The sequence below is a fragment of the Asterias amurensis genome, chromosome 1, assembly GCF_032118995.1.
Source record: "Asterias amurensis chromosome 1, ASM3211899v1".
In the NCBI taxonomy this organism is placed as follows: domain Eukaryota; kingdom Metazoa; phylum Echinodermata; class Asteroidea; order Forcipulatida; family Asteriidae; genus Asterias; species Asterias amurensis.
This window is the reverse complement of record NC_092648.1, coordinates 847,233-991,411: the sequence shown is the minus strand read 5'-3', so window position 1 is coordinate 991,411 and position 144,179 is coordinate 847,233. Positions and strand designations below refer to the sequence as shown.

Below are 144,179 nucleotides of genomic sequence, written 5' to 3'. Positions count from 1 at the left end.
AGCCCTAAAAAATAAATTTCAGGAATAAAATGAGGATTTTACACAAAACAATACTCACAGATACCTCTAGGGCAAAATCTATTGCTATGGAATAGTACATGGAGCATAGCCAGAGCCTGAAAAAATTACTGCAACACATTCTTTATCCCCAATTCAAATTTATCATATTTCAGTTTACTTGTATTGTTCTAATAACAATTCCTCCGAAGGAGGATAAAACAAAAACCAATTTGATTTGCTTACTTGACGGCCAACAGTAAGGCGTTGGTTTCTGATGCATTCGGATCAGCTCCCAAAGAAAGCTGAAAACAGAGTCAAGAAGCAAACAATCAGATCAGATACAGGAATGGGACCCACAGATCACAGATTCATCATAATAATTATAGAAGTTTTTATTACTTAATATTTTTTGAAACTGATAATAATGAATTCTAATGAAACCAAGGATGCCTCAAAAGTGAAAACTGAAACTAGAAGGCCTGAGAAAACTGCAGACAAAAGTGCTTGCAATAAACCAGAAACACTTGGGGGCGTTTTTTTGTCGTCATCACCAATAACTGTTTGGGTCACTGGTCAGTGGTCAACCAATAGCAAATTCAATCAAAAACAGACGACCACGAAAACACACCCCGTGTGTTGACCCCTACTTTCCCATGATAAGTGTTCTGGGTTATAGGCACTACCAATACGAGTACACGGACCTACAGCTTAATGTCCCATCCGAGAGACAAAGCAATTATGGTATAAAGTATCTTTCTCAAGGACACAAGCTAGGCCAGGATGTGAGCCCACACTCTGTGAATGACGGAGCTTGAACCTTCTGCCACTTGACCATTAGACCATTCAATGACACCATCGCAATGAATTGTAATTACATAAACTCAATAAACCAGATAAATGTAAACCTAATTTTGAATATTTAAAATGATCTGATCTACCAGCCAGGCTCCTAGTGAATGACACCCATGCCTACATCCTTATGGACTGTGAAGGGGGTAACCCTGTTTCAGCTCCAGAAGTTGATGGCAACGTTCCCCTGGTGACAATTGATTTGGGTTGACAGCCCAAATCAGTTCAGTGTAGCCCTCACCTGGAAGTGGCATGGCCTTGTGATATTAGGCAATATATCATTAAAATAAATGCAAAAAATAATTGCAATACTGACTTGTAAATTAAGAAGTCCCAAACTAAACCATACATACCAGTGTTTTAGCATTAGCACATTGGTTGGATTCGATAGCATGTATCAATGGAGTGTTGCCATCAAAGCAACGTACATCCAGTTTGGGGTTACACTCCAGAATCATTGACAGCGCTGTGCTGGGTCTCTCTCTCACTAAGATGTTTAATGGATAGCACTTCACTGTCAAAAGGCAAGCATTACAGTATTACCAAAATTATCAAGCAGATATCAATTATATAACCTCATGCATTTTATGACCAAACTAAGTGATATTTTAAAGGAAATTTTGTAATATTTATCTATGGCACTCATTACCATCACATCTCCGTCATGAAACTACACTTGGACATTTCAAGAAACTATTCAAGACTCATTTATACAGAAGTACTTGACTGTTTTATTTCACTTTACATTGGAACATCTTGAGTTTGGACTTCTTTGTTGCATCTTCTGTAGGCGCTTTGTAATCTTGGGAAAAAGGTGCCTCCTATAAATGCTGATATGTATGTAAGTATGTATGAAAAACATCAGTTAACATCCTTTAAAATCACTTAGTCTAAATGCCCCCTGGTAATTCAAAATCAAGTAAAGTATGACAACAATTTTAAATCTCCAGAGATTGCCTGAAGGTGACTTTAGGGAACTTATATGGTGTTTGTTCAATTGCTGCCTTCAGTACGGACAAAGATGTGATTGGCACTCGCTGTGTCTCCTTATTAAATTATTACTATTATAACTCAATAACATTAGAATTTAGATAAATATGGAGAAGCTAGACTGAGGAGGAAAGCTAAAGGTTTAGTCGGCCGATATGTTTTTGTGAGTTTATAGTTCCATATTATTTTGATGAGTAGAGGTGAACCATTAAAGGCAATGGACACTATTGGTAACTACCAATTATTAGCATAAATTATTAGCATAAAACCTGACTTGGTAACGAGTATTGGGGAGAGGTTAATGGTATAAAACATTGTGCGAAACGGCCCCTCTGAGTAATGAAGTTTTTGTGAAAGAAGTAATTTTCCACAAATTTGATTTTGAGAACTCAGAACTTAGATTTTGAGGTCTTGAAATCAAGCATCTGAAAGCACACTACTCCGTGTGACAAGGGTGTTTTTCTTTCATTACTACCTCGCAACTTCGACGACCGACTGAGCTCAAATTTTCACAGGTTTGTTATTTTATGCATATGTTGAGATACACCAAGTGAGAAGACTGGTCTTTGACAATTACCAATAGTGTCCAGTGTCTTTAATGAACTACTTACCTTTAGTAGGTTCATCCTGCACAGTTTCATACGTGTTAACATCAGACTTACACAGTGTAATCAGGGCCTAATAAAGCAGACAATAATAACTAATAGTCAGTTTGCCAAGAAAATACAAACAATTATCGGATGAGAAAGAAAAATTGTCTGAAGCAGGATTTGATTCTGCGACATAAATTGGGGAAACAAATCAATAAATAATGACAACGAACAAGAATTTCAATAGCAAAGAAAGAAAGAGTAAACCAAAGTAAGGGGAAGTAAATAAATAAACAGTGATTGTCTTATTATATCAGGAGTCATCCTTAATTAATACAAGACAGATCAAGTTGAGCTAAGAGGACTGTTCTTACCTGCAGGGTCTTGCACACATTTTCGTTAGAGAGATCCTAAAATAGATCAAAAGAATAATATCCACTGATTAACAACACGTTCTACTTTTAAGATTGAAGTCTTAAACATTTTGATTGTGGCACAAATTAAGGAATATCAGTTAAAATTTTATGTGCATTTCCACAATTTGTTTTACATCTTTACATGCCCAGCTAATGTCTAGAATTCTTTGTGTTCCTTAGTTACCCAGTAATTAATTTATTTCCTTAATTATAAACACTATCCTTGGGGTGTGGAAACATCCTCATAGGAGCGTAGCAACATCCTTTTAGAGGTGTGGCAACATCCTTATAGGGGCATGGCAACTCCTAAGTTAAGACTAGTCCAAACTCTTTGTGAAATCAACCCACGGCCTAATTTTTAAGAAATTATTTTTTGTGTGTGACAGATTTAGCTTTCTCTTTCTTTTGTTTTATCCAAAATTCTCACTTGTTTGAATTTCGTTGTTCTTAATACTTGTAGTACCTCCTTCTAATAATGTACTAAATAAAACCTGACCTTTCTATTGACCACAATGCATCTGAGAAGCGGAGTACATCTGTACTGATTTTTCATCTTGGCTGCCTCCTCTAAGGTCGTAACCTTTGACCCTGGGTCATCATCTGTATCCATAGGTATTGGTCCATCTTCCTTTTCCTGGTAGAATAATAACAAATTCTTATAATAGCGCATTACACAATAATCGTATCAATGTGCGTTACATTAGTGCTCTGGTCATTGGGCCAATAAAGTCCCTTTAATCTTTCTCAGCTCCCTAGGGAGTATACAACCCCGAGCTGCCGTGGTGCTCCGAAGGCTTTTTCATACACAATATCAACCTCTACCCTCGCAGGTACCCATTTATACCCCTGGGTGAAGAGAAGCAATTATAGTAAAGTATCTTGCTCAAGGACACAAGTGTCAAGACCGGGATTCGAACCCACACTCCAGTGACTTAACCACCAGAACTTGAATTCGATGCTCTTAACCACTCGGCCATGACACACTAGAATTAGATAATAAAACCACAACAACTACAAATACATGTGTCTATACAACCATGAAAATGAACCAGTGGTGTTTGATGCTAACTTACCATGTCTGCAATGAGTTGAATTAGACTGCTCTGGTCTTGCGTCTTACAGTTAGTTGCAAGATGATGTAATGTATTATCACCAAACTGCCTAACACCAACATCTAGTGGTATGCGATCACCTTTACTGACAAGTAGCTTCAATAACCCAGTCATTCCCTTTAAGGAAATAAAAGAACACACATCAAATTAAATACACCAAAGAAAAACTCATCAAATAAAATCACATCAAGTGGAAGTGTCGTGGCCCAGCGGTTAAGGGCACTGAATTCAAATTCTGGTGTTTCTGATCAGCAGAGTGTGGGTTCAAATCCCCCAGCCGTGACACCCTGTGTCCTTAAGCAACACTTTTAAAACCATTGCCTCGTCCTTCGGATGGGACGCAAAGCCGTTGGTCCCGTGTTGTGTAACGCATGGGCAGTGTTCATTATTGGACAGCATGCAGAGTTAACCACACACCATGGCCAAATTACATAGGGCTGTTTAGCAACAAATACTGCTTGACAAATTTCTCTGCTAAGCGAAACTTGAGTGGAGCACCAGTTTCAACAATGTAAATGTTATTGAATTTTAGCTGGTATCCAGTTTCTGCTAAGCAAATTTTGTATGTGCTGGGCACATGTTTGAGCTTACAGGCTTTATGAAATTGTGCCCATCAGATCTTTATGTGCAAAGACTACAGTACACAGAGTCAATCCTCCAGAGTATTACCTTTTGAAGGGCGATGAAGATTGGAGTCTTCCCAGAGTTATTCTTAGCTGTTGGGTCACATCCTTTCTCCATCAAGAACTTCACCACTTCAGGAGCAGAATGGTAATATGACTGTAGGAATAAAGCAAAGACAAAATCAACTACAAATGTCAAATTTGTTTTTACTTTTTGATATTTGTGGTGTTTTTTTAACTTGTGGGGGCAATGTAATTTCTTCTTTTTGGAGATTAATAAAGTTTTCTTATGTCTTACCTCCAGAGCTCGATTTCACAAAGCACTTAGGACCATCTTAAGATGAGTCTTCAACATCACCATAGTGATTTGTAATGTGACATCACACTTTGCTTTGCTAAGATTGCTACACATCTTAAGTAAATCTTTGCTCGTTGTAAACCCCCATTCTCTTTTATAACTTGACTGGTTCATACTTCATGCCAAATGCCAAGCAAGTTTTGACATTGCACTTTTCTATTCGCAGCGAAAGTTTTGCAAGAGTTGAGCACATTCAACTTGATGCAAATCATGATGCATATTTGAGCAGTCGAATTCTACTTTGCAATCAGATGAAGTATGTACATGGCTGAACTTTGTAGTAACTCCTTATTTGTTGATCCACTTACAGAAACAGACGAATTTGTATTAGTTTCATTTTTGCCCAATTTAATATATTTTGATAATATCTTCAAGTTTGCTTTGTACTACTTGTGGTTTAGTTCTTACCTCACTTGTCGCACTCATTATCAAATGGAGCTATAGAAGAAGGAAGAAAAATAATTGTTAGCATAAAATCTTTCTTATTAACAGGCAATGGAGAGCTGTTGACAGTATAAAACATTGTGAGAAACGGCTCCCTCTGAAGTAACAAAGTTTTTGAGAAAGAAGTAATTTCTCCAGTAAAATATTTAAATTGAGTTTGAGTCCTCACGCGTGAGCTCTTGAAATCAAGCATGAAAGCACACAAGTTCGTGTGACATGGGTGTTTTTTTCTTTGTTATTATCTTGCAACTTCGACAACCAATTAAGTTGAAATTTTTACAGGTTAGGTATTCTGTGCATATGTTGAGATTCACCATGTGAGAAGACTGGTCTTTGACAATTACTGAAAGTGTCCAGTGTCTTGAAGGCTCAAAACAATTCTGAAAGATTTTATACAAAGCAAGGAAAGCACCTTAACAAAGTAATCAAAAGATGACACAAAAGATTTCCTAATGAAATACTGAAACACTAACCGCATTATCTCCATCTAAGTCAACAGCATTGACATCCGCTCCCTTCTTCATGAGGTACATGAATGATTTGACAGTGTCCATATACATCTTTTGGCTACAAGTCCTGAGTAGTAATGTTGAGCCATTATCATCACGGAAATTCACATTGACATTGGGTTGATCTAGTAGTAGATCTGTACAGCCTAGATGGCCCTTCAAGTAAGCTATGCCCAATGGAGGATTCTGGCAAACAAAGGGAAAATGTATTTAATGATGTCTGGTCTGATACTTCACTAAAGCAACTAAGGCAAATTGCCTCCTGGCCATTGCCTTGGTGCCCTTGAAATACTGCAGTAAAAATTTACAGTTACCTCACTGAGGAGAAAACGCCCTGGTGCCAATTGCCCTTTCAAAAACAAAGCATGCAAGCTTATGATGTTCTCTGATTGTTATATGAATACAATTGTTCACAAGACAGTACATTAGCAGGATCCGGCAACAGAGGCCAGCATTCTCCTGAAGATGATCAGAGTATACTGATTGAAACGATGAGTCAATATCCACAGGTTCTTTTCAGAACCACAAAGGTATTTAATTTCACTTTAAGTATAAATTATTCAAACTCATCAGCATTTAATACTATTTGTACAATATTGGAAGTCTTCAAGACTCTGAATATTCAGATAAATCTGTGTTACCTTCCAATCATTCAAGATGTTAGGATCTCCACCAGCTTTGAGGAGTAGTTTGAGGCAGTGCCACCAGCCATACGCAGCTGCATAGTGGATAGGTGTGTTCCCTGACGAGTCCTTAGTGTTAGGATCAGCTCCTTTCCTTAGTAGAAGAGTTGCTATTGGATAGTGGCCATTCATACACGCTAACATCAACGCAGTACGCTTGATCTTATCTGTTATATCAAAGAAACAGTCTCAGTGATTTGGAGTTTACTCTCTCTTTTCTCAATGATAGCTTCCATCTCGTCAATAAGAGTCTTAGCTAATTCAAGATGTTCTATTTCAGTTTAAGGATGGAGTGAGTTATCTTAATTACCTCTTTTCTCAATGATAGCTTCTATCTCCTCAATAAGAGTCTTAGCTAATTCAAGATGTTCCATTTCAGTTTGAGGGTGGAGTGAGTTACCTTAATTACCTCTTTTCTCAATGATAGCTCCCATCTCCTCAATAAGAGTCTTAGCTAATTCAAGATGTTCCATTTTAGATTAAGGGTGGAGTGCGTTATCTTAATTACCTCTTTTCTCAATGATAGCTCCCATTTCCTCAATAAGAGTCTTAGATAATTCAAGATGTTCCATTATAGTTTAAGGGTGGAGTGAGTTATCTTAATTACCTCTTTTCTCAATGATAGCTCCCATCTCCTCAATAAGAGTCTTAGATAATTCAAGATGTTCCATTTTAGATTAAGGGTGGAGTGCGTTATCTTAATTACCTCTTTTCTCAATGATAGCTTCCATCTCCTCAATAAGAGTCTTAGCTAATTCAAGATGTTCCATTATAGTTTAAGGGTGGAGTGAGTTATCTTAATTACCTCTTTTCTCAATGATAGCTTCCATCTCTTCAATAAGAATCTGAGCTAGTTCAAAGTGTCCTTGTCTAGCTGCAAGCATCAGGGGAGTTAGTTTGTTATGAACTGCAGACATCATTGTTTCAACACTAGCTCCATGTTTCAACAGACTTCTCACAGCATCCTGTGACATTAACAAATAGAAATAGCCACAAGGTTTAAAGGGACACACCGGCTCACCGTTTACGCAATTTAGGGGTGTAGGACCATAAATAATGTTTTTATAGCTGGTTGCTGTAAAAGAAAATCATCAAAATGTCACGTATTTAGCGAAAAATAATTTTAAAAACCCAAAGCGGCCATAACAAGCTTTCGTTACACGGACTCTTTGAATGTGAATCTTACGTTAGATTTTCCACCATTATTTACATTCTGTAGCGATAATTTGAATACATGATCTTTTACGTCAATTATTCGTTAATAATTTTGTAAAAAAAAAAGATTTAAATTTGGTTAAGTAAGTTACTTTTAGACGGCTGAAAGTAAAACTAGCCCGGAAGGTCACGTGATTGTTTGTACCACTTTTTGGTTAGAACAATCACCCGACCTGCGTTTTTGTCTTAAAATGCTCAAAAACGGCTAAATTTGATGAATTTTTTTATGGACTGTTCTTCTTTATTCCTGGAAGACCGTTGAAGTCATATCTTAGTCTATTTTGTAGCCCAAATAGCCCAATTTGGCCGGTGTGTCCCTTTAATATTAAAGTAATTCATTGCTCATGATGTGTCGTGTCATGGCCCTAACGGTTAAGAGCACCGGATTCAAGCTCCGGTGTTTGATCAGCAGAGTGTGGGTTCAAGTCCCAACCGTGACACTTGTGTCGATCAGCAAGACACTTAACCATGATTGCTTCGTAAAGCTGGGTTAGGGAGTAAGTGCTTTCTGCTCTACCTGCCAGGCTTCTGTTGGATGATACCCAAGCCCAATCTGTATGGACTGTGAATGATGCAACCCTGTTTCAGCCCCAGGAGTAGGTGGCAACATTCAGCTGACACTTGCGCCTTCCGCGTGATAATATTGGCGTACGCGCGCGCCTGACAAGCAGAAGCCAGCCGGTTATAAACAGCTCCAGCTGGTTTTATCAACCGTTTAAACACCCCCACGTGACGCGCTCTCCACCAATAGGGGTAGCGAAAATGTCTGGGGTATTTATGAATAAACATTTAAGGCATAATTGTTTTTCTAGAGTCTGTTAAACATATATGATTAAAGTGACTTTCCTACATACCACATGTCCTCTTTCAGCAGCATAGTGGATTGCAAAGTAACCAGTCTTGTCCTTTAAGTTGACACCTGACAATCCTGTTGGACCATCTTCTTGATCAGAAACTAAATACAATCAAAACAACAACAATAGTATCAATCAGTCATTATACAAGAATTGTACAGTAAGTGACTAGATCAAGGCATTATAATCCCTGTTCGTAAGACCATTCCTGTAACTTTCTCAACTCCTAGGGAGCGGCTTTAGAGCATAGGGGTTCACCTTACACAATAATATAACAACATCTATGATAATTCTCGTCAAAGCTTGTTTAGCATCTGGATGGGGGGAGAAGACAATGAAGAAGTTTCAGTTCTTGATTTGGGAGGAAAACCCCAGAGAATTATTCAAGCAGGAAAGGACCCTAAACCCAATCAGCATATTGCCCCCGGTGGGATTCCACCCAGGTTACAGAGGTGAAAGGCGAGGAAAGATACCATTCCGCCAACATGAATGGTAAAATAGTAATGGCAGATTTTTCTCATCGACTAAATGATATCCTTAATCCCTTTTGGTGAAAAAAAACAACTTCTTGAGGTAGACTAAAAGTAACAACGTATAAGAAAAATGAAAAAAGTATTTCAGTGGATTGAATTTGTTTTAAAAAAACATCATAAAGACAGTTGTATTATGAGGACAGTTAATATAAGAAAGCTTACCAGACTTGAGATTCTTGAGAAGAACTTCAATGTTATGAGTTCTTCCATACATAGCTGCTATCATCAATGGTGTAATTAACTTCTTTGGAACAAGCTGATCAGCGGAAATGCCCCTAATACACAACAACAACAATCAAAATGACGCACAACCAAATTGCATATACCCCCAACAATGCAACTGTCACTAATAACTCACATAAACAATCTCTACCCTCGCAGGTACCCACTTACTCCTGGGTGATGAGACCCAATCAAAGCCAAGTGTCTCACCCCAAAATACTAGTGACACAACCAGGATTTAACTTGAGTTCAATGCTCAGCGCATGCTCTTTAGGTTTCATCACAATATTTCAAGGAGTTGGTCTCGTGCTCAACTACACTATAGCCCTTGTGTCACACTACCCTATTCCTGGAGTTGCCTGGGGATTACTGGCAGGCCTTTTCATACTACCATCGCTTTACCCCAGGTTAAAGGAACACGTTGCCTTGGATCGGTCGAGTTGGTCTTTAAAAAGCGTTTGTAACCGTTTGTTATCAAATGCATATGGTTGGAAAGATGTTTTAAAAGTAGAATACAATTATCCACACACATTTGCCTCGAAATTGCGTGGTTTTCCTTTTACTTTGCGAACTAACACGGTCGGCCATTTATGGGAGTCAAAATTTTGACTCCCATAAACGGCCGACTGTGTTAGTCGGCGAGCTAAAAGGAAAACAACGCAATTTCGAGTGATACTTGTGTGGATCATTATATTCTACTTTTAAATATCTTTCTAATCATATGCGTTTTATAACAAACGGTTAACCTGAACCCCATGTAATAGGGACACAGTGTGAAAGTGTGCCGGGGTAACCATGGGGTAAGAAAAGTCCCGGGACCTCCCATTTTTTCAAATGAGAGATACATTGGACAAACTGCCTTACTTTAGGGTATGTGAGCTCAATCAAAGAATTCAAAACTAGTTGACTAGGTTACCTGTCTAGTAGAAGTAGAAGAGGGCCACTGCTTGTACAAGCCGCTGCATAATGGATGAGCTCATAACCCTGACTGTCCGTACATGAAGGATTGGAAGCAAACATCAACAGATGGGCTAGGATCTTAGGATTAGGGTTGATTGCTGCACAGTGGAGTGGCGTGATCTACAATGACATCAACAAAACACTTAAAGACCTGCTTGAACCAAAATGTCAAGTCGGGAACTTTGCTGAATTTCATATAAAATGTTTTCAATGAATAAGGAAACCGAGTCATATGATTATAAATAGATTTCAATTGTGTAAAAAAAACAATCATTTTGAATGCCTTTATCCAGCGCTTTTCTGAGAGATTTGCCAAAAGCCCCGTTACGTAATCACTCTCAAAACGTCATAGTTGGGAGCTCCAATTTGCAAAGCCGCTTTGTTGCAGCGTGGAGGTATATAACAAAGCAAACTCCCAGACATGACGTCAGCGGCATTGTCCTTTGACACGCGCCGTCAACGGCAGAAGTGTTTTTCGTTTTTCAAAACTTTTGGGTTGGGGCCTGATTTTTTAATCGATAATTACGAAAAAATTCCGAAGTGTATATATCAAAAATACATTAAAATGGTGAACAAGTGCATTATAAACAAGTTAAAATACCATTTCGGTTGAAAACATTCCGCTCAGGTAGCTGTTTAGTTTCAATCTCATTTCATTTCAGTTATTCTGAATGTGAAGCCAAAGACTCTCAGTTTACTTTACCTTATTATTCTCAAGGCATTTCTTCATGACAGAGACTCCTTTGACGTTGCCCAAGTCTTCAGGTTTTTTAGCAAGCAAAGCCTGTTAAAAAAATAGAATTGTAACATTTAAAAAAAAGAAATAAGAAAAACAACAATCACCAACCTGTAGTTACTTCGTTGGTGATCATTTTCATAAATCATCAACTGAAAACTCGTTTGGAAATTACATTAACACGATATAGGTAAAAATCACCTGTTGATGAAGAGTATTGAAGCCGAAACCTCCTCTATCATTGGCTTGTTTTACAAAGTGTCCTGCTAGCTTCTGCTGTCCAGCTCTCACTGCTACAGAGATCTTGTGTAGATATGTATCCTTCATTTAAAAAGAGAACAACAACAGCATGCTTTAAATTATTTATTTATTTTATAATTTATTTCTTTATATTTTTTTTATATAACACTCAACAGCACAATTATAATCAATGACAGGATGGATAGAAATCAAGAAGAAAAACTCAGTTTTTTGAGGTGGGAGGGAAAACCCCAGATAAGGGAAACCCACACAATCAGGCAGGGAATGAAAACCCAATCCACATGGTAAGGCTCTGGCCCGATGTGAGACTCGAACCAGGGTCCACAGATATGAAAGGCAGGGAAACAAACCTTGATCCAACCTGGTCCCTCCTCAATAAAACACAAAATATCCTCACAAAACAACTGTCAATGATCTTGAAGTCACTGGCCATTTTGTAATGTTGTTTTCAGCCAAAGTTTAAACCATGGATAATTTGTCTTGAAAACATACCTTGAATGAGTCTTTGCAATTACTGAGTACGTCCAATGTGTTTAAGGAAACACCTTCAGTGAATGCAATGTCGGCCAACCGATTCAGCTCTGGTCCTGCCTCATAAAACTCAAGATCCTACAAAATAAATACACAGCGTCAACATATCTCACCAACATAAAGGTACCAATCAAGTGAGTTTTATAATGGTAACGAAATGGGATAATTTGTTGGTAGTTCTCACATGAACAACTTATTAGGCACCAGATTTTAATCAGTATTCTCTGGTCATTACTTCAGCTATGTTAAACAACAACTCACACAACTTCATTTCTGACTGCCAAATTAATTACAAAGGAAATACCACTTCTGATACTACACCATCACCAACAAAGATTTGAAACCTTACAGGCCTGATACTTCACAGAGGCAATATATATAAGTATTAATAATAATTCGGGGGGCTAATCATCCTTACTCGCAGCTAAGAGCTGAATTGCGAAGGACGCGGCTACAGCGTGTTCAAGAAGCAGGCATGCAAGGGTGCCTTTGGCTGCCAACCACATCAACTCATAATGACCACGGAGCACAGACAAAGATCGAAAGTGTTTGATTTTTTTCCCGAGGGAGGAAAACCGGATGGTCTGGAAAACCCTCATGGCACAGCAGAGAACCAACGCACAACTCAACTCACATATGGCCCCGGTCGGGAATCGAACCGGGGTCACCTTGGTGAGAGGCGAGCGCTTTACGCACAAGCCAACCATGCCACCCAATGAAGGCGATTGCCTCTATGCCTCATGGTTCTTCACAGGGTGCCCTTTTACCAAGGAGAAAATGCCTTGGTGCCCCTGCCCTTTCAAGAACGAGGCATACAGGCCTGATCTCAATTTGATATATTTTATTTCACAAATTAATAGACGATTTTGTTTATTTGACTGACCTTTGTAAATGCATTGTCTCCTTCTCTACAACCTCTTCCCATATTGATGGCTCTCACAGCATGCCCTAGACTACGGTAGTTATAACTAGTGGACAAATCAAATAATACAAGTTATCATGAGTAAGAGACATCATAAAGGACAACAAAACAAGCTATACAAGAATAATGGACTGGTAACCAAGGACAGTGAAAAGGAAAAGAGGTAGACAGAGAAGAAGATGGAGAGATGACATCAGGGTATATGGAGGAACAACATGGAAAATAACTGCAAGAAATAGAAATGAATGGCGTTTACATGAGGAGGGCTATATCTTACACTGGATGAACTCTGCTTGTTCTTTAAATGATAAGAGAACAGCCATCAATTTCACCTAACTCATCCTAACTTAGGGTTAATCTTAGGACTTAGGACGGGTTCAGTTCCGTATATAAATACGTAGGACGCATTGAACCCATCCTCAGTTAGGACGGGTTACTCGTCCTAACTCGAGTTAGGATTAATCCTAACGTTTTGTGAAATCGGCTGCAGGCAGAGTAGGAAGCTCGGAGTACACTGTTCAAGTTGTCATGACCAAAAAAAAGACTCTTGTCAGAGCCAACACTGTGTACAAAGGGATTTTAAACATGTTTGTACCCCTGCAGGGTTTATAAGAAATACTGACCTCTTATTGTCTGCCAGACAAAGCTTCAATTATCACTTACTTTAATATTGCATTGATCACACTTTATGAAAGAAATAGAGGCTTGAAGTTCTAAATTGCTAAAATGAAATCATGAAACACTAACCTTCCAGTCCCTTGATGTTGCATCAATGTTCGAGGCATGCTCGCTCTCTGACTATCGTCCACCTGCTCATACTCTTTTATAAGAAGCTTTATAGCATCAGTGTTCTCCGTCTTGACAGCGTACTCCAGAGCATTGTATCTTAAGTCTACACTTCGGTTGGTGAATACAGTTGGTATATCTTTATTGGAAATCAGTTTCTTAAGAAGAGGAATATCTTTAGTGATGACGGCACGGATTACACGTTTGCTACCGACATACACAGATACTATAGGCATCTGGGGTGGATTTCTGTGAAAGACAAACAAAATTTGTAAGAAAATAGATTTACATGTGCTCATATTTTCTTCCAAGATTCTCCTCCAAACATTTCAATGCTGTCATGGAAGCCGTCCATTTTACTTGAAAGATCTGCTCACCGCAAACATTCCTGCAAGAAACCTCCATTCAGCAATCAAACACACCATTGTAATGCCACCTAGTGCCACCAAAACATATGGTGAGTGTAGTTTTAAGTTTGCTGGACCTAATTTATGGAACAATCTCCCTCTACACATCAACTAGTTACCACTACAACTATCTCACATTTCATGAGTCTTCTCCAAACAGTTCTGTTCAATTCATTGTATGCCCCTTTTGCAGGCTAAAATACATTTGTTATGTTGCACACTGCTTACTAAACAAAAGGACATTACTCTTACTCACTTGACTTCAAACATGGGATCTTTTGAGACAACTGTAATATTTGTATTTGGAACCAGCTTGCTGTTTGGATGCCTCGCTACTTTCTTGCCCATCTGGCGAGACGTCTTGCCTCCAACCACTCTCTTGGTCTTGACTCCACCTTTACCACTTTCTTTGCCTCTTTTCTTGTCTCTGCTAGGCTTTTTAGCTCGTGGTTTAGCTTTCGCTGCACTGGCTTTTCCTTTGCTAGTCGCTTTGGGCTTGGTGGTTTGTTTTTGCTTCTTGACTGAAAATAAGAAGTGAACAATTTGTGGAAATCCAATTTTGCTATTGTTTACTAAATACAACTAGATACTGCAATTGAAGTCTTTAATTTTTCTTTTAAAATTTGTTTAATGGCTACGATCATCTAAAAGTTAACCATGAGTTTTAATTGAAGTTTAAATTGAGTGTACATTGTGAATTTTAACTACAGTGATGTGAATGGAAACAAAGTACAACCAAGAGAAGTATGAGTGACTTGGTTTCAAAAATTACTTTCTTTAACAGACATTAAGAAAGAAAAGTAATTTGTCACCAAATCTTCAATGCCGTTGAGTGTCCTTTGAATATGGTGGGTGTAGAAGCCCAATAAGACACTAACCTTTCTTACTTGTTGTCTTCTTAGTCTTGGATGCCACTCCTCGATTCATCTTTGAAGCAACAACACGAGCCACCGTCTTGGTTTTAGACTTAGCTTTCTGAGGTGAACTCCCTCGCTGTTTGGACTTGACTTTGGAGATGGCCCTGGATGGGCTCGGTTTAGTAGCATTTTGAAACTTTGTCAACTTTTTAGGACTCGACTTGACAATCTGTCTGGGACTAGCTTTGTTGACCTTCTTGAGTTTGATCTTGGAAACGGTTTTCAAACTTCCCTTTGTTCCTTTTTGAGGAATGATTTTGACTGGCTTTTTAGTAGTTACTTTGATTGCCCTTTTAATAGTTACTTTGATTGCCTTTTTAGGGGTTGCTTTGATGGCCTTTTTACCTGTACTCGTGTTTGCGTTCTGAGATTTTGACTTTTTAGGCGATGATGGCAAGATCTTAGTAGATGAAGATCTTTTGAGGGCTTTTCTCGCTTTGTCTCTTTGGTCATCATTCTTCGTTTTTATCTTTCCTCCTAACAAAAGAAACAAAACAACAAAGGTACCGTTTACAAAACAAAATCAAATTAATATCGATCTCATTCTACTGGAAAAGGTAGTGGAGTATAACAGAGTGTGCTCACTGGACTGGACTGTGTAAGTTTGCAACTAGTTTTAAAAGCAAAAAAATAGTTAAAGGCCTGACATTTCAACCCGAGCAGAGTCTCTCTTGAAGGCTAAATGACAACGCAACACTGTACTGCTGAAACAAAACCAGTCATTGGAATGATAGGGAAGAAAGCACACAGAAAAAGCAGGGGATAAGTGTTGAACTTGAAGAGGGTGGGGGGAGGAGCAGAGGGGAGGGACTGGTAATATCACAAGTGGTTGGAAACACTAGTTCTTTTTAAAAACAACAAAGAGCCCAGTGCTGGATTTTACAAAGAGTTAAGACTAGTCTCATCTCACTAAGGACGAGTTACTCGTCCTAACTTAGGACTTGCTATACGTTTTATGATATCTCTTAAATAGTCCTAAGTTTCAAATCCGTCCACAAAAAGCTATAAATAGTTCTGTGAGGGATGGCTAGTACAACTGGGGGATGCTTCACTCACACAGTAAATTCCAATGATGACCCTACCTACAATATTTTTGTGAGATCGAAACTTACCTTTCGTGGTAGATTGAACTCTCTTTACTGATACACTCTGTTGGATAATGAGGCTCTTGGTTGCAAACGCAACAGGTTTCTTGTTCTTCAGTTACACCGAAAAGAAAAAGAACAAAATAAACATCTAGCAGTGGTCGCATAGTTATCACACAGTAGTGAGTGGAATACAGAAAAATATTGCTTCGGCATCCCATATTCTATATTATAGAGGTTGAAAGCCTGAGTCATTTCCGGCTACGCCTTCGGCAGGAGGGTTACATTATCGCAACTAAATCATACCCTACTTTTTCTTACTTGTCTTATCTAGAATTATTCAGTAAATAGGCACTGAGCAATTTTAAAGACTTCTTCAAAATAATTCTAGGTGCTCTGATTTGTACTATGTGGTACATAGTCCCAGAACTATGTGATGAGGTTCATTCCGCTAATGCCTACACGTTCATGGAGATGATAGCGGAATGAACTTCAGTTCTGGGGGTAGTGGGACTAATGGTGGTTTGGGATAATTTTCCGTATGGCGCCACCACTTTTTCACTCATTTTTACAAAAAGGGATATCTCATTGAGGTAGCCTAAATAATCTAGCCTTCATATCGAAAGTGGTGGCGCCATACGGAAACTTTTCCAATCCCTCAAACAAAACAGTGCTCAACATCTCAGTGCAAAGTCTGCAAACCAATCTGAACATAGTGACCCTAAACATTTACAAAGTGATCACCCAGCTATGAAGCCATTGCCATCAGTTTCAAAACGAAAAAGAAACAAATTGTGTTGTAAACTACTTCCGTTTAAAGTTCGTCTGCTCGATTGGGAAACAGAGACCTGACTATTTGTACACAATATTAAGAGGAAGTATTTGTACACAATATTAAGGGGAAGCACGAGTTCAATCTTGCAATGCGCTCTGCACAATGTTAATGGGATAACGGTAGAAGTCAGGGAACCAAACAACTCTACACAAACATTAAATAGACCACAAAAGTGAAGGTTTTAAAACGTCAAAATAAGGCTTTACTCACAAAATATTGTTTTGTACTTCTGGATAGAGGTTTATTTGAACCATAAGTTGTAATTTAGGCCATTGGTGTCCACAGAAAAAGCCTCAATAATCACAATGTCTGTGTCAAACCTACGCCCCTTTCGACTCTCGCCAAATTAATAAAACAAACTAAACAGTTCCAACCATGGAGGTGATTTAACTTTGGTTCGAGGCAAGGACAAAACAAACTTCGCTTTTTCGACAAGAGAGCAACATTTTGTTCTACCCTTAAAAGCTAAAACTAATTGAGCAAACTACTCGAGTCAAACGGGCACGGGGTTTATCAAACAAATACCTTTGACAATGGTGTTTTGGCTGATCGCTTACTACCTCTGCCAGGACCCACCACTCTGACTCTCTTCGAAGGTAGTGGTGGAGAGCTCACTCCTGCACCCCTTCTCGTCGGCTTGCTAGGCATGATGCCCTCAAATGTTGCTCAAAGGATACCTTCTCACCAACACGTTGATAAAATGCTTACTCGTAAAGAACACATGCTGCCCTTGCTTTATAAATACTGCTACTCGCCTTCAATTTGTACACGAGAAACGCAAAACAAGATCCAACATGAACGGGCTCAACCCACTGACGGGTGATACGTCATCAGCTTGATTTGCATAATAAACAACAACACACAGGGCAAGCTAAAACTTGTGCGGCTGTCGACCACGCCCCCTTTCCCCAAGCGGTGAAAGTATTTCCCTTAAACGGAACATTGTTTTTGGGGAAACATTTGATTATTTTAATCCTACAAAAATGTAGATATAGACAATACAAATAACCTTAAACAAATTGAGTTCAAAAGGTGGTAGCATTTTTTAGATATCACCAGAAATCCAGAGCGGTTTAGTCAGCGCAAGAAGAATAATTCATAATTGGAATAAAAACTCTGAGAAACTTTTTCTGACAGTAACATTTCTCAAATAATTTTGGATAAAAACCTGCTTAAAAAAAAACTGCTTTTTAAACCAAACACTTGTGGTCAAAGCATTTGCAAATCATTATTACTTAAATTGATGACAACTCACACACAAATTTACAAGGAATATTTTATTATTTAATTTTGTCATGCGATTTATTGAATCAAGCAACTTCAACAATATTTTATTCAGAAAACATTTTTCCTATTTAAGGTTATGTTCTCAATAAATAATTTACACCATCCATTCATGAACAACAGCCAATTAACAAATTCATTAAGGCGATTGCATTTTTGTTTAATTTAGTAATTCAAACATTACAAACTGGACGTAAAATAAAAATAAAACTTCTAAATATATATACACGATCAGTTACTTGATCATCAAGAGAAAAATAAATCTAAGAGGACGGAACTATTGCAAAATTTTAAATTGTATAAATACAGACTGCTTGCGTTAAAAAAGAACAGCTTACTTCAAAATCTTTTGAACACACTAAATAAAATAAGGATTTTTGTATCTAAAATGTTACGTGAACTGATCAAGGCATTTTAATTAATTGTCAACTATCCACATATTTGTAATAAAATTCATTTAATTAAGCAACAAACATCAATAACATTATAAGTGGCACCTTATAAAAATTAATTAACCAAACAGTTATGAGTAAGTCTGAAAACATTTTGGACTATAAGAATACATTCTGCAGATTATTTTTTTGTATAAGAGCAGAAAAGCGCTGCGTGCTAGTTTGCAAATCAGGGCCCAATTTCATAGCCCTGCTTGTGTTGACCGTGGAAAGATGGGCATGCTAGTCTAGTAAATGATCAAATTTGTAAAAAAACATACAAGCAGGCACCATTCCACGCCTAACATGTGCTTACCGAGTATTAGTGAAAGAGTCTTTGCAAGGGGGTACGTCTTTGACGTGTTTTATCAAGATATAGTTTAGTTAGACCCTTGCATAAGTTAATCACACTCTCAAAAAGCACCCTCATCGAGGTCCGAAAAGCACCCTCACTGAAGCTAAAAAGCGGCCTCACACGCCCTCAGTGCCGCTGTCTTTTTTGTGTTATGCAAGGGGTCTATCAGAAAAAACTAATAGATTATTCACTACATGCACTGACTGCTGCTATGGCATTTGGAGTTTAAAGACACTGGAAACTATTGGTGATTGTCAAAGACCAGTATTCTCACTTGGTGTATCTCAACATATGCATAAAATGACAAACCTGTAAGAATTTGAGCTCAGTTGCGAGAAAATAATAAAAGCAAAAACACCCTTGTCACACGCAGTTGTGTGCTTTCAGATGCTTGATTTCAAGACCTCGAAATTTAATTCTGAGGGAGCCGTTTCTCATAATGTTTTATACTATCAACAGCTCCCTATTACTCGTTATCAAGTAAAGTTTATGCAAATAATTGTTTTGAGTAATTATCAATCGTTTCCACAGCCTTTATGTAAAGTTGCTTGCAGCTATGGTCTCTAAATGGTTAAAGAACAACTCTTTGATTATGTTGATCAGCGTCTTCCAGAACCCAGGTAGTAATGTTTAATCTTCATATACCAGTAGCTTAGGTCCCCTTTGAGATCATGGCAGAGTGAGGAACGTTCATTATCCTTGCAGTAGAAGTAAGACATGACGAGGATGACAAGAACCGTGATAAGGAAGAAGAGCAACATAAGGAGACAAGTTGTGACCCAGTCATCTGTGGACCAATCAGATCAGAGAATAGTATTGAATGGGAACTTAAAGCAATCGCACAACATCGGTAAACAGTATTGTCCAAAGGCCCACACTTCGTGTGTCACAACTTATATATGAAATAACAAACCTGTGAAAATTTAGGCTCAAAATAACTGGAAAACACACCCTAGTTTCCGCACGTTTTGCCGTGTCATGACATGTGTTTAAAACAAATCCGTTATTCGAGTTACTCGTCCTAACTCGAGATATGACGAGTCCTAACTCTTTGTGAAATCGACCCCTGTTCTACTTCAGTGAAAAGATAAACAAGTATTCTTATGGGCTATATTACCTTGCTCTTGGGGAGGTGGTGCTGGTTCAAACTCAGTCTCTGCAGATTGATCTGTTGGATTAACTGCTTCAGGTGATGAGGAGCTTGCAGGTTGCTGTGTTTCTGGTTTACGTCTGGGCAAGATGTGAGAGATTAAAAGAAACAAAAGGAAGATTAAGAATTTGCAAACTACTGAAGTTCCAACCAAACAAAAAGGAAACACCAGAAACACAGGGGTTTAACCCTCACTCTTCTGCGATCAAAAATTTAGGTTCTTTTGTATGCACTACCAATCCTAGGGCTAACACATGGACATACAGCTTAATGTTTCATCCAAGGGAAACGGCAGTTATGGTAAATTATCTTGCTTCAGACACAAGTGCCACCAGGAGGATGTGAACCAAAATTCTTCTGATCAGAAACACCAGAGCTTGAGAAAAACAAACAGGCTTGACTCGGGTAAACATTAAACAAATGTTTCAAATTATTTAACAACTCACTCTAGATTTATTGAGTCAAATGTATTGTCTAACCTTTGTCTGAGTTCAGTAGTAGTCTCTTCTCCAGCCGCTAATACCTCAGCGCTGCCTTCCACTTCAGATTTATCAGCTGCTTTCGTTTTGAGATCTTTTTCTTCCACACCAAACTTTTCCATTGCATCTACAAAAAGGAGTATACAATGTCAGATTGATTAATAATCTTGAAAGTTCATGTCCTCAGGAGGATGCTGGACTCTGTTGTTGGGCTTAGCATGCTCCTGCATGCTGGAGCGGAACATCTAGACTAAAATCACTGGGCAGGCTAGAGCTACTACATGGCGCTCGACTTGATGATGATAATTGATGTAGCACAATGGAGCGTGTAGCATGTAGGCTGGAGCTGGAACTGAAACCTAAATTGAAACCCACTAGGAGGTGGTTGGGAGTGTGTGCTCACTGGGGTCGATTTCACAAAGATTTAGGACTAGTCCTAACCAAGAACTAGTCCTAGGAGATATTAAAAACTTAAGGCTAGTCCTAAGTTAGGACAAGTAACTCATCCTAACTCGCGATAAGACTAGTCTTAACTCTTTGTGAAATCTACCCCTGAACTGAATCAGTTGGTGACAAACACAGGGAGTGAGAGTAAGGAACCTAGAGGAGACTGGGGTGCGTCCACCCGCTCAAACGAATCACAACTGTTAGCGCAAACGTTGATTATCTTTGGAACGATTGGTGCGCACTATGCGATGTCAATATGGCGGCGCCCTGAAATGAAGATGGCGAAACCATAAGATATCCTCTGTATATTCTCTTCTGTACATCATAACATCAACTAATGAACTTTGTTAACTTAAATCTGCATTATCAACCATACACTGTTATTATGTTTGTGACCCAAAAATAATACCAGATGCTTGTCCGCCATTTTAAAAACCACTCGCCAACACCTCAGAAGTATGTTCATGTAAAGTTGCCAACGTTCGCCAACGGTCGCGGCGCACAACTCGTTCCACTGGAAATTGTTGGCGAACATACGTATAAGTGACCCAAGTCCAAGTAGGTGGGGATGTGATCTTGGATATAGGAGATCCATAGTAGGTAAAAGTGGGAGCCAAATATCACTGATGTGGAAACCTATGTCTTGAGGAACTAACCTGTATACAGCTTCTTGCCCACGTCTGCGTAGATCATGGTGAAAAGATCCAATGAGCCTACAGTGATGGGATGATCATCACCGTACAATTCTCTGTATGCTTTGGTTGCCTGAAAACAAAGAGTCCAAATAAGTTTTAATGTAGAATCAGGACAGAGGCCTCCTTTAAACACAGTGACTCCGGCTAAGGGGTTCTCCCTTAGGCTCTGGCTTAGGCTCCATCAGCAACTTGAAAAAGCAGGGATTCAAATAGGCAGATGTGCCTATGCCATAAGCTCAAGCCTAATGCATGAGTTCAATAGCAGCATGGGCAAACATAGAACAAACACATGGAGACCTTAGACATGAATTAAAATGGATACCTGTAAATATCTAAATAAGTTGTTAGTAATCCAAACTAATTTGTGAAGCATTACTTTTGCTATTTATTACCAATCCATAAAACATTTGCCTGAAATGCTATAGCTTTTCAGAGATGAGTAAAACAATTACTTTTGATCTTGCAAGTCTGACAAATCTGATATTTGAAAACTGTGATGGGATGGTTTCGCTATTGTCTTGTGACTCTGTTGAATGATTGAACTTGCACATGTATGTGTTGGGACACACAAAATGCAGATACAGGTCCTTGACAATTAGCAATGCTCAATTGGTTCTAGTGCTTTTACAAGCTTACTATCACTCGGAGAAATCTAATTGACAAAATTGAAAAGAAAAAAATTACCTTGCCACAGTACTCAAGAGCTAGTTGTGGCCTGAAAATGAAAAACAAAGAAAAGGTTTTACAAAAAGAAAACTCTGAAATTAAGGGCACAAAATGAAGTCACATATTTAATTCAAAATAGAAGAGGTCAAAGTGGAAGTCTCACAATCTAACAATAGGTAACAATGCAACACGTTGGTCAGCATTTACTCAATCAAATAGACCAAACCACTGTGGCTCACTCATATATCACTCTTAAATTGATTTCTATTCATTTGCCGCAACAGTCTAGAAAAGAATATGAATAAATCTTTGGAATGTGGTTTTTAATAAAACATTGTCTCTCGTTTAAACATGACCTCAGGTTCATACTTCCTAAGACAACCAATTCCAGACAATCTCCAAGAAGAGAACTCTCTCACATTTGAATGTTCCCATTTTCTTGGGAATCGTAAGACATTGATTGAAAAAGTACTTATGTGCTACCAATGTGGTCCTGCACTGCAAATGGTTGCCTTTAAAGGTTGTCCCGTGTGACAAGGCCCCAAGGTAAATCTTACTTGGATTCTTTGAGGCACAGTTTGGCTAAGTCTTCATACTCCTTAGCTTTGATGACTTCTGGTGAGTCAGGTCCTTCTGTCTTCAATCTCTCAACATCCTCCGATCTTTCATCTCCTTTCTCCTCTCGTTTGATTTCTGGATCATCAAAAAAATTTTTTAAAACATCCACAAGACAATTTTCAGGACTCTTTGATCAATACCTCCAGAGGTGTGACTATTTTACTACAATAGACCTTATGCATTGACGTCATCCAGCGGCCATCTTAGTGGAAAAACGGTGACGAAACAATCGAAACGCACAGATTTGTACGCGCGGCGCACAGGACTGGCCAATGAACAACCTCCTTTTGACCTCTAGGTGAGGGCGCCCTACTGAAATGACGTTATGTGCATAAGGTCTATAGGATTCTTGTTTTTATAAATAAGGGAATAACAGAGTGGCTGTGCAATAAAGAACCGAGCCGAAGTACACAACCTACCAACTTGAATAGGGCTGTGAAATTTGTGCGTTCAGCACGATCATCTGATAGTCATCATGCAATGTTTATACACTCCTAGTCGTGTTTACATGGCACTCTTAAACGTGGGGTGCGGTGGACAAAACCAATGACTGTTTCGGTTGAAATACCATTGGTCAATCAATGGCCAATGACAGAAAGAGTTATTGGTTATGACAAGGCCGTGAAGGTGCTTATGAATGCTTAATGAAACTGCCTGGCGTAGGAAAACTTATATTGTTTCTTTAAGTTGTAAGGTTAATTCATTGATGTTTGTTGATTTTACAAGAAATATCTTCTTACCAAGTTCCTTCTGCAAGTTGACAATGTCAATGAGAGCTGTCTCATAATACATCTTCTCTGCTTGGATAAAGTGAACGGCTTTCTCATCTAAGCATTCAAGCCTCAGTCAAGGAAGAGCATTGATACATTAAGAAAATATATAAAGCTAGTTGCTATCCATCGCACAACGTGCAGTGCACTTGCATGCACGTCGCTCTGGGGGTAAAAACATGCACAAAAGGATGGTACATGTGTTTACACATGCATTGTGTACCATCCTTTTGTGTACATTTTGACCCCCAAGTGCGGACCGGAGACACACGTGTATGCATGGCTTCTCTCCACCCAGGAGTACAAATGGGCACCGATAAGAGAGCATGGGAGTAACCTGCGATAGACTGGCATCCGGTCCAGAGAGATGTCGTCTGATGCCAATGAAACCGGATATAAACACTGGCCTGATTAGCAATATTGGCTCGAGACATACTTTACTTTTACTTAAACCATCTCAGCTTACTGGGGAGTATACAACCTGTGTTGCCATATATGTTGTGCACCAAACTAAGAATCATCTCTCACAGGTGCCCATTTACTCCTGGGTGAAGCGATTATAGTTTAGTGTCTTGCTCAAAGACACATTAACTCTTTTCAAAAGGATACATTCATTCTTCTCAAAGTAGATATTGGAAATCTGTGTAGATAAAAAGAAGAAAATAGAATTATCTGTTGCAAACAATTTACCAACCAAAAGGACCGGTGGTATAAATGCAAAAGATAGTTAATGGCCTGAGGTTTCGACCCTAGCAGAGTCTTTCTCAAACACTGATGTACATTGATGTTTTGCATGCTTCCTTGTAAGAGCGGCTCAGCATCTTTTTGATATTCGATTGTTCTGAATGTTGATCAAGCAAAGAAAGCCAGTGTATAGGCTGGCTCAAAAACAGTCACAGTGGCACTTGTCATTGATGTTCGTGGCGTGTCATGGGCGAGTTGATAAGAGCACCAGACTCAAACTCTGGTGCTTCTGTTCAGCAGAGTGTGGGTTTCGAGTCCCAGTTTCGTGTCCTTAAGCAAGACACTTGACTCTAAAGCTGTGTCCTTTGTGTGGGACGTAAAGTAATTGGTCACGTGTGTTGTGTAACACACATAAAAGACCCAAGTACACTTATCATAAAGAGAAGGGGTTTCGCCCTGGGGTTTCTGGTCTGATCGGCAGCATATTGCGGCAGCGCATGCTTACCTGGGGCTCTACAGTCATTCACAGAAAAGTACATGTAGTCCAAAGTGGTTTTCTGGAAAATATATTTAGATCATTAGTTTTGTTGTATTTGTTTCGTACCTCATGAAGACATAGTGGAAGATCTGTGAACGCTTCACTTTCTGTAAGACCCGTTATAGCAGCAAGGAAGCTTTGAAGAGCCTCATCAACCTTGTCGCCTTCCTCTCGGAGCTTCAAACCTTTCTTGTATAAAGAGACTCTCTGAAGTTTCTTCAGGTTCTGGGGACTGTCATCTGTTGCATCTTCTTGAGCTGTGGAGAGTTGAGGATTTCTTTTTAAATGTTTTTTTTAATGCAAGTTTACCACAAACAAGGCTAAAAGCCACTCTTTGTAAGGGGCTACAAGAACAATTTTTAAATGCGAAAAAAAGTAATAGTTACAATGTACAATGAATGTACAGAATTGGATTTTAGCACAGAAATTTCACTAGCCAGCCATGTATTGTGGCAGGCTAGACAAACAATAACATCACATTGCATTTTATCCAAAAGAAATGTGGTTGAACACATTAAATTTAGAATTTCATTTTGTAACATGAATAAAAAATTGAAAAGGACGAGAGCTGAGAAATAAATAACCCTTGAAGACTGAGTTGTTCCTACCAAGGATGAAAATTGCCGAATGTGAAAATTTATAAAAAAGGCTTTTGGGCCTCGTTTCCCCTTATTATAGACCGGGAACATCACCATTCAAGAAGTATACGGGACCTGTGAATCAACAGAAATACAAAGTTTGGTTTGGATACAATGTGGACTATTTCTCCCTTTGGTGACTGTTTTACCCCTTTCAAGAAAATTTGAAGACACAAGGAGGTATAGAAAAAAACCTGATTTCAGGAAAACTCAAAACCAACTTATGCATTTTACACTCTTTAGTTATTTACCTGAAGGCTCCTTTGCTTCATCCTGCTCTACAGTTGGATCTTGTTCTGTATCTTCATCTTTGCTTTCCGCATTTGCATCCTTTCCTACAGTGACATTCTGCTCCTCTTCATAACCTTCTAAGAAGCTTTCATCTTTGGCATCATCTTGAGACATCTCGCCTGATTCTTCTACATCCTCAGCATTTTCAATCTGTGCATCATTAGCCACACCCATTTCAGCATCCTCAGCTTCTTCCACCTCAGTAGATTCAGGTTTAAAAGTCTCAAAAACCCCATCTCCTTCCACTTCTGTATAATCAGCCCCGCCCGATTCTGTATAATCAGCCCCGCCCATTTCGGCATAATCAGCCCCGCCCGTTTCTGCTTCTTCTGCCTCTCCTATGTCCGTGTATTCAAACACATCCATCTCTTCAACACCGTCCTTTCCAGCATCCTCAGTCCCTCCTACATCTGTATACCCAGCCATGCCAATCTCATCTTCCCCTAAACCATCCAAGAAAGGCACTTCAGATGAATCTTCAAGATTCTCTGCCGCGATGTGACTTAAATCTTCCAAAGGTTTCTCTTCATAGAGGTCGCTTGTTGGTTCTTTATCTGCCATTTCAATGTCTACAAGATCCCTTTCTTCCTGGTCATCCAAGATAAATCCACCAGTAACATCTGAAGCTGTGTTTGAGTTGTTGATGTTGACCTTTTCAAATGAGTCTTCTTCATCAATCACAATGTCATTGTCATCTTGGGAGGGTTTTGAAGACGCAGCAGGGTATGATGATGACGCTGTTGAAGGATTGAACATGTTATCACCTCCGGCTCCAAGGTCTGCAGCTTCATCAGGTTCAGGATCCATGTCTTAGGACTGTAAAGAAATGGATAAATACTAATCATTGTCACTTCAGAGCTCCTTGCACTACAAAGCTTGCAAAGCAATAGTCTCAAATAATTGCAACTACAGCACATAGTTTATGTGTCCTTCTAGCCACCTGGTATGTGGACCTCCAGTGGAGGGCCATAATGAATGACCATGAGCAGTAGCTAGAAAGCACTCCCTCCCAGGGATAATTGCTTTTTGATTAAAGGAGTTGATGGTTCTTCAAAATGTTTGATGCTTGAATTAAAGTATGAGGGGGCCTATGATGGGAATTCTTCGAAACTGTATCAATGGTACTCTGAAATAAAGCATGATAAATTTGTTGTGCTGTGTAAAAAAAAGCTTCCGAACTTGACAACCAATCTCAACTAACTAACTAATGCTAAAAAATCTAATTCTAATGCTACATTGCAAGACTTAAAACTTAAATATTTGCAGAAAGGTAAAAAGCGTGTGCCTACTATAAAGACTAACCTTCCCTCTCCAGTAAACACATTCTCTAAAAAGTCAAATTTACTACCTCAAATAAACGGATTTGGCGCGTTGTAAACAAAATACCGATGCTGCAGCTTTTTGATATAGACTGGACAAATTATAACTCAGGAGGGCGCTGTGTATCCACGCGTAGCGCGCGTGAACTACACGTGAAAATAACCTGATGTTTATCTAGAAACGAGTAGATCAGTACGTGTACGTTCCCAGTATGCTAATCAGTCCAGAGTGCACTTAGCACTCATCAGCAAGCCATCAGGTAAGGACAGTTAAATTCGTTTTGCTTCTTTGATCTTAAAATGTTACAATTAATTAAGTTTAAATAGTAATTGTACGAAGAATCTGAAGAAGAAAGAGATCATGATCATGATGAACACTCTGCAGGGCGGTAGAAATTGTGGGCGTGCATGAATCCCTAGCTCTTTATGTAATTTTTAGTAATGCAATTTTGTAAGGGGGGGGGGGGGGGTGAGAGTGCATAGATAGTCAGCAAGCCATTCCTGTCCTTGCTCATAATATAAATAGTTAGGCCATTTCTCTGTTGTCTTATTCTTCACCTTTGTATCTAACGGCTACACTTTCTTGCCCAAATTCTCCTCCTATCCTAGTGTAGAACTATTTTATTTATATGAGGTTCCGCTATCGTATCGTCCCTGTAACGGGAGCGGAGACAATAGCGGAGCGAAACCTCATAGTTCTAGGAGTACCCAAATTCGACACTTTCTTCCATGCAATCCATCTAATCTGTCCATCGAGGTGTGTAGTTCTCGATCCAGCAGATCACATAATAAGAGTGAATGTAGTCTGCCGTGTAGGAGGCTAGGCCTCCCTGCTGAACAGCAAACTTAATCTTAACTTGCATTCACAATGAAGCATCTCGATCTTCGCTTCCAGGGCAGTTTCTAACATTTAACAATAACATACCGGTACCGTAGTCTGGTAGTAGGCCTAAAGGATTGCTTCTTCATGGAGCTTTGTCATAAAGTAGTTCAAGTTGTACTGATGTGTTTAGTTATAAGTTGTGATTAGTCTATAAAAACATATTCTCTGATGGGTCAGGGACTACATATTGGTATTTGCTCGTTTACTTTGTAATGATCATCACAACGACTGAACCTCTACCTATCTAGTATCTGTCGGCTCTTTCATCATCAGTGTTTGTCCAACATACGAATAATCATTGTAAGGAACACGCGTGCGCCCAGCCGCAGTACGGTATTCTTCAAATTTTATGAAGCAGCACTTTAAAGAAAGAAGAAGAAGAAGAAGATGAAATACAAATGGTTATTGATTTGACCTCGGCAATAATCTTTGCTGCTGTGTTCTGTGTTTGCGTCAAGTTGCATCGGAACCATGTGGAGGATTACAAATCTGTTGTTTTAAGTTCTAGGACTGCTAGATGGGGTTTGCCCTATCTCATCTTCAAGGACTGTTATGGCTCTCTCTTAAAAAATCATAGTCACCATTACACTATGGTTGTTTTTAAGTTAATGACCAACGTTTGTTAAAAGAGAACCATGTAACAGCTCTGGCATCTGGCTTCAGCATTGGAAGCTCAACATAAATTAAACATTTGAGCAAAGTCATCGAAACAACGAGGATCCGACAAAAACTCCAAACTCATCTCATCTCTGTCTTAGAAACAACTAGACCGACTTCAGGGCCCAATTTCATCCTGCCTAAGCAGAAAACATTGCTTAAAACATTTCCGCTGAAAAAAAATGCCAATCACAAATTGTATGTATGTAACAAAACAGTTTGGCAGGTAACCTTAATGCTGCTAAGCAGAATTGTGTTGTGCTTAGCGTCTTTTTGAGCTTAAGCAGCTCTATGAAATTGGGCCCGGGGTTGGTCAACCACACCCTTCTCTCCCCCCAAACCTATCAATCAGTTTGACATTCCTTATCCTATGTGCAAATCATTTGTATTCTCTATACCATTCCTTTCCAAAACTCCATAATCGGTTGAAAAGAACTTGGAGTCACACTGGTAAAATTATTTACATCTTAATAATCAAGCCTGGAATTGCATGGATGTCACAGAGGCCATGATCCCTGTTGCCCCTGGTCTTGGCCTTGGTGCCCCTTCAAAGGTTGCCCATAGACTTATGCCCAAAGTGCTCAAAGCACTTGGTGGTGCTTTTTATTCATGGGGAAAGACTGGTTGATGAATATTCATGACAAAGAGCAATGGTTAGTTAAATTCAAATGAGGGTGAACTCTAATAAAGTTTGATTGGTTCATCTCTTTGAGTTTGTTTATCAATACTGGTAGTAGTTGTTTTCTTTGGCACACCCAAGCCAAAGGTTTGACTCCAAACTGTCTCCCAAGACCCAATAATGAAAAGTATAAAAGTGATGAAAGACCTACTACAAATTCTAGAAGAAAATATATTTTAAAAACCTAATTTACAAAAAAAGTCTGTGGAGTTACAGAACATGTTGTTGCAAAAGGCGTACAAGTATCCAAAAAATCAATTGAGTCAAGTGACATTTATCATTTGTTGTCCCAGAAAAACCCATAGAAAGGTCTCCCTTCCAACTACTGACCACAGTCAATGGTGCTCAACTTGGCAGTTTCACACCTAGCTCTTCCATTAAGCTAGTTTATCTCTGATTGGTAAATTTAAAAAAACATTAAATTTTGGATTCTGTCAAGTATCTACATAGTACTTAAAACAAAAACCTGATACATTTTCGCCTTAATATTTCTAAGCAGTGTATAATAAATAATAGTGTCATAACATTGTATTGAACCCCCCCCCCCCCCACTTCACAATAATAAAGAAAATCTACTTAAACAATAAAAACACAAATAAAATGTACATAGAATGATAAACACAATTGAGCATCTACATTCATGTAACAACATTCACAGTTCCCTTAAAAACACGAACAAAATTTAATAAATTCAGTGTTCAGAGTGGGATTTGAACCTGTAACCTTTGGACTTGCATGCCGATGCTCAACCAACTGAGCTACTTTTTCCTACTTTGTTATTAATTGTTTGTTAACTTGATAACCTACTAGCCCCTATTCAGTATTTCTGGAATAAAAAACATACAAGCCAATTAATTTCAATGTTTTCTTTTACTGACATTAGTACTTTTACTTCTCCTCGACAATGTCCGTAAGTCAGGATTTATATAATTATAATGCCATGGAAAAAACATGGTCATACTTATAAACTTTTTGTTAAATACAGATATAACCAAAGCGGTTTGCCAAATGAATGCATCTGCTATGGAAAAGTTAATGACAATAATTATTTTCTACAAAATTAATAATTAGTGCAAGCCATTAGTTAAATTTGATTAATTTTCATAATTGAAATTGTACAGAGCACTTTAAAACATAGTGTACTTACACTGTGTGTCCGTAGCCTTGTGGTCTTAAGAGCCTTGTTGTCTAAGGTAGTGACGCACTACAGCGTTTCTTATTCACAGTCAGTTACTCCCCACTCTCTACCTCTCCGCTATTAATTCAATCAAAGATTCTATTTTCCTCAACACAATGAAAACTCCAGTCAAAAAATCACAATTATCATAATGTACATTTAGTTACATTTCACCTACAGTCTGCCAGCACCCAGTGTTATTGTTCACAATAATTTTCCATGTATGCATTAAGCTAGACATGCTAAAGTCTTTGCGGAGATAAGCCGAGCCTACATTTTTCAAATGTCATTATGTCTGTTAACTATTTTGGTCTGTGAGGCAGACCACTGCATTCCAAACCTGATTCAATTACATAGTGTGTGTTTCTAGACACGGCAGAATTCAATATTGAATTTTCTCAGAACTTGTGGTCAAGATTGTAAAATGTGTTCAAAGGGTTCTGAAGGAAAATAAAGGGACACTGTGAACTCTGTCATTTCCAATCCCGGAGGGGAGTGGGGGTGGACTATGTGAATTGGCTTTTTCAGTTCCTAACTGACTTTGTGGGTTTCCCTGGAACATTTCTCTGGGGTTTTCCCTCCCAATTATAAAACTTAAATTTCGTCATTGTCTTCTCAAATTGTCTTGATGCTGAACAGGCTTTGACAAGAATTGTCATAGATGTAGAAATAAAAGAGTAAAAGTGTCATAATATTAGGTCCACCATATTTCATGATGGTTCATTGTATACATACACTAAATGAATTTCACTTCATCTTTACAGAGCATTTTCAAATATCTTGGGATATACTGTAAGACTTCATTACCTAGCTTGTTGGTTGCATGTTGTTTACTGTGGTTTACTATTGTGCACCTGTGCTTATCTACAACTGTATTCAGTTAAACCAGTGTTTGGCTGTATAGTAAATGCAAATCCTTCAGACAACACTGCAATACAGACTTGATAAATGAATAATTAGTGTTGATATAACCTGTGACAAAACCACAGATGCAAAGGTCACGGGTTTGTGGCCAGTTGATTGGTTCACTGTGGGGGTGTGTTAAAGGCGTGTACCGGCAAGTGATATGCATTTATGCTGGCATTATGCACAGAGCTCACTGTGTATACACGCACACTTACACGTACACACAAATAAAATCTCACTGAACGCTCATGCTGTAAAACCAGCTACTAATTCTTGCTTTTGTATGCTGGATGTGCTACAACAGGAAAGGTTTATGGACGGGAAGTGTCAGATGCAGGTATGTTATTTGAGTTTGGAAAATCTTCAGTGTTTAACTTGTGTACTGATGATCTTGGTACGTTTGTTTTCTATTAAGTTTCTACTGTGAGATTTTTGCCAGTGATAACAGAAAAGGAAAGTTGTTTACAAATTTGACTTTTCATTGACCGTTTGAAATTGATGAGTTATTGTGTTTATAAATGTTTTCTTGCTGAAAAATATTGAATATACTGAGCTGAATACATGTATGATATGCTACAGAAAAAAACATAGCATCTTTGAGTATTCTGCATTTTTACTACCTAGTTTAAAGACAGTTAAATGAATGGGAAAGTTTGTTTTCTAAGAAGAAGATTGTCATTTTGAGTTGAATAAACTCATCTTGTTGCTGATGTACATCTTACTAAATTGTTTTAAAAAAGTACAAAAAAACATTGACAATAGTGTGACCATACTCTCCCTTCAACACAAGGACTACAAACAATACATTGTAAACATATCCGGTAAAATGAATCATGAGGTTGGACTTGACTTCTCTGATCTCCGAAGCTACAATGTTAAATTTGGATGTAAATATGAACAGCATTATCTTAATTATTGATGACCTCTACAATAATGCCCATTACAAACAAACATACTACCAGCAGAATATCAACAATCACATTAAATATTTCACAACCGGATTTATTGAAATTGATTTCAACACAAGATACTATGTCTTAAACACTCAAGTAGCTTAGCACACAGGTTGTAGTAGACTACCATGACTACACGGCCCAATTTCATAGAGCTGCTATGCACAAACAGTTGCTTAGCATGAAATATCTTCCTTTATAAAAACAGAATTACCAACCAAATTTCTACCTGATTTTCAGGATAAGCAAACAACAGCTGAATACCACTTATAGGCAATGTGCAACAAATGGAAATTTGGTTGGTAATCCTGTTTTTATCAAGCACAAAATTTCATGCTAAGCAAATTTTTGTGCTTAGCAGCTCTATGAAATTGGGCCCAGGTATTGACCTTGATGATATGAAATAATAAAATGTTCAAAGGGAAGTTTTTAGTTTGTATTGGAGCACTCTCAACCATTATAATGCTGCGACCATGGCCTGTATAGAGAGGCCACTAACTACTAAACTGCACAATCACTGTGACTTGCACCATGAGTAGACAGTCATGGGAAACGCAGTTACTTTATGTCATAGCCTCAAAATGTATGTTTAAACAATATTTCATTTTAAAGCATTCAATATTCCAACCAGAAAATGTTTGTTACATGTCTGGCTCCTGGCCTCTTTGCTTAGTAACTCAATGGACTGTGGGAGCCTTGTGCATATTCCAACATTTTGTCTGAAAAAAATTACAGGTTTAAGCAGTGGTCCCAAAATGTTAGAATGCAAGCAAGACTTGCACGATCTATGCAATGAAATAAGACCCAGGAATTTATAAACCAGCATTTTGTACTCTTGAAGAAATAAGATGCCACAGTTTATACTCAGCGAAAAACCCTGTCAAACAAAAACAAAAACTGTTTAGGTAGAGCAGATTATGATACAACAGCTCTATGGGTAAAGGACAAAAGGTATTTCTGAAACCAGGGCCACAGTTTGGTCTATAACCTTAGGCTCTGTCACCATTGTAAAATCATACTTTCATTGAAGCAGGGGGGTTCAGAGAGTTTGATGGGGACCATAGCAGAGCCTAAGCAAAAACCAGGGTTTCTCAAAGGCTCATTTAATCATTGTGTACAATGTACACTGTTTACCAATGGAGGGTCACTGAACACTAAAGAAACAAATCTTATCCTTAGTATGTATACAACAACCTCAACTCCGTGCACCCCATGGTCCTACCCCAACTGAGTAGCCCAAACTGTGTAAATATTGTGGGTTTAAAAAGTGGGCGTGTGCACTGGTTGCATCATTCAAATTGTAAACATAAACAGCTGCTGGGTCAAACTGTTTGTTGTTGTTGTTTCCCTGACAAGGCTTTATTGTTGAATGACCTTGACCCATTGAACTGATTGTAAAATATTGCTCTCTTTTTTTGTCTCTATAAAGGTCTGGATTTTTGTTTTGGATAGTAATTTGGGACGTTTTAGATAAAATGGAAAACTGAGAGGTGGATGAGTTTATGAAAAGTAAGTATTTTTTAAACACATTTAGAAACTAAACATGTTATGTTGTGTTTATAATTGTTGATGTTTTGGGGTTTTTGGAATTGCCTTTTCGAGGGAAATGTTTTTCAGTTTCCTTGTACTTATTTTATTTATTTTAGATATTTGTTTTAAAAGGATGTCGAAAGTAAAACTACTAAGCATAGTGAATTTCCTTTTAGATAATTTATGTTTATTTCTTTTACAAACAATGTATCAACAGATTGATGAAGCAATATGTTACAGATACAGAAGATGGATGACATTTTTCATCATCATTATTTCCAGTTTATTTATGTAGAGGTCCAGGCCTTGAAGGGGCACAGCAATTTCTCTCAGGAGAATGTAAATTTGTATTGGGACTTTGCAAAGGGCACCACAGCAAAAGCATGCACTGGGCACCACGGTAAATGACGTGGGTGCCTTGGGTTGTACGATGCCCGGAGGTAGTCACATTATGCATACAAACAGTGTGATTCCCACAGCTACATTAAAAACCATAGACGGGTCCTTTCTCTATAATATTGAATTCATTACAACCTCCATGCTCCTACATGGTTTGATCAGTGCCTCCTGCACACTAACAATAACATAGACACTCCTTAATATATAATTTATTTCCCAAGGGGTCCCCACTAGGATTATTGAAGATGGGGTAGGATGATGGGACGGCTTGATAGCGCATTTACAATGTCGCATAATTACTAAGACGGAAGTGTTCTGCACCAAGCTACGTAATTCGTGCTTGGTGACTGCATATTAAGGCTCATCCTCTAGCTTTGTAAGATAGGGTCATGAATACATTAATGGTATAATTAATCTCAATTAACAGCATACTGCTCTTAATTAAAATTTGCGTTTGAGATTTAAAGAGTCTTGTTTTCTATCACCTGAGTGTTTTCCAGAATGCATTTTTTCGTGTACATGACTCGGCAGGTTTCCTTCTTCGGTAGATGAATTTGCATTTATAGCTCAATAAGCTTCATGCCTGAGACTTCACGGAGGCAACATAGGCCATTGCCTCCATGCGCCTTGTCATTGCCTCGGTGCCCGTCAATTGAAATTTACAATTTCCTCATACCAAGGAGAAAATGCCTTGGTGCCCTTTCCCTTTCATAAATGAAGCATACAGGCCTGAACTCTGAAGCTTGATTTGCTACATGGCCCATAAAGCTATTGGTTGACGTGCAATACACACATTCCTATGAAAGCATGAACAGGCTTCTATAAGCTCCACTCAAATAGCCTCTAGCTGTAAGAGTATACATTGTAACTGCTCTTAGAGCATCGATTCGATCATGTATACAGGCTATGCTTTTCAAGCTCAGTGGATTCTATTAGACTACAGCATGTAGTATTGCCACCTCTTTTGTAATGTGACATCCCAACCCTTCCTTTCAGTGAAATGGTATGGCTGAGTTGGCCATAGCTATTTGTTCAGCTCAGAACCCAAACATGTATTGAGTTACAGACCATCAGACTGCATAGGTAAATGGCATTGAACGCAATCCTCTCTTGAACATAGGTTTGGATACTGTGTAGTATTCAATGGTTGCTGTGCATTGGCAAAGATCATAACATAGACCTTGATCAAACCAGCACAGACCATGGTCTATCCACACTGACTAATAGATGAGGTAAATTATCAACTCGTAGACTTGACTATGTCTGACCTTTGTACATGTTTTTATTCAGCATCAACAGACACACTGACAACTATCGTGTAATGATTAACTGTGTTTTAATACTAACAACATTGAGCTTGTACATTGCATATTCATTTTGGCATTATCCTTAGCATATTTTGTAACAGATTATTGCCCAAACTACAGACAAAACAATCTCAACTTACTCTGTGTGTTGTTTATGCAAGGAAAATGATGCCAATATTAAATGACATTTTCTACGACAAACAACGATATAAAACTTGGCTCATGTCTGTAGAGACAGCAAGGTTGAGGTTCAGTCATTCTTTTATTTCTGTTAATGATTTAATTCTTTCCCTCTTGGCATCAAATGCATTGATTTTAAACACTCAGTTATCAGTCCTGTAATTCATTCTTTCATTACCTCACAGTAACAAATTAACGAGACCTTTTTTAAACCACAGTACACAACTTTCCGAATTCTTTATAATTTTTGTTAAAACCTTGAATATTCCTTTTTTGGTTGGCGGTAACACCATGTACTTATTACATTGATACCTCACCATGCAATGCCTCAAATCCCATATTAAATCATTGTTTGATTGAAATAAAGCACTATATTAAAGACAAATTTATTTCCTTTTACAGAATCTCTAAGGGTTCTACAACTCCACAGTCACCATGCTGAAGGCTCAAGCATCTCTAGCCTTGTGCCTAAGGCATCTACCAAACCGTACTTCAATCCAATCTATCAGTCGTGTAACCTCTACCTCAAACTCACTGAGTCACCATTATGTCTCATTGAGAACCTCAGCGAGTCATCATGGCGGTAGTAACAACTCAGTCAGTGACTCGACCTCGTCGGGTGCGAGCCACTCCTACTCAACTCTCGCTCCAGAGAAACTGGATCCAAACAGAGTGCCAATTAATAAAGTCATGGTGGCCAACAGAGGTGAGGAATTAATGCAATTACTGTATACTTGTGTGTAGTGTTGTCATTTAGTCTTTGAGAAAAAGTTTCTTGGGTAAAAATTTCAGGCCAAACTTTCACATTTTGTGATTGGCTTGTGGATGAACAAATGTGTGATGAATCATAAGTCCTCAAATGAGTCCTCAAATGGGAAGAGTGTTGTCTGGTTCAACAGTGTTCAATGCCAAATTGTTAAAACACAAAGAAAAGAGTCTCTAACACTGATTGTTGTTTTGATTCACCAGGTGAGATTGCTATCCGAGTATTCCGAGCTTGTACTGAGCTGGGTATCAGGACAGTAGCTATATACTCCCATCAAGATAAAGGCAATATGCATAGAGGGAAGGCTGATGAAGCATATCTAGTAGGAGCTGGGTTACCACCAGTACAAGCCTACCTAGATATACCTGATATTATCCGCATTGCAAGGGTGAGAAGATTATGAATATGTATTAACTGGATTTCAATATTCATCAACAAGCTTATCTAGTGATTACCACTAGTACAAGCCTACCTAGATATACCTGATATTATCCGTATTGCAAGGGTGAGAAGATCATGAATATGCATGAACTGGATTTCAATATTCATCAATAAGCTTTTTTTAGTACAACCTCATTTCCTTGTCTTCTCTCCATTAAGTTCTAATCGAAACCTGACTTATTTTCTTTTGCTGTTTATTTTTGTATACTTTTGAAACATGTTTCTTAATACTCTTTGTAGGAGAATGATGTAGAAGCAATTCATCCTGGTTATGGGTTCCTATCCGAGAGGGCAGACTTTGCTCAAGCCGTTGTGGATGCTGGTTTAAGATTCATTGGACCTTCTCCTGAAGTAGTACATAAGATGGGAGATAAGGTTGAGGCAAGAGCAATTGCTATTGCTGCAGGTGGGTGATTGGTAATAGTGGATTCTTATGTAGCCCTCATATCATATCCCTCACAGTGCCTTTAACTTATACCATGTTATGGTGTACAAGGTGCTGTGGCGCAATATGCTGCCCATCAAACCAGGAACACCGGGGGCAAACCCCTTCTCTTTTTGATAAGTACACTGTTTGTTTAACATGTTACACATGTTACACACACAAGGTACCAACGACTTTACGTCCAATCCGAAAGATGAAACATCATGGTTAAGTGTCTTGCTTAAGGACACAGGTAATATTTTTAGTCAGGTGTCTTGACTCGGACTTGAACCCACATTCTACTAATCAGGAACACAAGAGCTTGAGTCCGATGCTCTTAACTGTTAGGCCATGACACGCCATAGTAGTGTATAGAAGGGCACCAGCTCATCAAGTATTATCATTATATATTTTTGGTAATGAAATCAAGGATGCCTCGTAAGTGAACTCAATCACTGTAGCTTGCCTTTAAGGAAACCAGAGGAAACCTTTAAGCAAGGGTAATTGCTATGTAAACCATTAACACCAAAGGATTACGCAAATGAGTTATTGTCGATAGTTGTATTTATAACACATTTCCTGCAGTTTGTCATTATATTTCTTCTTATTTCATTTCCTTAGGTGTACCTGTAGTTCCAGGCACGGATGGCCCTGTACACAGCAAGGAAGATGTGAGGCAATTTGTAGAGAAGTTTGGTCTCCCTATCATGTTGAAGGCTGCGTATGGTGGTGGGGGTCGAGGAATGAGAGTAGTGCGTAACATGGAGGTAAGATTAGGTCTAGTACCTAGACTCCTCTTGTACACAGTCATTCCTAAGAGATGGGGTGACATAAAGTATTAAAGGAAGATGTGAGGCAACTTGTAGAGAAGTTTGGTCTCCCTATCATGTTGAAGGCTGGGTATGGTGGTGGGGGTCGGAATGAAAAGTGCGTAACATGTGGGTAAGATTAGGTCTAGTACCTAGACTCCTCTTGTACACAGTCTTTTCTATGAGTTTCAAAGATTGGGGTGACACAAAATATTAAATCTCTGTAGTCAGTGTGTGGTTCTGAGCGGGTGGTCGGGTTGGCATAGTTGCATCTTTCCTAGCCTTCCACCTCTAGGACCCCGATTCAAATTACGCCAGTGGATCAGGTTTTCAGTGCCTACTTCACTGCATGGGTTTTTCAAACCCAAACAGTTTCTGTTCAGATGTTTACATTTTGGAGGATTAATATTTGTTTATTTTGCTCAATTAATACGTAGGATGTAGAAGAAGATTTCCAGCGTGCATCATCTGAAGCCAAAGCTGCGTTCGGCGATGGCTCAATGTTCATTGAGAGATTCATTGAAAGACCAAGACATATTGAAGTGCAGATACTGGGTGAGTTCTTAGATCATAAAGAAACCTAAAAGAGTCCTTTTCACACTAATCCTGCCCGTGGATAACCGATGGCTTTCATACTATTATTACTTTACCTCTGGTCTGCCCCCGGTACGGCAAAGGCAAAAGGGCATACCTGGGGATAAATGGTTTTCCCCAGTTTAGGTTTTCATCTAAAACTGAGATTTCTTCAAGAGGGTTAGTTATACCCTGAGAAATGCCCATTGGGAGTTTGCTAGGGTAGGCAACTTAGGTTGGAAAAGGTGATCCAAAATGTTTTTAAATTTCCCGGGAAAAAAAAGAGTTTTGTCATTTGCTAGTCATTCAACAACCAATACAAATCAACCTTAGGATTGTGTTGTCAAAGTAGAATTTTTTTTAATTTAATTTGATATTTTGTCTTTAAGGTGATAAGTATGGGAATGTGATTCATCTGTTTGAGCGTGACTGTTCCGTCCAACGTCGTCATCAGAAACTGATAGAAATAGCTCCTGCACCTCTATTGGATGCAGAGTTAAGAGATCGTATCACATCAGATGCCGTTAAGCTGGCTAACTATGTTGGCTATGAGAATGCAGGGACTGTGGAGTTCTTAGTGGATCAAAATGCTGAGCATTATTTTATTGAGGTCAATGCTCGATTGCAAGTTGAACATACTGTGACAGAGGAAGTAACAGGGTGAGTTTACATAATAGTAAAAGGCCTGACGTTTGGACCCTAACAGAATCCTAATGGAAAGCTAAAATGTGTCTGTAAAATATTTTGTCACTGTCAAAGATTCTTCTGTTTCAATGTTTTCCTTATGTTTTGAGTTTATAATCCGATACAATCCATTGCCTTTTAAAACTTGGGAAAGGTTTCTTTATTTTATTGTACTTTCTTTAATGGTGACGGCTTTTGATAATGTACTATGACGAATTCCTCCCTAACAAGTATGATGAGCATGATGAGACTATTTTTATACTGTTGACCCAAGTTCCATTGAGTTATTTACTTGGATCATTCACTCTAACAAAATCCAACACTTTCAGTAACTGAACACTCAATTGTTGGACTCTGATTATGGTATTATGCCTTATCCCATGTATAGCATGATCGGTTTACAAGTGCAGTCCTAAGTCCAACAAACTCAAGCAAAACATGCAGGTTGGGATTTTGAAGGGTTTAATTTTTGATTTGTTCTCCTCCAGAATTGATTTGGTTCAATCTCAGATCAAGATTGCCGAGGGGAGCTCCCTCCCTAGCCTTGGCTTAGCTCAAGATGATGTCAAGATACAATGCAGTGCCATGCAATGTAGGATTACAACGGAAGATCCGGCTAAGAACTTCCAACCAGATATGGGCAGAATAGAGGTTAGTTCAATATCACCAGCATTATCGTTCTGACAATCCTTCAATTCATACTTTCTCAATTTGGTGTTGGGGTCGTCTGAGAGTGTCAGGGTTGTCATGTTTCTTTATTTACATGTTTATGTCCATTATCCTGTATATTTGATGTAATTTTTATAAATCTTTTTATCTTCTCATTTTTTTGAAGTTTTGAGGAAATAAATAAAATAAATAAATGTATTCTGCTACTCTTCCTTCCTTAAAGTTTTTTTAAAGACTGATGTTTGTTTTCCTCTCTTTTCCCCCAAACTCAGAAAGTTTATTACTAAAGAGTTGAAGCTTTGCGTGGTTTAAGAAGTACATAAGCTTGTGTGCGATTATGTGGGTATAATCTCTTTATTTGTATTATTTATAGGTGTTCCGTAGTGGTGAAGGTATGGGGATCCGTATAGACAGTGCCTCAGCATTCGCTGGTGCTTGGGTGTCGCCCCATTACGACTCTCTGCTAGTCAAGATTATTGCCAGCGCTAGAGATCATCAGAGTGCTGTAGCTAAGATGCTAAGGGCACTCGCTGAGATCCGTGTTAGGGGTGTCAAAGTAAGTACATGTAGAGGTTACTCTCAACTAGGGAGGGAAGTTGCATGAAAATTACTTGAAAGTTTAAGCATTCACTCATTGTAATTGATGCTGTGTTGAAAGTTAGTGCAGGTGTCAATTCGATTCATTTTATAAGAAGGATGGAATGAATGTGCAGAACAAAGTTTGTCAGACGAGACGAGAGAGTAATTCAAGCTGTAGATAAAGTCTTCAACTGGGTAGTCAGACAATTCAAGTCTTAAGCTTATTATATATTGATAATGTTTGTAACTACCTACTTGAAGAATATAAATTGTCACAGAATTCTGTTATTATATACTTCAGTAAAAAAAGTCATTTACAGGCTTAGCACCAATTATGTTTAGCTAGGTGTGCAAGTGAGAAAAGATTAATAATTTATAGTATGCACATCACAAGCAAAAAGTCTTTTCTTGAATTTGTCAGTGACTGTAAGTGTAAATTTGTTTGCTCACCGATTCTTTCTAAGTACAGCGCATGAACTGGGTCCTGTACTAAGAGGTAGATGATTGTTGGAGCATTTTGAAAAAGCCGCTTTATTAAGAATAACTCTCTCATAATTCTTTTTCTCCAGACAAACATACCCTTCTTACAGAATGTCTTGACGCACGATCAATTCATCATTGGTAAGGTCGACACATACTTCATTGATGACAACCCAGCTCTGACTACACACTTTAAGCGCAGTCAGAACAGAGCCCAGAAACTCTTACGTTACTTTGGTAATACCTTGATTAATGGACCATCTACACCGCTGGCTACAGGATTGATACCAACGTCTGTGGAAGCACCTATTCCTAGTACACCATTTGGTAGGTCCAGACATTTCATCCTCAAGCTAAGAATTGTTTAGATGATTTTCCCATCAAGGGAACTCGGCAAACTCCCACAAGGGGATACAAAACCAAGCTCTCAAACAAACATTGGTTTAATGTTTATGATTATGAATTGCACAAACCGAGAAATTGCGATTCAGTAACTAGATGACAAAACTTGTTTCACTAGTCATTGTGAAATCAGCGGTTAGCTTGGTAGGATTCGAACCCACGACCCTAAATCTTGTGATTGCAAGTCCTGTCATCTAACGACTGGACCATGGTGACTTAAAACATTCATTGAAGTATAATGTGTCATTTGTATGGAAGGAGCACTGGCAAGTCAACATGACTGTTTTATATTTTCAAGTACAATTTGCTTTTCAATAAAGAGCTTCACAAAAGAACGGTATATAGAATTTCTTCTTTTGTTTCAGATTTGAAGGAGATTTTTAACTTCTCGTCTTGGTTTTCCAAATTGGTATTTGTAGCTTTCACTAAAAACAGCTAGAAACTCATCCACATATAAACATTTAATCTTGATTCCTGTTAATAAATAGGAGTGGCTCCCCCAACCGGATTTAGAGACGTCCTCATCAAGAAAGGTCCTGAAGCTTTTGCTAAGGCAATAAGAGAACACAAAGGACTATTGCTGACTGATACAACATTTAGAGATGCTCACCAGTCCCTTCTTGCTACAAGAGTTCGAACATTTGACCTCAAGAACATATCTCCGTTTGTTTCTCACAACTTCAATAACTTGTGCAGTGTGGAGAATTGGGGAGGTAAGCGCTATGGGTTAGTTTAATACTAATAATAAAACAAGCATATATAAAGCAAATTTTTCCAATGGTTACCATGCACTGAGGCAGTAATTCCAGACAGGACACAATGTAACTGAACAGGATCCTTAAGATGAAAATGGGTATGACTTGAGTTTACATTTTAATTGATGAACAGAGTTGCAAGTACAATTGTTGAAGGGTAGCAAGTTCCAGCATCTGGGTCCAGCACACTTGTGGTAGCATACACGGTAGTTCAACTCTTTGGAAATGGTACCAAGAGTAGGAGGGTTAACTCTATAAAACTAAGACCCAATCTTTTTGTGTTCTTGTTATCCTGTAGGTGCTACATTTGATGTTGCTATGCGGTTTCTTCATGAATGTCCGTGGGAGAGATTAGAAACTTTACGTAAGCTCATCCCCAACATACCATTCCAGATGCTGTTACGAGGTGCTAATGCTGTGGGATATACAAGCTATCCGGATAACGTTGTATTCAAGTAAGATACCCCTCCCTGTTGTCTTTACAAGAGACTAACATTGCTAGTCTAACTTCCATTAGGTCATAGGTCATGTGCATGTAGAGCAACGCTATTGTGATTTGTAGTTAGATACAAATAAATGGAAGAGTCATCATCCCCTTATTGTGTTCTGGGAATCTTTGGAAATCTCTAGAGGATTTTAGGGGAGTTACCTCTGTATGTTTAGATGATCTTTAATTTATTCAATTCAATTCAATTCAATTTCACTTTATTTCCAAACCAATCAATCAACCCCATCAAGAGAACTCTGCAAACTCCCACAAGGGGATATAAACGTCAAGCTGGCAACAGCCAATCTCTCTCATACAAACACTGGTTTAACGTCTATGATTATGAACTGCACAAATCAAGAAATTGTGATTCAGTACTTAGACGACCCCTCTTTATTCTAGTCAATGTGAAGTCAGCAGTTAGCTTGGCAGGATTGAACCCACGACCTTGTAATGAAACATTGAATAAAATTGAATCGTTTGTTTTCAATTTGTCAGATTCTGTGAGTTGGCCCAGAAGTCCGGCATGGATATCTTCCGTGTCTTTGACTGTTTGAACTATCTTCCTAACATGATTCTTGGTATTGAGGCAGCGGGAGCTTCAGGAGGTGTGGTTGAAGCTTCTATGAGTTACAGTGGAGATGTTTCTGATCCGAGTAAAACCAAGTATACTATGGAGTATTATATGAAACTAGCGGATGAGTTAGTCAAGGCTGGCACACACATCTTGTGCATCAAGGTAGTTATTTGTTTTTTCTTTTTCAAATCTTGCTTGTGACGCTTGAGTCCTTGAGCAAGATACTTAACCGTAATTGCTTTGTCCTGCAGATGGGAAATTAAGCCATAGGCCCTGTGTACTAGGATTGGTAGTGCATGTAAAAGAACCAAGAACACTTGTCATGGAAGAGTAGGGGCTAGCCCTGGTGTTTCTGGTTCACATAGCAAGCACCCTTGTTTACAGGTTTCCTCAGGCTTGGAAGCTACAGTGGTCCACTTATGAGGCATTCTTAGTTTCATTACCAGGAACATATAATAACAATGATAGAAAGAAAAGCAGCTTGGAAGGAAAGTTATCGTTCCTTGGGCTGACCAAAAATGCGCTAGGTGGGCCAAGACAACATCTGAGAATGGTTAGGTTGTGATACCACCAAACTCAAAGCAGTCATCACTGGAAAGTCAGGCTGTGATGGGAGCGGCACAATTGATTCATGGGGGTGCAATTTGAGGAGGAGACCACAGGCAAATGCCTAGGTCTACTAGAAAGAGAGAGAGATACTAATAGAAGTTTAAGATTGAGATGTCTTACTCATGAAATCTATGTGTTTTTGTTAATAACAGGACATGGCTGGTCTGTTGCGCCCTCGTGCAGCTTCAATGCTCGTTGGAGCTTTACGTGATAAATATCCCGATATGCCGATCCACATCCACACTCATGATACCTCAGGTGGTGGTGTGGCTTCTATGTTAGCTGCTGCTCATGCTGGTGCTGATGCTGTGGATGTTGCAGTGGATACGATGTCTGGGATGACATCACAGCCGAGTATGGGAGCTGTTGTTGCAGCGCTGGAAGGCACTGAATTGGATACAGGTGACTCGGAAACAAGATCCGGTTTTTTGTTCCAAGTGAAATTATGTCCCAAAGGATTTCATTTTATTTCATTTGAAGACATTTATTTCCGTTCCAACAGATAATCAAAATAAGAATAACAAAGAACAAGGGGGGGGGGCATAACCAGAAAAGCCAAAGCTTGTGGTAGGCATGTCCACGCAAACAAACCAAAACACAATGGACTAACATGAACAATAATATATGGTGCTTTTGCATACCTCTAAGATAGGTTTTCTATTCACTTAAAGGGGAGGTATATGTTTGATAATCACTCTTTAAAACAATAGCAATAAACACAAATTTGTAACAGCAGCTTACGATAGTATAAAGCACTTTGAGAAAAATTTAACTTTGTATGTTTTGCATATATTTTATAAACTATTTGAATACTTGATTGTCCCTCTAACAGGAATCCCATTGGAGGAGGTTTTTAACTATAGTGCTTATTGGGAGGTTGTACGTCAGTTCTATGGTCCATTTGAGTGTGCAGTAACAATGAAGAGTGGTAATGCAGACATCTATAAGAATGAAATCCCTGGTGGTCAATACACAAACTTACAATTCCAGGCTTTCACTCTTGGACTCGGGTCTCAGTTTAAGGAAGTCAAGAAAGCTTATGTAGAAGCCAATCAGTTGCTGGGAGACCTTATCAAGGTAAGTTTCCATGAACAAAATACTATCTGGTATATTTTCTGTTATTTAGTTTATGATATCACTAAACTATATGTATACTTGATATATTTTCCATTTTTAGTGTATAACTGTTTTATACCTCAGATATATTTTCTGTTATTTAATTTTTGATGTTATTGATCTATACATCTGATATATTTTATCTTATTTAGTTTTTGATATATCTGTTTTATACATCTGGTATGATATAGTGTTAATAATGATTCTGTTTTTTAGCTTGTGATATCACTGTTTTATACCTCTGACATTTTCTGTTATTTGTTTTCTTATATTACTTATCTATACCTCTGGTATAATTTGTGTTATGTAGTTTCTGATATCACTGATCTTTACTTTGATATTTGTTGTGTTATTTAATTTCTAATGACACTGATCTATACATTTGATATATTTTCTATTATTTATTTTGTCAAATCACTAATTTGTACCTCTGATATAATTTGTTTTATTTAGTTTCTGATATTACTGATCTTTACTCTGATATATTTTCTGCTATTTAATTTTTGAAAATGTGGAAATATAGATAAAGATATATGTTTGGTCATAGATACTCTACACTATTGATTTACTGTATAATTTTGTATCATCTTTTTACATTTTGTATTTTTTGTGTACTTTTCTGTAATACAACCGTTGGTCACCACTGAATGTTTTGTTTAAAGGACACACTATTAATAAATGATTGAATATCAAGCTGTTTTAGTCTTTCACAGCTTTAGTCGTATGGAAAACAGGTTAAGTTTTTAACATTTTTGTTTTAGTTATTGGTCAATGTTTTTGTTGATGATTGAGCTTGCTTTGAGAAATCTTGAAATAACAATGTCTACTCTTGATTCAATCTACATTGTATTGTATTTTCAGTCATCTGTCTTTTTGATCATTCAATTTAATAAGATTTGCTTTCGTTTTTTGAAGGTGACTCCCTCGTCTAAAGTAGTGGGTGACTTGGCTCAGTTCATGGTGCAGAATAAGATGGACGGTGCGACGCTTCTGGAGAAAGCAGAAGAATTGTCTTTCCCGACCTCAGTGGTAGAATTCATGCAGGGATACTTAGGACAACCTTATGGGGGCTTTCCTGAACCACTCAGATCAAAGGTACACAGTTATTAGTTGCCCCACAACAATTAAATCTATTAAAGTTTGCAGTTACACCATGGCTAGGATTTGAAATTTTGCAAGGTGGAGATACAGTCTAGTATGGTATGCAATAACACCATGTATATAAAATGTTTGTTTTGAATTGTGGTTTGGAAAAAAACCAGCAGTGGTAAATCAACTCCTGTTTTAATACAATCATATTTCTATGAGCTAGATATGAGTTGTATAGAGCAAAGCAGTGCATCAGAATTTTTTGAAGTTAGACTGTGCTTGAATTTTATGAATCTCAACCATGATTGGCATGAGATGGAAAGCATGAGTCACTTTGCTATGATCAAGGGTTAATCAAACAATCTCTTATTTCTTAAAACAGATCATTAAAGATGGGCCAAGGATTGATAAGCGTCCAGGAGAGATGCTTCCTCCAATGGACTTTGACAAACTCAAGGAGGAGTTGGTTGAGAAACATGGCTCAGATGTGACTGAGCAGAACATTGTTACATCAGCCCTGTACCCAAAGGTCTATGATGACTTCCGCAACTTCAGGAAACTGTATGGTCCTGTAGAGACAATATCAACGAGATTGTTCTTTGTTGGACCTAACATTGCAGAAGAATTTGATGTAAGTTTTGAATGTACATTCCAACTCCAGTTTTTGATCAAAAATTAAATCTACTGATGGCAAGGCTCTGCTTATCGTTGAATTCTGTGCTTGCAATCACCAATCTTCACTTCCGGGGCAAGCGTGGAATTTTTTGCGCTAGCTGTGTAAGGGAAGAACTTACTAACCTGTGAATTACGCTTGACGTAAGCAGGGAATTCCCTGCTTTTGTAAGCCCTTCAGTGAGCACTCTTCTTTCAGCAAAACCATGAAACTAGGTCTTGCTGGAACAAAGTCTTGAAATCAGCATAGTGTTATGATTCACACTTATCCAACAAGTTTCTAATCATGCTGTCAACTAAACTACTGGTAGATTTACAGTCGAGCTTAGAAATGATTTATGGCAACTTGTTTCTGTGTGTGTTTTTGTCAGATTCAAATTGAGAAGGGAAAGAGACTCCATGTGAAGATGCTTGCTATGGGAGATATGGATGAAAAGACTGGAGAGAGAGAAGTCTTCTTTGAACTCAACGGTCAACTCCGATCATTGCTGATCAAGGACACAATAGCTACCAAGGTAAGATGTCATATAAGTACAGACCCAACTCGTCTTGGGCCAATTTCATAGAGCTACTTAAGCACAAAAAGAAGCTAAGCACAATAAAATTGTTTTTACCAGAATATGTCACCAGCCAAAATGCCATTTGAAATATTTGATCACATGAAGTTCAGATACTGGTCTTTGATATTTGTTTATGTTGTTAAGGGTGCTTAATTATTCTAAACAGGATATGAAAACAAATTTAAAGGTAGCCAAGCAGGGTTTTTGTTACCAGGACGTAATTCTTACTTTTTTAATTTAATCTATGATTTTTGTTTTAGGAGATTAACATCCATCCCAAAGCCCAGCAGGGTGTGAAGGGATCCATTGGAGCTCCTATGCCTGGGGAAGTGATTGATATTAGGGTACAAGTAGGAGACCAAGTAGAGAAAGATGCCCCTATTGTCGTCCTGAGTGCTATGAAGATGGAGATGGTTGTAAGGGCACCTATTGCTGGGACAGTCAAGAATATTCATGCAAGGAAAGGTTTAGCAGTGCAAGGAGATGATCTCTTGGTTGAGATTGAGTAGAATGCATCAACCTCAGTATTTCGTTCGGCCCCAGCAGCCAGATCTAACCAGGACGGCTGGGATGGGCTAATCAGATTGGACAGATTCTTGTTCAGGAAGTATGTCATGCGTGCTTGGCTCAATGTGAGTGTGCTGCATGATGGGACTGAGCATTTACCAATGAGCGTGCTTGATACGTTTGCCCATTCCAATGCTTTTGGTTAAGGCAAGGCGCTGGGGTCGAGCGAACCTCAGTACTACATGTACATCTTCAGGCCTTGAACATCACTCTTGAAAGGGGCACGCTATGGGGAAAACGGAAATTTGTTTTGAAACTTTGCAAATTTTGTTTTGGAACTTTGCAAAGAGCACCACAGCAGAAGCACAGGGCACCACGACAATTGCCGAGGGTTATTTTGAGGCATGTATTTTATTTCCTTAGTACTACATGTTATTTGTATATTATTGAAATATTTACATTGTGAATAATGTAAATCAGAGAATTTGGCCAATAGGTAAAAAAAAATAGACCGATATGGATAATTTAAACCGGATCTAAATTAATTAGGAGTTTTGAATCTTTAAAATGCTTCAACAGTAAAGCAGAGATTATGACTGAAAAATTAAACCTCCTGAATTAGTTCACAGTAAAGTTGAAGGTGAGAGATAACGCGGGTAGATGTTTTTACACTCAGAACGAAATCGTGTGTTTTTTAAAAGAAATATCTTTTACGCCCAACATACAATGTTTTCATCTTGCTTCTTTATATTTGTAAACATTTCTGGAATCCAAGAACCTTTTATCTGGAATGAAATAGTTATATTTTGTAAATTTGACTGCCTAAAGTTTTAGTTTCGACATATCAATACAAGATATATTTTTATGGTTATTGTTGGTTGTGTTATGAAATCATGTCAATTAGCATTTAGTTACTAATCTTCAGCTATTTCAAAAAGCACTAAGATTTACCGTAAAGATGTGCTGTCAATATCACTGTAGTGATATGTGCTATGACATTACACTTTGCTTAGCAATTAAAATTGTTCATTTTTTTTGTGTGAAAATGTGTCGTGGGCTGACGCTAGTTAGTATAAAGTAATGAATCTTGGTCTGCAGTAAGTAAGTAGGACTGAGAAAAAGAATATTTAATACTATCTGCCTGTTTTAGTCGCCGATAAGTTATTTTGTTTCCTAGCATCAGTCTTCAAATTAGACACTCCTCGGATGTTTTAAAACTTCCGCAAGAAAGTGTGCTTTAGTTTATCAGTGCCAGTTGACTATTTCGTTTAAGTATGAATGGATGGATATTTAGCAATGATAGCTTGTGAAACAAACTTAAGTTGGTTTTGAAACTTTGCTTGGTGTAATGGTATCTAAATGTTCCAGGGTATAAAGTTAGGTCAGTGCAGATAACGCAAAATAGGAGCAAGAATAAACCTTGATGTTGTTTTAAGTTAATGCACCTATGAAATATGGCAAAGCAGATAGGCACATAATAAGTTCAACAAATAGTAAGAATGGCCTTACATGTATGGGATACATATAACAAAAGCTCCTTTTAAACTATAGAAATTTCCTTGGAAATTCTGGGGATGAGTTATATACAATTTCTGTACTAGATTCTTAAGGGTTCCTTTCGTGATAGTTTTTTTACCAGGGTTTTGTCTTTTTTTAGCCGTTCTTACAATAAATTAATTTTCACTAACATCTTTACTTTTTGTCACATTTTGTTTTATTAAAAACTTCCAGTAGTTCTCCTGAACCATATCTAGATAAATGTGTTTTTTTCTTTATAGTATATCAGCCTTACCAATGCAAGTTTTTGGGATTGTCCATTTGTTGACTACATGTAATGAGTCTTGTTAGTTGTACAACTTTACAGTACTTTATAATTTGCCTCGGTCATTGTAAGATGACATCGTCATGTAATGTCTAAACATGAAATTCAGTACAGTTATGTTAATGGGTACAATTCTAATCCACAATGTTCGCCAGTAAACTATTCCAAATAAATTGCAATGTAAAGTACAATAAATTACCTCATAACTTGAAATGTGTAGTGATTGTACAGAGCAATGAATTAGCTCCAGATTAACACATAAGTCTGAGGGAGCCAGCCATTGTGTGAAACTAATGACAATTGTACTGCTCTGGTCTAAGTAGACTTGGAGCTTTTATAACCCTCCTACTGTCCAATCGTTAAACGTCGTCTACTAGGATTTTGAATGATATCATATTGTGAATGTCATTGTGAATGAAACTAGACTGTACAAAATTAACCCTCCTACTGTGTAACCATTCAATGTCAACCATTCGGGTTTTGAATGATAGATATACCAGCCTGTAATGTGATGTCAAAAGTCAACCCTCCTACTGTTTGCCCATTCAATTTGATTTTGCATGATAGGCTGCATACTGATATCATGTGGTAAATGCATGCATAGTATGCAAGTGTTCAACTTAACATAGTCTTTGCTGGTGAATGGTTTCAAAATGCTTGTTCGATTTGTTGGAAAATTGTACCAAGAGAAGGAGTATTGAATAAAATGTAAGCTAGTGCAGTGTTTCTACTGTTTCTAATTTAACAGATTGTCCGCATATATTTTCTGTTTTAATTGTAAAAGCAATAATGTATATGATTCTTCAAATAAAACAGAAAGAAGTTTCTGTAAAGATGAAATAATACCTTACGTGTGGTTCATGTATCAATTAGTACTTGTAATGTGTAATTTGATATATCACCTGTATCTTAATGTACATATTTATTTAACCATGCCATAATAACTGCATGCGAACTGCCACAGCCGGGTATTCACAATTTAAAAACGATGTGTATGGATTGTTTGCATCGCATGTCATTGTTTGGCATTTGCTTTCAAAGGACTAGGCTTGGGTCTAGTGGTTAAATATTATTTGTGATCAATCATGGGTGCTGGAATTAAAGAAGCAATAGCAATATGAATCTTGAATTTTGTTTATTTCCAGTTTATATTAGAGGAAGTTAAAAAATTGCTTAGTAAATATTGTATTTGGTTTCATTCCATTTGAAATATCAGTAATCTATTTTGTTCTACTCGCAGTGATCATTAAAAGTAATACCTTGGGGGAAAAACCACATCAGGTCCTATGATATACAGTATTAGCGAATAATTTCAAACTATGTTAAGGTTCTTACCTGACACATAATTGGAATTATATGAAGCCGTAGGAGGAGAGACTCACCCTGTATTTAATGCTTCAATGGTTTGGAGAGGTATTTATGTGCTGGGGCATGGGCTCATTTGCATTTTTATGAATGGAGGAACTTTCCATTTTATTTAAAGGGTGGTTCAGACTGTATTTAATGGACCATAATACAGGGCGAGTCTGACAACTAGGCTGAAATATAATTGGCAGACTTAAAGAAGCATAATAACCTGGCGTGTCGTGGCTAAGCGGATAAGAGCACCAGACTCAAAGTCTAGTGTTTCTGCTCAGCAGCAGTGTGGGGTTCGAGTCCCGTTAACCATTATTGCTGGGTCCTTTGGTTGGTATACGTAAAGCCGTTGGTTTTGCGTGTTTCGTAATGCAAACAAAATAACCCAGTGCACTTATTGAAAAGAGAGGGGGGTTCGCTTCAGTGCTGTATATTGCGCCACAGCACCTCGTAACCACTACCATTTGTGTTGTAAAGGAAAAGGCCTCATACTTCAAAACATAGCTCCACATACCTTGCAGGAAATAATACTGAGCACTTTAATACGCCCCTGGGGCCGATTTCACAAAGCAATAAAATTCATCGCAAGACAAATTTTCAGTTTCACCATAGTGATTTGTATTGTGACATCACGTTTTACTAAGCAACTACGATTGATTTGCAGTTACGATCAATCTTAGATCTTTGACATCGGCCCCTGGGGTGTGATAAAGCGCTATATAAGAACCTAGTACGTGTAGTATTATTAAGATGGTACACGCCCAAGACAGCCTTACAATCAAGTCCAAGTGAGAAGTCACACAAGAGTACTATTAGCCAAGGACCAAACAGATTTTGTTTAACGTTGCTTACTTTATTATGATCACACATGCTTACATTGCAAGAGGAATTCTAGTTAACAAATGTACGTCATGTATGTATCCAACCGTAAGATAGATGCATTACAGACGAATCCGTGTATATTTTACTTAAAGATCATGTGAACCATGATTTTTAAGTTATCAGTACAACTAGTCGGCATATATCGGGATAAATTAATTAAAGTTTTCAGAAACCAAAGCATAATGGTTTATGTTGAGCCATGGGTTATCCTATTTGTACAATGATCTTTCAGTTTGGGACACATAGTTACAGGAATGTACTTGTTTATGGCATGAAGGATGTCATCTTCTTTTGGTTACCAAATGGCAGCTTTTTGTGTGTTTGAAAAGATTTGTATCAGAAATTATTTCATCCTGTTTGAGAATAATGGCAAATTCTCCAGGTTTCTATCCATTCAAAAAACATTCCTTCTCAACGACAAATTAATTAAAACAACTCAAGGACATTGTGTGGTTTTAAGTCTACATAACGAATAGAGAGTCTGCACTTACTTGCCATGTTTAATGACAAAACTTCATACCCCCAGATGGAAAAATGATGGAACACACGGCAAATACTGACATATATAATTTATATCAAGGACAACACACAATTTTTACACACTTCTAGAGCTAACTGAAATAACCCCAAATTATCATCATCCCATGAATTAAGCATATCAATTACAGCCAAACAAAGCAACAGCCTTAGTCTTTGTCAGTTTTTTAGTTTGTGATCATTAACTCATAAATATTCATGAATATTCTAATCTAGTTGAAGATCTTTTTTTTTGCATAGCACTGGAACTCAAATTTGCTTTATTTTAGACACACTTTAAGATAGAGAGGAAAACCATATTGCTTACAGTTCAGATTCCATAATCTGGGTTACAATTTCAGCTTTTATCATTTTAAATTGTTATTTTTAAATTGGAACAAAATCAACAAATTTTGTTTTCGGTTTGACCCTTATCGGAAAGCAACAAATGAGAAAAGTATATATTAAAGTATTAATATTCACACAAACGAGTTCGTATAAAGGGTCACTCTGTAATAAAAAATAAAAACTGATAGCAATATTATATACAACGAAACTTCTTAAAGAAAGTTGGGGATATGTTCTTGTCTTTGCTGTATTGTCAAAAAGTATAAAAATCCAATGAGGTGGGTCAGTATTATAACGTGACTTAAGAGCTGACATAGTTCAAATCTGAGCTTGAATTGTCTTAAAAATAGTTTGTAGTTGTTTTCTTGAACGAAAACTAAGGTCAAACTCGGGTCAAACCTAGTTTTAAGTCAGGTCATAATAATCTAACAGTGGAAGCAGAATGGACATCACAGACTGGGAAAGGGCATGCTGCACGTCTCATCCAAAACAAAGTGTGTGGATAAAGTTACTAAGCATTAGATATTATCAAATATATAAACTTGCCATTTGCGCTAAGCAGCAGCCTGGCTGCTTAGCGTTTATGAGTCTCATGCCCTCTACCAGTCTGTGTCATTAAGGATAGTGTATTTAAATTTGGATCACAGTGCTACGCAGACTCCTGTCTTTTTTTGACCGCTCTTTGCTCGGCTGCTGTTGTTGGTGTTGGTGTTTTCATCAGCTGTTATGCCCCTAGAAAACCAGAAGGAATAAAATAGATTAGTCTATAATTTATGAGAATCAACAAAGACAAGAGAGAAAAACTGAAACAACAAGGACAGTATACAGTGCATTGTGAAGAGTGAATAGTAATTATCAAAGAGTAAAATGAGCACCCAGCCCGGGATAAAATGGTCACCCACTATGGCCTCTGTTGCCCTGGTTTTGGCCTTGGTGTTTTCCATCATATTTAAGATGTACCAAAGGAATGCCCTATGTGTGGAACTTGAGTATCTCCACTGACCAGACCAGGGCCCAATTTCATAGCGCTGCTTAGCGGTCGATTTTGTGCTTACTTTGCAATTTCTATTTCATAGCGCTGCTAACCGTAAGCACACGAAAAGGCATGCTAACCTTCCGGTGCTTACCGCACAAAAATAAATGACGGCACAATGCAACACGCAATATGGCCGCCCAATTTTTCTGCTAACCAGTGAAATACGCTAAGGCTTAAGCAAAGTTTTCTGCTACAGTAAGCACGCAAATTTGCTTACCGTTAAGCAGCGCTATGAAATTGGGCCCTGGTCTTGGCCTCGTGTTTCCCATCATATTTAAGATGTTCCAGAGGAAGTGCCCTATGTGTGGAACCTGAGTATCTTCACTGCCCAGATATGGAATTACACAGAGGCAACAGAGGATGGTCTCTGTTGCCCTGGTTTTGGCCTTGATGCCCCTACAAAGGAGCCCCTAAGTCTAAGTCTAAGTCCCCTACAAAAGTGCACTTTGCAAAATGAAAATGGCTTTGTTTTGTCAAAGGCCTGAAATACCAAGCTGAATGGTTCGACAACACTAAATAAAAAGAGTCATTTATCTCTTTTTAATCACAAACAAAATTTGTCAGAATTTGAAATATTTATTTGCATTATTCATATTGAGCATGTTCACTAATATCTAATATGTATCTATTTTATCTAGCATGCCTACACTATTCCTTATGACTATTTATACTAGATTTGAAAACTTATGGAATAGTAAAAGATAAAACCCCAAACAGTTTCTTTTTAGATTAAGTTTCTTTTTAGATTAACAAGATAAGCTGTGTAAATCTTTCATTAAAATGTTCTGTTGGTCCTCACGAATGAAGTAAGTCATAGTCAGTCAAAATCACTGAGATACTAATGTGACTTTTACATTTAATCTCTGACTCTGTGAACCAAGGCTAAATGTTATCGAGTTGATCAACAGTTTAGTATCCCAAAAAAAAAGAAGGATCAAATGAGGGGGAAAACTCCCTCATTGTTAGGGTTGAATACTCTTGGATCAGTGGAAACCAAACAGCAAATCAAAGATACATTTGTTATTCAACTTGAATCACAATATTCAAAAGGGATTTATACACATGCAGGGAGTATATAAGAACACCAAACTAAACCCCACTAGTAATTTGTATTAGAAAATCGTTAAACAAATCTAACACGGGTTGGGATGAAGGGGTGTTTAATATTTGACTGTAGCGATGTGCCTTGGGAGTGTTGTAGAATGGTCCTATAAGAAACCAGTTGCCACTGAAATGTACTGAATGACTATCAGTCTAAATAAATGAACATAACGTTTCTTGGCATGTGTTGAAACGGATACCATACTTGAATTTAAAGTGTATGGTGTGTGATTTTAAACTTTTTAGATCAAAATAATTTTGACTGCAAAGATTTGTTTTTGTCAGGCCAGGGTCCAACGGAAGACTTTTAGACGGTCCTTCTTCACAATAATGCACAGGCTCAGTCCCACATGCGCAATAGTGAGCTGATGCGAGCACGCTCAGAGCCGCACAAAAGGACTGATATGTCTGCTGCCGACAGTGTCTCAAAAGTTCCTATTTCATTGCTTACCATGGATTTCTGCCTGTAATATAAAGCACATAGTGCTATGGGTGTAAGCACAGGCCAGGTATGCAGATCCTCATATTGGACCCAGTTCATTATTTTGCTACTGTACCCTACTAATAGTGCTAAACTATACAAGAATAAAAACTACACACTATAAAAGCCACATAAGTACCAACATAACAACCAACTAGACCAGGGTGTAGTTAATACCATGCAAACTAAGATGTGCGACACCACCACCAGCTTCCTTCCTCTACAACGTACACCAAGAACACGACGTCACGCCATTGATCCATCCATGCAGGTAGATGATCAAAGAGCTATACTTACATTACTTACATGGGTAGGAGTTCATCAATTGGCTCCCCCTTCTCCAGGCATTTCTCCATCTGGACGAGGAGGTTGATACCGGTGATCACACACTGGACTTGTTGAACCTCAGTGGTGCCAAGACGATCCAAGTTGGAGATATCGTAAACTCCGCCAACGGCTTCGGTGAATTCACCGCCTGGAGACAAAGCAAATTCATGAATTAGGAGTTGGGTTACAAAGAAGATATGGAAATTTAACAGGAGTAGAATTATCATCTCTAGGAGATGTTAAGACGAGATATTAATTGAAATCCTTAGGGGTTTTTATTTATTTATTTACTTTAACATATCAGCTAAGCCTGTTTCAACTAAGAAGCCATTTTGCATAAAACAACCAATAACATTTTAAACAATACCCAATATAAAATCACTATAACAAGTCATCAAGAAAACAACTTTAAAAGAAGAAACATTAAACATAAGTCATACAGAAAAACAAGCATAATAATAATGTAGAATCAAAATACAAGAAACATTGACTTACTTAAACATATTAACTAGGCCTGATTCAACTAAGAAGCTCTTTTGCATAAAAACAACCAATAACATTTAGGACAATACAAAATATACATCAGAAACAAGTCATCAAGAAAACAACTTTAAAAGAAGAAACATTAGTCATAGGTCAAACAGAGCAACAATGTAGAATTCAAATACAAGATATATTGAATAAGGAAATGAAGTAATTGCACAAAATAAATACAGTCAGTTTGATGTCAATCAAAATGTACACAGTAACAGCAAAGTTAGAACAATGAATGAAACAAGGAAGAAAAACATCAATAAAGATAGAAATGCACAAGCGAAATCAATCAAGTTCAAGTCAATGAACTTTAGTTTATCTTCTTTGCTCACAAGAGAAAGTAGTTATAATTTTTTTATCAACTTCCACCTACTCCTGGGGCTGAAAAAGGGGTTATCCCCTTCATAGTCTGTAAGGATGTAGACATGGGTATCATCTACTAGGAGCCTGGCTGGTAGAGCAGAATGCACTACATTCCCAACCTTAATTAAATTGACAGTTATTTGAATCAACTTACTTGTTCCACGCTTCTGCAATCTAAGAGCAAGACAGATCTTGTCCAGGTCGTAGCGTTTATCGCTGGCAAGAAGTGGGAAGCGAGCGTGGACGCTGCATCGGACACCGGTACCCAAGTTGGATGGACAGGTCAGAATGAAACCAAGATGGTCATTCCTCATGAACTCTCTGGGCTCAGCAAGGCTGCCCATTTGACCCTCAAACTGTAACAAAATTCAAAATAGTCTTTAAAGATCTTAAACATTATAAATGACAACTGGTCAGTTTCATAACTTCCTTTGATTTTTTGGGGTGAAGCTGAGTGATACAAATACAGCATATTTAGTAAATCATTTTAGTGAACACTTTAAAATGCGAAATAGGTCCAACATCTATAACACAATATAACTATTTATACAACACATTACTCATGGCCAAAGCAAATGAAAAAAGAAAAAATATATATACATTGATCATACATTATGAGAACCAAAAACATTGCCAACGTCCATGTCACATGAGGCAATTTTCAGGCAACCAGTTCCAATTAATCACCTAGAAGAAAGGCATTCACAAAGTTGCCTTCATGAGACATAAACATAAACCACAAGTATATAGATCTATTGGGGCCCTCCAGAATTGCAGACTGAAAGATCTGACCTAGTTCTTACCTTGCTCAGACCCTCACAGAAGAGCTCAAAGACAGCCTTCATGTCTCCTCCTTGTCTCATGGAGATGATGCGGAGATGATCCTCCTCATTCACCCACACCAAGAAACGCTTGTCATTGGTATGCCTAAAGATACAAACCAAGTATAGAAGTTAACATTCTGAACTTTGTAACTCACAAAAAGGGAACATAAGCACCAAGCTGGCAGCAGCCAACCTCTCTAACTCTAAAGCAAACATTTGTTTATTAGTCTTGCAGTCTACAGAATTTAACAAGCGGGTTAAACTCCAGGTAACTAGAAGTTGAACCCTGAATAACTCTGGGAAAAACCTTAACAAACCTTGAGTTACTGCCTGTTTAATTAATTTTGTTCTATTTTAAGAACTCTTTTTACCGAAAACTTGTTCCAAATTGTATCTTAAAATTGGCTCAAGTTGAAGGAAGTGGGTTCAGGGATAAAGTGGATTATCATAAATGAGTTCTTACCAGATGCCACGGCCATCAGGGAAGTCACGTGCCATACCACCGCTTGTGAAATGGCGGGAGATTGGTCTCTCAAACAAGAAGTGATCATCAATCAGTTGTTGTTTGTCAGCTTCACCCAGTGTCTGCAGGGAATAGTATTTGCCTGATAGCTCTCCACCAAGCTTAGCAAGAGCTGTAAATAAAAAGGAATGGGTTGAATATTTTAGATTGGTTGTGATGTACTAATAGCTTGTAAGCGCCTTAGAGCTGCAGCATGCAGCATCAGAGTCCAGCTTTCTCCAGAAGCAATCAGAGCATACTGATCGAAACGTCGAGTTGAAACCAACGGTTCTTTTAAGAACCACCACCCCAACTCATTTAGAGATTATCATTATATGGTGTTACCGCAAACCTTTACTATTTCGTATTTCCACCAATCAGAGTTTCAAATCCTACTTGCCTTAGAGCTCACTTTTTTTAAACATTTTCAGTTGTAAATGACTCCTTATTTCCTGTGTCCTCCTCAAGACCATGGGAAAATAAACATAACCTAGTCAATGTTTGATTTCCAAACATTCAAGTCTTGATGAGAACTTAACTTGTGGCTTGTAGTGGGTGAGCGGTCTAGGTTCAAAAACCCGAACCCTATCATTGTCATTAGCAGAGTGTGGGTTGGAATCCCGATCATGACACTAGCGCCCTCGAGCAAGGCACTTAACCCCCCAAAAAAGAAAATACAATTAATGGACTCACCTTGTTCAGCAATGTTTTCAACCTGCCGTCTCTCAGCGCGGCAAACAAAGGGTGAAAGTGCGTAGCCTCGGACATTACGTCCAGTCCTGATGCGAGAACTGATGACGTATTTCTCATCCAGCTGGCCTCCCTCAAGCTTTGCTGGGTCCAAATCCTTGACGTGGTTATCTGCAATTCAACCCAAATCAAAACAATTTAACTTGTGACTGAATCTTGTTTCACACATTGAGATTCAAAGAGTCTCATCATCAAAATTTTACATCATATTTAATGAGGGTAAACTCCTTTCAGTGCCCAGCACTGTTTTCCATGGAGGCCCTCAGTACAAACATTGTATTAGTAAAAAAACATTAACACATATAATTTGTTCAAAAGTTGCACTTCATAGCAAATCTGTACACAAAATTGTACATTAAAAGACACACAAAAATAGCAATTAAATGGCAGCAGGATATGCTTTACATCTGACATGTATACATATATGAACAAGCTTTCTTTATCATCCATCTTTCAATAGATAGCATGAACAAACTGGGTTGGGGAGGGTGTGAGGGGGTGAGGTGAAAGGGAGAGAGCAAAATGGAAGCCTTCAGAATGCCTCCCTCACCTCCCCCATACGAAAATGTATAGATACGCCACTGACATGTTTGCTTAAAGACAGTGGACACTATTGGTAACTGTCAAAGACTAGTCATCTCACTTGGTGTATCTCAACATATGCATAAAATAACAAATCTGTGAAAATTTTAGCTCAATCGGTCGTCGAAGTTGTGAGATAATTATGAAAGAAAAAAACACCCTTGTCACACGAAGTTGTGTGCTTTCAGATGCTTGATTACAACACAAAGCAGCAAAGAGAAACTAATGTACAAAAAAAGAAACAGTTTATTACAAATATACCTTAAGTAGCTAAAATGTGTCTCCATACCTGAGGGTTTGAATCCATTGTGGTAGTCTTGGATGATGGGGTCAAAAAGCTCCTTGTACACTTCGTATGTTTGCTCATCACCAGCTAGAACTCCCAAGTGGAAATCTGTAGGTCGGACAAAACAACTTCATATGAACACACTTTAAAATATAACACTTTGTGTTGTTTATTTTTTGTTTCTAAAAAATGAACAATATAAATATAGGTTTCTTGTGTAACTACCAGAAAAGGTGCTGGGTAAAAGGAAAAAGGAAAGAAAGAACACAAAATACCAGCTTAAATCAATTCCGATAAATTTATCTCGCGGTTGTATTAGTACACATAGCAAAAGTACAACTGTACCTGGCAAATAGATGAACACATGGTGTTACCGCAAACCAAATATCCAAGATACCGTACACTATAATTTTATATACACAGCAGACAACTAATAAGATGATGTTATCCCAATGCTAGATAGATAGATAGATAGATGAAATAAAGATAGATATATAGATGAAATATAGATAGATGAAATATAGATAGATAGATAAATAGTTTGGAAAAGTTTCCGTATGGCGCCACCACTTTTTCATTCGATATGAAATAAATCTAATTTACCTCAATGAGATATCTCTTTTTTATAAAAATGAGTAAAAAAGTGGTGGCGCCATACAGGAAGTTATCCAATAGTTTAGTTGACTGTTTTTACACTCGTGGCTAATGGCCAAATTACAGTAGAAATTACAACTGGTTTTTATTTGATTTCAATGTCAGTTTTGTTCCTTCTTCTTGTTTAGAGTGAAAAAGTGGTGGCAAAGTTATCCAAAGTTATCCAAAGTTACCTTTTTTTTTATGTGATAAAAATGTCACTTTTGTCCTTTTATTATTTAGTACAACTCACCAGCATTGTCGACTCCATTTTGAATGGCTCTATCAATGGTGAATCCACTCTCAGTTTGTACATCACGAAGCTTAGTGTACAAATCCTTTGTTAGATGTTTAGACAACAGAGATTTGTGTCCTGTAAAGTTTGGGTAGTCCTTCTCGGCATCATACTTCTGCTGGAAAAGGCTTGCCATGACGGATGATGTGGTTGAGATTCCTCTATAAAGAGAAAGGGAATAAAAAATATAGGAATATTGCAATCATGTCATGCTTTGAGTGTTTAAAGTGGTACAATAAGATACAATAACACTAACAGTTTGAGTTTACTAAATACAAAATAAATATAAAGTAAAACAAAAACAAACGAAAAAAAAAATTGTCTGTCCAACGTTTCGACATTGCCCCCAAATGAACTTTATTTTAGTAAGAGGGATTTTTCATCATTGAAGTTTGAACAAATTGATAAAGACCACGCCAGCAATCTCAAAACCTTATTTTCGTACCGTTTGATAACCCATAACAGAGATTGTTTGCAGGTCGTGTTCATCGTTGAACATGGCGCACGCCATTAGTCAACATCGCTGAAAATAATGCACGCCATTACAAAGTATAAAAACATTGTATCAAAATAATAATATCCGTTGTGTCGCGCGCGCGCGCCGCCCACCTCCAAAATACATTTTTGGATCGAGGTTAGCAGCGCCGCCTTGACGAAGATTTATTGCCAAAGATTTTTACAGGCAACTTGGAAACGACGAACTGAAGCATAGAGCAAGTTCGGAAACACACAATCTTTTAACTCTCACAACTCCCAAGAACTGTGAACTCAAATGAAAAGGATTTCTTCGTCGAGATTGCCCGGAACCGCATGGTTGCATGACGTAGATTGAAAAGCAAACCTCTCCTATACTGTTCGTTTCGCAGTCGTTTCGACAACAGCAAAGACAGAAAAACAAAAGTGCCGGATTTCCAGAAGTGACGACGTTCAAAAAAGAAGCACAGGGTTTCAAAAACAAAATTCACAATATAGACAAAACTTTGTGAGAGAGTTAATTTGCCTACTTACTTTCTGTCACCCAGCTAGAAAGCCAGCTGAGAGCGAGAGCAAACTTTAGCGAAGTGAACTGCACGCACGTTGTATGAATCTGTGCCACACACGTGGCCGGTATGACCGTTCGAAATTATTTTCAACGCAGTGCGCTTGCGTGGATTCGTTGAGGCGTGACAATCAGAGGGCGCTGTTTATGGCTTTGGAAACTTGGGGCCTTTTAGCAATACAGTTGTGGCTTGCGCCCAGGCTTCGTCTGTGCTTGAAGCCGGCCATCGAAATCACAGGTTTTAAAAATAACTATCGAGCCTGAGCTGAGCTATAGCCATGGTTTCGAAAGAGCCATACTTATTTCTGATTGAAATTAATTTTTAAAAAACATGCTTTGTTCCCCGGATCTTTTTGCGGCAATTAGCCAGAATCACTCATTATTTCGTTTGATCTAACCATAGATCAAGTAGCAAGTCAAGTACGTCAGAGAGTGAGTAATCAATTAACCCAGACACTATTGATGAGGTTGAAAACATCAACAATGTTACGGCAAATTAACGTTACTGTCTACCGCGTCATCTTTTTTAACCAGCTGTTGTTTTCGAAATACGAAACTTGTAATTCTGAAACTCACATAAAAGGCCACTCCCGACCAAGTGATTTTCAGTTCAGAGATAGGTCTGACTATAATTTTCCAGAAGGAATTTGGTTATCATTCAGCATTTTTATTTAAGTCACTTGTTTGTTCGCTGATCGTGTTTTTGTTCTATCTCATGTTATTACCAGTTTTTATCCATACTGTTAGTGGTGCTTGCGTTGTTGGATGTGGCTGAAATAAAATAAACGTGTTCCCCTCTCTTCAGGCCTTCCAACACATAGGGCCAAGAGAAAGTCATACTCAATCATCACCATAGGAACCTATTGTTAAAGTTGTTCACCAGTGCGAAACTAAACCAGCAAAAGCCTAGTTGTGAAAACAAGTCCTTGGGTTCAATTGAATTGGCAATGTCTCAAAAAACGCGACCAACAGTCGATTTACACTGCTCGTTATTGCATCGACCCCACCATGCTTCATGATTGTGATGAATAATACACTGTTGACCTACAAGCCATGCCCGTTTACCATAAGAATACCCATTGAGCGATCACATACGGTGCGTTTGTTTAGCTTCCCTGGGTCGACCCCGTTGTGTGGCGGGTTTTTTTTCCAGGACGAACGTGGGTCATTATCTGCACACGTTTGTCCTGGAAAAAAAAAACACCACACACCGGGGTCGACCCAGAGGAGCTAGACGAACGCACCCATAGTGACCCTGTAATTGTCCCAACTTCGCTTCTGGCTATTTTACACTATTGACTGTCTAAACACGTTGTGAATGAAGCATTGAACACACACTAGCCGTGTTTAGTTGAGTCTCTTTGACAATAAACTAAAATAGTAAATTCATTACGCATGGATACCGGTGAAGTAGGTTACACATGAAGTATACATACATTTTATCTATCGTATCCAATTGTGAAAATGTAAAAAACCAAAACCAAAACCATAAAACAATAGTGATTTGTCTTTATGACCGCGCCACTGCAGACAGCAGAGCAGAACGAAGTAAAAAGGCATAACATAGTAGATATAATTTTCTCTCCCAAACATGTTTTATAGAACAGACAAACAAATACCCAAACAACAAAAACCTGTGGCAATGAGTAAATCGATAATTTTAGCCGCAAATTTTTGTTCTTCAAATCATTTGTTTTCAACTCGGTTAAACTTCGAATTAACATTAATAATTCGTGAGGTCATAGCCAACCCAGATTGAGAGTCCAAACCAAGCTATTTTGTGACCGACAGTTTGAGGATCCAACTTGACCTCTAAACGTTATTATGTTTCCATGGATATGAGACGCTAAAATGGCGTCAAGGGTGAAACTGGACCCGTACAGGTCACCGGTGCCGGTTGACATCAACAAATTGCAAATTAAACGTAAAACTAGACGTAAAACACCCACATAAAAGGCACCCTCACACATTTTGAACAAATGAATAATACTACAACAATCAAAAAGCATTCAGCTAGAATAAACGGGAATTTTAAAAGTTCTAAGCAGGAAAAATAAATCAAAATGTAAAACAAATGCGAGAGTGAAATATACACACATTATTTTTCAGAATAATACTACAGCAATTAAAAACCATTGAGCTAGACTAAACGGGAATTTTAAATGCTTCCTAGCAAGAGAAAAAGTATTGGATGTAAAACCAATCAATACGTTACGAAAAATACTCGCCCAAAAGCCAGCAATTTAAACACATAAACGTCAGGCCATTAAACTGTTCATTCGAGAAAGACTCTGCTAGGGTCGAAACGTCAGGACATTAACAATTTGTTTTGCAATTTAAAAACTGTAAAACTGTATAGGCCTAATTCTATGTTCCAACACCGTCTCTCACTTTTTATGACCCGACAAACATTTAACGAGGTAATAAAATTATGTTTTGCTCTAGGATTGCAAATGGCGGTCTTTTCAAAAACGCCAAGGTGACATCGTCTTTTCAAGAACTTAACCACAACACCGTTATTCTGTGAAGAGGAATGCGAACAGAGAAGTGACAAACAACAACTCACACTCCATTGATTATAATACTATGCACTTGGCGATGTAAAGATGAAACTGGCCGACTGAAACAACCATAGCACGCTATACGGGACAACATCACATTATGCCGAGACCTTTCAGCTGTTTAAGATGGAATTCTTCGAGATCAATAATAAGAAAGAGAATGAAAGCTGGCCAACGCTTCCTCTATTCAACGCTCATGTAGTCTGCTATGTGCATAGAAAGCCATAATCCAATAGTTCCACGTCTACTAAATCTAGTATTTCCTTCTCCTACACAATGTTCTGCACCGATGACAGCTGAAAATGTTATCGTCTTACATTACTTTGAATAATATTTCATCAACAGGAAGATGTAATCATGTTTCTTTCTTAGTGATTAACAAGATTAAGATGTATTCCTTTGAGGTGTAAGATTCGCCGAACTCATGAAATATGAACATCAATCAATGTGTTATTCTGTACGCCGCTTGCCATAGGATGGAATGTAACGTCACTCAAGTGCAAGGTTCAATATTCTCCGTAAATTCTCACCCACATTGAGATTAACCATGGCCTTATCTGCTGCATTTTATCATTCCGGAAAAAATATATATGAAAATGAAATAATTCTTACCGGTAAATGCTAAGGATGTCTGTATAGAGCTAGCCCGTTTATCAGTAGTGTTCCCGACTGAATGCTAATATCGCTAGGCATACGCTGACGACGAACATCGATGCAAACCGACGCAGGGGAAGCCTGTTTTGCAGGCCACGGTAAATGCCAATCACACCTTATGCAAATGAGGGAAGCTCGTTGGCCAATGAATAGCTGAGCAGCTCCGGTACATAACGGGTTCGTGTTAATATGTACGTATACACAGGAGGTCTATACGAGTGGGGAGCACACCATTTGATTTAAAATGGGCTAGATTTCCTGCTTGGGGTTTTAACAAACTCGTGTACTTAAAAATGTATTTATTTCCAATTCTCGTTTGACCCATAGAGGAAGGGAAATGAACTGATTTAACGTCTCATTAACTTGTTATTTATTCATACCTCCAAATCAGAGTGACGTACCTATATGAATATTCAACACCTAACCGACCCCACAGAGAGCTTTGGGACATCGTGCTTGATTGATTATAGGCCAATTGTTAGGTCTCCAAGACGACTCACAACACACCGGCACTCAACAGTGGTACCCCTGACAACTTTTGTATCAACACTACCCTTTGGCTTATGTATATAGTCTTTTCCAAATAACTGGCCTCGAATAATTGGCTACTGTTTGGGCAACGTATGGATACACCAAGCACATAAGAAAGTAGAAACCCTTACGGTAATCTGTTTGTAAACTAAGCTACACTTGATAGAGCTACCATTGAAGTAACAAATACAACCATTATACCAAGAACAACTCAGTAATCTAAACAAGTTTCTGTAGTTGCAGTTAAAGTCAAATTGTGCACTCAGTTGGTCAATAGCGACTAGCTTTAGACTTTCATCAATTTGAGTAAATATTACAATTTCATACACTAAACCCAACCCCTGTCTACTGGGTTTATGAATCATTTACAACATTCATAATGTAATAAAATGTACCTGTACAAATAGAGGACAGGCACTTTATAATAATCCAATAGATTCATCATCAGGGTCGAATAGAGATTCAATTAAAACACATTTAGATTCACGCATATATTTTCAACCCAGTGTGACTTTAAAGAGGATTTAAGTTTAATTAGATATTCACAAAGCCCCTTTGCAAGAGAAACAGTTATAAACATAGTGACCTAAATCCAATCAGATACAATAAATACCAAGGACCAATTTCACAAAAAAGCACTAAGCACACCAAATTATGCTCTTTAGAATATAGTTATTGGGCAAAATATGTACCATCCATGATTAGTGTCCTGTAAGTAGAATTTGTTAAGCAATTTGAGCAGCTCTGTGATGTTAAAGGGAAGGTACACGTTCGGTAATTACTCAAAACAAGTATTAACTTAAAAGCTGACTTGGTAACGAGCATTGGAGAGCTGTTGATAGTATAAAACATTGTGGGAAACGACTCCCTCTGAAGTAACATAGTTTTTGAGAAAGAGGTAATTTCTCACTAAAATATTAAAAGACTTATTAATAGCTAGAAGTATTTTATTCCCATCTGAAAGCACACAAATTCGTCCAACAAGGGTGTTTTTTCTTTCATCATTTTCTCGCAACTTCGATGACCGATTGAGCCCAAATTTTCACAGGCTTGTTATTTTATGCTTATGTTGGGATACACCAAGTGAGAAGACTGGTCTTTGACAATTACCAATAGTGTACCTTCCGTTTAAGCCCAGGGTATACACTTAGTTGTTTCACTATTTTGGTTGTGAGAAGGCATATTTTTCGGACTCATTAAGAATAGTCAAGGTGTAAAGATTTGAATGTGTTTTCCACAAAAATGTTTTGACCGACCAAAATAAACATCTCAAAATGTTTTACATTTTTGTGCCTTTGGGTTTTCATTTATTAAATAATAAATAACAAAATATTCTATAAGATTCATTATATTCTGATATTTACCTTTCCAAAGTGTTCCTTGTAATTGGTGTACAACTTTTTGTTCCAACATTTCAAAATTGTTCTGAAATGCACCAATGATCTTCTTTGCTTCTGAGGTAAAAATTAAAATAGAGAAGCAACAACTCATCATAACATTTTGTTCCTCACTTAAGTGTGGTTAGCAATAAGCAAATCCACTTCTTCATAATGCTTTAAATTAAAAAAAGAAAAGGACTCATTTAAAACATAAAGTGTTTCCTTCACTCACAACTAAAATTCCCACATTTAGATGTAGACCTAGAAAAGAATACAATAAAAGAAACAAATTGATTTGGCTTTTTTAAAGTATTTTAATAGTTTCAACCTTTCCATTAATCCTTAAACTAAAAGTTCATATCAACCTTTAGAAGGTACATATTTATTTTAAATACATGATAAAGACTTGCAGACTCCGGGCAATAATGTCAAAAAGTAAAATTAACAATCCTTTGTGTCTAAGGTCAATAAAATGTCCCCTCTTTTACTGCGTGGCAGTCGTTGTTATGATGCTTGAGCCGGATCCAAGAGCATCAGTCAGGTCAACCTTTTTCACCTTTGACCTTTGTAGACGCTGAGGATGTAAACCTCATTCTAACGACCCCCAGAGGACTAGGGCAAGTCTCAATCTCATTTAGCAGGTAAAGGTTTTCCTGCCTATCCAATCAAACTTTTATCAGAATTGCTATGTGAGGCGCTCATGACGATACTGTTGTTGCCCCTCCCCAATAGTAATTTGATGATGTTGACACATGGGTTCAAAAGTCTGTGCTAGCATCCTTTATGAAGCACTGTGAGTTTTCTTCTCATAAACTCAAAAGCAATTCCCACTTCTTGCACTGCAGGTCTCAAAATAACCCACAACACCCGTTGTGCCATGAGCTTTTGCTGCGGTGTCCTTTTTCACAAAGTTCCAACACAAATTAAAATTGTCCTCAACAAAGTCCTGCTTACCAGAGGTAAATTGCTGCGCTCCTTCAAGAGTGAAATTCAAGGCCTGCACTGTTCTATCACAGATCACGTCCTACTTGGATTGGAGGCATCTTGAAGGCATTTCGATTTCCTCATGTACCTCACTGACCAAGAGGTTGTCCTTGAATCCTTAATGAGCATCGCCTTAAGGAGGTCATCTCATCTTCCATCAAGTCTTTACCTTGATGCTCAGTAATCCATCCATTCTTTCATATAGACACACGTAGATGGCGATATAGTTCCTCCTTCATAACACTGACTGAACACCTAGGGGGAAGGGAATAATACATGGGATTAACACCAGGTCTTACAAAATAACATGGTGTAATCTGTATACAAAGGAAACAGGCCACTAGAAAAAAATAATATCAAAGTCTCATATAGAGCTTGTATCTAGGAAGGTACTCAAGGCATTTAGAATACTTTTACAAAAAGACAGGTTATTAAAGTTATGAATTTTGGGACCCAATTATGTAGCACCTTATAAGGGTTAACAAGGTGCTACGACACATTCAGCAGCCACAGCCATTATTTCAAACGAGCTGTCATGTTTTGACAATATCAGATATTTACAAAAACAAGTCAGAAAGAAAAACTCTCATTCTCATACATAAATTTAACCAGACTTAAACTAAATTTTACAATTTATTTTTACAAAATTGTATAAAACTAATTATTAACAAATGAAATAGCTTCCATTGCCTCTGCCAAGAAAGCAGGACAAGCAATGTTTCAAAAAGTAACTTTGAAACTTTATCATGATGAACAAATTAATGTTGAAGTTACTGGGCAAAAAAAAAGTGTTCATTCAGGATAATCAACAAGAACAACTTCAACAAAGTTTGCTTATCAGTACACCAGTATTGCGGTGTGTTAGTCACTTGTGGAAACAAATTACCAACAAAAAACGTGCAGTGACCTTTGGCAACTTGCAAAAGAAGAAGATAAAACTGGCATTGTTACTTTTTAAGGCTCATTGTTGACTTAACAAAGCTTTGTTGACAAAACACCAAATTCCACTCCAAAAACACTGCCAATCTCTTCAAGTTCAACTGATTATATTTCATCAAGATCATACCACAAAGTTAAACCTATTACTGGTGAGGTACCCATAGCAACCTTATTTACTGTCGAAACCACAAACAAACACAGCATGCACTATACAGTGTACCATGGACAGGTTCAAGTTGTACAGGTACGTGTTTCATATGCATGCACTGTCACGACTGAGACTCGGCAGTGATGACTGTTTGACTTTTACCCTCAGACAACTCAACAAACACAGGGCTTATGTTATAGCATCTCTAACCCCTTCTTGATAAGACCAAAATAGTCTGAGAGAAGCAACTTGCTGTAAACATGTTGAAAAGTGCATTTTGTTTTTGGATTAAACAACCTTTTCTGAATCAATTTTGTATGGCTCTCAAAGAGGGGGATGTGCCCCTCCGATTATTTTCAATGTCCCTCCCCTAAATGAATTGTATGCCCTCATATACAATATGGTTAGAAATAAATAATTCAAAAACCCAACATTGACAATCAGTTTCTCAGTGGTGTGGGGGCGGGGCAGGAGCAAAACCCTTGCCCCTCACTTGCCCCTATGAGACACAAATAAAAAACACACAATTGAAAGAGTACCCATATGCCCCAAGGGTTGGGAGAGGGGCACTGCGTGTGCCACTACTGTAGTAATACACCCCCAAGGTGTTCATTCCAGTGAGTTGATTAATTCCTACTTCAATATATTATCCTTTATTATATCTCTGTCCAGTTAAAAACATCAATTCATAATGCATCGATATAAAGATTGTAATAAAACAGCTGCGTTGCATGTGGACATAGCCAGTCAAAACAACCTGCTCAAACATTGTCACTATGTACATTTATCACATTCACACTCTACTATGAAGCTAGAATTGTCAGTACTATTGGGTTATAAATACTCCTACGCATTCTTTAAATAACCGATAACATGGCTAGAATAGGATTTAATTTCAACTTGAAAAGGGTTGAATATTTAAGGAGAAAACAAAATAAGCTAAATGTACAGACTATTTAGAGCAGTAAAAGTGATATCAAGCTGGTTTGACTTCACTCAACCTACATGTAACAAATATGAACCACTAGAACTACAATGTACAAGGAGTTCACATAGACCATGGTCCATTGCCCATAGAGATGCATAAAGTAGACCATATATTGCTTAACAATCTCCTGCTAAAGTGCCAAGCGGAAATGGGCAGGACACCAGTCACAGAATGTGCAATTGACATGAGTTGCCAAGATTTGCATTTTGCGATCTGGGATATTATGTGTCAACAATTAGGGAGATGTTTTGAATTACATTCAACATTCAATTATCAGGTTTTCATTTTAATTTTGTCCATCAGAATATGGAAAGTTGGGTTTATTTCAAGGGAGCTTTTGGCAGAATCAGAGGCCACCCTTACATCAAGGTGTGACAAGAGGTGTATAGAAAACTTAAAGCTTTCCAAAAATCAATAGGCTACCTACTCGGCTAGGATTCAAAGAAAATACATTCTTGATTTCTATTGCAGGTCAATTGGGTTCAGAAGCATTCAATATACAGAAAGAATGTTTTATCAAATATCCCATCTCATCTTCCTAGCCATCATTACACACAATTAATGCACAATTCTAGAGAGAATTTGAAAGAGTTTGTGCGAACTTACTGGGCAGACTCCACAAGGGACTTTCATGAGTCCAGCAGACTGGGTCAATGGCTGGATGGCTCGATAAAGTTTGACCTGACCTGGTGTTCCGGAAGACGTTGCACCTGTTCTTAATGAGACTGTCATCTCCACCTTACCATCGTAGATCAGGGTGTTCAAGATGGTCTCTATGTCTTCAACTGCTAATTCAACCTGAATAATAATGACCAAAGAAACTAGATTAAACAATGAGCATCTACTAGCGAAGAAGTGTCCTAGCCGAATAAGCATGACAGTTCCTTTCAGAACTGAAAAATTTACAGAATTCTGAAAATCTACGTCTTATGAATTCTGAAAAATCCACGGCAGTAGAACATAAAGCAAGACAAGTTCTCAAAAGAACACGATCTACCCAGCAATACACATGGTGTTACCGCAAACCAAATATACAAGCATCTTCTGGAAGTCTAAAGAAGGTGGTAGAGGTGGGAATAAGACAGCAGTCTTCTGAGATATGATTCTTTAGAAAAGCTAATCCACAAGGACATTTTGTGAAGATAGAGCCATCAGCAAGGGGGACTTTTGGTGTGAAAACAAGATGAGGTCTGGGCAAAGGGGAAAGAAGTCTGATCAGTTGATCTGGGGAGGGGAGGGTGGGCAAAGGGGAAACAAGTCTGATCAATTGATATCTGGGGGGGGGGTGATTAGATTTTTGAAAATGGTGGATGAGATTACCTAGGTATATGGCAACTATCAAGAATAATACTGCGGTATTCTACGATCTTATAATGATACTAACAATTTGGGAGGGTAATCACCCTTATATACAGCTGAATTGTGAACACTGCGGGTACAACAGGTTTAAGCTGCAGGCAGCAAGGGCACCATTGGCAGCCTGCCACATTAACCCATATGAGTACTGTATATGAAGTCTTGACCTTATTTCGGGGAACCCTACATGTACCCTGTAGCTGTAGCTTATCATGTTAATTGCTTTATGGTTGAGGGAAACAAAATCATACACTTTAACAGGTAATATTCCATTATGTTTTTACCCTTCCAAGGCTAACTGAAAATACATATTTTGACACAGAGCTGTCTGTTTATATTGCTAATCCCATACTGTTAGATGAACTGGAACAATACAGTCATCGCTGAATACAGAATAAAATCCATATTCATAATTCATATCAGAATGATCCTATGTACCATCTGTTTATTGAATTTCATCATTCCCAGTTCAAGGCCTTTATGTTTCCATAGACTAGAAATGTCCAGTGTCCTCCAATGGTGGGACATGATGTTATTCCTTCACGCTTTAAAGCGACATTGGTCATAAATTCGCTTCCATACACCAACTCCTTTAAAGTGTCTGAATGATATACAGCTGCATGTCTTAAAGATGATGATGGTACATGTAAGGAGGCGGTGTCAAGCTTCAGATGAAGAGGACTGAGGGACATAGATGATGGGTTTAAAGGCAGTCAACTACAGTTAAAGTATCTGAATGATGTACAGCGACATGTCTTAAAGATGATGATGGTATATCTAAGGAGGTGGTGCCAGGCTTCTTACGAGACTGAGGGAGGACCGAGGGACAGTAAAACTCTGAAGATGACATGATTTAGGAAAGACGTCATCATTTACATCAATGTTAATATACATCAGGTTTTAACCTTTACTTGATGTAAACAAGGATGGCAATTAATGAAAGACAATCAGTAACGAGGGACGTCATCTTTCTGCTGATTACTGTCATTGACTGACATTTATAGCCTGTGATATCACCTTGACCTAGTTAAGCTGCTGAGTGCTTCCCCCTTCCATACACCAAGAAGCTTGCTCTATGGTGCTTTCAAAATGGTCAGATCCTAAGCCTGATTCACTCTTTCAGAATTTTAAATGACAAGGTCCAACCGTCGATTTCACAATGAGTTAGGACTCTTATCTCGAGTTGAGTACTCGTCCTAACTTAGGCCGAGTCTAAGTCTTAAGGTCTGCATGCTACAGTGCAGGGTTGGGACTCATCCCAAGTCCTAGGATTAGTCTTAAGTTAGGAAGAGTTTTGTGAAATCAACGGCTGGAGTGAGATTGTATGAACTATGAAAACAGGCCTGATACTTCACAGAGGCAACAAAGGCGATTGCCTCCATGCCCTTCGTCATTGCCTTGGTGCCCTTGAAATACTCTGGAGCCAGTAGACAGTCACAATTTCCTCATAAGGTGGCATTTACCAAGGAGAAAATGCCTAAACTAAATTTCTACTGGAGCACCAAGAAAATGACCAGGGGGCACAGAGGCAATCGCGTTTGTTGCCTCCATGAAGTACATGTAGCAGTTTTTGAAGTTGTTTTAGTTATTGCGACTTGGCGTCTCAATAATCAGTGTTGCCTTCAGAAATATATATAAACTGTCCCCTGGGCAGATGCAGCTTCCATAAATAAACCTCCATTAAAAAAATGACAAGGTCACTCTGCCTTTATATTGTTTCTTTCTGATTAATGGATCATTTCAGGACAGTGAATAGAGAGAGGGTATGGATCTTGTTTAACCAACAGTCAAATGCAATTAGCAATTTTTATACAAGGTTGCTAAGATTTTGCGTCAGTGATGATAACGGGTATAAGTGAAGCTGAACATTTGTCAAGTAAATTGTATTTTCATAGATTTTGTTTCATTTCTTACTATCACACATAAACAAACGGTACAAACAAAACAAAAATTACATAATATCAAATTTAACTTACAAAAATAGACTCGATGCATAGTGTTAGCCAGAGGGGTATCTTTTGGACACCCTGTTTTAAATTTGGCCATCCTGTTTTATATGTCATTTACATGTAAATGTGTTGTAAGTGAGCAGTTTGGACACCTTGTGTTTAAGTCTCTGGTGAATATGGAGACCCTTTTACCAAATACTGACTTAAACCTTTATTTGATTTATACAAAAATAAATGCACAGAAAAGCCAAAAACAGATGAAAGAAAACCAGAAAAGACAGAGTGTGGAGACTCTTGAAGGATTGCAAAAAAGCTGACAATGGAAATTCCTACGTAACCGTTACTATGGCAATGACTTTGATTCAATGTTGTAACCCTGAATAATTTAAGATTAAACAAGTTGGAGGCGCGTGGAGCAAGCAAACTGACATTTAGAGCCATATAAATGTCACACAGAGCCTGTGTTAAAGAGGGTTTATCAAATGGAAATTCCTGCCAAGATGTGACTTTTCCCCTGAGTTTTGTTTAAAAGTGGCTATTATTGAACCTTAAAATTGTCTTCTAAAATTAAAGTATAGCTCATTTACCCTTCTGCACTACCCACAAAATATGAGTTATTTGTTTAACCATGAAAACCATATGGGTGATGGTTCAACTATAGAGTAAGGGTTCAACTATTGGGTTCAACTATTGTGGGTGGTCATGGCTTAGCGGTGCTCAAGTTCACTTGACTTTATGATCAGCAGAGTGTGGGTTCGAGTCCTGTCTTGACACATGTCTCCTAAAGCAAGAACTTAACCATTATTGCATCATCCATCAGATTGGATGAAAGCTTTTGGTCCTGTCTTAAATGTTTCTCTTTGTTAAAGTGCCTTAGTTACATGTACCTCATTGGTAGAAATACATGTACACTACACTCTGGTATTGTCATTAATATTGGCATATGAGCTCGCTTTTAGTTTGAACAACAAATTAGCACATTCCAAGCAGGTTAAATATTCTGTCTTTAGAATTTGTGTTCGATGTGGCCCCACTCAGTCAGTCATGCGTCCTGTAGAAAGGGCAGCTGACTCAGTATTCAGGATGCATCATTGATTTTTCTACTAATGTTTTCTATGCTTCAAGTGTTGGCATATTACGATGCGTGCAGTTCTACAGTGTAGCTTTGTCAAATCAATAGGCTGACCAGACTGGAACCCTATAGCATTGTCTGATACATCTAGTGTAAATATAAAACTGGAAAATGATAGCACGGAAATGTATCAACTAATTGAGAGTAAATTTCCAACATCCCCCTAGTGGTTTCAGTAAGGGAAGTTGCCAGGAAAAGGAATTGCTAACATTCCTAAAAAAGAACTATCAGATGAAGGTTTGTGATCAATTTTGAAAAAAAAAATTAGAAGAGATGTTTTGATTTGTTTTAGTTTGTGTTAGTACAAACGAGGCATGGGTCTCTTTTTTATTTTGAATTTATAATAGTAATTCTGGTTGTGTGGCCCAGGACCACCAGACAAGCGAATTTAATCTTTGTACAAGACAAGAACCCAGTGGAGAGAAGACAAGGAAGGAAGTTTCAGTTTTAGCTGTTCAACGGAAACCCTGAGAATTATTGCAGGGAAAACCCACGCAGTCAGACAGGGACTGAAAACCTTATCCACATACGTTGCCCTGGTGGGATTTGAACCGGGGTCCCAGAGCTGGAAGGCAAGGCAAGATACCACTACGCCAACCCGACCACCCAGGTTCTGCCTTGATTGGAACAACTTCACATTTTTATTTTTTCAATCAAGTCTTGTTTTAGATAACTTTTGTATGATGTTAACATTCTAAAAAGATTTTTCTTTCTTGAAACGGTAAATTTGTTGGCCTGCAGACATTTTAACAAAGGCCCTTTAGCCTTAGGAAGTGTGCATCTTCCTTGTCTCTACAGATCTCAATATCAAAGGAAGTCTAGCATTAATTATTAGCACAAACCCACCAGTGTTGTATTTCACATCTCAGGCAAAAAAAAGACTGTAGTGTTTCCCTGTATCTAACCAGACATGAAAACACACCTCCAATATGCTTCCAGCAATGCATAATGAAGACATGGCCTTGGTGGCTTGTTTTCACTCGCATTATGCATGTATCAAATGATATTATAAATCTACTACACAATCTCCAAAGAAGAAATGATAAATGGAAATTAATAAAGCTAAATGGAACTACAATTAAAGCGAGGCCATTAATGTTTTTATAGATGGATGGAGCATGGATGAAGGTAGCATCGAAAAATAAACATTGCATGAAAAACTAGAAATTGAGAGTTTGTGTACAAACTCAGGGTGTTCGGGTGAATGGTCAAATGAGGTCACGTTGTGTACAACATTTGTAGAACATTACAAGAGGTTTCATGTAGTGAAAGAATCTTGTACGTAGCGTTTGTGGTTCTCAAGATATGAATTTTTCAATTATTTACCGTTTATTTAACTTAATGACGTCATCGATGATGTCATCATTCCAAAAAAAGTTTTGGTTTCGTCTGCACACTAAGGTTTATGTTCATGGTAAGTTTCAAGTTCATACAAGCGTTAGTTTTGTTCAACAAGTTCGTAGTAGTTTAACATTTTGTTCAAAATCGCACGAAGAAAGATGAGGCGAATCCCAGCGTAGTGGAATTTGAATTACGCGCGCCTTCAACGGAGTCTGCATGTGTATACACAACCCGTAATGCCCACAGCCACGCAGTGCTGTTTTGTCGTAGAGCATGGATACAATGTAGGCCTACATGAACTACACGCACACACACCCACAATACAATAGTAGCATTCACATACATGAATGGCGATACTATCTGGTTTCTACGCGTAATGAATGGAGGTCAACACAAACGCGCGCTTTTACGACCAGAAGGCAAAATTCAACTGGCATTATGTTTGTGCAAAAGTTTGAGCAGGATAACTGATCTTCAAACTGATATTCAAATTTTGCAAATATGATATATAGTTCTTGAGATATGAACTTTTGAAATTTTGAACTTCCTGTTTCAACCGGAAGTAAAAGTCACATGAGGTCACGTTGTGCACGACTTTTGTAGCTAATTACAAGACCTTTTATATGCACCAAATATCTTGTGTGTGGCATTTGTAGTTCTCAAGATATGAACTCTCCAATTTTTAGCGTTTTTTTGAACGTAATGACGTCATCAATGACGTCATCATTCCAAAAATATTGCTGTTTCGTCTACTCATTAAGATCAATATATATGGTAAGTTTCAGGTTCATACAAGCTTTAGTTTTTGCGAAAATCGCGCGAGAACGTTCGAGGAGAAGAACACGCAGAAAAAAAAAAAAAAAAAAAAAAAAAAACAGAACAATAACAATAGTTGTTCGGCTGGTGGCCGAACACCTAATTACATGGTTTAAATCTCACATCGTAGCTGTAAAACTTTACTATGGTATCCAGGTCCTTATAAAATGCACAACTACGTGTTATTTACTCCTTCAGTGCATTTGTTTTAACAGGGATTGGAATACTTCCAAAGGCAGACAAACACAAAGGGCTAAAAGGTACCAGTCAGTATTAGACAAACACTTATGATTTAGGAACCCTGGATGCCAAGTTCAGGTTTAAAGCTCATGAGTCTACAAAACATAATAGACCCTTCCCATGAAATATGTAAATTGCACATAGCGCGTGCGCACTAACGTTTTGGTTGGCAAAATGAGGGAACATCACGCTGTTTTGCACACGACTAATGGTTGCGTGACGCAGACGCGATTGCGCGTCTGCTCAGTGCACAACTCTATGGCGTTTGCCAATCAACAGGGTATGTACGCATGCGTGAATGTAATTAACATATTTCATGGGAAGGGTCCATTGTGCCCAAACTGTTTGCCATCTCATTGCTATATGTCATAAACTCAATTAAGACCCTGGGATATCAAATATTGGGTCAGCCGCTGAGATTGATTGCATTTTACCTGACACTGATGTTAAGATCCGTGTTTTACCACAGACTTCCAACTTCCTTAGTATTTGGAAAACATTCTGCATTATGTAACCACATTTCCGGAAAATTAGAACAATTTCACGACGACACATTTTGAAATTTGTTTTCCTCCTAATGACAAAGAGTAAAATATTTTACTGTAGTTGTTCTTACTCTATTTCATCTTGGTGCTTTGAATCTATTAATAGCTGGGGCTAATTTGAATCAACATTCAATTCAGGAAACATATTGTTTGTGTGCTTTAAAAATCATTGTTGTTTTTAGGGTTATTTTTACAAAGAACAAGTTTCAATCTCTTAAAATCACACATTTGACGAATGCAATGATTTCATTTAAACTTAGACTGTGTTAGACGACAACCATCCATGTTACTTGACCTTACAAAAACATGAAAATACGCCTGGAATAAAAGACTAGGCTCTTTGGATACGAGGACGTCAGGCACAAAGCAGCAATTTGCATAATTATTTATGAACGATGGGAGAAAGAAAACTCCTAAGGCTCTGTAGAAGACACGTTTGGATATTAAAGGGAAGGTAAACGTTTGGCAATCACTCTTAAAAATAATGGCAGTCTACAGCATAGTATCAAGCATTTTTAGAAACATTTCACTGCAAAGAAATGTGGTTATGCACCGAAATTTAAATCTGACAATCATTACTGTAGGTAAAGCTTCTCAGATTGTGTTTTCTCCTAGGGCTTATTCTTCCATCATGGAAATTCGCTCAGGATTTTCAACAATTACTCAAAAACACGACCACGTTTTTAAATGAAATGTATGGGATATTAGTTTTAGTGTGCAGGCCTGATACTTCACAGATGCAATGAAGGTTATTGCCTCCATGCCCCCTGGTCATTGCCTTGGTGCCCTTGAAATGTTAGACATTTACAATTTCCTCACAGGGTGCCCTTTACCAAGTAGGAAATGGATTGGTGCTCTTGCCCTTTCGAAAATGAAGCATACAAGCCTGATTGGGTACATTTACATTAAGATTAAAACAATGGAACGGTCCCCAAAACCCAAGGTATACTTTGCCTTTAAATTTAATAAAAGGCAAGCAATTTACCCCCAGGACATATATCCATTCATTTCTGCCTCAACAAAGAAGATGGAAATGACAAAAACTCTACACTGATGGATGTGGGATCAGCTGGCATTCAATGTGCAGTGTGGGCAAACTGATGTAGAGATGCAACGAATGGAGTCAGTGAGATTTCTGACATTCAAGGTGCTCTAGGCATAAGTGATGCGAGTACAGGAGGCAATTGACTAGGGTAGCCAAGTCTAGCATGCATGGTGCTAAGGGCAAACAGCTGGTCTGTGCTTAATGTACAGACCATAGGAGTATTCCAGTCAAAACACACACTACAGTGCCTTTAGATCGTTTTTTGTCATAGTAATGCTGATTTGTAGGCAACTTTATAAAGACAGATCCACATGTAAACATTTCAACTGGATACAGTGTCTACTTGATGTGAAAACAAAACCAAAACTGTCATGATATTTTCCATCCATGTTATGCGAGGTGACCAACCACATCTAGCCAAAGCATTCTCAAACAGACACTCAGAAATCTCGGAAATGATTCCAGCATTAACCCAGGCCTGTAGGTTTCGTTTTTGAAAGGGCAAGAGAACCAAGGCACTTCCTCCTTGGTAAAGGGCACCCTATGAGGAAATTGTACATTTCAAGGGCACCAAGGCATTGACCAGGGGGCATGGAGGCAACTGCCTTCAATACCTCTTTGAAGTATCAGGCCTGTGAATTGTTTCTCAGATTGGTTAACAAATTATCCAAACCAATATCACTTTGAAAGGAATCCTTCCTCAAAATAGTTCATACCAACAGATGCAGTTTCCTTTTAACCCAGTAAAATTTTACGTTCATTTATTGTTTGAGTATTTACCAATCTATGACCCTACCTTTAAGGCTTTACAGTTACATTGATTCTGCATGTCATTTTTTGTCAATGTTTATTTCAGGGTTCTGAACATAAAGCAATGTACTTAGGGCGTATCAATCAATATTTCAATCCCGTTGAAATGACAGTCCGGCCGGGATGAGAAAGCAGTCTGTACGCATCATGTACATGTGCCACTTTCCACAGCAAAGATATAATTTTACTCTTTATGGCTGCATGGTATTTTTAACTACAACTATAAATAAACCATTAAAACGGATGACTGATTATGATATGAGAGGGGTTGCTTAAACAACTTAATTGGAACAACAGAAAAGACAGAATTTTATTTTATTTTAATTGCTGTATTCACCAAGAAGAAAAAATGAAAATGTGTTAAAAACTTTCCTGAATGCTACCAAGTTCTGGAAAATAACTTAGGAATCTTTCTTCCAATTTCTAGTTCATAAAAACTACAGATTTGAAATTGTTTTGGATGTGAACAATAAAACAGATAAGGAAATGCAATTCACATAGATTATTTATGCAAGATCATCTTCTATTAAAGCCTGGTTCATACTTCATGCTAATATTCGCAAGTGAGTAGAGCAGAGTTGAACTGCTGCGAATTATTCGTTGCGAATTTGTGACGTCAACATTTGCTTCGCATTTGCATTACAGGAAGTATGAACCGGGCTTAAGAAAGCCAAGTATCACTCTCAAGCTTCTTTGGTTGACATGGCAACTCGTCAGATATACCACACCAAGGCATGGCCTCAAGGCAAACTATTTGACATTTAAATCAAAGCATTAATTGGCAATATGTCATATATTACAGAGTAATGTGAATATAATATAGAATTTATTACGTACAAGTAGAAGTACATGTAGTTGTCTTACACATCGGTTTCCTTGACCATCAAACATACACCATAAAAGGATTGGTATGCCAGGCGCAGGAATTAATTGTATGAGCTTAATATGGTGAGGTATTTGATAATACATGCATGTACGATAACCCCAGAACCAGACTATTTTGAGCTGTGGATTCTTATCACAGCTTGAGAGTAGCTGCTTATGAATATTCAAGATGAAGTCTGAGACATTGAGATAATGAGCAGCTGGTAGGATAACAAACTCTAAAGTCCCTTTCACACGAGAGCCATTTAGTTAGGGTCCCTTGCTAAATTTTTGCATGGTTATACAGTTTTACAAAATGTAACTCGTGCGAGAGGACGACAATTTATGTGCTGTCCAAGGTTTCTTGTAAAAACTTGTACTCAAACAACTACTACATTCTAAAACCATGCTAAAATTTTAAAAGCAAGGGTCCATTGTTAAACTGCTGTCGTGTGAATAGATCTAAAGATCAATCTCACAAACAATCTTCGTTCAGAGACAAGTCCAGGGCAACTTGAAAGTAGCTGCTTATGAATATTCATGACACAGTCTGAGACATTGATTTAATGATCAGCAGGGAGGTTAACAAACTCTAAGATCAATCTTACAATGTTCATTCAGAGACAAGTAAGTCTAGAGCAGGAAAATGTCATGTAGGTTATAAATTTCTTATATATTTGTACCCAAATTGAGAAGCTAAAAATAAATATGCGGCTCAGGACTAATGTCAGTAGTAGTGCAATTTGTATAGATTTCATTAAAAAATTTGCTTTGCATAATTTGGGGCTGTCCTTGTAGATTGGGTGAAATGACCAAGAGTTGTCTCCAAAGTAATTCATTCATTTTCTAAGTTAAAATAATATTGTAGATTCTGATATGACACTTCAATTATATGATACTGCAAATATAAATGTAGCAAAATAAAACAAAACTGTCAAATTTCAAATCAAATTTCCAGAATTTGCAGATGCAAAATTACAGGACAGACAAACTAAATGAAGAATGACAGGAGACCTGGCTGTAGAAATGAATAATGAAACCAGACAATGACAAATACCTAGAGTATGAGATGTTGTTCAATTTGATTTGGGTGACAAGTTCAGACCCTCCAGAGTTGGCCCACCTGACCCCCATTGTTCCAAATTACCCTGATCATGACAGAGCTGTTATAGAGGAAGTCTATATGAGTCAAAGGGTGTCCTTGGGGCCTAGCTGGGGGTAAGATGGGGGTCAGTCTAAGGTCAATAGTTTAGAGCAGGTGGTATGTGGGTTACAATGTCAAGGTAAGAAAGGTCAAGATACTCCATGTTTGTCTGGGATTTAATGACATGACAAGTTTGATCTGTGGTATCTGTCTTTATACTACCACCATGTGGAGTATTTTATACTGCAAGGCATTACTCAACGATTTCTGAACATTAAGAGTAGTCATACATGTACTTGTATTAACCCTGAACAAATTGGTCATTTCTTTTGGCGAGGTTTCAATTGTGGTAACTGTCATTATAAAACCAAATGGAGAATTTTATACCCAGTACATTACACAAAATGGACAGTGAACATTAAAGGCAGTGGACACTATTGGTAATTACTCAAAATAATTATTAGCATTAAACCTTTCTTGGTAACGAGTAATCAGAAGTAATGCAGTTTTCGAGAAAGAAGTAATTTTCCATGAATTTGATTTCGAGACCTCAGATTTAGAATTTGAGGTCTCGAAATCAAGCATCTGAAAGCGCACAACTTCGTGTGCTAGGGTGTTTTTTTCTTTCATTATTATCTTGCAACTTCGACGACCGATGGAGCTCAAATTTGTACAGGTTTGTTATTTTATGCATATGTTGAAATACACCAACTGTGAAGACTAGTCTTTGACAATTACCAATAGTGTCAAGTCACCAACTGTGAAGACTAGTCTTTGACAATTACCAATAGTGTCAAGTGTCTTTAAGGGTGTGTCAGACACGTACTTTAGGAATGACACCCGTGTAGTTTAGTAATAACACCCCCCCCCCCCCACCACCAACTGAGTAATTTCTATCCCAAAACCTCCTTGATATAGAGATGGTAATGGTAGTGAGAATCCTTTGAAGCATTTCATCTGTAAATGCTCCATTTAATTAAAATCAATTAAATTCAACAGAACATTTATTTCCACATATGCACAAGGAGGCATCATCCGGCTTGTGATGGATGTGCCATAAACAATTCAAAACAAAATATAACAGGATAAACAACATAAATGGAAGAATAAAGAAATAAAACCTTTTAACCTGAGATTAGTTTTCTGAGGGTTGGTGTCGTTGGCCAGAGAAATGGTTGGTACTCGCTGTCACATTGCTGAAGGTGGATGGATTTGACATTTTTGTAACAAAAACAAAGTGAATTTTTTTTGCTGTATTCTCAACTATTAGTACTGTATTCAGCCGGCACTTTCACATGTTACTTTTATTGTATCTTTCTTAATAGTTTTGCCAATAATCAGCATTATATTGACCCAAAAAAAACCTATCTATGGCCCTACCTTTAAACAGTGTGTTGGGAGTGTATGTCAGAAATGAAGCAACATCCTGCATTATGTCTAGCTGAATGTTTCTATTTATTCACTAAAATATTCTTAACTGTCAACACAGATGCACTCTTTTTCTAAGAAATCTACCAACAGGTGTCTAAATAATTATTATTATAGATTTTATGACTGTGGGTTTTCAATGGCGTTCCAAGTTAATATTGTCAACTTTAATTTCCTTGTATTGAACTCAACTGTTCTTTCTAAAGTAAACAAAGTTAGTTTTTGAGTGTGGCTACGTGCACGTTGCGAACATACTTCAAATACAAGGAAGCAAAGGGTAATATATCGCACATTGGATGTTTGACAAACTAGAATGGGTATTTCAGTATAGAATAATGTCAACAAAGGAAGTTGTGTCCATAACCTTCAATATAATTCATGACTTGCAATTCATATCCTTGGTCTAGTTCAAACAATGTCCTGTTTAAAGTCGCCAGGTAACTCCATGTGTGTTTTATTCTAGACAATTCAAGTATTGCGCTTTTTTTATTTTATGTTGACTTTTGAGTCTGGTAAATGTATTTCACTTCTTTGAAAGAGTATTGAAAGAATGACCCATAAGATCAAAGAAAAAAACTTAATTGTGATACTGTATGGTAAGTTTTTCTCATTGATTCTGCTCTTGTAACACATTTTCTGGTCCAGTAAAGCTACATGCCCTGCGGTCTTGTGGCTATTTCCACTTAATTTGAGCCCTGCTTTTTCCTACAATAGGAACGGAAGTGTAGGTCTTTGTACGGGTACAAAACTGAGCTGAAGCAAAAATTATCTCAAACTTTGAAAATATCTTTAAAGACACTGGACACTATTGGTAATTGTCAAAGACCAGCCTTCTTACTTCATCACCACGTGATGGCATTGCTCCTTGTATGGCCTTTTGTTTATGAAAAACCATAACAGATAAAATTGAGAGCTAACATTGTTTGTGATGTCAAAAATGATATTATAGTTGTTAAATGACTATCAAATCCCATACCATCCCAACCAGATGTTTGAACTATTCAACTTGATGGTCTAAACATGAATAATTCACTGATACAAACTAAAGTACAATATTTTCAATAATGTATTTTTTTAACGCACGATGCAATGAAAGTATAAATATAGAAATTCACGACGTGATTGTAAAAACAAAGCTATGGGCCTACAATGTTTACACCGTGATGGTCACAAAATGTGGTGTAGTAAAAACGTTGAGACAACGTAGCTGTCACAACTTGAATACAACGAACGTAAAGACAATTTGATCAACGACTTAAATGTTAAGTTTTAATGTTGCCAAAATACAACATTAAGACAAATTGACTGCCTCATTGTACTACTTTTTAATAATACCAAAATACACTGTGCAAGCAACGTGACTAATCATTTATGTCATTATAACCAAGTAGACTAACTAGTTCTGAAGTTAGCACTGCTAAAAATGGTATTCTTGAAATAAGAAACACATCTTATTTCGAAAAAATATTTCTTGGCGTGACACAAATCAAATAAATCATCACCTAAGCTGTGATATGATAGGATCTGACTCTTTTATACTAGCTAAGTAGGACCATAGAATTTTAGGAGGTCACAAATGTATGTACAAATCAAATGGGTTTTTGAACGGACGGTACAAATAATAAGAAAAACAAAAAAAAGATTTCTATGTAAACAATTGCTGTTCCAACTATTATGTTGAAACAGCTAAATAAACAAAGTCTCAACTTTTCTGAACCACTTATAAATATCCTATTGATACTTTTAATGAATGCCCCCTTATGCAGCCAGCTGTACAATTGGGGGCAGGGGGGGGGGTGACTAAGCCCATTGTCTGTGCAAGCAAACAAATCAATTGACAACTACAGCAAGCAGAATAATGGGACAACAACTTTTCAAGCAGTCACCTTCTGATGACCTATAATATTGGATTTTGATTCTGGACAACACTCTCAGACTAACAGTCACCAACAGAGGGCGGTATTCACATTCACCCACAATAGAACTGTTTAATATTATCATGGAAGGGTCCTCTCTATATAGCATTCAACCTTGTTTTCTTAGCTTTTCAATAAGAAATCATCATATTGTGATACAGGCATAGAGCTTTGAGTTTACACAAAGAGAACAATACCATGAAGGTGACAAAAGAAAAATTGATAAATTCTGGTTGTGAAGCCAATAATTTTCAATCGAAGTATCTTTACTAACAAGAAGCAACAAGCTCTTACCTTACTAATCCCAAGTTCACGGATAAACTTCCAGACATCATCTGAAGATCCGTAACATTGATTCCTTCTTAAGATCGGATCCAGATTGGATTCCGAGGCTAGGTCCGCCTGGAATAGTCAGAAATAAATACAACTCAGAGTTGTTGAAAGAAGGCAGAGTAAAATTGGCCACTTACTCTTGAGAAACATCACATGTCTAGGATTACACGGAGACCACAGCCTCTGATGCCCTGGACTTGGCATTGGTGTTGGTGCCCCTTCAAAAGTTTCTCATAGACCTTTAGATTTTCCAATATGCAAAATGAAAATGGCCTTGCCCTCATAAATATGAAGTTTCAGGTCCGACATCATGAAATGCCATCACTCAAAAAAGATCAACAAAATTTCACAACAAACACTTTATTTATCAGAAAATATCATGTTTACAACAATTTTATTTTATGCAGGCCTGATACTTCATAGAGGCAGCAGAGGCAATACACCGATCCTTTAGGCTCCGCCCACGACGCACGTGTGAGCAAGAACACGTGAGCCTCTCCAATGCCATTGTGCACAACTCTGCCGCGCGCGACAAGCATACGCGCACGCATGTCGGACTTTTATAGTGTCAGACTTTTGGTTGTGCAATGGGTTGTGATTGGTCATACGCAATGGGGCGGAGCTTAATAGATCGGTCTATAGTCTCCATGCCCCTCGAAATGTTTAATTTCAAATTGAAGTTTCCCTCATACAGGTGACCTTAAAAAAAACTACCTATACCTTACAAAAACAAAGTATCAAGATTTTGATTTGAGTGTTGTTTCTACGGATTATCAATAAACTTACTTTCTGTTGTAAGAATTTATAACACTGCTGGTTGAGAACTTCCACAAACTCCGACTCGAAGTCTTGATCACTATACCAGGCTCCACCGGTAACCGATCGGTCTGGCTCCAAATTGAAAAGCATATAAACTTTACGCTTTGAGGCCTGAAAATAAACAGATGATGAGAAATGTTACAAATATTTAGGGTTCATTTATGTCAGAAAATCAGACCCAGAATTCATTTTTTTCAATACTGATACAATAAGTGTTTTAACATTATTACTACATTTGTATGCAGCGGCATACAAGCATTTCTGATTATTTCTACCTTTTATTGACTGAAAAACCCAATAAATGATAATTAAATTCATCTAATAAAATTGGGCGGTCAGGTTGGCCTAGTGGTATCTTGCCTTGCCTTCCATCTCTTGGACCCTGGTTTGAAACACGCTGAGGACACTTGAGTTTTCAGTCCCTACCTGACTGCGTAAGTTTTCCCCAGAATAATTCTCTAAGGTTTTCCTCAATCATCTTAAACTGACACTTCCTTCCTTGTCTTCTCTCCATGGGGTTCCTGGCTAGTTTAGTGATAAGTTCACTTTTCTGAGAGTCCTTGACTTAATAACTTGATTAACAACCAGATCAAATGAAATAAAATGAATTGAAAAATACAAACTTACCCCAACAGATTTAACAGCCTTAATAAGACTGCGACTTTCCAACGTCTTCAAGATCTTATTGAGTTGTGTAAGAAGGAGATTGCTTCGTAGACGAATATCTCTGATCCAGATGCCTTTATTTCCTGCATCCTCAATGATCTGATATATCAGTCTCTCTTGGTTGTCAACTCCTTTCACTTTACTACAAAGATACAAGACAATTATGTTATGAGATAAGATGCCTTCAAAAGTAACTGCACTTTTAATCAATAGTTGTCTTAACAACATAATGTTAGTTTTGTGTTGACCAAGAAAAAATTGACTAGACAGAACAGGACTTGAACCTGAGACCGCCTAATTAACGTGCCAGCACTCTACCGCCTGGGCTAAGTATTAGAGCCCTAATGTTGACGGTCGCCCTATTGTTAATATTGTTGTTCAAAGGATGCCAGTCAGTAGTCATACACCTGTGAGAACTTCTCTTCTGTGAGAACTTGTCTTGCTATGTAGATTATAGCAAGACAAATTCTAAAAAGAACATAATCTACCCAGCAAGTACACACATTGTGTTAGTGCAAACAAAATATGTTACAACCTCCATCCCATGTTTATTTACTCACCTAATAGAGGATGGATCTTTCAGACGATACAACAATTCAGATCCATGCTTCACAAGATCTATCTGCCCCTGGTAAGACACAAAGCAATCACTACATGTTAAAATGATTCCTAACTCATACCAAATAATGAGTTCAATGCATTAAGACATAGAAATCCATTTTTCATCAAGTTTCAGGGAAAATAACTCATTGGCATGCCTGAATAATTTTAGTTTTTATTGTTCTGACTTTAAATAAATCCATGAGTCTTTAATCTTTTAGAGCGAGTTTTTGAATTGGATGAAAAAACTGCAGACTTCTTTTATTTGAAGATAAAGTCAAAAACCATTCACTGTAATTGTTTCCTCTTCAAGAAAGTAATTTTTAGACTTGTGAACAAGGCGTTAACTGTGTTTGACTTTCGGCTCTCACTTGACTTTACTGCTATTGCACAAGACTGCTGGCTCCAAACTACTGCTGTCATCATGAGAGCAGAAGTGTCACAGGAGCAGTAGTCTTTGGAGAGTTAAGTCATGTGAGAGCCATTACGCTAACGCCACTGCAATTTAACGACTTGGCATCAAGTTTACTTGGCTACCAACACTCAGACTGTTTCAATAGACCGCTTGCAATAGACCGATCCATTAGGCTCTGCCCATGAAGCACGTGTGAGCAAGAACACGTGGGGCTCTCCAAAGTCTTTCTGCACACCTCTGCCGCGTGCACCAAGATACGCGCACACATTTCTGACCTCATTTGTCGGACCATCGTTGCGTTGTGACTGGTCATTACGCAATGGGGCATAGCTTGGTGGATCGGTCTATTGGCCGACAATGTTGTCACACAATTGTAACCTGCATACATGTCACACTATGCAGGACTCTCAGCCATGGATAGCTCTTCTATCACCTCAGTGAGGGGACTGTTATGGGCTTGTGACAAGGGGTTATTAAGCAGAGACTGACGATGCTTACTTACCAGTGAGAGTAATCTGTTGATGGCTTTAACTCTCTGTTGAGCGTCAATATGAGGCAACTGGTCCTTAATGAAAGCATCTGGTACACCCTTAGCTTCTTCTTTACACATATCGAGAATCCTGTCGAGAAAAATGAACAAGAGAGAGAATTGACTTTATATAGGTCTATTTACGCATTAGCTCTTTTGTATAAAATTAATAAGCGTGTAGCACCTGAGAGTGAGAGGGTGCATGCAAACTTTGTCAGATTCTAGTCAAAGTGTGCATGTGTAGTACCCGCCTAATGAAGCTCGCTTGCTGCTTAGCTGCTGTAGCTGTGACATAAAACACCTTATTGAACTCTATTCGCACCCGCACGACACCAGTGACGCATTTTGAGATCCATTTAGGAAATTTTTCAGGCAATTTGAAAAGGATTTTCTTCTGCAATACTTTTTTAACACTAACACTGGTTAGTAATTTCTCAATTTCAGCACCCAAAATACTCCCGGCAGAGGAGATGCGCCAATCATTGCCAATATTGGGCCAATGTCTTGGCTTCTGCTGCCTACTGTACTGGTGTCACAGTGAGCAAAGAATATCGCCTCATCATGCTTGCACACCTTTTATTAACAATGAATAATAACTAAACTACCAACATCATCGATCATCATGCCAACAAAATTAGTTCATACATGTAATGTAGCCTGTAGGCTTTTGTTTAATTATTTTATTTGGATTTTGAAGAAAAAAGTAAATTTACTCTCCACAATAATAATACGTGGTAGCGATAACCGGTGACAAATCCTGTTCAAGTGTTGGTGTTAATGTTGGAGCTTGTCCATTTACCCCATTACTTTAACTAATTAATTGGCCTATTTATGATGATTGAAAGTTGATGAAGGGTGGAAAATGAAAAGTGATGATGAATCCTGAACTGAATACTTACCGCTCTTCCAGATTCATGGCATCTGCCACTTCCTGCTTTATAACAACGTTATCCGAAGCCATTGTATTGTAATTTGTACTACAGATTTGACCTTTAAATCCCTTGTTTTTCGTTGAGCTGAAATAAAGTTACATTACAAAATTTTAAGCTGAAAGAAGGCCTCCTTTTCCTAAAGAAAATTCCAGTAACTTTTGTACCGACCACATCAACAAACACACATGCTATTTCCCTGGTATTCGGACAGGTTGCTTCAAAACTACGGCAGTAGAGTGGTAACCAGTTTAGTTATTGGAGGAAAGATTGCCGTATCTCGAACAAACGAATAAGTGCGAATTTGCAAAATGGGGGACGGCGCCGAAACTCCCGTGGATCCGGTAAGAAAACCTTCTAAAAACAAACTTTTTTCAAGTTTCCTTCTTATTTAATATGATTTCTTAACTAACAAAGAATTTTTTTTTCTCCAAAGGAGGATTTGGTGGTCGAAGGATGTCGGATGCCAGTGAAAATGGCAAATGCAGATGAATGGCGTAAGTAAAGATGAAAATTTACTCATTTGTAAAGATTGTAAACAGCGCCCTCCAGTGCTTGTGTGACCTGATATTTCTCATTGTTGATAAAATGATAAACACAGCACATGCTTAATTTGTTTACATGAAAAGATCAAGAATGACTTGATAATACAGTTTTCAAAGGTTAAAACTGACAGTTGACATTCTAGTGTTAACACATACTTCGGCATATCATAACTAATTACCTGCCCAGAAACTGGAAATATAGAAATTAGACTTGAAGTAAAAATGTTTGGCCTATCTTTTGTTTGTAAAAAAAATTGGGGGGGGGGGATTGCAGGACTGATGCTAGTGGTAATGCTATCTATAGATACCTGGTTCATACTTCCTGCGGAGCAAATTTTCCTGCATCACAATTGGAGAGGGAGCGCGTACCAATTATTTAGTCACCAAACCTAAATTCGCTTTGCCATTCTCAGAAAGTTTGAAACAGGCTTTAGTCATGTGATTGTTGTAAACAGTCGGAGCAATTACACATTAATTAACATGAACATGATGGAAATTTTGGACTTAAAAAGCTAGGATGTATTGTGTGCTGTGCCTACCTGCTTGTTACTTCCTCAAATTTTATTCCATGACTTCCCAACAGTCTAAGTAACTAAAGTAACAGAACATCTTAAAATTATTAACATGGTAATTATCTGTCAGTGTGTTTATATTATTTTGATATTGCTGACAATTTTCAGTATGATTGAAATTGAACAATGATCATGTCTTTTTCTTCCAACGAAGAGTCCATGTGTCCGTTTTTACATGTTCGTTCGTTCGTTCGTTTCTGGTCATTGTTATAACAATGCATTTCTCTTGTTATATATTTTATTGCTGAATGTTTGATTTTCATTTACTGTGTTTCTCATTGATTTGTTTTTCGCTACTTGTGTATTTTCATTTTTGTTCATTAATAGTAATCATATCATAATAATAATAACAATATTCAAACATATGTATATTGATACCTCACCATGCAGTGCCTAAAATCTGAAATAATAATAACTTAATCTTTATATAGCTTCTTACATTTAAAAATCTCATTGAGCAGCTAAATATTCACTTATTTAGTTGGAAATTTATATCAAATTATACCCTCCATTTATAGCTTTGTATTTTCAGACTTCCTTCTCATATTAGTTGTATTTAAAACTGTCATGTTTTTTGTCTAGAAAATAGTTTCATGTTATCAACCTATTCTACTATTGGATGAACATGCTTTTGAGTCTCAGTGTTTTCACTTTTTGTTGGTCCTTGCCATCTTATTCTTAGATTGGGTTGTCTTTAACTTTGCTTGTTGAACTCCCTCCCACTTCCCTCTTCCCCAATCTGCTTCTTCTAAAACTATGCATTCCTCACCCCACCCCAATCTCTTTCCCAATCTCATTCCCCTTTTATTCTTACCTTTTGTACCTCTAAAAATCTATTCAATTTGATTGGTACTTTTAATACAATTTATCTTTATCTTGACTGTCCTTGATGTATAACATTTCTTATTTTGTATATATTGTTTGTACTTTGAGTGTTTTTGAGTAAATAACAATACTAATAGTTGAATTCTTTGAGAAGTATTGAATAATATCCTGAATGGTAGTTGTAGGTGTTCAGTATTGAATTGACTCATTGACTACCTCAGTAAAGATGTCTTTCTATCGTTGTTTTTTCTACAGCATTGGCCGAGATTCTAAGCCGCAAGGAAGTGGAGAATCGGACGATTTTCTATGTCCATTTCATCGATTGTAAGTTTCATCTTTTCAAACTCTCATGAATGTCTTTCATTAGGGAAACTTGACTTTTGTTTCGAAAAGAACAGATTTACAAATTCTTTGTAAATTATCAGTCAATTAGCATTTTATCAATAAAAATGAATAAAAAAAATTCTGAACCCATTCCAACCCATTTTGATTAAAACATCTTGCCCTCAATACCTTTCATTGGATGAATAGGTTCTCGAGTCAAATCTCACTTTTATCAGTCATCTTAGATTGAACTATTTGAAATCATTTTCTCATGTTCTTTTTTTGCCTTTTAGGATTAATGGTTGCCTTTATTTTTTACCCTGTGCTCAATTGCTGCTTTATTGTATTTTTACGTGAACATTTTTGCTCTCTACACCTTGGCCCATTTCAGTCTGTTCATTATAAAGGAGACATTGTGTTACTTAGCCTATTCTAGAACTATATATTAGTTCCCTCTCGTGTTAGCTTACTCTCGGTCTCAGTTTGTGTATGTCTATATGATTTTTTCATATTTTGGCCAAATAAACAATAGCAATTTTCTCCAGAAGATGATCAGAGCATACTGATCAAAACATTGAGTGGAAACTAACAGGTTTTTTTCCGAGCCACCCCACTTCATTTACTGATTATCATTACATGGTGTTACCTATTTACTTAATAATAATATTAATATTTGTATGACTCAGATAACAAGCGTCTTGATGAATGGGTTGAGAGAGATCGCTTGGATATTGATAAGATGCAACTACCTAAGAAAGATGCAAAGACACCAGTCAAAGACAGTGCAGTCAGTAAAGGCAACTGTTCATCTAACTCAAGAGCATCATCTCCTGATCGTGAAGTGGTAAGATTTAGGGCTGCAGGACTTTGGCAACTTTAAGCCAACTGACTTTTAAATACTGTAGATCTGAGTCTTTCAGAGAAATTTATAGTCAGTTTTAAAGTTTCACTATTTTTCTTCCATTTTTAAATATGTGATGTATTTTCTTGTACATTGAACACATTCAGCCCATAGGCTTCAATGTTTCATTTGTAATAAACTAATAGTAATCGTAATACACAAATCCACTTTTAATTTTTCTTGGTAGTTTTTGTTTTGTTTGTTAATTTGTATACTTTTTGGTGATATTGTTTGTTATTTTTTACCTGTTTTTCCTAAGCGTTATGGCAGACCTAGTATTAATGATAGTTGCTTGCAATTCGTTGATTACTCATACGATTCCGTGGTGTTCTCCATTTGATAATCTCAAAAAAAATTCATAGTCAAGTTCTTTAATATTGGAAAATTGTTTTGTACATTTGAATGATGCAAATTTCTTTTCTTCTACAGTCAAACGGCACCCCGAACCTCAACATACATCGACCAAAGTCCAACATTGGACGGAAACGCAAGCTACCAATGAACGACACTGGTCCCCCACCACCTTCAATGAATAATATTACAGGGATTCCAATGGTGGATAATGCTCCTTCACCGGTGACCACACCACTCTCTATTTCTCCAACACCATTGTCTCAAGGGCAGAGTCTCTTACCAAGTTACACCCAGGTATTAATAATGATAATAATAACAACAAATTCTTATATTAGCGCATTTCACAATAACCGTATCAATGCTCTTTACATTAGTGCCCTGGTCATGGGGCCAATAACGTCCCTGTAATGTTTCTCAGCTCCCTTGGGAGTATACAACCCTGAGCTGCCTGTAAGGCGCTTGTGGCTTTTTCATTCACAATATCAACCTCTACACTCGCAGGTACCCATTTATACCCCTCAGTGAAGAGAATCAATTATAGTAAAGTATCTTGCTCAAGGACACACGTGTAACGACAGGGATTCAAACCCACATTGACGAAAAATCACCTTTTTATCACCCTTGTCATTCTTTGGTAATGTTGGTTATTTGTTCAGGCCTCAAAATAACCCACAACACCCACAGCAATAACTGTGGTGCCCTTTCAATATTTCCAATAAAAATTTATATTTTCCTCTTAGAAATGCCCCTTACTAGAAATTGCTGTGCCCCTTTAAGGGCAAAGTTTCAGGCTTGCATGTTTTGCAGAATTAATATTGTTATTAAAATGAATAAACATTTTGCTCTCGATATTAGAATATTTGTATGAATTGATCAATCAATTAATTTGATTTTTCTACCCTCAGTCCACACCAGACTTCTGCTCGTCACAAACATCACAACCCCAACAAGAACCTGTAGCAGCACACCAGCCTAGGCAGACAGGCAGTATGGCTACAGATAAAACACATGATGATATCATTACTAGAATGAAGAATATCAGCATGATCGAGCTCGGTCGTCATCGGATCAGACCTTGGTATTTTGCACCTTACCCGGTGGAGCTAACGATATGTCCTGTCATCTTCCTCTGTGAATTCTGCCTCAAGTACGTCAAGAGTAGGAAATGCCTGGAGAGACACAAGGTATGGAAATCAGAGTTATTGGTTTGAAATATAAATAGGATGATCAAAGCTAAAACTAGGTTATAATCATGTATATTTGGTTTGCAGTAACACCGTGTATATACACTTGGTAGATGATGCTTTTTAACTACTACCTGGGTGGAAGGTAGGAAATCGGCCTGGACTAATACTTTCGCTTAGTGGATCGAGGGGACTTCTCATTACTAACTTCACTGCAGCGTTTCGACTAGCTTGTTCTAGTCATCATAACTTGGAAGGCTATTATCCTAACTGGCAGCTGTGAAGCGTAATTGCGAAGGACGCGGCTACAGCGTGTTCAAATTCAGCCATGCAAGGGCGTCTTTGGCAGCAAGCGACAATGTCGACCTATAAATACCAATAGAGCACAGCAAGAGATCAAAAGTGTTTGATTTGTCCTTCAAGTTTTTGCTCAAGATATTCCAGGTTTTTTAATCACTAGCTATAAAGCACTGATGATTACAGTCATAACTTTGATATCTATTCAATATTTAATCCTGTTTATCGTTTATTTTGTTTTCTTTTCAGGAAAAGTGCAACTTGAGGCATCCACCTGGCAATGAAATCTATCGCAAAAGTAACATTTCATTTTTTGAGATTGATGGTCGTAAAAATAAGGTATGTTTGTCCGATTATTCCCAAAGGAAGTAGAAGGGGGAAAGGTACCTGCATTTGTTACTTAGTTTAGTTTGAATTTTCAATCATTTATGTATAAGTTGCAGATATATTTGTATACTTTTTTATATTAGTTCAAGTTTATATTAGATTTCTTTATTATATCCGCATTAAAAATATGGATAAATGTGGTATGTACATAAATTCTGTTTGTTTGTATTCAATGCAGTCGTACTCCCAGAAGCTGTGTCTGTTAGCCAAGCTGTTTCTGGATCACAAAACCTTGTACTATGACACAGATCCATTCTTATTCTACGTCATGACAGAATATGATAACAGAGGCTTCCATATTGTTGGCTACTTCTCCAAGGTAAGAACTTATTCATAGTTCATGATTTTAAAATAGGAGTAGGTGGCAACATACCCCTGGTGGCAGTTGATTTGGGTGGATAGCCCAAATCAGTTTAAAGCAAGTGGATGGTAATTGTCAAAGACCAGTTTTCTCACTTGCACTATCTCACATATGCATAAAATAACAAACCTGTGAAAATTTGAGCTTGATTGGTCATCGGAGTTGTGAGATAACTATGAAAGAACAAAACACCCTTGTCACCTGAAGTTGTGTGCTTGCAGATGCTTGAGTTCGGTACCTCAAATTCTAAACTTGAGGTCTCGAAATCAAATTCATTGAAAATTACTTCTTTCTCGAAAACTACTCCACTTCAGAGGGAGCCGTTTCTCACAATGTTATAGACTACCAACCTCTCCCCATTACTCGTTACCAAGTAAGGTTTTATGCTAATAATTATTTTGAGTAATTACCAATAGTGTCCACTGCCTTTAAGTGTAGCCCTCACCTTGAAGTGCCTGTCCTTGGTCTTGTGATGTCAGGCAATCTCTCATAAAAATGTTAAAAGCAGTATTCTTTAGAATTTGTGAAAAGGGAAGTAATTTTATATGGTCACCAAGAGCTTTGGAAATTATTCTTGCCAAATTTGTTCAGAAAGTTTCTACTACATGTAGCAGTGAAGTATGAGTCAATTTGTCATTAGTTTTTATTAATCATTTGAAATATGATTTGTTATTTTACTTAGGAGAAAGAGTCTACTGAAGACTACAATGTGGCTTGTATTCTAACGTTGCCCCCGTATCAGCGGAAAGGCTTTGGCAAACTACTTATTGAATTCAGTAAGTACAAGATAAATGATGGTTATGAGTTCTTTGTGGATTATTTGACAATAATAGAATGATGCAAGTTGCTTAAAAACATTGTTATGCAACCTAATTGTGCATGCAAATGGAATTGTCACTATAATAATACAGCATTTGTTTATTTCAATTTATCTCTGTCAATGCTATTTGACTTTGACTGTGGGTTTTAGTGTTAAGAAAAACCTTACGTAAAGCCAGAACTAAACATGGATATAGACTAAATATAGTGAAGCTAATTTTTAATAATTGTAGTTTTTTATTTTGTGCAGGTTATGTGCTGTCACAGTTTGAAGGGAAGACCGGTTCTCCCGAAAAACCTCTTTCTGACCTGGGACTTCTTTCATATCGCAGTTACTGGTCACAAACCATTCTGGAAACCATTCTTAAATTACACAAATCAGCAGAAAGTGAACGGCCACAAATAACTATCAAGTGAGTATAGGTCAATGGTTTTATACACTATTGGTGATCGTAAACACCTAAAGTTGTTTTCATGCAGGTTTGAGAAATGTTATAAGTTATAAGTCTAGGGGGGGAGAGGGGTGCTTTACTACACGTATGCAACAACCCTCCCCCTTATTTACCTCCCTCCCCAGTTTTGCCTGCTGTGCTTCTTTTTTTTTCAATCTGTTTTTTTTTCTTCTTTCTTTGAGGGGGCTCTTCGAAGCAGCCAGTTGTGTTATTATGCTCTGTGAATTTGTACAGTTTATGTCCACTGCAATCCTTTTTATGCTTCTACTTTGATGTCGCTTTTTACTGTTTTGTATTCTTTGTGGATTGGTGATTGATGTCATCATCTTTTTTGGATGTAGTTCTGAAATCGTTGATTTGTTTAAGTTTAAACTGTTTTCTTTTTACCTTTTGAGCATGATTTTTACTGTTAACTGGTACTCTTTTTTTTACAAGTAAATACAGTGTACTGAGATAATTGTACATGTATGTAGTGCACTTCAAACAACAAATTGTTAGATAAGATTAGATTGTGTTCACGAGAGCGAATGATGGCTATATTTTCTTATTGCTTTATGTCAATGAAGTACAATTTTCTGGATTAATTTCTCCCTTCCAGTGAGATTTGTGAAACGACGAGTATTCGTAAAGAGGACGTGATCTCCACATTACAGCATCTGAACCTCATCAACTACTACAAAGGACAATACATTGTGACTCTATCTCCAGAGGTTATAGATGGACAGGAGAAAGCTATGACTAAACGCAAGATAAGGATTGATCCTAAATGCTTACATTGGAACCCCAAGGACTGGTCTAAACGAGGCAAATGGTGATGCGTAGAGGAATGAAATACAAGGTTGGACCGTTTTGTTTTTACTTTTCTGATGTCAATAAATATGAGAACAATGTCTTGACAAATTGATTTCATCTGAAGGGCAGTCATTTAATAGATGTTATATTTGCATCGGGATAAAGAATATAATCTGTTTTAACCTTACACCGATGGGTATCAAACACTGTATACACTGTACTTTCCAGAGTTCTGTGGACAAATCCATAGGCAAATCATTCGGGTGGTCGGGATGCAGATCACTCAGAATGCAACGGTCATGGGTTCGAATCTCACCTCAGTGATTTGCATGTGGATTTTGTTCACAAAGTACTGAGTATACAGTGCTTAATACACATTGTTGGTGTAAGGGTGAAACACTATATATAAGCAAATATTTGTTCATAAAAGGCAAGGATTGTGATGTTTTAGGATATAAAGCATGTTTTTATTAATTTTGGAAATGCAAGTACTATTCTATTGGAAGCAGTTTGTTTGAGCTTGGTTTGACTATATGAATACTCTTGCGTCAGTACTAATTAAGGTTTATAGACTTGACAACTGTTAGGTTTCATATCAACAAAATTCTTGAGAGTGTTTAAGAGATCATCCCTGGTTTGGTTTGTCATCAACATTTTTATGCAATGATCACATATTGACTAACAGATAGACAGACATAAAAACACTTAAATCTGTCTTTCTCATGTAGAAACTTGAATTCTCCAGAAAGTTTAAATTCCTGATCAGAAACATTTCTTGTGATCAAATCTAGACCCTATGAATAGTATATCGAATAGGATGTACATATTTGTGTGCTTAAAGGAACACGTTGCCTTGGATCGGATGAGTTGGTCTATAAAAAGCGTTTGTAACCGTTTGTTATAAAATGCATATGATTGGAAAGATGTTTTCAAAGTAGAATACAATGATCCACACAAATTTGCCTCGAAATTGCGTGGTTTTCCTTTTACTGTGCGAACTAACATGGTCGGCCCATAAATGACTCCCATAAATGGCCGACTGTGCTAGTCGACGAGGTAAAAGGAAAAACGTGCAATTTCGAGACATGTTTGTGTGGATCATTGTATTCTACTTTTACAACATCTTTCTAACCATATGCATTTGTTAACAATTGGTTACAAACGCTTTTTATAAACAACTCGACCGATCCAAGGCAACGTGTTCCTTTAAGCAGCTCTATGAATTTGGGCCTTGGTGAAAGTCGTGTTTTTCTTATCCTACTCATAATAACATGAGTTTATATTTCTATAAGGTTGGGTTCTGGCTTGGGTGAGATTTGTGGTAAGAAACGATGCTGGTTGGATTAATGTGAACATGGATTTTAGGACAAGATTGCACCATAATATAATAAATATGACTGGGTTCGACCACGCAAAGGCAATGATAACACCAAGACAAGCAAAGCATTAGGAATACTATTGTCATCTTTTTAATATTGTATAAATGTAAATAAATACTGTACATTTTATCTGATATGTACATGCTAATGCAACACAGGAATACACATTGAAGAGTCATAATAAAAAAAAGTGTGGTTAACAATATTTTACTTCAATTTTGTTAAATTAATTTGGGATTTATAAACTGATGTTTTCTTGCAGGCATGCAATATGCAGATTTGTTTTAATTTCACAACAGGAAAAACTGAAAAAATAGCTGAAAATTTACATACCTGGGCGTTGTAGTACCGTTAATAATAATAGTAATAATAATAATAGTAATAGTGGCTTCTTATATAGGGCTCATATCCGTCACTCAGTGACGCTCAAGGCGCTGTTACATACAGTATTCCCTGCAAGGTATTTGGGACTACTTTTAAATTATGAGATCTACTCCTATTTTGATATTCTGATTAAATAATGAAACATTTACATGTACATAAATTCCAGCATACAATTCATACTTGTACAAGGAGCAAAGGATTTCAGATTTACAAAATAATTGGCAAAATTCAATTGAATTCATCAAAACACATCTCTCATCCTCTATATTTACTCACTGATAAATAAAACCTTGATTTACTCACTGATAAATAAAACCTTGATTTACTCACTGATAAATAAAACCTTGGTTTACTCACTGATAAATAAAATCTTGATTTACTCACTGATAAATAAAACCTTGATTTTTGCAAGTAGATACTGATAAGTAAAAATCAGACAATACAAAATCTACAGACAAATCATTTTATCAGTTGATATATATATTAATTTACTTCAGCAGTTGATTTTCTCAAATCAGAATCCCTCACTTGTCTGTTTGACAATTTGTAAGAAACAACAATTTACAAACATTCTACTTCTGAGGATTTTGATTCATAATCAAAGTTTAGTCAATTATGCAGGGTTGAGAAATTTCAGACTTTTATCTGAATTAAACTTTTAAAGCCAGCCTGCTGAACTTAAAAATCAGCCTTTTAAAATTTTTGGGTCCACATTGTTAACTAGTACCGCTGTTTGATCTACTATGACAGCATGTGAATGTGAACATAAACTAAATCAAATCCCATAACTTATCAAAGATGACATTAATTTGTCTGAAATTGCTCATTGGATTAACATCATGACCATAAATGTTGTAATCCACACTTGGCCCATGATACAGCGTTTTTATTTGTTGATTCGCAGCTCCATGTTGGTTTGGAATTCCGTTTTCATTGGGAGTTTATACAACCCTGCAGTTGACCTTTTTGCAGTGATTTCTGTAATGTCAACAAACCGGCCAAGTTGATGATAGTTTAAGAGATTTATTGGCACAATAAGTGTCATAGTACCACTCGCTGTTTACATTTCACTGCCATTATACTCCGGTTGGGCTCCTGTATAAAGTGCCATGATTCAAACTAGGGAACCTTATCCTCACAACTACCCCCCCCCCCCCCCTTAGAATTATTGAACAACTTGGCAGGCCATCAGACCCATAATTTCATCTTGAAAAGGCAAGGCCTTTTCATTTTGCAAAGGGCACTTCCATTGGAAAATCGTCAAGTCAATCAGAAACTTTTGAAGGGGCACCAAGGCCAAGACCAGCGCAACGGGGGCCATGGCCTGAGTATAATTTCAGGCGTGACTGGGAAACAAATCCATTTTAGACTGTTTTAGATTAACTCATCCAAGCTTCTTAAAGAATCAAAATTGCACTAGATCAAAAACTACAATAATATTGTTAGTTTTCCAGGCATGGAGTTTCATCTTTGAAAAGGCAAGGCCATTTTCATATTGCAAAGGGCACTTCCATTGGAAAATCGTAAAACCTATGGGACACTTTTGAAAGGGCACTAAGGACAAGACCAGGGCAACATAGGTCATGGCCTACGCGCCCTTCGTGTAATTGCAGGCCTGAGTTTTCTGTCTGGTGTTTGAAAGACTCATATGCTGGTTTTTCATTTCACATTTTAATTCAGTCTTTGGTAAACATGCAATAATTGACTGGCATGGGACTTGAGCCTGTGACCTCCATATTTACATACTGGTGCTTTACCACCGGAGCTGTCTAGTACAATATTGGCAATCTCACTATTTTGTCAATATCTTTGTTCGGGGGTGTGCTTGTCAGAAATAATTGTGGTGATACCATGTTTATAATTTGTTTTTCATATATAGGTCTGCTTCATTTCAACAGTAATTTTTAATGATGTATGATTTGTGATGACATCATGTTTTATATAAAAAAAATCATCAGCTAAATTTTAACAAACAGTTTTTATCATCTTTTTAATGAGCAGAAAAATTTGAGCAAATAACTAACACGCCTTTCTTTAAAAAAAAAATTGTATTGCCTATATTAATTCAATCCATGTTTCATTTAAGGATTTGTTTTTGAAACACTTTAAGATTTAAAAGAAAAACAGTTTTGTAAAGATAAGATGCAAAAACAGTCATTGCTTAATATAAACCCTTCATGATCATTATCAAGTTAAATTGACTGATGAAAGAGTGTTGAACACACACGGTTTGTTTTAATGTGGAATATATTTGCACTTTCTGACAGGCAGTTGTTTGGTCTCCATAGAGATGGTGGACATGTCAAATATAAACACACTTCCCCCACTCATGTTTCCGGCCTTCACGCTAAAACAGGAAATTGTGAATTTGCACCCTGGTGCCGACAGCGCCACTATACCTCTTAAATCTGAACAAATATAGCCACAAAATAAACATTTAATCATAAATTCATTGATGGGTGAACTTCCAATGCACAGGCAATGTGTAAAAGCAACTACAAAATACTTCTTTGATAACATTCTAGTTTCACTCTTGAAAAGAAGTGATTTTTGACCAAAATATTGGCATGGTATTCCCAAGCTCCATCTTAAAGAAAAATTCTTCTTCCATAATTATATAAATGTATTTAGTATTGTTGCAGCATAAATCAAACCTGAGCAACTTTACTCATTGTTCACATTCCTTTCTCCACCATGACTGAATCTTAGAAGGTTTTCTTTGAATTGACGTTGATATTTATCCCATTTTTAATCATTGCAATCCAGGCATTAACTGACTGGTGTAGGAAATCACTTGATCAATTAACAAGTGTTATTATCATGTCATGACGTGGTTGTAATCCAGTTCTGGCCTGGCTTGTGTTGTAATCCGGTTCAATGAACTGGCAAGTGTTGTAATCTGGTTAGGCCTAGTTAGTTTTGTAATAAAGTTACTGGCTCAATGGCATTGTAATCTTGTTTTGATGCTTTAACCTGGTTAAGTCTTGGCTGCAAGTGTGTACATGTAATACCATTTCTAGCATCTTGTTGTTTGGTTCTCCTTACGGCTTGTTGATGTACATGTAATACCCTTTATAGCTGTCTTGTGAGTCCACCTTTTGCCTAGTGGATGTAATACAATTTCTAGCTATGGTTGTTCAGTTCACCGGATGGCCGGCTGGTGTAATAACCGTTTCTAGCTGTTCACTGACTGGAGGTTGATGTAATACCATTTCTAGCTCTCTGGTTGTCGAGTCCACCCGATGGCCGGTTGGTGTTATAACTCTCTGGTTGAGTCCATCTTTGGCCTAGTTGATGTTATACTCTTTCTAGCTCTCTGGTCGCTTGGTTCACCTGACAGGCGGTTGATGTAATATTGTTGGAGCTTGTTGTGAAGGCTTGATACAAACACAGAATTGTAGAGGAACTCGTCTGTCCCAGCAGACATCGTAAGGTTGATACAGGGTGATTTGTTTCACCTGTTAAAGACAAAGTTGGAATTTGCTTACTTTAACAAATGAATACATACTTTATCAATATTTGTATTTTATAACTTTTTATATGCTCTCGTGTAGAGACCTTTTGACACGAGAACCGAAAACCAACAACCATTGTTTTGGCGCCAGTTGGCTATTCCAAAGGTTGCATGCAATATCATGACAAAAATTCACACGATCACGCACATTGCATTCCCAACAATGGGACGTCCCATGTTATGCGAGATCGCACTGGTGCTCTGTCAGTGTGCTATTTATTGTCATGTTTGTGTTTGGTTACCATCGATTGTCTTCTTGGCTCACCATTTGTGTTTTTTATGCATCCCAACTCTGAAGATGAATGCATCGGAAAGCATTTTGTTTTTAGCTCAAATAGGCATCAAGAATTATCATGAATTTTGTTAAAAGGTTTTGCAAGAGCTGGCGCTACATACCTGTTTAATGTCCATTTGATTACCCATAATGACAGACCACACAGTGTCTTCTTCAATAGTTTGAAATGACAAATGATGAACAAAACGTCTCGCTGAGTGTAAGGATTCTTCTTTGTTCTCGTTAACAACAACACTTAAGATTCTCCTGAAGTGCAGATCAATGCAAGATGACTCCTCGGTTATACTGGTGGTCTTAGAGGCAAGCATCTCTGGGCTATGCATCTTATTAATGTAATCCAGTGTGTATTGGACCATACTGGTGTGTCTCGGTGTCCAGTCAGACTCGGGTAGTTTCTGTGTAGGAGAAGAGAGTTACGATAATTATAAGCAATATTTATTTTTTAATAATGTGGTGTTTTAAAATATGCTGTACTTTATGAATGATTTAGATTATGAAGGATTAACATGGATCTTTTATTGGTCCACTCTAAGACAAAAAAAGACATTTCTTAAGTAGGATTTGAAACTTAGCAAAGTGGGAGTATACTTAGGTGAGGTTTGCGGTAGCGCCATGTGTAAAAAGAACTGGCGGTTGACTACTCCTTTGACAGTTCATTCAAAATTTGTTTGGAGTGATGTTCTTCTTTAAGTACTCATCATATGTACTCATGTATGTTTCATCAGTTATACATTATTAATATTATTGTTATTATTATGGGTCATACATAGTACATGACCCATAATAGACATGTTCTCAAGAGAGGGCATTATCACTCGAGAAATATTTGTGACTATTAAGGCAACACAAATCAGCAAGATACATTTTGTTTGGTGAGAAACACTTGTTTCGAATACAGATTTGCAACCCTCAAGAAGCTGGGAATTTTAGGTTCAAACCACACACCCCAAACAGCTGGTACTGAAAGCTGGTTATTCAGACTCTGCTTGACTTGAAGGTACCCAGTCTGATTCCAGATTGCCTTACACAATGACATCAATCCCACTGTGTAGAGATCTCTCTAAGTGACTCAATAATTGCCTAATGAGAGTGTATAATCCCCCATCATTAAATATACCAAACTCTTAACATCTACTCTCTCATTAAATAACCATATTGACTCCTGAGTCTACATCATTAGTGCTGTCACCCGTCACAGTAAACCTCATGAATGGACTCTTTCATTCATTGAAAACTTCCATACACCGTCAAGCCAGCACCTCTTTCACTCATTGAAAACTTCCAAACACGGTCAAACTATTTACTCTTTTACTCATTGAAAACTTCCAAACACAGTCAAACCATCGTCTTCCTCTTTCACTCATTGAAAACTTTCAAACACGGTCAAATCAGAAATAGTTTGTGTAGTAGAGTTGTAAGCAAAGGCTCATTGAAAACTTCCAAACACGGTCAACTCATTTACTCTTTCACTCTTTGAAAACTTCCAAACACTGCCGAACCAAAATAGTCTCTGAAGTAGAGCTGTAAGTAAAGGCTTCCTTGTTGAATTAAGACGCAGATGCATTGTCATGTTTACCTGCATGAAGCCACACACACAGGTCCAGGCAGGAATGTTAGCTTGCTCACATGACCGGTGGCTGGGAATTTCCTTGGTGAAAATGTTGACAGCTTTAGAGGCAACGACGCCGTCTACTCTCTCCATGTAGGGATAATGAAGGAGAGACTTCATGCTTAAATGTAGATCGGCTTGTACCTAGGAATATATTTATTGAAAGATGTTATTGGGTTTCACAATCAGTCATCAGTGATTTAACTGGTTATCTGTCATCAATTATTACTTCTTCTCAAGCTTGTCAACCAAAGCTCAAATATTCAAAGTTGTTAAAGAGCTACACAACCAATTACTGGTGATTTAACCATAAATCTGTCACCAATTATTACTGCTTCTTCAAAGCAGCTCAACATTTGTAGAGTCTGTTTGAACTATTTCACCAATAAGATGTCTGCAACCATCAAGATGATAATTGGGTTTTTAGGCATTGCATAGTGAGATATCTATGTATATTTGGATTGCAGTAACACCATGTATATACATGTATATCAACTCGCTGGGTATATGCATGTAATGAGTAAGGTAGATGGCCTTAGCTTTCGATCCGAACCGGACCTTCTTCAGAGGCCTAAACCAAGTACAAACAATTACATATAGAAAAAGAGAGGGGAAAGGGATTTAGGGAAGGATCCAGAAAGAAGTGGGAAAATAACAGCCAATCAAAGTTTCTGTTTCAGAAACAATTGGTGGCTATGAATCAGTAGGAGTAAAGTGGTGAGGAAAAAAGATGTTCAGTATGAAAGGATGGATTACTGGACCATAAAAGTGGTAATTGCATTGTTCGATAACAACTTGCTGGGTATATTATGTTTTGATAACTTGTCTTGCTATATAAGTTACTGCCTCGTAGTAAATTTTTCAGAATTTGAGAGACTTCTCTACTACCACAGAGTAGATTTCAGAACTGAGAAGTGTCATAAAGATGATGCTAGGATATATAACAATTGATCAGTAAACTCACTTACAAGGTATCGTTGTTGATTACTTATAAGGTTTGCCATAACTTGAGGTTGTTCTTGTAGCAACCATGTTGGCATGACAACAGATAAAAATGGTAACAAAGTCTCGTAGTAACTTGCAAGATGTGACGGATCTTTATGTAGAGGTTTACCGTGGTCTCCTAAAACAAACTGAGAAATAACAGGACATTATATTAAGCAGTATATGCTATTCGTTACCTTAATGTCTTAAGATACGGGTATTTTTCTGTAAGTTACATGAGGTGACAATTTGAGGTGAAATGGGTTTGACTTCCTACCTCTCACAATTAGAACAATTGCCAAGAAAGCTATTTGGGTCCAATTTCATAGCGTTGCAAGAGAATAATGAATGGAAAAACACAATGTTTGCACTTTGTGTGCTTTCATTATTATTATTATTATTATTATTGGTTAATTAAAAATGCAAACATGGCGGCCAACAAGCCGAATTGCGGATGCATATATACAAAGAGTAAAAATACAATAATTATTATTATAAATCTATTAATAATTCATATGGCTAAAAAAGGCTTCAGACCCGACGTCTTTTAATATTCAAGTGAGAAATTACCCCTTTCTCTAAACCTACACTATACTTCAGAGGGAGACATTTCTTGCAATGTTTTATACGATCAACAACTCTCCATTGCTGGCTACCACGTCAGGTTTTATGCCAACAATTATTTTAACAATTATTTTGAGTAATTACCAATAGTGTACAGTGCCTTTAATCTACTCTCTCTAAAGATCAACCTACCACTACAAGGTTCTTGTTTTCTTGTAAAACTACTTCCAGGAAGGAGGCCAGTTCAGTGTCAACTTGATTGCCTGATTCTGTCTCCCTCCTACAGGAACAACAACGTTAGAAGAAGAAACATCAAATACAAACATAGGGGTTATTGGCAACTAGGTCGCCTGTGTAGTAACATAAAGTAATGGCATGAAACAGGAATTAACACTTCAAACGTCTGAAACATTTCCCCTTTGAAATTATGAACAAAAACAATGATTAGGAAGGAGCTGGTGTTATTTTTCATGGTTCTATGGTTTCATCCGGGCTGTTTTCTTTTTTAGGCCTAGGGCTTATAAATATAAAACTGACTTTGATTTTGCACAAGTTTCCTATCTTTGCCAGACTCTGAATCTGAATCTGAATCTGATTGATGAAATCGGCAAAGTATCCTAATGGAAATATCACACCAACTTTTTATCAAAAAGTTGTGAGAGAAAAACCCATGTTGGGAAAACCCACTATCCACACGCAGGCTTCAAATCCAGGTATCGAACCGGAGTCTACAGAGGTAAAAGGCAGGGACATAAACCACTGTAGAACCAACCTGACTGCCCTGTATAATGCATGGTGCAGAAGAGATAGAGAGGGGGTGGGGGGACTGTAATTATTGCAAATTAATTGCCATAACACTTATAAAAACAGAGTATGCTGATGAAAAATGGCCCCCAGTTACAAAATGAGTTATCCTGAAATAGAGTCCCAACCTGTGAGCTGCGTTTAAGTCCAGAGCGGCCCATTTAGCCTGATGGGGGTGTCTCAGGAAATCTCTGGTGTAGTTGAGAATATATTCATGTAACATGTGGTTTCCATCACACAAACCGGACAGGATATTGGGTTTCACCTACAGCAAAATATACACAAATATACTTCATTTGGATGTAATATATTGCTCCCTCGATACAGTGACAAGATGGGTTTAAAGTGAAGTCACAAAATGGATCAATGCTCACAATCATCTTGGGTTGTTGTCATTTAGCCTTCAAGAAAGACTCTACTAGGGTTGAAATGTTAGGCCACTAACTTTGTTTGCATTCAATCATCTTGCATTGACCTCACTTTGTCTTAACACAAACAGCATTAGACATTTTATTGATAATTTGTTTAGTTTTTTAATTCAGGCTTCACACATGAGTGTAACACAATTAAAATGATACAGTTATTAACAACAGAAAACTGGAGATTGCCCAAAACCGAAGCAAATTGTTAATATTGAAAAGAGCATGATACCATTACTACTGAAAACCCAATCCACACACAAGGCTCTGGCACGAGGTGGGATTCGAACAGGGATCCACAGAGTTGAAAGGCAGGGAAAGAAACCACTAAGACAACCTGATCCCAACACTGATAAAAAAATATAAACATACAAACCTAAGACAGCATTATATGGTTATATGATATGTAGTGCAATTTCAAACCTTAGACAGGCATTTCTTAAATAGATGTAAGAGTGATTTGCCTGGGATTTTTTTCACAGGACTTGGCAAAGTACTGAGTATACAGTCCCTGATACCATGGGTGTAAGGGTAAAACAAATTATGTGACACTTCTTTAGTTGTGTTTCCACCTTACATACCTCCTCATTCTCTCGTTTTTGCCATCCATGCTCAACATGAGCAAGAACTGGAGGTCTGTAGTGACAATCCTTTAAGAAAAGATCAAAGAAGAATCATAACAATGGATTGTCAAATCTTGACTTCAATAGATGAAGACCCAAACAAGCTAGCTAGCTATCAAGCTAGACAGTCTCCCATGGAGATATTCTATACTGGGATAAAGAAGGGAAGAGCTTTGAAGAGTCTGGGTGAGCTGCGGTATTCTGCTCAGCTTCAAATTCTTTTAAAGGCACTGGACACTGTTTGTAACTCTTCTACATAATTGAATACTTACTTGGTAACGAGTAATGGAGAGCTGTTGATGGAGAGCATAAAATATTGTGAGAAACAACTCCCTCTGAAGTAACGTAGTTTTAGAGAAAGAGGTAATTTCTCACTTAAATAATAAAAGACTTCAGGCCTTAAAGCCATCTGAAAGCACGCAAATTTGTGCAACTGAATTGGACTGAATTGGTCATCGAAGTTGCAAAAGAATAGTAAGAAAAAAATCCTTGTCCCACTTTCAGATGCTTGAATTCGAGACCTCATAATTCAAGTCAAAAATTTGAGTGAGAACTTACTTCCTTCTCAAAAACAACGTTATTTCAGAGGGAGCCGTCTCTCACAAAGTTTTATACTGTCAGCAGCTCTCCCAGTGCAATTAGTGTCTAGTGCTGTTAATTATTGCAGCCAGGTAAGGGCATATTACTCCAACAGAAATCTGTATCAAATCAAACTAAAATGGGGGAGGGGGGTTACAGCAATATTTGCAATCAGAACGTGTTCTGTATCAACTGATTTGATTTCAACCTTGAGTGGCTGAGTCTATACACTCCCAACCACTAAGACTTTCACCCTAAATCCACCATGTCTATGCATCAAAAGGCGGATCACTTTAAATCTCAGGATAAGGCCTTTTGCTTTAAGGATTATGATGTTTGGATACAAAAGTCTCTAATCTCTAGGACAACAATGGGATTTAGAGTGAAGAAGACAAAACATCGGACTGTTGTTTTGTCAGGGGTTCGTGGAGAGTATTCCAAATGACCTCTAACTATCTCTTAATCCAAACCAGAAATCTGGGCAAAAATCTGGGACAAAAATCTGGGACAGAAAAACACTCCAAGGTCATCAAAATGGCAACTTATTTTCTTTGACAACTTAATCCATGAGCATTGGACTGCATGATTTGTGAGCCATTCTAAGTTGTTGTTAAGATACACTCTAAAAAAGATGAGTGTTTTTTGTTGGCAGCATTCGTGTTCAGACAGGAAAGCTAACGAATTGGTCTTATTTTTGAACAGCCACGTACTGACAGTCATTAAAGCAGTTTGCATGAGTTTGATGAAGGTGGCAGTTTTTACTAGTGTTATCTTTATCTATAGGAGAAAGACTCTGCTAGGGTCGAAATATCAGGCCATTAACTATTTTGTTTGTACTTATACCAGGTCCTTTTGGTGGGTAAGCAGTTTGCAACTGCTAGTTCTACTTTCCCTTTGCTATTTACGGGGCATTTTGTTCACTATTCTAGATGCTGCTACAAGCTTCACATGAATATAAGTTAAAGCTAAATTGTGTTCATATGAAAGCTTCTTAAAGCAGCAAGTTTGGCTTAGCTTTGATATTTATGCTAAGTATGAAAGTACTCACTAATCTTAATTACCTTACAATGAGTTCTGGTGCCCATCATTCCACTGTTATTATCAATTCCATAGCTGGTTATATAACCACGATCTGACGCATACTTCCATATCCACTCTTTCACATCTTTAGCATATCTACAAATCAAACCATGACATTCTATGTTTAATTAACTGTAAGACAACGTAGTTATAGATGGTTAGGCAGAGGTCGCCCCTTAGCTGCGCTGGATTATAGACAATGTGGCAAAGTGGAGTGGTAGAAGTGGGCAAGAGCTGAGAATAGCGGCGATTGAAAGGGAACAGGTGATGGCAGCAACTCCAGGAATCTGTCTTCATTAAAATCTCAGGATGAGGCGGCCATGAACTCTAGTCTATGCGGAATGATGATGAAGACCCTGAGATTGCTATCAGTTTCTTTATAGGTTATTTGAATACAAGGAAACGACTGAAGGATTGTTTCCTTTCATTTGTTTATTCTGAGACTTCCAATATCAACAAGAATGCTAAAAGAAATAAATACTACCAGCCAATAAAATGTAGATGTTCTGCTGTGTGATAGAACCATTGAAAAACTTCTACATGTCATGAAAATTACAAGGGTGGGATTTGCATTGGAGGTTTGAGCAGTGGGGTAAGTGGCTATTGATAAGCTGGTAGTTCTGCCACCTCATGTTTATCAAGGCGGGATGTGAATCACCCAGTTAAAGCCATTGGACACTTTCGGTAAACAGTATTGTCCAAGGCCCACACTTCTATATAAAATACCAAACCTGTGAAAATTTAGGCTCAATCGGTTATCGGAGTTGGGAGAAAATAACGGGAAAACCCACCCTTGTTTCCGCACGTTTCGCCGTGTCATGACATGTGTTAAAAATAAATACGTAATTCTTGATATCGAGAATTGATATTGTTTTAATGTTTTCTCAAAAAGTAAAGCATTTCATGGAATAATATTTCAAAGAGAAGTCTTTCACCATTACCTTCTGTAAACCCTGTAAGTTATTTGTAAATCTGTGAAGTTCTAAACAAATTTCTGTACCGAAAGTGTCCAATGGCTTTAATAGCTCCTTTATTTTGAACTTCTGTATTTATAATGTTTTTAAACATATATCAAGTAAATTAAACAATTATGCATAGTACTCACATTCCCTTAGTCACTTTCTCTAAGTCCAGTCCTTCATAGAGTTCTCCAGAGAATAGTGGTGTGAGGTTTAATGCTGTAGAACTGCTGATGGAGTTGAACCGATTGAAGAAAAACGATTGATGCGAGAGAGAATCATGGCCTGGGTTCGAGTTGTCTGAAACATGACAGAATTGGGTCAAAAATTTATCACACATTATATACCATTTTTAGTGCAAAACTGGATGTAGGCCTATTGAACCCACAGTCCCAAAAATAGGAGGTAGTAATAATCTGGCAAGAATGAAATTAAGAGATTGTCAAGGAACCGTTAAAAAAAAAAGAAAAAAATCTTATGACATTTTCCATCATGAGGGAACTGGCACTATAGTTCCACCGTAAACAGATAGTGTTTTGTTGTTGTGGTTAATGTTCATGTGGTTTGTAATTAATTGTTCAGGCCTGGTATTTCATCTTTGAGAGGACAGGGCCATTTTCATTTTGCAAAGAGCTCTTCCATAGGAAAATCTATGGGAACCATTTTTGAAGGGGCACCGAGGCCAAGACCAGGGGCAACAGGGGCCATGGGCTGATTGTGTATTTTTGTAAGCTAGAGGAAACACCTTTACCATACCTTCAAAATAACCATTGTACAACCGCTTGAGTACTTCCATGGTTTTAGGAAGGCCACAACTTCGATGAGCCTGTGCCCTTGATGTAGAATCCAAAGCAATAGTGAGAATCGAGAGTGGTTCCCAGACTGGCTCTTGGCTCTTGACCTCTTGGAGACGCTGTTCTTGTTCTTGATCGGTGGCCGGCTTTGATAAGAACTGGGTGTGGTAGTTGTGAAGGTTTCTTGACCTGATAGAGAGAGTACAAGTTTTTCAAGTCAATATTTATAGCATAACAGCACCTAGTCAAAATATTGATCATGTTAATAACAAACAATTTTTTTTCGCTTCAAGTTACTTACAAAACTGTCATAGTAAAGCAGTCTTATAAACAGCTGGCAAAATTATCTTCAATCCCTCCACCCCCCCCCCCCATGCCAAGACCTTCTTCAAAACAATTTTCACTGTTGTCTTAATCATGTCCAAGTTATTTTTATCAAAAAACTGTCAAAATCAAGCAGCCTAAGCTAACAACATTATCTATGCGCACAGCATTCCCACCCCCCCCCCCCCAATACTTCGACCATCTTCAAAACAACTTTCAAAGTGTCTTATTTTCACCCAGTCCAATCTTGTTATCTGTCAGCGCATTGCAACTGCTGTGGCAACTGTTGTGGAACGCATCTGAATTTTGCCTAAAAATAAAGGCCTGTGAACTGGGTCGACCGGATCAACAATGCCACCATGATTCAACCATCAATCCAATATCGCTGTGATGGAGTATGGGAAGGATTCATGGTACATCCATAGTCAAGGAGACTCAGATATAATTGGGCTTTAACAAATTCCACCATGCAGTAAATCTATTAAAATATTTGATTTTCAAACGTTTTAAAAAAATGAAGGAGATGATATTAGCATATGGAACAGTTGGAGAGGCTAGGGCCCAATTTCATACAGCTTCTTATAAGTAGCTGAGCATAACTCATTTTGCTTACCAGATTAAGGCAACAGCCAAACTACCATTCCACACGTACAACCTGTGACTGGTAAGCTGTTTAATTTTTGCTTAGCAAAAAGCGCTGTCAACCAATCTTGTTAAAAGCAGCCCTACGAAATTGGGTCCACGTTTCTTTGTTTGATTGTCCGTCTAAACGCTATGTGCCCAGACCTCCCCAATGAATAAAATTCAAGAACAGACAAATGAAATATTATCAAATATATTTGTAAATAATATGATGAGAACATTTCACGAAGCACAAAATCCGCTTTAAAATGAATGTAACTAGTTGCTTAATCCAATCTTAGGTCCCAAGATGACAGGTATGGTATAACATATGGTGTGTTACTCTTTCAACACATTCAACTTGCAACCGTAGCTACCAGCTGAACTCTCCAGGCACGGAAACCTTGCATGAATGACTTCATGTAGAACAGAAGTTTCCTTGTGGTTGTGACTTCACCATGGCAGGAAGTAATGCTGATATTATGAACTATTTCCAACCGGTCTCAAAACTTCCTCTGTTAAAGGCAAGGGATACCTTTTGTTTTTGGAACCATTTGATTCTAGATGTCTACAATAAAACTAACATCCGAATATTTTATTTCGAAAAGTGGTTGCATTTTTTAGATGTCGCCGAAAATCTGGAGGATAACTCCAGATAAGACACTCTGAGAAGCGCCAGGCGGTAGTGCTTCTCATTGAAATTTTGGAGCATAAAAACTCACCTTTTTACTTAACCACATTACTTCTAATTGAAATGTTTCTCAAAAATGCTTGATACTATCAACTGCTTCTAACCAAGGGGTTTATTGCAATAGACACCTTGCATGTTATGCTAGATGACTGGGGTCAAAAAGTGCCCTCACTTGGGTCAAAGGAGGCAAATGATTGGACAATAGTTGTGCGTTAAAACGTGCATGTGACCTCAGCGTTCCTGTAGCATGCAAGGAGTCTATTGTAAGAGTGATACGATCCCTTTTAAACCTTTAACTCTTAAACTTACTTTTTGTTTTTGCAAACAATATCAGCATATTCTGTTTCCATTGGGATCTCTGTAGGTCCTTCGTAGTATTTCCATACTGCAGGTCTTCTGTAGCTACCTCTGGTAATAGTGTACTCTGACTCTAAGCGATCGATTTGGTTGACGCGGAAACGGCCCTTGCAGTTAACACTGATATTCCTAAAAAAAAATAAAAAAAAGGTAAACATGAACCTGAAGACAAATGACGCTCAACAAATTTATACAAATTGCAATTATTTCAATTATCACTCAATATATACAATTTGTACCAGTCAAATTCAACTCACACCAGCCCTCATGTTTCCTAAATATGTTTCCTAAATTCATTTGAAATGTCAGAGCTATTCAGATAATTAACAACAGCATGTTACACATGTGAAAGAGCTTTGGCCCTAACTTATCCCTTATAACTGTGTACATATACTGCAATTATGTTTGACCTTAAAAATAAGTACATGCAGAGAGATTTGAGGAAAAAATGCACCAAGTGTGAGAGGGAAAACGACGAAGAAAGCAGCTGGAATAACAGGATATATTAAAATAAGGAACTTGGGTTTGCACAAGTTCAACACGCCAGGTACACTTTAGCTAGAAACTTTACATAAATAAAAACCATTTAAAGGTACTGGACACCTTTGGTAATTGTCAAAGACCAGTATTCTCACTCGGTGTATCCAACATTGCATAAGTAACAAACCTGTGAAAATTTGGGCTCAATTTGTCATTGAATTTGCAAGAGAATAATTTACTTGAAGGAGCGAACTCCCTTGTTGCATTACTTTGTGTGCTTTCAAATGCATAATAAAAGGCTTCAGCTGAGGTCTTTTATTATTTGAGTGAGAAATTACCTCCATCTCAAAAACTACGTTACTTCAGATGGAGCAGTTTTTCACAATGTTTATACTATTAACAACTCTCCATCGATAGCTAACAAGTCATTTTGATGCTAAAAATTATTTTGAGTATAACCAATAGAGTCCAGTGCCTTTAAAGTGAAAGTGTAACTGCTTAAGATTTGAAAACAAAAATGTCCATGAATGCTTCCTACAAGTTTTAGTGACATTTCTTCCAGGTGCAAGAAATCTTTCATAATGTATGTTGAGTTTATTTTAGCGTTAGTTAGCTCTATTTCCCCATGGAGCAACCCCCCCCCCCCCCCCCTGAGATTCAAACCTGTCTGGTCTTGGACCCTAGTGTACAACAAGTCTCTATTTCTATAATATGACTTGAAGGCTGTAATCACTCGTAAGAAGCCTGAAATACAAAGATAATTTAGAGTCTCAGACCCTTAAAGGAAATGGCCAATGAGGAGGCACTTCAAACCACTGATTATCACAAGAAACATTTCATCAATAAACTGCCTGTTAAAAGACACTCCATATCCTTGGCTAAACGTCTTAAAGCCTGTAAGCACAAAAACTTGCTAAGCAAATATGTTGCTTAACAGAAACAAATTACCAGCCAAAATTGCATTATTTTTTTGACTGGTGCCCCACTCAATTTTGGCTTAGCAAAGGAATGTGTCAAGCAGTATTTTCTGCTAAACAGCTTTATGAAATTGGGCCCAGATGGCTCGGATTGATGAACATGTCACACATGACCTGGAAAAGAGTGCAAGTTCCCTTGCTAAACCAACTCAGCGATGTAATTTGTTTTGGTCTCGCTGTAGTATGTGTAGAACACCCATTGATAAAGTCTCTTGCTGTGAGTTGGAGTTATAAAAACTAAGTTTGACGTCTGGCTGTGTATGGCCATGCTGATTGAATGAATAGACACACCAGGCACACAGCTGGATTGAAATAAACAAGGACTAGGTACAAATGTGACATCGGCTTAGTCTTTCAATTTCATACATTAGGTGTCCATCGGTAGACAGATGTGTTTTGCACATAGGGGCATTTCATGGGAACTGCGCTTGAAGCTAAAACCCTCGACACTTCAACTCAAGGTCTGAAAAACGTGGGGCGTTTTTAAAACAGTGTTTTTGTAAACATGGATTTAATTATGAAGTGTGGCTTAAAAATTATAACAAGCCCATGGGACCCTTGTGTTTGTCTAACATTATGAACTGCACCCACAGGCAAGATGCTTAAGTTTGAGCATCAAACCTTGTCACTTTTTATCATATTATCCTTGAGAATTTATGCACTTTTTTATCATTTTTGTTTTTAATAAAGACCGTTTACTTTTGCTCTGATAAAAACAATTGTGTTTAGGTAAGTGTGTGCAATGGTTTAGCTAGTAATGGGTTTGTTTTTTGTGGCTAACTCCACAGAGCCGAATTTCGTAAAGCCTGTAAGCACAAAAAATGCTTAGCACAAGCCTATTTTGCTTAGCAAAACAAAAGGTAACCAGCCAGAACACCATACAGTTATATCATCAGCACACTAGCTTGGAGGGAGACTCAAAACAACTAATATCAACATATATCTGCTTTCTGTAGTTGTGATTTATGTTAATTGCTTGTTTAGAGCCTTAGAGAAATGGAAGCAGTTTCCCGAAACGGAAACAGAACACTTTTGAAACTTCAGAACCTTTGATCGGATGTCACTCGGATGTCACCCCAAAACGTTCCCCTACTTCATTCCATTATGAGCAGCCTCTGGGTTCAATCCACTTCCTTAAGGTCTCTGAATGAGAACCCACTTTCAACATTTGGACAAAAGCCCCCCCCCCCCTACAGAGACCAGAGACTGCCAATCACAATCATTCAAAGTGCATAAACCATTCACTGTAGTTTGTATTATAAGGGCCCTTGTGAACACACTTGAGTGTGTAGTGTAGGGGTGGTAGGGACGGCTCCTTTTTGGTTCGCCAGACCTTACAACAGTATGTAAAGATTTCTATCACACCTTCAGTGCCTTGATGGATCCATAAAAACACCTCTAGCAGCAAATCAGCCACAAAGAAAACGACTCAAAAGAGTGTCTACAAACTGGAAGGCTGGTTAAAGGGGACTGTCGTCACAATCTTAGTAGGCCTGTATGGCTGTACATTGACAGGGCTCAAATTTACCACTGTGACGCACTGGCCAGAGGCCAGTGTTTTGTCAGTGTTGGGCCAGTCAGAAGACAAGACAAGTCCAGTGGTCTTGTTTCAAGACACTGATGTTCAAATGTTGAGTTTGAGTCTCAGAAATATCTTTTAATCCTGCTGGTTATTATCCATAAAACAGAAGAGATCAATCTTCTCTTATAAGTGTTTGATACATCAGTTTAGATGCTATCTCAATTGCATATTGATACAATCCCAGTCCAGTAAACATTCTGAGCTTCAAGTTCGCAAAAAGGACTGTTTACGACTGCTGCTGCCAGTGTCTCAAAAGTCTCCTGTTTTACCTTCCCTTTAAAGGCAGTGGACACTATTGGTAATTGTCAAAGACTAGCCTTCACAGTTGGTGTATCTCAACATATGCAAAAAATAACAAACCTGTGAACATTTGAGCTCAATTGGTCATCGAAGTTGCTAGATAATAATGAAAGAAGAAAACACCCTTAACACACAAAGTTGTGTGCGTTCAGATGGTTGATTTCGAGACCTCAAGTTCTAAATCTGAGGTCTCGAAATCAAATTCTCAGAAATTTACTTCTTTCTCGAAAACTATGGCACTTCAGAGGGAGCCGTTTCTCACAATGTTTTATACTATCAACCTCTCCCCGTTACTTGTTACAAAGTGAGGTTTTATGCTGATAATTATTTTGAGTAATTACCAATAGTGTCCACTGCCTTTATTGGAATGAAACTTACCTTGTTGAAGAGTTATATGTAGAGAATGAAGGAACCATATTACACTCCCATCCTATACCATCTCTACACATCGGACTAGGAGCCGTTAGATTAGGCAACTGGCATACACTGTCACTGGGTGGTCCCATCTCATCTAAGAACAGAGAATGCGTCATATTCTTCAGCCTTGAAGCCCACATGGATTCAACTGAAATAAAATGTAAAATATAAATGATTAAACAGTCAACCAAATGCAGAGCAAGAAATAAGCCTCAATATCTTTCTCAATACTTTAATGAGTGTTTCTGAATAAAACTTTGGTCAGTTTAAACTTCACCAAAACTTTACCCAAGCCAACCTAACTTCACTTTTATTTGATGAAAAAGAACATTACTTGACAGAGTGATTATGTTAAACCCAGAATTCCGTACTTGGAAAAAAATCACATTAGACCTATTAATTGACCAAAGGAGTTTGTTGGTTAATGTTATTGCTTCTACATACAATGCCTAATTTAAGGTAGGGGTCCAAATAAATTACTTGACAAAATGGCCGGTAAGTGCGGTAATCCACCCCTAGCTGTAGCAATAGTCACAAATAACTTTCATTTTTAGTTGGTTCTTTTTTTTTTCCAAGTTAAAAGAGAGAAAATTCACTAAAATGTCAACTGTATCTCTAGAAGTCTTCAAGTTGTTGTGAATTGAGTCTTTGAAGAGAGATGGGTATTTCTTTAGTCTCAGATGCTATAAGCGGAAAAGCCCCGTCTCCGAAACTGTCTCGGTGAGTGTGAAAACATGTTGATTGTAAAATCTATCAGTCTATGCATGCATCAACCCCCTCCCGCCCCTTCCACTGAGCCAATGAGTGTAATCGTTCACCTTAAATGAGCTTCATATGACAGCAAGGAAACTTGGGAGGGTAACTGTACTTGCACATTTTGTTCTGTAGTCACCTTTTTCATTGTACAGCGGTGGTCACCTTTGGTAATTGCCACAAACCAGTATTGTCAACACATACGCATGAAAATACAAATCTGTTAAAAGTCAGGCTCAGTTGGTCATCAAAGTTATAAGAGCATACTGAAACACAAAACACCCTTGTTGCATTACTTTGTGCGCTGTAATAAAAGGCTTCAGTCCTGAACCCTTTTGTTATTCAAGTGAGAAATTACCTTTCTCAAAAACTACATTACTTCACAGGGAGCCGTTTCTCACAATGTTTTATACTATCAACAGCTCTCCATTGCTCGTTACCAAGTAAGTTTCTATGCTAACAATTATTTTGAGTAATTACCAATAGTGTCCAGTGCCTTTAAGCTAATGAATCATCTATACACAGGTCCAACAGGAATGAAATACCATGTCATTCCTGTGAGAGATAGACTTCATGTCTAGCTGTAACACAATCATCAGGATATTATTGCCAGAGAAACACTCTAAGTCCACAGGATTTGATTAAAGGAACAAGGTTAACATGAATGCCAAGCTTAATTCATTACATGCAAGTCAGAACGCCACAATCAAACAGCAATGTTTCCCTACAGCGAGTGTAAGTAATTGTATTTTTCAAGATCATGTTTGTTTATTTTAAGATGATCTTTATTTCAAGGGAACTCAGAAAAACTCCCAAAAGGGGATCTAAACCCCAAGCTAGCCACAGCCAATCTCTCTCATACAAACACTGGTTTAACGTCTATGATTATGAATTGCACAAATCAAGAAATTGTGATTCAGTAACTAAACGATATTTATTCTATGGTCAATGTGAAATCAGGGGTTAACCGGGGGATTCGAACCCACAACCTTGTGATTGCAAGTCCTGCAGTCTAACCACTTGACCACGGTGACCACTGCATCATGTACTTGGGCATATTATTTTGGCTTTGAATAATCCAGTTTGTACACTTAAACAGATCTTTTGAAAAGTCTTAAGGTCTTAAAAGGCTTTTGTAGAAACACAACTCTGACTTTAATTGCTGAAAGTTCATTGAACTGAACGCTCCGAGTATTTGGAGATGGAATTTAGATTGAAATGCTGTTAACAGCAGGGTATAATGAGATTGAGTCACATAAGAGCAAGCGCTTTGGAATGTACCAGGTGGTTAATATCAATCGTTGGATCGTGACAAAATATTATTTGGAATTCATATTAGAATCAGGCAAAACTGGATGGGAGCTACATAAAACATCTGCCAAAATGCTTCAATGCTTTAACATACGGAACTGTATGAGGATGAACCAATTCATCCACTAAAATGCAACAGCATTGTCTGAGAATAGAGCAAAGACCCCTAGCAGGACACTCACTGAAACATCAAAGACCCTGTCTCTCTCTAGCTTATCACCTGGTCACCAAAACATGGAAGGAGAAATATTTGAAGACAAAAGTTCTTCCTACATGGCTATACACAGGGACATCGAGGTGCTTCCAGCTGATCTTCCCAACTTAATGAGGGATAGACAAGAATGGGCAAATCTCAAAATGATTCAGACCTCCGTCGACTAGTGAGAGAGAAAGATGAGAATCCAGTGTCCATAGTTGTCAGTTTCTGGGAGTAGGTCAAACAAAAATCAGGTTATAGTTATGTCAAGTACAGTTCTTGAAGTGACTTAGTGTTCCACAACCCCCCCCCCCCCCCACTCCAACTCCTATCCCTCAGTGATCTGTGAGTGATACAGTGGTCATAGGCCTAAGATACTGCATAAAACCCACAACAAGATTACATTTCCCATCTCCATGTCTGTTTCCTTCTTCTCATCCTCATCCTGCTTTATTGGTTTTGTACTAAAGTAAACATCCAATCCTCTATGGTCTGAGATGGTCTGAGGGTCCAGGAGTACTTGGTTCATGGAGTCCTTGCTGGTCGTCCAAAACAATGACGGAAGTTTATTCTTGAGACGGTTTCTTTACCTACTTAATAGGCTTCTCTTGAAGGGCCTTGCTGTGATTTAATCTTCATAGATAGAAGGTCTTTCATGAGTAGACCAAGGGAAGCTAGATCTCATCAATCCTTGCCCAAGGTGTACCCCTAGGTAGGATTCATTCCCAAACCAACAACAAGAACAAATCCAAACTCATAACGAGTTTCTTCTGCTCGTTATCCTGTGGACATAACAAGCACTTAACACTCATTCAGGTCTTCATGGCGTGAGGTGCTATTCTTCAATTATACCACTTGATAGAGTTTGGATTTAATCTTCCCGTAGGACTATTTAAACTAGGACTTTTGTTGGACACTTTTCTTGCAACCCGGGCCATTGATCTTTATGGTACCAAGGACTCTGTCCAATTTTATTCTATACTTTGGGTTACTCCTTTGTTGCTACCTTTTAGAAATAGACTAAGTCATGGTTTTCTGAAAGGGGCAATGTTTGACTGCCCCAGCTTGGTCAGAGATACTGGTTGCGTTATGGAGATCCAAACAGTGGGGAAAAGAACTGATTCCATCATTACAATTATTGTATAAAGATAATGAGGGGAACTGCTTTTTATTGGGCATTTTTACTGGGGTGTTTTATAGAGGGGTAGCATTTGGAGGTAGTTTTATATCCTACTTTGGTACAACAGGTGCTTTCTCAATTAACTAAGTTTGTTTAGATGGAACAAATTTGAATTTGTTTTCCAAATGTAGTGAGGTATAAAATACAGAATTATAGAAAGTGAGAATGAAGGTAAAGTTTTGAGTCCTCTTCTGATTCAAAGTGTGTTTGATTTAACCATTCTTCTCTAACTGTGGTCAAATTTATTAAAACATTTTGTCATTTTAGGAAACTTACCAAGCCCAAGAACACTTTGTTACACAATTTCATTGCACAGTAAGTCTATATTAGGCTGGTAAACACTCGAGTATAAACCTTAACTGATGAACTTGAACTTGATTTGTAAATATGAAAATAAACATTAGCTAGTGTCTAGTTCAAGTGCAGCATTGTAATTTAACGCAAGGGTCAACAGCGCTCTACCTTGAGGAATAGACTAAACTTTTTGCTTCTTCAGTTTTGCCAGAATTCATAATACTAATCAAGCAATTTCAGTCTTTCCTTTACACTAAAAAATTTTAAGTTAAAGGCCTAGCTAGTGTTTAATACTGTATTAGAAACATTTAAGTCTTTGAAGAGAGCCAGCCTTTATTTTGTGTTTGTAATGTAAACAAGTTCTCCATTAAACTATTTTGTGGGATCATATCGCCAATTTAATTTGAAGGTCATAGAAACACCACATTAAGTCCACCACAGGTTAAGATAAACAATTTAAAGACTGACCTATGTGCAATTTGTAGCTTTAGGACTAAATAGGATTGTAGAATCTGTTAGTTTGTTAATAATTTATCATAGGCAAACCTAGGATATTACTCAAACCGGTAGCTGATTCTTTGTTAAATTACAATATTTTTTCCTGATTTGTTATCCCATAATTTACCCCCCCCCCCCCAAAAAAAAAACCCCCAAAAAAACACCCCACCAGGACACATCCCTCAAAGCAAAACAGAGACCAATATCATAAAACCTCAATTTGTTATTGGGAGAAGGGAAACACTTCTCAACATGAACGCCCACTACACAAACGAAAACTTCACAAGAAATAACTTGTGGACTGGAAACTCAAACATCTGAATAAAAACACAAGTTTTCTACATGACTTGGGTCCTTGATCCAATAATGTAATGCTCTAACCAGACACCTGAATATTGTTCAATGATTAAACATTCTAAACAGCAGTCTATGCGTGTCCATTCATTAAGGTGATGTTTACACTGACTTTTCATCCATAACTGAGCAAACTAGAGCAATTATTACCACCTGAATTAACCCAGAGACTGACAAGGCACGAAAAGTGAACATCTCTTTCAAAAAACTTTTTCGTATTTGTGTGACTGGCAACCAAGTAAATGTAGCCTCAAGATAAAAGCTACAACGTGAATAATGCTATTTAATCTTAGGCGATGCTAAAAAACTACTCTCTTTGAATCAAGATAAGGTATGTGTATCAGCAATACTGCCATATACCTGGTGACTGGAACTCTTCAATCAGGAATAGGTTCAACAATGTCAGTAATGACACATCCAGTAACTATTACATACAAAACTACTCTCTTTGAATCAAGATAAGGTATAATATCAGCAAAACTTGCATACTTGATAACAATGACTTGGTAATTATAACTAGTCTCTTTGAGTCAAGATAAAGTACAAGAAGGCAATACTTGCATACCTGATAACTATAGGCTTTTGAAATAACGTTCTTTGAATCAAGACAAGGTACAGTAAAGACAATACTTGGGTACTATTCTTTGACTGGATTAACTACTCACTTTGAATCAAGATAAGGTACAATTAAGGCAATACTTGCATACCTGATAACTCTCTTTGAGCATGATAAGGATAGTTGGCAATTATATTAGTGCCATACTTCATATGACATGTCACATCAATCTAAAAAGGCAAGGCCATGTATTTGATAATAACTAGCAAAACTGATGACTTTCACATCACTTCATTGAATTCTTTTGACAATGCTGATATGACCCAATTTGAGGATGCAACAATGCAATCGTGTATAACTTAGTTGGGAGTAGAAAAACCAACTTGGGAAAATAACGGCTTTCATAACAACCTACCAAATATCGGGTTTAATCATTATTAATTGTATGGAAAAGAAATGAAGTACAAAGTAATTTCACCTTTTCGATTCCTTGGGTTTACGACTGCTCTGGTGTTGCTCCTCATCTCGATGCCAAACAAACCCCCAACAACACTTCGCTTCCGACTCCTCCTACTTGCGTCCTCTTCATGGATGAACCTCTTCTGGAACATCACAACCTCCGATTCCTCAAATTCATCTTGAAACACTGTCGATTGCTTAGATTCCCCGAATATCTGCTGATCAATTCCATCATCTTTCACCTGGATTAGATTTATAAACACTAGAATCTGTGGGATGATAAAAAGCAGCAGAACCACGAAGTACTTCTCACGCTTCATCTTTTCAATAGGTGACTGAACCAAGCCTGAAATTGACTGTGTGTGGCATACCTTATGCGCTAAGTAGTTGGTTGTTAGTCTTTCGTCCAGACTCCCGACTTCATGATATTCGCGTTCAACCGTGTTGAACAATGAGGGCGCTATGTTACTTTAGTGGTTGGGTTTTGTGTTGGGGGGCCGTGGGCGGGTAAAGATACGCGCCTATGCATAGAGCTATGGCCCAATGGTATCAGTGGATAAACTTGATGCGTTATGATTGGTCTGCCAGAAGTGACGTATTTTGGTCACTTGCACTAGTCTGAACACCCGACGTCACACGTAGAGGTCCTTACGGATAAAGACAGGGGAGCAGTCTACCAACACACACGTGCCTGGAAATTTGACGTCAGATGTTCAGGCTGTGTCCGTACAGAAACAGTGGCTACGGCTAGATTTCCACGTGACAATGCGTATAGGACCTCGTTTAGAAACACACTTAGCAACAGCCGTAGCCTTACCAGTGAGCCCTTTAAACCTGCGCACGCACGTTTCTGCCTTTCCTGACGTGATTTTCATCGAGGCAAACGTGTGAAGAAAAGTGGTCAAGGTAAAGGTCCATTATTTATTAATTTTTCACATTTTTTCCTTCATTCAAGGCAACATAATAAATCTTCAAGTGTTTTTTGTTTGAAAAATGTAACTTATACTCTTGCATAGCTTCTCAGAGTTGCACAAATTATGAGTTAATATTCGGTCAACAGCGGATTTCTTTTTTAAACATAGCGATTTTACCCGCCGTACGTACACATGTTTCAATGCATACAATTTTATAAGCACATTGAACAAAAATTTTAATCCTATTAATATGGAAACACTCTTTCAATCATTTTGTTTCATTTAAATTCAAAACTGATTAAGAGAATCTACACCATCCTAGTCAAGAGCAGTCACCTTGAAATACTATTTTACAAATAATAATGAGTTGGGAAAAGTGTTGGAATTTATTGAGATTGTAATCATTCATTGTTACTATTAATATTAATAACTTAAACTAAATAAAGTGTTAAGTTGTGGGTTTTTTTTAAACAGAAGAGTGTATAAGTTTATGAACAATAAAACAGTTTTTTTAAAGTAATTGTTTGTCATGATTTATACATTAAAAAAATAGATAAGTTGTGTGGGAGTCATTTGCCTATCCCCTTTTTGTTTTAAGACGTCAATCGAGGCAGACTTTGCCTCGATCAAACATCAACCCCCCCTCGAATTTGCCTGCAATGCGGTGAGTAAACACATGTGCAAGTACATGTAATCCAAGTCGTGAGTTTGTACGCTTCATAAAAAGTTCTTTCTTGCATTTTTTTCGGCAATGCCGACCAGGTGTATGACTAAAACTATTGCTGCTGGATGCAGCAAAACAACTAAACATGGGGTCAGTTTGCATCTGTTTCTTGCAGATCCCAAGCATAGGCGGTTGTTGGCCAAGAAAGTCAGACTCACAAGAGCAAAGTGGTCCGGTCCTACGGCTTTTTAACACTTTTGAGACGTCGTGCTCCAAATCCGGAGCATAGACATGCCTTCAGACAGATACAAGTTTGGCATCCATCAAACAGTTCAGTGTACCTTTATCAACTCTTTCTCTTTAGTATTTTTTCTTACCATCCATACAGTTGAGTCGACCTCCTACTAGGATGGAAATTATCAGCGGATGCAATGAACATGGATCTAGACTTCTCCAGACATTCACAATGACTGACTTCCACCTGAACCTTTGGTTTGGCTGAGACATAATTTGGAGGAACCGTCTTGACAGGTAAGGCAGTTTTACTAAATTAAGTCAGTGAGTGAATAATGGGATTGTTGCTGTTAACTAGGATTTGTTTTCGGTGTTGGAGAAATATTTTCTTCTGTAGAAGATTGGCATGTCTTCAGTCAGATGCAAGTGTGGCATCCATCAAACAGTTCAGTGTACCTTTATCAACTCTTGCTCTATAGTAATTTTTTTCTTTCAGATGGCTGCCCAGGATAGCCAGCATATCTACTTCTGGCAAGGTGAAGTAGACGAACCATCCATACAGTTGAGATGTCCTCCTACTAGGATGGAAATGATCACCAGATGCATTGGACATGGATCTATACTTCTCCAGATATTCATGATTGCTGCCTTCCACTTGAAACTTTGGTTTGGCTAAGACATAATTTAGAGGAACAAACTTGACAGGTACGGCAGTCGACCGAGTTAAGTCAGTGAGTGAATAATGGGATTGTTGCTGTTACTCTTTATTCTCATGGTATCAATACTCAACAGGTGTTTGTTCTTATCTGTGTGTCTCATCAAGGGCGCTTAGGGCTTGTCAAACCTGCTTCTTAGGTAGCCCTACAGACTTATCAAACCATTAAGTTACCTCTTGTTTGAAGATTCAATTTCGCATGAGAATGATACACAATAGTCAATCAGGTTTTTCAAAATTTATGTAGAACTTAAAGTTATAGCTAAATAACTGGAGGCAAGTCACAGGAGTCTAAATGCTGTACCTTTATTGGTGTGCATTTAACAGTTTAAACAAAAAAAAAAGTTTCTTTTTTTTTTTGGAAATATATTTTGTACAGGGAATTTCAGCGTGTGTGTCACATTATATGCATCTTGTTTTTAAGCATTCTTCACTGATATTCAGCTAGCACAGAAACTTGTCTTTACCCTTACAAAGCCATACAACTCGGAACAGATTTCATGACCACTTTAACCAACAAGTTTGCCCCATGCACCGTTATTTGTTTGTTTGTAACTTTATACCAAGAACATTATGAGGTTAAAAACTTGTTTATTTTCAGTAATCTTTAACAGACATTGTTTGTTAGTTACCTTGCAGGCTGGCATCCCTCAGTGTAGTCATGGTGTGGTGAATGCAATGCTGGAGCTGTCATCTTAGCAAAAGATGTACCCCCTCCCCTGATGGTACCATCCCATGACAGAGAAGTGTTTCAAGGTTTGAATGAATTAAACTGTTTTCTTAACCAAACAAGTACCATCCACTTAAGCTTGGTTCATACTTCCTGTGAATGCCTCGTGTTATGCAAATTTGATTGCGTCTCGAAGGGCAAGGGAGTGCGTTTTGAACTTTGCCTCACACTTGCAGGAAGTATGAACTGGGCTTAAAAGTTAAAAATACAGGACTTTTATTTTGCTCCGGAAGAAATCCTTTCTTCTGCAGAAGATAGGCATGCCTTCAGACAGATGTAAGTGTGGCATCCATCAATCAGTTCAGTGTAACTTTATCAACTCTTGCTCTATAGTATTTTTTCTCTTTCAGATGGCAGCGCAGGATATCCACTTGTTCTGGCAAGGTGACGTGTAGATGAACCATCCAGACAGTTAAAAATAGTACCATCCTGTGAAAGTCAAAATACAGGATTGTTCTTAGCTGGGGGTGAAATATTTGCTTTTGCAGAAGATAGGCATGCAAGTGTGGCATCCATCAAATAGTTCAGTGTAACGTTATCAACTCTTGCTCTATAATAGTTTTTCTCTTTCAGATGCCAACCCAGGATATCCACATCTAGTTCCGGCAAGGTGAAGTAGACGAACCATCCATTCAGTTAAAATAGTACCATCCTGTTAAAGTCAAAATACAGGATTGTTAGCTGGGGGAGAATTATTATGCTTTTGCAGAAGATAGGCATGCAAGTGTGGCATCCATAGTGTAACGTTATCAACTCTTGTTCTATAGTATTTTTTCTCTTTCAGATGGCGGCCCAGGATATCCACATCTATTTCTGGCAAGGTGACGTAGATGAACCATCCATACAGTTGAGATGTCCTCCTACTAGGATGGAAAGGATCACTAGATGCATTGGACATGGATCTAGACTTCTACAGTCCTTCACGATGGCTGCCTTCCACTGGAAACTTTGGTTTGGCTGAGACATACTTTGGAGGAACAGTCTTGACAGGTAAGGCAGTCTACTAAAATAAGTCAGTGAGTGAATAATGGGATTGTTGCTGTTACTCTTTATTTTCATGACCAGTATCAATACTCAACAGGTGTTTGTTTTTATCATAGGGTCTCATCAAATCACTAAGTTAAACCTCTTATTTGAAGATTTAATTTCGCATTGAGAATGTTACACAATAGGTTTTTCAAAATTTATGTAGTACTTTAAAAGTTATAGCTAAATAACTGGAGGCAATTCGGGGAGTCCAAATTGCTGTACCTTCAATGGTCTGTATTTAACAGTTTAAACAAAAACAAAAAATCTATTTTTGGAAGCATGTTTCGTACAGGGAATTTCAGCATGTGTGTAATATTATATGCATCATGTTTCTAGGCATTCTTTACTTTATATTCAGCGAGCACAGATAGTTGGCTTTACCCTGCACAAGTGACCTTGCAAGAGGATAATGATGACCAACTTGTTCTTGAAGCAAAGCAATACAATTCAGGACCAGACTTCATTACCACTTTAACCAAAAAGTTTGCCCCTTGCAGTGTTATTTGTTTGTAACTTTATACCAAGAACAAAATGAATTTAAAAATAAACTTATTTATTTTTAGTAATCTTTAAAAGACATTGTTTTGTTAGTTACCTTGCAGGCTGTCATCCCTCAGTGTAGTCATGGTGTGGTGATTGCAACGCTGGAGCTGTCATCTCAGCAAAAGATGTACCCCTCCCGTGATCCTACCATCCCATGACAGAGGAGTAATATGAAACTTTCAATTAATGAAACTGTTTTCAATAACCAAACAAGTACCATCCACTTAAGCCGGGTTCATACTTCCTGCGAATGCTTCGTGCGTTGTAAATTTATGAAGTATGAACTGGGCTTAAAAATACAGGATTTTACTTTGGTCTGGGAGAAATGTTTTCTTCTGCAGAAGATAAACATGCCTTCAGACAGTGCAAGTCTTGCTCTATATAGTATTTTTCTCTTTCAGTGGCTGCCCATCTTGTTCCGGCAAGGTGAAGTAGACGAACTATCCATACAGTTGAGATGTCCTCATTCTAGGATGGAAATGATCACCAGACGCATCGGACATGGATCTTGGCTTCGCTAGCCATACACCGTGGCTGCCTTCCTTTTAAAACTTTGGTTTGGCTGAGACATAATTTGGAGGAACTGTCTTGACAGGTAAGGCAGTCTACTGAATTAAAGGAACACGTTGCCTTGGATCAGTCGAGTTGGTCTTTGAAAAGCGTTTGTAACCGTTTTTTATAAAATGCATATGGGTAGAAAGATGTTGTAAAAGTAGAATACAATGATCCACACAAACATGCCTCGAAATTGCGTGGTTTTCGTTTTACCTCGTCGACTAACACGTCGGCCATTTATGGGGGTCAAAATTTTGACTCCCATAAATGGCCGACCGTGTTAGTTCTCACAGTAGAAGGAAAACCACGCAATTTCGAGGCAAACTTGTGTGGATCATTGTATTCTACTTTTAAAACATCTTTCCAACCATATGCATTATATACAAAACGGTTACAAACGCTTTTGTTTTGACCAACTCGTCCGATCCAAGGCAACGTGTTCCTTTAAGTCAGTGAGTGAAAAATGGGATTGTTGCTGTTGCTCTCTATTCATAGGTATCAAGACTCAACAGGTGTTTGTTTTGTATCATTGTGTCTCATCAAGGGTGGTGGGGGCTAGTCAAACCTGCTTCTTAGGTAGCCCTATAAACTTGTCAAACCATTAGTTACCTCTTATTTGAAAATTTAATTTCACATGAGAATATTAACCTCCCTTTTGAAGATTTAATTTCACATGAGAATATTAACCTCTTATTTGAAGATTTAATTTCACATGAGAATATTACACAAGAGTCACTCGGATTTGTCAAAGTGTTTGTAGTACTTTCAAAAATGTATAGCTAAATAGCTGGAGGCAAGTCGGGAGTCCAAAATGTTGTACATTCAATGGTCTACATTTAACAGTTTAAACAAAAAACTTTTCTTTTTCGTTAGCATATTTCGTACTGGGAATTTCATCAAGTGTGTTATATTATATGCATCATGCATCAGCTAGTGTAACACAGACATTTGCCTTTGGCCTGCAAGAGGATAATGATGACCAACCAACTTATTCTGGAAGCAAAGCAATACAACTTGGTACAGATTTCTAAACCACTTTTAACTAACAAGTTTGCCCCATGCACTAGTATTTGTTTGCAACTTTATACCAAGTATATTATGAGGTTAAAAACTGATTTATTTTCATTTATCTTTAAAAGACATTGTTTTGTTAGTTACCTTGCAGGCTGTCATCCCTCAGTGTAGTTATGGTGTGGTGAATGCAACGCTGGAGCTGTCGTCTCAGTGGAAGACGTACCCCTCCCCTGATCCTACCATCCCATGACAGAGAAGTTTTATGAAGGTTTAAATTAATGAATCTGTTTTCAATAACCAAACAAATACCATCCACTTAAGCCCGGTTCATACTTCCTGCAAATGCTTGGTTGGGTGTGAATTTCATTGTGTTACAAAGAGAAAGGGAGGGCGTACCAAACTTAGCGCACATTTGCAGGAAGAATGAACTGGGCTTAAAAACAAAATACAGGATTTTACTTTGGTCTGGGAGAAATCTTGTTTTTTTTTGCAGAAGATAAACATGCCTTCAGTCAGATGCAAATGTGGCATCCATCAAACAATTCAGTGTACCTTTATTAACTCTTGCTCTATATTTTTTTTCTCTTTCAGATGGCAGCCCAGGATATCCATGTCTTGTTCTGGCAAGGTAAAGTAGACAAACCATCCATACAGTTGAGATGTCTTCCTACTAGGATGGAAATGATCACCAGATGCATTGGACACTGATCTAGACTTCTCCAGACATTCATGATTGCTGTCTTCCACTTGAAACTTTGGTTTGGCTGAGACATAATTTGGAGGAACAGTCTTGACAGGTAAGGCAGTCTACTGAATTAAGTCAGTGAGTGAATAATGGGATTATTGCTGTTACTCTCTATTCTCATGGTATCAATACTCAACAGGTGTTTGTTTTTATCATTGTGTTTTATCCAAGGGTGCTTAGGGCTAGTCAACCTGCTTCCTGGGTAGCTCTACAGACTAATCAAACCACTAAGTTACCTCTTATTTGAAGATTTAATTTCGCATGTGATCATTAGGTAAGAGTCACTCAAGTTTATCAGAAATTATGTAGGACTTTAAAAATGTATAGCTAAATAACTGGAGGCAATTCTGGAGTCCAAATGTTGTACCTGCAATAATTTAACCGTTTGAAGAAAAAAAGTCAAATCATGCCCGATTCTTTACTTATATGCTACATTCAGCTAGCACATGAATTTGCTTAAACTCAGGAAGAGGATAATGATGACCAAACTACACAGTAAGCAAAGCCATAAAAGCAAACTACAAAGTAAGCAAAGCCATAAAAGTAGTTACAGATTTCTTAACCACTAGACCAACAATCTTGCCCAGTGCTGCTTATAAAGTACACTAAGTATAAGATGAGGTTGAAGGCTGACTTAATTTAATCAACCAACTTTAAAAGACACTGTTTTGTTAGTTACCTTGCAGGCTGGCATCCCTCAGTGTAGTCATGGTGTGGTGATTGCAACGCTGGAGCTGTCATCTCAGCAAAAGATGTACCCCCTCCCCTGATGGTACCATCTCATGACAGAGAAGTGTTTCAAGGTTTGAATTAATGAAACTGTTTTCTTAACCAAACAAGTACCATCCACTTAAGCTTGGTTCAAACTTGTGAATGCTTCATGTGATTCAAGTTTTATTGCGTCTCGGAAGGGCAAGGGAGTGCGTTCTGAACTTCGCTTCACATTTGCAGGAAGTATGAACTGGGCTTTTATTTTGGTCTGGAAGAAATCTTTCCTTCTGCAGAAGATAGACATGCCTCTTAGACAGATGCAAGTGTGACATCCATCACACAGTTCAGTGTAACTTTATCAACTCTTGCTCTATAGTGTTTTTGCTTACCATCCATACAGTTGAGTCGATGGAAATGATCAGCAGATGCAATGAACACGGATCTAGACTTCTCCAAATATTCACAATGACTGACTTTCACTTGAACCTTTGGTTTGGCTGAGACATAATTTGGAGGAACAGTCTTGACAGGTAAGGCAGTGTACTAAAATATGTCAGTGAGTGAATAATGGGATTGTTGCTGTTGCTCTCTATTCATAGGTATCAAGACTCAACATGTGATTGTTTTCAATCATTGTGTTTCATCAAGGGCGCTTAGGGCTTGTCAAACCTACTTCTTAGGTAGCCCTACAGACTTATCAAACCACTAAGTTAAACCTCATATTTGAAGATTTAATTTCACATAAGATTATTACACAAGAGCCACTCGGGTGTGTCAAAATTTATGAAGGTTTTAAAAATATATCTAAAGCACTTGAGGCAAGTCGGGGAGTCCAAAATGTTGTAACTTCAATGGTCTATATTTAAAAGTTCAAACAAAACACAAATAGTCTGACCTTTTTCGTAACCATATATCATAAAAGGAATTTCAGCATGTGTAATATTATATGCATCATGTTTCGAGACATTCTTCACCTATGTTTCAGCTAATGTAGCACAGACATTTGGTTTTTACCCTGCAAGGGGATAATGATGGCCAAATTACAAAGTTAGCAAAGCAGTACAACTCGCTACAGATTTCATAACTACTTTAACCAACAAGTTTTCAGCATGCAGTGTTATTTGTTTGTAACTTTATACCAAGAACATTATGAGGTTAGGACTTGTTTATTTTCATTTATCTTTAAAAGACATTGTTTTGTTAGTTACCTTGCAGGCTGTCATCCCTCAGTGTAGTCATGGTGTGGTGAATGCAACGCTGGAGCTGTCATCTCAGCAAAAGATGTACCCCTCCCCTGATCCTACCATCCCATGACAGAGAAGTGTATACAGGTTTGAATTAAATGAGAAAATAGAATTAGCTTTTGTAAACAACTTACCAATCAAAAGGACCAATGGCATTTGCTGCCAGAAAGACTCTGGTAGGGTTGAAACATCAGGCTATTAACCTTTTTTTTAGCACTGGGCTTTAATGCATTCTTTCAATCGCCCAACAGAGTACCATCCATTTATAGTCAAAATACAGGATTGTTCTTTGCTTGGGGAGATTGTGCTTCTGCAGAAGTTGGCATGCCTTCAGACAGATGCAAGTGTGGCATCCATCAAACAGTTCAGTGTACCTTTATCCACTCTTGCTCTATAGTATTTTATTCTCTTTAGTATTTTTTTCTCTTTCAGATGGCTGCCCGTCTGGTTCTGGCAAGGTTAAGTAGACAAACCATCCATACAGTTGAGATGTCCTCCTACTAAAATGGAAATGATCACCAGATGCATTGGACATGGTTCTAGACTTCTCCAGACATTCACAATGACTGCCTTCCACTTGAAACTTTGGTTCGGCTGAGACATAATTTGGAGAAACCGTCTTTACAGGTAAGGCAGTTGACTGAGTTAAGTCAGTGAGTGAATAATGGGATTGTTGCTGTTACTCTTTATTCTAATGGTATCAATACTCAACAGGTGTTTGTTTTTATCATAGGGTCTCATCAAGGGTGCTTAGGGCTTGTCAAACCGGCTTCTTAGGTAGCCGACACGCTATCAAAAAGTTCCAACACTCGTATATTCGCTGACACGTCATTGATGCGCTATATAAAAAAATAATCATGAAGGGTTTTTTGCTGTTTTTTTTTTTTTATTTTGTAACAAGGAACTTCTGGCATGTTTTTCTGTTATTTTTATTTTATATTTTTCAATCCAAAACGTTTTTGCAATGCACATTCACAGCTTAGCTTACTGTCTCCCCGTCAGAACGAAAAAGCATTCAAAAGTTAGCGAGCTCTTTTTTTCCCAGAATTTATTGTTTGCACCTCTGGGGTATTTTAATAAACTGCAGTTAATAAACGATATTTTTTCTGTTCGACAGTTGAAGAATAATCTCATCTATAAATAATCTCATAATCTAATAATCCGTATATTAGTCTCATGTTTTTACTTTTAATTATCAAGTCGGTTAAAAAAATATTGCTGTTTTCTCCTTATTAAAAACTTCCTGGAATTTATCCGTTCATCGCACGTTTTTTGCCTAATGGAAATGATTAATGGCAATGTCTTTCGTTTATGGTTTTTTTTTCAAAGATCGATAACTTGTCTAGGGCTATGTTATAATTTTTAAGTTGTAATGTTAGTGTTATTATTAATTATTATATACAAAAATTAAACAACTTATTAAAAAAATATTGCCGTTTTCTCCTTATTAAAAACTTCCTGGAATTTATCCGTTCATCGCACGTTTTTTGCCTAATGGAAATAATTAATGGCAATGTCTTTCGTTTATGGTTTTTTTTTTCAAAGATCGATAACTTGTCTAGGGCTATGTTATAATTTTTAAGTTGTAATGTTAGTGTTATTATTAATTATTATATACAAAAATTAAACAACTTATTAAAAACGTTATGCAAACATACTATACAAATACTAAGGAAAAGGTTAAATTAAGCAAATAATAAGTTGATTGGTTGCACACACGGTTAGTTATTATTTTACATAAATTAAATAAATAATTAATATGTTTAAAGTAAAAACAAAAGAATGCCTCGACTTCATGACCAAGTAATTCTAGATCGAATGGACAACAGATGGGAAATTAGTCTTAATTTCTTCAATAAAGATTATTAAAAAAAGCCTCTTCATTTAAATTTTGTTTAGTCTTTAACAAACAATCTGTATCAGGAGTATCACAAGGGCCCAACAATGTTTTGTGGACAAAATTTTACTGTATTATTTTTATTACTTTTAAATCATTTCAGATGAATATAAAGGGTCTAAGAAATGTCTTTGAAATGGCCTTAGATTGCTCCAGAGACCATCTAGGACATTAATTGTTCACGGGCTCTAAAGCGGGCCCCGGAGCCCACCCTGTAATGGTATCACACTATGCGCTCGCAATTTAGTGTTTGATGCCCCTAACCTATAATTTCTTCTTGGCTTGAACACTGCTGCAGGAAAGTTAGGAGAGTCAAAAACGTTGTACTTGCAATGGTCTGCATTTAACAGTTTCAAACAAAAAACAAAATGACTGTGCTTAATGAAAGCATATATTTCATACAAGGAATTTCAGTGTGTGTGTCAGTATGCATCTTATTTCTAGGCATTGTTCACTTTATATTCAGCTAGCGCAGAAACTTGGCTTTTACTCTGAAAGAGGATAGTGATGACCAAATTACGCAGTTAGCAAAGCAATACTATTAGTTACAGATGTCATAACCAATTTACCAACAAGTTTGCCGCATGCAGTGTTATTTGTTTGCAACTTTATACCAAGTATTATGAGGTTAAAAACTTTTACTATTATCAGTAATCTTTAAAAGAAACTGTTTGTTAGTTCCCTTGCAGGCTGTCATCCCTCAGTGTAGTCATGGTGTGGTGAATGCAACGCTGGAGCTGTCATCTCAGCAAAAGATGTACCCATCCCCTGATCCTACCATCCCATGACAGAGAAGTAATATGAAGGTTTGAATTAATGCATTCTTTCAATCACCTTAGAGAGTACCATCCTGTTATTAAAGTCAAAATACAGGATTGTTCTTTTCTTTCTGCCCTGCAGATGATTGGCATGCCTTTAGACATATGCAAGTATGGCATCCATCAATCAGTTCATGTACCCGAAGACCTGATGTTTCTACCCTAGCTGAGTCTTTGCTTCCAGAAAGACTCTGCTAGGGTTGAAACATCAGTCCATTAACCTTTTTTTCGCAAGGGTTGATTTAATGCATTCTTTCAACCGCCTCAAGAGTGCTATCTACTTAAAGTCAACATACAGGATTGTTATTTGCTGGGGGAGAAATATTTTCTTCTGCAGTAGACTGGCATGCCTTTAGACAGATGCAAGCGTTGCATCCACCACACAGTTCAGTGTAACTTAATCAACTCTTGCTCTGTAACATTTTTTTTCTTTCAGATGGCAGCCCAGGATATCCACCACGTCTTGTTCTGGCAAGGTGAAGTAGATGAACCATCCACACAGATGAGATGTCCTCCTACTCGATTGGATATGGTCACCAGATGCATTGGACAGGAATTATGACTTCTTCATTGAGGAGTGCAGATATTCTCAATTAATCTTTTGTTTGGCTGAGACACAATTTAAAAGAGCAGTCCCCAGAGGTAAGATTAAAGTCAGTGCGAGCAGTAATGGGGTAATATCCAATGAGATTGTTGGTGATTGTTCCAGATTGTTTGAGTCTTCTGACGACGGACAGAGTACACAGTTTGAAACATTGAGCCCTCTGGTTCCTCTTAGAACCACCATTACTTCAAGGCACTGGACACCTTTGGTAATTGTCAAAGACCTTTATTCCCACTTGGTGTGTCCCAACATATGCACAAAATAACAAACCTGTGACAATTTAGGCCAAATTGGCCTTCGAATTTGCAAGAGAATAATGAAGAAAAACAGTTGTGGGCTTTCAGATGCCTTAAAAAAAGGGCTTCAGGCCTAGCCTTTTGACAGATTCAAATATTTGAGTGATTATTTACTTCTTTGTCAAAACTACGTTACTTTAGAGAGGGAGCTGTTTCACATAATTGTTTATACTTTCAACAGCTCTCCATTACTCGTTACCAATGCTAACAATTATTTTGAGTATTTACCACTAGTGTTCAGTGCCTTTAAAAGAGATTTATCTACATTGTATTATCAGACTTTCTCACCTCTATTTTTGCTTTTATAATATCTATTCTCTTGGTAGACCCATTGACGGGTTTTCAAAAAATCTTTGCTTCTTGTCAAGGAAAGCTGTATTTTTTATGCTTCAAAATATTCCTTTTCACTTCCAGCTAGAAGGGGTAATCTTGGTAGTCCACCGACTGTCAAGATGTCCCAACTATAATGAGTGATGATGGTTGAGACGGGAAGAGTGTGCAGATGACTGAGATGGGATCATGGTGAGTTGAAATCTAATCAAATTTGCTAAGCAGTGGCTAATTGTTTTAACAGCTTCAGCCATTGGTTGCTGTTTTCAATGTTATTTTCTTCTCAATAATTTGTGAGAAATTTACGGGGAAAAAGTAAGTTATCTGCAATCAAAATGTGAAATAGCTTCAAGTCAAGTTTTTACAACGAGTTCAAGGCACTGGACACCTTTGGTAATCATCGGAATATTTCCACTTGGTGAATCCCAACATATGCATAAAATAACAAATTTGTGAAAATTTGGGCTCACATGGTCATCAAAGTTACAGGAAAAGAATGAAGAAAAAAAACACCATTGTCGTACAAATTTGTGTGCATTCAAATGTCTAAAAAAAGCCTCTGGCCTGGAGTCTTTAAATATTTAAGTAAAAAATAACCTCTTTCTCAAAAGCTACGTTACTTCAGAGGGAGACGTTTCTTATAATGTTTTATACTATCAACAGCTCTCCTTTGCTTGTTACCAAGTACTTGTTTATGTTTTTGATTAAATTTGTTTAATTGTGTTTGTGTTGCAGAAAGACTCAGTATCTCCACAGACATCTACCCATCACCAAGTAGATTTTCAAGACCAGCCTTCAATTGACGGTCATCTACCCATCACCAAGTAGATGTCCAAGACCAGCCTGCAATTGACGGTCATCTACCCATCACCAAGTAGATGTCCAAGACCAGCCTTTAATTGACGGTCATCTACCCATCACCAAGTAGATGTCCAAGACCAGCCTTCAATTGACGGTCATCTACCCATCACCACGTAGATGTCCAAGACCAGCCTTCAATTGACGGTCATCTACCCATCACCAAGAAGATGTCCAAGACCAGCCTGCAATTGACGATCATCTACCCATCACCACGTAGATGTCCAAGACCAGCCTTCAATTGACGGTCATCTACCCATCACCACGTAGATGTCCAAGACCAGCCTGCAATTGACGATCATCTACCCATCACCACGTAGATGTCCAAGACCAGCCTTCAATTGACGGTCATCTACCCATCACCAAGTAGATGTCCAAGACCAGCCTGCAATTGACGGTCATCTACCCATCACCAAGTAGATGTCCAAGACCAGCCTTCAATTGACGGTCATCTACCCATCACCAAGTAGATGTCCAAGACCAGCCTTCAATTGACGGTCATCTACCCATCACCAAGTAGATGTCAAAGACCAGCCTGCAATTGACGGTCATCTACCCATCACCAAGTAGATGTCCAAGACCAGCCTTTAATTGACGGTCATCTACCCATCACCCAAGTAGATGTCCAAGACCAGCCTGCAATTGACGGTCATCTACCCATCACCAAGTAGATGTCCAAGACCAGCCTTCAATTGACGGTCATCTACCCATCACCAAGTAGATGTCCAAGACCAGCCTTCAATTGACGGTCATCTACCCATCACCAAGTAGATGTCCAAAACCAGCCTGCAATTGACGGTCATCTACCCATCACCAAGTAGATGTCCAAGACCAGCCTTTAATTGACGGTCATCTACCCATCACCCAAGTAGATGTCCAAAACCAGCCTTTAATTGACGGTCATCTACCCATCACCAAGTAGTTGTCCAAGACCAGCCTTCAATTGACGGTCATCTGCCCATCACCAAGTAGATGTCCAAAACCAGCCTGCAATTGACAGTCATCTACCCATCACCAAGTAGATGTCCAAGACCAGCCTTTAATTGACGGTCATCTACCCATCACCCAAGTAGATGTCCAAAACCAGCCTTTAATTGACGGTCATCTACCCATCACCAAGTAGTTGTCCAAGACCAGCCTTCAATTGATGGTCATCTGCCCATCACCAAGTAGATGTCCAAAACCAGCCTGCAATTGACGGTCATCTACCCATCACCCAAGTAGATGTCCAAAACCAGCCTTCAATTGAGTAGCTACACTCTCCAGTTAAAGGTGAATTCCCTAAAAGAATACTTTCAATATTTATTTCTGGTCCTAAAAAGAGCTATTAGTCATCTCCAGAACTGTGTTGCTGTGTTGGGTTAACCAGAAGTAAACATGAGTATAATTTTCTTGTATAGATGTTCAAATCTTTTGCAATGATCATTTTAGAGTTGAAAGGCTCAGTTGTGGGGGTTTTCTGTTTGCTGGGTTGTGTTTTTTCCTTTGAGGTTTGAAAGTGCCTCAGTGAGCTTCGTGTCAAACCAGAATATGAAGACAAATGTTTAACTGTTGGTAATTTAAATTGTGCTACCATTTGCTAGATTAGTCCTTGATAAACTATTATGTTTCTGGTTGTAATGTTTTTCTTCATTATTGTTGATTTAAGTTTTAAACAACTGAAGGTAAAAACAAGTTATCTGAAAGCTCACTGATAAATAAATAAAGTTCATATCACCACTCTTGCCACTGGGCATCTGACCATCCCCACCCAATTACATTTGCTTCTTTAAGAAAAAAAATATTTTGTGCATGAGTTCCTCCAGCTAATTTGTTGCTTTTCAATGTTTTATGCCTGCAAATAATGGTTTGATTTGGGGGTTTTCTTTTTGCAGAACGGCCCAGAATCTCCAAATACATCTACTCGTCCACCTCGCAGGACCATTGGAGAAACTGCAACCCATATGCTGCCTGGCCAAAGGCTACAGTGAAGATCTACTAACACTGCCTCAAGCTTGCTGGGCACTGTGTCCTCCACTCTGAGGTTGTTGCTTGCCCAACCATCCTTTTCTTGTTGGAGAAGATGTCTTTCATTCATAGACACCCTGAGACGAGACACCGGCTTCGCCAGCGCTGAGGGACTAAGCTCCTGCATGCTGGATCAAAACACCTGGATAAGAAACACTTGGCAGGCTCGAGCTACTACATGGCGCTCGCCTTGATGAAGAAGATGTAGGAGCTACACTCTCCAGAAAACGTGAGTTTCCAAACAGTGAACTAAATATTAAAACCTGTTCAGACTAAAGCTATATGTGCAGAATGCCTATTCAGCTGCCCTGGTTTAAACATAAATTTATATCAGTGTTTGGTTTGAACAATTTTGGGTTTGAAAGATTTTGGAAGGTACCTCAGTGGGCTTCATGTTTAACCAAAATATCAAGACAAATTACTGACTGTTGGTTATTTAAATTGTACATGTCGTTTGCTCGATTAGTTCTATTTTCAGTACAGCTCATTTAAAAAACATTATGCTGCTACTTTTAAAGTTTTATCTTTATTTATTGTTAATTGATTCAATATACAAAAAACTACAGGTAAAAGCGAGTCATCTGAAATCTCACTGATCAAAGAACTAAGTTTATATCAGCACTACTCCATAGGAGAACATGCATTTCAAAAGTTAACAGAATAGGTATCTTTGTCACAATTAATGATGGGTAAGGGTCGTAAAATCCCAAAGAGAGACTGTTTGTAAAATGGTTTGACAAGGCTTACTGCGCAATCAGTAGAAATACAAGCGATACACATGTCTGGCATTCAAGGCGAGTGGGAAACGCAACTCAAATTTCCAGGGATGAAGACGTGCTGCCTGTGGGGCCTATTCTCAACCTCGTTCCTGTTATATCCTATGCCATATAACACATCGCTCTCCCTGCATATTTTTTTCCAAAATGTGCCGCCGAACATTTTTGGGGGCAAAAGGTTTTTTTTTTTTTTTTTTTTTCAATCTAACCTCAAATCACAAACTAGTATAGATGTTTGTCAATAAAAAAAACCATTACCAAGATTGTCCAACAGGTCCAAAATCAGCAGAAAAAAAAAATTTCTTTTTAAAATTGTGTATTTATTTATTTATTTATTTTTGGAAAATTGTTTTCATTGTAAAAACTGACTTGGTAACTAGCATTAGAGAGCTGTTGATAGTATAAAACATTGTGGGAAACAACTCCCTAGCTAGAAGTCTTTTATTCTTGTCTGAAAGCACACAAATTCCTCCAACAAGGTTGTTTTTTCTTTCATCATTTTCTCGCAACTTCGATGACCGATTGAGCCAAAATTTTCACAGGCTTGGTATTTTATGCTTATGATGAGATACACCAAGTGAAAACATTGGTCTTTGACAATTACCAAACGCGTACCTTTCTTTTAAGAAAAACTTTCATACAAAATGTGTGCATGTCAAACGCCTGGAAATCCCACAATGTTTTATTACTGATGAAATTTTCAAATGTTAGCAGCTATGCAAATCCCCAAGAGAACTGTTTCAGGCAATTGACATTTCCGGGTTTTACTGTTGCATATTTGGATTGCAACAATTCATATGGTTCAGTATGAGTCCCTTGAAACAATTTGTTGCTTTTTACAGCACTAGGTTTTACTTTATTTTTTCACTTTTGTTTAATTTTTTTTTTTACAAATACAGAGGTGAAAGCAAGTTTTCTGTACAACACTGTTTTTACGGTGGGTGATGTTCTTAAAAACTAAAAGTTGCAAACTGTTAATTTTGTTACAGTCTGGCTAAGCATCTGCAAAGACTTCTTCCACTTTAACGAGAGATCTCCATCCAAGACCAGCCGCTGATGAAGGAGCTACACTCTCCAGTCAAAGGCGAGTTCATAACAAGATTGCTTCTTATATTTACCCCAGTCCCCAGTGGAGCACGGTAATAATTGTGTGCAATACGTGCTCTTGCTGTTATTTAATCACATAAATAAAAATCAGTATTTTTTGGTAGCCTTAAATTTCATCTGAAGATATTTGCGGCCCTCTGGTGCGATGTCACTGGTTGGTGATGTCGGTTCACTGTCATTTCTTGAGCTATCGGCCTCTGGTGCGATGTCACTGGTTGGTGATGTCGGTTCACTGTCATTTCTTGAGCAGCAGGCGTCTGGTGCTTTGTCACTGACTACATGTCTGTTCACTGTCAGTTCAGGAGCGACATGCCCCTGGTGCAACTGTCACTGGTTGGTGATGTCGGTTCACAGTCATTTCTTGAGTGACATGCCCCTGGTGCAAATGTCACTGGTTGGTGATGTCGGTTCACAGTCATTTCTTGAGTGACATGCCCCTGGTGCAAATGTCACTGGTTGGTGATGTCGGTTCACAGTCATTTCTTGAGCGACATGCCCCTGGTGCAAATGTCATTGGTTGGTGATGTCGGTTCACAGTCATTTCTTGAGCGACATGCCCCTGGTGCAAATTTCACTGGTTGGTGATGTCGGTTCACAGTCATTTCTTGAGTGACATGCCCCTGGTGCAAATTTCATTGGTTGGTGATGTCGGTTCACAGTCATTTCTTGAGCGACATGCCCCTGGTGCAAATGTCACTGGTTGGTGATGTCGGTTCACAGTCATTTCTTGAGTGACATGCCCCTGGTGCAAATGTCACTGGTTGGTGATGTCAGTTCACAGTCATTTCTTGAGCGACATGCCCCTGGTGCAAATTTCACTGGTTGCTGATGTCGGTTCACTTTCATTTCTTAAGTGGCAGGCCTCTGGTGCAAGAATCACTGGTTGCCGATGTCCGTTCATTGTCGTTTCTTGAGCAAAATGCCTCTTGTGCTTTGTCACTGGTTGCCGATGTATACAAATAATAATTTTGGGGGCTAATCATCCTTACTCGCAGCTAAATGCTGAATTGCGCAGGACACGGCTACAACGTGTTTGAGAAACAGCCATGCAAGGGCGCCTTTGGCTGCCAGCCACATCAACCCATTCAGACCATGGAGCACAGCCAAGACCGAAAATGTTTGATTTTTCCCGAGGGAGGAACACTGGATGGTATGGCACAGCAGAAAATCAACGCACAACTCAACTCACATGGCCCCGGCCGGGAATCGAACCGGGGTCGCCTTGGTAAGAGGCGAGTGCTTTACGCACACGCCAACTATGACAGGAACCCAACGAAGTCAGTTCACTGTAATTTATTGACTGGCAGGCTCTGGTTCAAATGTCACCGGTTGCCGATGTCTGTTCACTTTCGTTTCTTTAGCGAAAGGCCTCTGGTGCTATGCCAGTGGTTGCTGATGTCGATTCACTTTCCTTTCTGTGACAGGCCTCTGGTGCAAATGTCACTGGTTGCCGATGTGGGTTCAATTACGCTTCTTGAGCGACAGGCCTTTGGTGCTATGCCAGTGGTTGCCGATATCGGTTCACTTTCCTTTCTTGAGCGACAGGTCTCTAGTGCAAATGCCACTGGTTGCTGATGTCTGTTCACTTTCGTTTCTTGAGCGACAGGCCTTTGGTGCTATGCCACTGGTTGCCGATGTCGGTTCACTTTCGTTTCCTGAGCGAAGGGCCACTGGTGCTATGCCACTGGTTGCCGATGTCGGTTCACTTTCGTTTCCTGAGCGAAGGGCCACTGGTGCTATGCCACTGGTTGCCGATGTCAGTTCACTTTCGTTTCTTGAAGAAAGGCCTCTGGTGCTATGCCACTGGTTGCTGATGTCGGTCCACTTTCCTTTCTTGAGCGGCTGGCCTCTGATGAAAATGTCACCAGTTGCCGATGTCGGTTCACTTTCGCTTCTTGAGCGACAGGCCCCCTAGTGCAAATGCCATTGGTTGCCGATGTCTGTTCACTTTCGTTTCTTGAGCGAAAGGCCTCTGGTGCCATGCCACTGGTTGCCGATGTCAGTTCACTTTCGTTTCCTGAGCGAAGGGCCACTGGTGCTATGCCACTGGTTGCCGATGTCAGTTCACTTTCGTTTCTTGAAGAAAGGCCTCTAGTGCAAATGCCATTGGTTGCCGATGTCCGTTCACTTTCCTTTCTTGAGCAAAAGGCCTCTGGTGCTATGCCACTGGTTGCCGATGTCGGTTCACTTTCGTTTCCTGAGCGAAGGGCCACTGGTGCTATGCCACTGGTTGCCGATGTCAGTTCACTTTCGTTTCTTGAAGAAAGGCCTCTAGTGCAAATGCCATTGGTTGCCGATGTCCGTTCACTTTCCTTTCTTGAGCAAAAGGCCTCTGGTGCTATGCCACTGGTTGCCGATGTCGGTTCACTTTCGTTTCCTGAGCGAAGGGCCACTGGTGCTATGCCACTGGTTGCCGATGTCAGTTCACTTTCGTTTCTTGAAGAAAGGCCTCTAGTGCAAATGCCACTGGTTGCCGATGTCAGTTCACTTTCCTTTCTTGAGCAAAAGGCCTCTGGTGCTATGCCACTGGTTGCCGATGTCAGTTCACTTTCCTTTCTTGAGCGACAGGCCTCTGGTGCTATGTCACTGTTGCCGATGTCCGTTCACATTCCTTTCTTGAGCGACAGGCCTCTAGTGCAAATGCCACTGGTTGCTGATGTCGGTTCACTTTCGTTTTCTGAGCGAAAGGCCATTGGTGCTATGCCATTGGTTGCTGATGTCGGTTCACTTTCCTCTCTTGAGCGAAAGGCGTCTGGTGCTATGCCACTGGTTGCTGATGTTGGTTCACTTTCGTTTCTTGAGCAACAGGCCTCTAGTGCAAATGCCACTGGTTGCCGATGTCGGTTCACTTTTCGTTTCCTGAGCGAAAGGCCAATGGTGCTATGCCACTAGTTGTCGATGTCTGTTCACTTTCGTTTCTTAAACGGAAGGCCTCTGGTGCTATGCCACTGGTTGCTGATGTCGGTTGACTTTCGTTTCCTGAGCGAAAAGCCAATGGTGCTATGCCACTGGTTGCCGATGTCTGTTCACTTTTGTTTCTTTAGCGAAAGGCCTTTGGTGCATGCCACTAGTTGCCGATGTCGGTTCACTGTCGTTTCTTGAGCGACAGGCCTTTGGTGCTATGCCACTGGTTGCCGATGTCGTTTCACTTTCCTTTCTTGAGAAACGGGCCTCTGGTGCTATGCCACTGGTTGCTGATGTCGGTTTACTTTCCTTTCTTGAGCGACAGGCCTCTAGTGCAAATGCCATTGGTTGCCGATGTCCGTTCACTTTCCTTTCTTGAGCAAAAGGCCTCTGGTGCTATGCCACTGGTTGCCGATGTCAGTTCACTTTCCTTTCTTGAGCGACAGGCCTCTAGTGCAAATGTCACTGTTGCCGATGTCCGTTCACATTCCTTTCTTGAGCGACAGGCCTCTAGTGCAAATGCCACTGGTTGCTGATGTCGGTTCACTTTCGTTTTCTGAGCGAAAGGCCATTGGTGCTATGCCATTGGTTGCTGATGTCGGTTCGCTTTCCTCTCTTGAGCGAAAGGCGTCTGGTGCTATGCCACTGGTTGCTGATGTTGGTTCACTTTCGTTTCTTGAGCAACAGGCCTCTAGTGCAAATGCCACTGGTTGTCGATGTTGGTTCACTTTCGTTTCTTGAGCGACAGGCCTCTAGTGCAAATGCCACTGGTTGCCGATGTCGGTTCACTTTCATTTCTTTAGTGAAAGGCCTTTGGTGCTATGCCACTGGTTGCCGATGTCGGTTCACTTTTCGTTTCCTGAGCGAAAGGCCAATGGTGCTATGCCACTAGTTGTCGATGTCTGTTCACTTTCGTTTCTTAAACGGAAGGCCTCTGGTGCTATGCCACTGGTTGCTGATGTCGGTTGACTTTCGTTTCCTGAGCGAAAAGCCAATGGTGCTATGCCACTGGTTGCCGATGTCTGTTCACTTTTGTTTCTTTAGCGAAAGGCCTTTGGTGCATGCCACTAGTTGCCGATGTCGGTTCACTGTCGTTTCTTGAGCGACAGGCCTTTGGTGCTATGCCACTGGTTGCCGATGTCGTTTCACTTTCCTTTCTTGAGAAACGGGCCTCTGGTGCTATGCCACTGGTTGCTGATGTCGGTTTACTTTCCTTTTTTGAGCGACAGGCCTCTAGTGCAAATGCCACTGGTTGCCGATGTCGGTTCACTTTCGTTTCTTGAGCGGAAGGCCTCTGGTGCTATGCCACTGGTTGCTGATGTCAGTTCACTTTCGTTTCCTGAGCGAAAGGCCAATGGTGCTATGCCACTGGTTGCTGATGTCTGTTCACTTTCGTTTCCTTAGCGAAAGGCCACTGGTGCTATGCCACTGGTTGCCGATGTCGGTTCACTTTCGTTTTCTGAGCGAAAGGCCACTGGTGCTATGCCACTGGTTGCCGATGTCGTTTCACTTTTGTTTCTTGA

At 38.1% G+C, this 144,179-nt stretch overlaps 7 protein-coding genes across 12 annotated transcripts in view; 2 read left to right on the top strand and 5 right to left on the bottom strand.

Moving 5' to 3' along the window:
* The window catches only part of LOC139941694 (poly [ADP-ribose] polymerase tankyrase-like), a 37,826-nt gene extending 20,172 nt beyond the window's left edge, over positions 1 to 17,654 (bottom strand). Inside the window, exons 1-23 of the mRNA XM_071938301.1 lie at positions 17,364 to 17,654; positions 16,031 to 16,115; positions 14,880 to 15,395; positions 14,258 to 14,522; positions 13,556 to 13,843; positions 12,770 to 12,854; positions 11,848 to 11,964; positions 11,296 to 11,415; positions 11,062 to 11,142; positions 10,315 to 10,478; positions 9,339 to 9,451; positions 8,644 to 8,744; positions 7,380 to 7,539; positions 6,533 to 6,741; positions 5,856 to 6,077; positions 5,347 to 5,376; positions 4,627 to 4,737; positions 3,919 to 4,074; positions 3,342 to 3,479; positions 2,804 to 2,839; positions 2,451 to 2,517; positions 1,203 to 1,363; positions 244 to 302 (exon numbers count right to left, since the gene is read on the bottom strand). Of these exons, the coding sequence (XP_071794402.1) occupies positions 244 to 302; positions 1,203 to 1,363; positions 2,451 to 2,517; positions 2,804 to 2,839; positions 3,342 to 3,479; positions 3,919 to 4,074; positions 4,627 to 4,737; positions 5,347 to 5,376; positions 5,856 to 6,077; positions 6,533 to 6,741; positions 7,380 to 7,539; positions 8,644 to 8,744; positions 9,339 to 9,451; positions 10,315 to 10,478; positions 11,062 to 11,142; positions 11,296 to 11,415; positions 11,848 to 11,964; positions 12,770 to 12,854; positions 13,556 to 13,843; positions 14,258 to 14,522; positions 14,880 to 15,395; positions 16,031 to 16,115; positions 17,364 to 17,486 (3,407 nt within the window). The 5' untranslated portion in view covers positions 17,487 to 17,654. The remainder of the gene's footprint in view (positions 1 to 243; positions 303 to 1,202; positions 1,364 to 2,450; positions 2,518 to 2,803; positions 2,840 to 3,341; positions 3,480 to 3,918; positions 4,075 to 4,626; positions 4,738 to 5,346; positions 5,377 to 5,855; positions 6,078 to 6,532; positions 6,742 to 7,379; positions 7,540 to 8,643; positions 8,745 to 9,338; positions 9,452 to 10,314; positions 10,479 to 11,061; positions 11,143 to 11,295; positions 11,416 to 11,847; positions 11,965 to 12,769; positions 12,855 to 13,555; positions 13,844 to 14,257; positions 14,523 to 14,879; positions 15,396 to 16,030; positions 16,116 to 17,363) is intronic.
* Positions 17,655 to 18,124: 470 nt separating this feature from the next.
* Positions 18,125 to 30,818, bottom strand: LOC139941567 (uncharacterized). Of its 3 annotated transcripts, none has more exons than XM_071938148.1 (11): positions 30,570 to 30,818; positions 25,845 to 26,700; positions 25,022 to 25,212; positions 24,343 to 24,373; positions 23,704 to 23,790; positions 22,903 to 23,038; positions 22,364 to 22,394; positions 21,641 to 21,749; positions 20,538 to 20,664; positions 20,026 to 20,138; positions 18,125 to 19,695 (listed from the first exon to the last, which is right to left on the bottom strand). In XM_071938148.1, exons 2-11 carry the CDS (start codon positions 26,689 to 26,691, stop codon positions 19,508 to 19,510), a joined length of 1,860 nt encoding a protein of 619 aa, XP_071794249.1. In that variant the 5' UTR covers positions 26,692 to 26,700; positions 30,570 to 30,818; the 3' UTR covers positions 18,125 to 19,507. The 3 variants fall into 3 exon arrangements, with proteins under 3 accessions (XP_071794249.1, XP_071794234.1, XP_071794242.1); XM_071938133.1 differs by lacking the exon at positions 30,570 to 30,818 and adding an exon at positions 27,187 to 27,290; XM_071938141.1 differs by lacking the exon at positions 30,570 to 30,818 and adding an exon at positions 27,233 to 27,288.
* Positions 27,417 to 51,017, top strand: LOC139941545 (pyruvate carboxylase, mitochondrial-like). 2 transcript variants are annotated; one of them, XM_071938099.1, is made up of 20 exons: positions 27,417 to 27,463; positions 33,888 to 33,967; positions 36,277 to 36,580; positions 36,844 to 37,028; positions 37,322 to 37,487; positions 38,127 to 38,272; positions 38,752 to 38,869; positions 39,277 to 39,547; positions 40,060 to 40,222; positions 40,614 to 40,796; positions 41,389 to 41,626; positions 42,190 to 42,414; positions 42,755 to 42,911; positions 43,442 to 43,682; positions 44,282 to 44,531; positions 44,962 to 45,206; positions 46,161 to 46,340; positions 46,717 to 46,965; positions 47,378 to 47,521; positions 47,827 to 51,017. In XM_071938099.1, exons 3-20 carry the CDS (start codon positions 36,310 to 36,312, stop codon positions 48,073 to 48,075), a joined length of 3,681 nt encoding a protein of 1,226 aa, XP_071794200.1. In that variant the 5' UTR covers positions 27,417 to 27,463; positions 33,888 to 33,967; positions 36,277 to 36,309; the 3' UTR covers positions 48,076 to 51,017. The 2 variants fall into 2 exon arrangements, with proteins under 2 accessions (XP_071794200.1, XP_071794209.1); XM_071938108.1 differs by lacking the exon at positions 27,417 to 27,463 and adding an exon at positions 31,704 to 31,842.
* Positions 51,018 to 52,083: 1,066 nt separating this feature from the next.
* On the bottom strand, positions 52,084 to 65,082 carry LOC139941598 (arginine kinase-like). 3 transcript variants are annotated; one of them, XM_071938172.1, is made up of 9 exons: positions 64,924 to 65,082; positions 60,670 to 60,872; positions 59,787 to 59,891; positions 58,859 to 59,026; positions 58,127 to 58,298; positions 57,643 to 57,766; positions 56,994 to 57,195; positions 55,922 to 56,090; positions 52,084 to 53,729 (listed from the first exon to the last, which is right to left on the bottom strand). In XM_071938172.1, exons 2-9 carry the CDS (start codon positions 60,845 to 60,847, stop codon positions 53,639 to 53,641), a joined length of 1,209 nt encoding a protein of 402 aa, XP_071794273.1. In that variant the 5' UTR covers positions 60,848 to 60,872; positions 64,924 to 65,082; the 3' UTR covers positions 52,084 to 53,638. The 3 variants fall into 3 exon arrangements, with proteins under 3 accessions (XP_071794273.1, XP_071794290.1, XP_071794282.1); XM_071938189.1 differs by having other exon boundaries at positions 55,913 to 56,090; positions 64,924 to 65,081; XM_071938181.1 differs by lacking the exon at positions 64,924 to 65,082 and adding an exon at positions 61,720 to 61,832.
* Positions 65,083 to 67,034: 1,952 nt separating this feature from the next.
* LOC139941616 (DNA-directed RNA polymerase III subunit RPC6-like) lies at positions 67,035 to 89,018 on the bottom strand. Its single transcript, XM_071938201.1, has 8 exons — positions 88,782 to 89,018; positions 87,856 to 87,973; positions 86,899 to 86,966; positions 86,300 to 86,480; positions 85,640 to 85,783; positions 84,815 to 84,922; positions 70,541 to 70,732; positions 67,035 to 68,114 (listed from the first exon to the last, which is right to left on the bottom strand). The coding sequence occupies exons 1-8, from the start codon at positions 88,841 to 88,843 to the stop codon at positions 68,037 to 68,039; spliced, it is 951 nt and encodes a 316-aa protein (XP_071794302.1). The 5' UTR covers positions 88,844 to 89,018; the 3' UTR covers positions 67,035 to 68,036.
* A 69-nt stretch (positions 89,019 to 89,087) lies between these two features.
* On the top strand, positions 89,088 to 97,492 carry LOC139941587 (histone acetyltransferase KAT5-like). The gene is made up of 11 exons (XM_071938160.1): positions 89,088 to 89,155; positions 89,248 to 89,308; positions 91,009 to 91,077; positions 91,764 to 91,921; positions 92,408 to 92,626; positions 93,238 to 93,516; positions 94,063 to 94,152; positions 94,379 to 94,519; positions 95,244 to 95,337; positions 95,631 to 95,793; positions 96,431 to 97,492. The coding sequence occupies exons 1-11, from the start codon at positions 89,123 to 89,125 to the stop codon at positions 96,645 to 96,647; spliced, it is 1,524 nt and encodes a 507-aa protein (XP_071794261.1). The 5' UTR covers positions 89,088 to 89,122; the 3' UTR covers positions 96,648 to 97,492.
* A 180-nt stretch (positions 97,493 to 97,672) lies between these two features.
* On the bottom strand, positions 97,673 to 122,281 carry LOC139941561 (uncharacterized). Its single transcript, XM_071938119.1, has 13 exons — positions 121,981 to 122,281; positions 116,322 to 116,508; positions 112,557 to 112,733; positions 110,574 to 110,800; positions 109,964 to 110,117; positions 108,840 to 108,954; positions 107,158 to 107,226; positions 106,286 to 106,422; positions 105,546 to 105,633; positions 104,774 to 104,938; positions 103,773 to 103,949; positions 102,298 to 102,591; positions 97,673 to 101,845 (listed from the first exon to the last, which is right to left on the bottom strand). Exons 1-13 carry the CDS (start codon positions 122,279 to 122,281, stop codon positions 101,717 to 101,719), a joined length of 2,220 nt encoding a protein of 739 aa, XP_071794220.1. The 3' UTR covers positions 97,673 to 101,716.
* Positions 122,282 to 144,179: the final 21,898 nt, after the last annotated feature.

Bases quoted from the DNA above. Each gene is read 5' to 3' on its own strand.
- LOC139941567 (XM_071938148.1), bottom strand. From the start codon at position 26,691: ATGGATCCTGAACCTGATGAAGCTGCAGACCTTGGAGCCGGAGGTGAT. The intron at 25,213-25,844 runs GTAAATAACTAA...AACTCTCCACAG, and splicing joins TGAAGCAAAGGAGCCTTCAG to CTCAAGAAGATGCAACAGAT. The intron at 21,750-22,363 runs GTAATTTTTTTC...CTTTGTTTTCAG, and splicing joins CTCTTGAGTACTGTGGCAAG to GCAACCAAAGCATACAGAGA.
- LOC139941545 (XM_071938099.1), top strand. From the start codon at position 36,310: ATGCTGAAGGCTCAAGCATCTCTAGCCTTGTGCCTAAGGCATCTACCA. The intron at 37,029-37,321 runs GTGAGAAGATTA...TACTCTTTGTAG, and splicing joins ATATTATCCGCATTGCAAGG to GAGAATGATGTAGAAGCAAT. The intron at 40,223-40,613 runs GTTAGTTCAATA...TATTATTTATAG, and splicing joins CAGATATGGGCAGAATAGAG to GTGTTCCGTAGTGGTGAAGG.
- LOC139941598 (XM_071938172.1), bottom strand. From the start codon at position 60,847: ATGGCAAGCCTTTTCCAGCAGAAGTATGATGCCGAGAAGGACTACCCA. The intron at 59,027-59,786 runs GTATGGAGACAC...GTTGAATTGCAG, and splicing joins CAATGGATTCAAACCCTCAG to ATAACCACGTCAAGGATTTG. The intron at 57,196-57,642 runs GTAAGAACTAGG...ATTTTGTTACAG, and splicing joins TCTGTGAGGGTCTGAGCAAG to TTTGAGGGTCAAATGGGCAG.
- LOC139941616 (XM_071938201.1), bottom strand. From the start codon at position 88,843: ATGGCTTCGGATAACGTTGTTATAAAGCAGGAAGTGGCAGATGCCATG. The intron at 86,481-86,898 runs GTGAGTAAATAA...GTATCTTTGTAG, and splicing joins AAAGATCCATCCTCTATTAG to TAAAGTGAAAGGAGTTGACA. The intron at 84,923-85,639 runs GTAAGTTTATTG...TGACTATTCCAG, and splicing joins ATAAATTCTTACAACAGAAA to GCGGACCTAGCCTCGGAATC.
- LOC139941587 (XM_071938160.1), top strand. From the start codon at position 89,123: ATGGGGGACGGCGCCGAAACTCCCGTGGATCCG. The intron at 91,922-92,407 runs GTAAGATTTAGG...TTTCTTCTACAG, and splicing joins CATCTCCTGATCGTGAAGTG to TCAAACGGCACCCCGAACCT. The intron at 95,794-96,430 runs GTGAGTATAGGT...TCTCCCTTCCAG, and splicing joins CGGCCACAAATAACTATCAA to TGAGATTTGTGAAACGACGA.
- LOC139941561 (XM_071938119.1), bottom strand. From the start codon at position 122,281: ATGAAGCGTGAGAAGTACTTCGTGGTTCTGCTGCTTTTTATCATCCCA. The intron at 108,955-109,963 runs GTGAGTACTATG...TTTGATTTGTAG, and splicing joins GAGAAAGTGACTAAGGGAAT to ATATGCTAAAGATGTGAAAG. The intron at 101,846-102,297 runs GTATGTAGCGCC...TGTCTTTAACAG, and splicing joins ATCAAATGGACATTAAACAG to GTGAAACAAATCACCCTGTA.